The 144,179-nt window shown below is 42.5% G+C and overlaps 1 protein-coding gene across 1 annotated transcript; it reads left to right on the top strand.

Annotated features, from left to right (window-relative positions):
• Window positions 1-36,898: 36,898 nt before the first annotated feature.
• Window positions 36,899-136,015, top strand: SNCA (synuclein alpha). The gene is made up of 6 exons (XM_007052739.4): window positions 36,899-37,334; window positions 40,287-40,432; window positions 47,475-47,516; window positions 55,766-55,911; window positions 129,701-129,790; window positions 134,266-136,015. Exons 2-6 carry the CDS (start codon window positions 40,312-40,314, stop codon window positions 134,296-134,298), a joined length of 432 nt encoding a protein of 143 aa, XP_007052801.2. The 5' UTR covers window positions 36,899-37,334; window positions 40,287-40,311; the 3' UTR covers window positions 134,299-136,015.
• The last annotated feature ends 8,164 nt before the right edge of the window (window positions 136,016-144,179 follow it).

Below are 144,179 nucleotides of genomic sequence, written 5' to 3'. Positions count from 1 at the left end.
ACTCTATAGTTTGCATAAAGACTTCTACAAGTCTCTATACCTTGGCCTACAGGTAAAATCTTCACTCCAGGCACACAAAGAACACACAGTGTTCCCCTGCATGTTAACAGTCTGGTAGCTCAGATTTTTTTGTATCGTGAATACATTGCCCGTTGCTCTGTAGCATACCTTTAAGGGTTATATACATAGAAACTGAAATAAAAGTCACCTCAGAGTTCCAAGAGTCTTAAAGTTTTTGAACACAAACATTGTGCACTGATGAAATAATATTTCCCATGAAAACAAATGAGATTAATAAACACTTTCAGAATGAACAATGTCTAAAAAAAATGCAACTGGATTAAGGGCTCAGATGATTACCTACTTACTGGCATGTTTATATAAATAAAGAAGCTTCAACTATAGACTAGCGTGATACATAAGAGCAAAATTGCTGAGCTGTTGCCAGCCTTGGACTGTACAAAGAGGATATATTGTAGTAAGAAGGTAACAGCAAACTCTTTAGATTAATGGTTTAAGTCTGAGCAATGTAACCAGCTGAGGTGTGATTTTTGAGCTGCGGTTTACTGACAACCCAGCTAAGATAGCGAATTCCACCTTGACCTTCATCTGTTGGCAAAACTAAGCAAACAAAATATAGCATTGTTATGGCAGAAGTCAACGGGTGACGCTGTAACACACAACCTTACAAGTTCATTTTTGTGTGTGTGAAAGCAAGTGTTTAGCCTTAGAGGATGTGCTTTGGCATTATTGGTTTTCTGCTGTAATGTCTTTGGGGGAGCTGTGGCAATGAGCAAGGGAGATTGCTCTCTGCCTTACGCTCTCTAACCCAAGCTGATTCTTGGGGCAAAATTGCTGTCTGGGAACTGCCCATTAGTGTTGGGCTGAGATCCCTGGAAGAGGGGATTGTTGGTGTGTTGTTCTAGCCTCTCTCTTCCAGGAGTGGTTTATATGCATAAATAAAACACGCTGGCACTAAGAATTTAGCTACCTAGATGTTGCATTACTTATTTCTCCTCAGAGTCAAGTTTAAATTTACTAAATGGATCTCAGAGCAAAATGTAGATCTTCTGATGAGCTCCCCTGGAGTTCCAGAGGATTCATAGAATCATAGAATATCAGGGTTGGAAGGGACCTCAGGAGGTCATCTAGTCCAACCCCCTGCTCAAAGCAGGACCAATCCCCAATTTTTGCCCCAGATCCCAAATGGCCCCCTCAACGATTGAACTCACAACCCTGAGTTTAGCAGGCCAATGCTCAAACCACTGAGCTATCCCTCCCCCCCAAAGTTTTTGGTATTGTGACTCAAACTCCTCTGTACTTTATGCTGTAGCAACACTGAGTTTTGAATTTCCAAGTGTTACACAGTAACTGTGGGATCTCCAGCCAATTCCTTAGCCTCAATTATCTGCACCTCTCTGAAAAGCAACAGCTGAGGATTCTCCCAGCATGGGGGAACTCACTAGCTGGTGTAAAGCTGACAACTCTGGCCCTATCCCTTCTTCTCTGGCTTTCCAGGTGTAAGGGAGTATGGTAGGGGTAGAAAGAACTGTAGCTTCTTCATTCCAGTGATCCCTGGCTAGCATTATGGCCCTTTAGGGGCTGTAAAAGGCCAGGGTAACTTAAAGCAGCCTCAATCCTGTTCTAAATTATACTGGCAGCCAAATCATCCCCCACTATTTCAGGGATAAAAGGAAGTGCAGAGTAAAATACAAATATCTTTATTCCCCTCACGTCTGTCCTGAGCAGAGCTCAGCCAGACCAAAGGATTAGATCCTTATTCTTTCTAGGTACAAGAAAGTGCATAGAAGAAGGAAAGTGTGTCATGTCAGAAACTGTAACACATTGGCTAATGATTTCTGAAAGAGAAGTACTTCCTCTGAGCAAGTTGGGCAGCTGCTAAAGTGGCCTTCTGATTTATCTGCTGTTTGCTTAAAATTTCCATGTCTCTGCAACTGACAAAGCCTCATTAGCAGAAAGAAAAGGAGTACTTGTGGCACCTTAGAGACTAACAAATTTATTTGAGCATAAGGTTTCGTGAGCTACAGCTCACTTCATCGGATGCATTCAGTGGAAAATACCATTAGCAGAGCACTTTGGGAAACAAACAGGTGCTGCAGGAGACATAAACAACTCAGATAAGCAGAGCAGAGCTGCTGGCCTAACTCACTTACCAATGTATCAATCAATACTATTCTGGGAAACTGGAAGGGAGCCAGTTCAGTGACAATGCGCCAAAACAGTATGAGATGCTTCTATTTGTGGTATATGTTGAAAGCTGGGCTGCTAGGTTTTCCAGGCCGAAGATGGCTCCACAGATGAGTAATCATTATGCAGCCCAATGGGAGCATGCAACAGTGCCTCAGAGGGCTAATATTAGAGAACACCATTTAACTGAGCACTAGAATCAGTCAAAGCCCATGGGACTGTTATTATGGGTGCGTCAACAACTCCGATTAGACTCAGACATTGCAAAACCCCCACCAATCATCCACATCCTGAAGAGTCTGATGAAAACAGATGGCATTCAGCACATGGTTGTTCAGTGATCCCGAGGTGATCCATCAGCAAAAATAGTCATTTGTTCTGGTTGTATTTGTGTTAATATTACAAGGGAGAGTGGGGGGAACCTTTCCACCAGTACTTCTGGTCGCAAAAAAGAATGCATGAGGAAGCAAGACAGACGTGACTGGAGAAGAACAGAGCATCAGATTGAAGGAAAATAGGAGAGGGAACGAGGAGAGAGGAAGACAGCACAGAGAGGCAGAGGCAATAATGGAGAGAGAGAGAGAGAGAGAGAGATGACAAGGAAAAGGGACGGAGCAACAGTAGTGGAGATAGAACCAGGCCACAGAGTCTGGATTTGCATTTTGGGTTTTATGCTTCCTCAAAGGTTGGAGGAGCCCAGTGCTGGGTTTTGATTTGAGCCCATATCTGAGCAGAATGAAACCAGAATAGATGTTTGGCATCCACAAAGAGACGTACAAACTAGGGCCCTGACAGCTCCAGTGCTTCCTCTTCCAGAAGTCTGTAAAAGATACCGCTCTCCTTCTCACCACATCTCTGGGTCCGAATATGCAGGGATGCCCCACTGGCTGGGGAACACAAAGCTCAGAGCATGAAGTATGTTGCAGTAGATTATGGCTACTGCCCCTCACAAAAATGAGGTGAATATCTAATGGGGAAGTCCCAGAGAGCTGAACTTCACTCTCACCCTTTCCTTCCATTCCTCTGTCTCTCCCAAGGTTTCCTGCATTTGAAGAAGTAAAGAAGAGCCAGGACATTTAAAAAGTAACAGCAACGTACATCAGAAAGATTAATAGTCCCAATAAAATTGATGAGTCTATTGCGCCCGTACGAGGAGTAAGTTACTGTTGGCTATGTCTGCAAGGTGTAATACGATGATTTAAGTGATAGTTGATAGTCCCCTCATTTTATTTCTTATGCTCTTTGCTGTTTCCATGGCAAAAATGCAGGCTAGACTTTCTTCAGGCATGCTCATCTTTTATCAGTTTTCTTTTAGCTATGTATTTCATGGGGAAATAATTTTTTTTGAAGCAGCTCAGTGTAGTGTGAGATTCAGTGTACAGGGTCGAAAAGATACCGGAAGAGGTAAGGCAAGTCATTCATTCTGAATTATCAGTCAAGGCTCAGATGCAACATTAAAGCTTGTAAGAGTCTGAATTTAAATGGAGTACAATTACTCTCAAAATATGCGTTTCATATATAGGGAACATGGTGCAAGAGATACAAAGAGCAATGGTTACGGGGTGCATGTGATCAAGATAAAAATTGTCTATTAAAAATCTGTACATTTTACTGAAGATAAATGAATTTTAAAATCTAATTTACTCTTCAGTGTTTGATTTTTTGTATTTCACTCAGCTGGGACATTGGAACTAGATTAATCACTTGGACTATATAGTCAAATTCACTTTCTTGTTCTTATGGCCTGATTAGAACAGCATTGCCTGGAGCTTTCCAAAACTGAGGCCCTTACAACATTATGCTAATCAGTGCATAAGAACAAGAAAGTAACAGATCATAAAATCAAAGTGAGCAATCTAGTGTCAGTTGTCCCAGCTGAGTCAAATGCTAAAGCATCCATTTAGCTTTAGTAAAACATGTACGGATTTTTAATAGACAATTTGTCTTGATCATATGCATCCCTGTAACCATTACTCCATATTTCTTGCACTATGTCCCCCATATTTTAAAAGCATATTTCCCAAAAATATAATAGCAGAAAAACCTTCTGACCGGGCACAGGAACCTTGGGCCTGATCCTCTTTGCCTTCTACTTCACGTCCACTCTGTCTGCTTTCCACAACCCTACCATTCATACAATAGGCCAAGTTTATCCCTAGTCTAATGTCCATGTAAGTCTATAGAACAGAGCTGTTTTATATTTTTTTGTTGAAAAAGTTCCTCTTAAAAAGAAATGATATGACATTCACAAAAAACACCTCATTTATTTGAAATTCTGTTTTCTGATGAAACCCCAAAATGGAAAAAGCAGTGTTTTGGTTTTGCATCTCCCCATCCCATATATCAATGGCAAAAGGAAAAAAGGCAGGGGTGGGGTAGAGTGGAGTGCGGTGGGGAGGGGAGAAGAGGGAGAAAGGAAAAGGAAACCTAAAAGGGAGAGAAAACAAACTGAAGAGAGAAAACTTTAAGAAAAAATCAAAAATGAAAAATTACTCTTCTTTTTTAAAAGATCAGTGGAATTGAAATTTCAAACCTTCCTGTGAAACTCTTTACTTTTTGTCAGTCATCTCTACCATAGAGTTATATCAGGGATGAACTGAACCTGACATGTTGCATCTCCGTGAAGCTATAAAGGAAAGAGCTGCCTATAGAATTTTCCAGCTACAAGACCTGTGGAGAGAAAGAACCCGGTGTAACACCCAGCAGGTGATCCGATGGAATGGGGAATCCACTGAGCTACTAAACTAGCAGCTGAGAGAGGGTGTACAGGATTACAGACAAAGTTCTGTGCTCTTCCATGTTCTTGCCGTGAAGTTTTCTGGGAGTCCAAAGACCTCCCGTCAGTACACAGTTGCTGGGAAAGGACCAAGAGAGAGATTAACGAAGTATAGTACAAGCAATGTATAGTACAAGCAAAGTATAGTACAAGCATCATTCAGGCTCTGTGGATGGACACTGAAAGAACTACATACACTTTTTTGTTTGCATTTTGATTAACAGTAAGGTGCACAACAATACTGGGATAGCCCCCAAGCAAAAATTAAGAATGAGCCTCCCCTCCTTCATAACTTCAAGACCCCCCCTCCCCTTCCCACTCTCAGGCTTCCTCTGTTTCTCTCCCTGCAGAGGGTAGAGAGCCAGCATTTATGGAAAAATCCTAGAATTTACAAGAAAGCCATGGGCCAGATTAACCAGGAGGTCCTGACTGCTTTGCATGGCTCCAGCAACAGCAAGCAGTCATATATCTGGTTTAAGTGATTTGCTAAACTGCATTTATATCTTTGTATCACTGGACAGGGGCAAAAGCTGCAAAAACATGTTGGTGAATAAGGCTCCATAACCTTTCTATATGTTTAAACCAATCCTATAGAATTTAAAAGAAAATTAAATCCCTGCTAAAGAATTCTAGAGGATAGTTAGAGAATCTTATAGAGAGAATTTCATCCTCTATTAAATTCAATAAGAATTTTCCGTAGCGAAGACAGGTTGTCTTTGCCCCTGGCAAAGACTACCAGAGCTCGTCTCCTTTACAAGAGTAGTGGTAGGTACTCCATCCATCGGTCCAGTCCTCCATCCACAGGAAAGGGGGACTGGACCGGTGGTGGGTCTCACCCTGGACACAAATCCACAGAATCGGTGATGTGCCTCAGTTTTGGAACGGTCTCTAGGAGGAACCCCTTCAGTATGCCAGATCCCGTCGTGATCTGCTCGCTCTTCCTCCAGGGTAAGCCACACGGCTTCACCACCTCCTTAGATTGGACCTTGGGAACTTCAGCACTCCTGCTTCAAACCGTGGGTTCTGTTCAGCAAGTCCAGCTGAGCCAGACCCCCTGATGGAGACTTGTACACTTTTTAGGGACCAATGCACCTCTCATTTGCAGTGACGTTCACACAGCATTGTCGAAACAGTCAGGTTTATTAGTCCTCTGGAACATAGCATAGGAAGTCCTTAGGTTAGTATAGAGGACTGAAGGTTAAAGCATCGTCCATTCTGGTTAGCTCTGAGCCCAGCCAAGCTATAGTGAACCCCATTGTCCAAGTTCCATCTCTCTCCGTCCATCTGACCTCCTTCATCAGACTCTCAGGTGTGCCCCACCTGCTTCCTGCAGCCCACACTTAACCCCCACCTCAGACCCTTCAGTCCTTTGTTCCCCAGCAGGGGAAATGCTGCTCAACACCCTGCTGAGAGGCAGGGAAGTCCATCTCTCTCTCTGGATCATTGGTTGCTTGGAGTCTGTGTCTGGGCCACTGGATTTGCTATTGTCTTCTCAGATGTTCCAGTGATATGGGGAGTAAGGTTCACGTAGACCCAGACAGCTAGGTGCCATTCACACCTGTGCCTTAGCCTGTCCTGAGAGCAAACAGACTTTTTCCACCCACTAGGTAACAATGCAGCATATAGGGGAAACTGAAGCACATAGGCTTCACCCAAGGATTACAATAAATTCCCAATTCTTCGCAACTCGCCCCCTCTGAGAAGAATGCTTAGAGGAGGGTGGCTGCTGGCAGGGTTTGTTGCTCTGTGCTCCATTGCTGTGCCTAGCATTGACCAGCAACCTGTACTGTGAATAGCACAGACAGAAGCAAAGGAGAATAAAACAAGTGTTCCGTCTTTGCACCAGCCCTGCCGCTTGGCTGAGCAGCAGTGAGGGCCCCGAGCCTGAAGGGGTGGAATTCATGTGCTTGATTAATAGGAAAGTGCCCAGTGGAATCTTATTCTTCATAAAAGGACTTGCTGTTAATGAAATGCTGTTCATGATGAAAGGCCAAATGCAAGATGTAAACAAAACAGAGCATACTCCCTTGTGCTTGGCTTCCAAGAAAGCTATTGAGTTCTGTAAAGTGGGCTGAGAGGTCTAGAAGGAAATATATACTCCACAAGTTCAGGGCTGTGCTAAAATATAATATAGACTATGACTTATTACAGGCTCTTCATTCTACCTGACATTGAGTGGTGCATTTTAAAACCTCTTGCAGTATTCTGGAAAGCAGGGGCCTAAGATATTTGCTTACAATTATAGGTGAACTGTGCTGATTCTTTGCAGCAACAAAACTCTTTCTCTTCCCTTTGGGTCCACTTCCTACACGTTGTTGCACTGGAGTGTGTATACATCCTTTCCTTGATCGCCCGCTATTTTTGTTCAGTTTCAATTAATCCAAAGTATGATACAGTTCTGGCACACAAGGGTGCTAGAAAAAGACAATGGAATTTCCCTCACCCAGGCTCTGGGTTTGTGCTCTGGAAGCAGCACAGGCCGAGGGACGTACTGGCCGCCGCTACTCAATATATTGGTTTGACGTACTGGTTACTGCTACTCAATATACTGGATATACCTAAAGCAGCACGCAATGCCCCACAACTGTTTAAACCAGTGGCTCCCAAACTCGTTCCGATGCTTGTGCAGGGAAAGCCCCTCCCGGGCTGGGCCGGCTTGTTTACCTGCCGCGTCCGCAGGTTCGGCCGATTGTGGCTCCCAGTGGCCGCGGTTCGCTGCTCCAGGCCAATGGGAGCTGCTGGAAGCAGCACAGGCCGAGGGACGTACTGGCCGCCGCTTCCAGCAGCCCCCAATGGCCTGGAGCAGCGAGCCGCAGCCAGTGGGAGCCGTGATCGGGGAACCACTGGTTTAAACAAGCATACAGCCCTACACACTGTGGCTGTTGCCTTGCAGCTATGCCTGCCTGTGAAAGAGTAACTCGTTAGTCTTTTTGTCTTTGAGTGACTGATTTTTTTTCACGTAATAAAACGTAAATTTTGCATTCATGAAAGGTCAATGGGACATGTCTTTATCCAAAGTGAAGTTGTATCATGAGTGTGATGGGGCAGCTGCCCCTCACTGGCAGGCAAAGGGTTAATAGCAGCCCTTGGAGTGGCTGCACAGAACCCAGCCAACCGTAGGAAGGTTTAGAAGCAGCCAATCAGGGCCACACTGGGTCCTATAAGAAGGGCTGCAGGGCAGAGAGGATCAGTCTCTCCCTTGAGCGAGAAGAACTGGCTATGGGGCAGGGGCAGGGGCAGGGGCAGGGGCAGGGGCAGGGGCAGGGGCAGGGGCAGGGGCAGGGGCAGGGGCAGGGGCAGACTGTGGCCTTGATACAGGAGCTGGGTAGGTGCTGGGGCTATGGGGAAGTGGCCCAGGGAAAGCAGGTAGCTGCAGAGGGGAAGGTGAGGCAGTGAGCCACTGCCAGCTAAAGTGTCCCTGGGCTGCCCCCACCCCCCTTTGCCCCACTGGCTGCCAAGGGACTGCAGTTTGCCCCTGAGCGAGGGGCTGGACTAGGGGCTGCAGTTCACCACTGCGGTGAGAAGCTGTGTGAAGGACTGCGGAAGCGGGGAGACAATGGAGTTGGGGCACAGCTGCAGGGCCATGCCCTGAAGAGGACACCACGGTCTGGGAGCAACATGGGTCCCTGGAGATGGTGGAGAAGCAGTGATGGAGAGTGAGACACCACAAGAGGCAGGTGCCCTGCTGATGGACGGAGCTAATTCCTGGAGCAAGCAGCAACAGGTGCTACGGTGGTGAGCACAACCCGTTACAATGAGTATCATGAGTGCAAACTACCCGCTGCCCCTTTTCAAGGGTATTCATCAAGGTTTCTCAAACTCTGTCCCATCATTCCCCTCCAAGGAAAGGGAAAAAATATTCAGGACTGGAAATTTGAGGATTTTGGCAGTTTTTGGCAGAGAATGGAGCAATGAAGGGGAAGGATGTTAAGGCAATGGATATTGAAGATATATTTCTAAAAGATACATTACAATGGCTGATGTTAGGCATCTGCTACCACCATTCATGCATACTCACATTTGCTTCAGCTAGCACTACCCTTTTTAACTTGTCCAAACTGCTGTATGCATAATGGAAAGGGCATGGGGATCAGACTAGAAGTAGTAGTACCAGCTAATTAAGGTGCCCATATCGTCTAATTTTTCTGGCTCTGTTTGTACATCTGGAGTAAACAAATGCTCACTCTGTCTGTATGCAAACTATTACCTTCCTTTGCCGCTCTACAAATAGTTAAAAGCAACGCTGTCCCTTTTACAGAGCTGCTTCTTTCTTCTTTTTCCTGAAAGAAGTGGTAAATTCAGGACTTGAGTAAAGTATCTTTAGGACCTTATTCGTCCTCCTTTTATGTCAACAGCAGAATTCCAGTTGACTTCAATGTGCTGAGCCTAGCTCCAATGAAGTCATCATGGAATTACAGATTTATTTATTTCTGAACAGGAGATAGAGTCCAATTCCCTGGCTTATATTGCAAAGCATTTCCTATTGTCATGTAAGTCATCAGTTACGGTTATGTCCTTTTTTTTCCTACATTCACCATGAGAAGAGGTGCCATTGAGGTGAAGCTCCAGGGAATAAGCGTCCCTGGAGAAAGGAAAATAAAATAGATGTTGCACATCTACTCTACATAGTAAAAATGGTCACTGGGACAGGTCATCTATACAGACAGTGCTAGCAATGCTATAGGATAAATCCTCCCATTTTCATTAGGTGCATTAGCATGTACACGGCCCCATAATATTAGTCATTGCACGAACTCATTTGTTCCTTTAAGCAGTACATCCCCAGAAGATCTTAAAGAGCTGTATTCCAGATAAGCAGCAGTACAAAACTGGAGTTAATATAGAATTCTGCCTCTGGCTCAGTGCGCATAGTCAGAAACCTATACCGTAAAAAGGTAAATTACATAAGCACACACAAAGGGAATCATGTTATGGCACAGTGCACCGCACCCTCAGCAAATGGGGTTGAGTGCATTATAGCTTATGCACTTATCTCAGACGTCCTTTCTATTATCTGGTTACAGATTGCCCATAACAGACACTATTGTAAAGACATCAGTTCAGAGAGATGAAGCTGACTGAGCCAAGACTGCATGAAATAACTGCACATTAACTATTCACCTGGGAGTGGGGAGTACAGGGTGCATGACTCTCAACCTGGCTGTTGGCTTGAGGGAATGTTCCTTACCTAGGCTGCTGTTTTACCTTTTCTGCCTGGTTTCTTTTAACAACCCCTTTTGATATCTCACAGATCCCCTTTGGGGGCATACGGAATTTATAAAAATAAAGACCAGCATTTACCACTTTACCCCATTGAGTGCTTCTGTCCTGGTGCCACATTAACTGATTGGAGGGTATGCTAGACACCCACAAAGAATGATTTTAAACTGTCTCCATCCTCTGCCTGTTCGTATGGTTTTGCTGCGTGCACTGCTCCCTGCAGGGTAAAGTCTCCTTTGCTGTTTTGTGTGACATTGGCAGTCAGGGAGACTTGAATCCACGTGGCTGGGTCAGGGTCACACTGTGGTTGCTTTGCTATCAGCACTCTCTTCTGGCTCTGCCTGAGTCATCTCTGCTTCCTGTTTGTAACTAACTCAGGTCTTTCTTCAGAATGGGTGTGGGCACAAACTAAACTTCAGCTGCGGGGAACATACTGTGCCTGTCTCCCCACTTAGCCCAGTGTGTTTGCTGTCCAGGGCTCATCTTTTTCAATGTGGTTGGTTGCCGTGCTATGCCTCCATCTCCTCCATTGCCTGCTACTATTTTTATCAATGGGATTTTTTTTAGTTGAGAAGTGAATGCAAGTCACTACAGAACAGTGGGACAGAGGGAACACAACTGTGGCTTTTTGCCAGGCTGCCACCTGCTGTGGTGGAAGTTGATGAATTATATGAGTGAGCCAAGTTACTATTGGTTCAACACATATCAGGATTTGGCCCTGTGGTAGATTCCTCCTAATTGCTTCCATTTCACAAACTTTTGCCCAGATCATGAAGTCCTTAGCCAGGCAAAACTCATTGATTTTTTTTTTTTCACAAAGAATTTTTTTTAGGTAAGGATTTCAGCCTCTACTGCTGCCACCCAAGACCCACTGAAGTCGATGGGAGCCTTTCCACTGTGTTCAATGGGCTTTGGATCAGGCCACAAGTGCATGTGTTCCAGAAACAGTGTTTCAGTAGAGACCAGTAAACACTCAGAATGAATTACTGCTCCTTGATTCACCTTTTATACAAATGCATTACAGTATTTGTAATGGGGCATCGACCCTTTATGGCTAGAGGACACCGTCTGGAAGGTCTGTTACACTGTTCCAGGTGTTCAAAGAAAGTGTATGAAGTCCATTTAAAAAACACAAAACCCTGAAGCCGTCACTGGGAGAAAGGAAGAAGGCCCCGAGGAGCAGTTAGTGTTGGGGAGAGAGAAGGTATAGGGCCATCCCAGACCATTGTGCCTTTAAAGGGCCAGGGACCAGCAACATTGTAGAGTGGTGGGCCAAGGCTCTCCTCTCTCCCAGCAGGCCCACACAGGTGTCTGAGATAATTAGACACACTGTGGAAGTGTCAGGGGAGTGGTCTGACAGACGTCGGTGACTCGACAAGTAGGCTCCAAGCCCAGTTAGAAAGAGCTTGCTGAGGGGAGGATGACTGTTCTAGTACCTACTCCCAGAAGAAGTGTTGTAGAAGCTCTGAACAAAAGGGATGAGTTTGCTGGCCGGAAAAGCCAGGATCTGAACCACACAGCCCTATAAAGGAGGGCTATGGGGCCTTGAACCTAGGGGTGGGTAAAAAGAGGGCTCTTTTGGAAGTTGGACTATGTTGACTAAATTAGAACCCAAGAGAAGGGGAATATTCTTTTAAAGAATTTTGAGTGTGATTGGATCATTTCCAGGAACCTGCCCGGGACTGCAGTAGCATGCCATGCTGCATGGAGAGATGCTTGAAGACTGCACCCTTTCTATAGTAATGGTGCCACATATGACATCTTGTAAAAAGGCACTGCAGAACTTTGGCTTATTAGACACTAGTCATATTTTTTTAGAAGTGAAGGATTTCTCTTAGTTATGTTTATTTTTAACCTGCCACGTAGAGCTGAGTAAACTTTTTTGTGTGTGAAACTCTTTGCTGTAAAAAATGCAGATATGTTGAACGCACCCAATTGTCTTGGCTGGCTTTTTTCCCCCCCAAAAAACCCCAAACATTTTGTTTTGATGCTTTCTGAACAAAATATTTCATTTTTTTTATTTGAAATGCCATTTAAAAATTTACTTCAATTTTATTAACTTCAATTTGGTTTGACCTGAACCAATTTCTTCCTCTCTTTAAATTTTATTTTACAGCCAGCAAACTGAAAAATCTGTTAACACAGTTCTACCTCCAAAGTCAAAGTGCAGTCACAGCTACAGGAAAACCATCAACCTAAAATTCCAGAGCTAACCAAAATCCAGATTATTGTGTAAAAGCATAGTTCATAATATATTGTAGTCTCTCTAATGTAGTGAGCTGGTAGTTCATGGGTCCTGATTCAACTAAACACTTTAGCAGGTAAAAATTTAAATTTAAGCACATGCTGAAATCCTACTAACCTAATCAAAGCTAAATGTGATAAAGTGCTTTCCTGGAGCCTTCAGGTCAGAGTTGGTAGGGAAGGGGTTATTGACCATGTACTTCTGTGGACTCTTAATAAGAACTATATTAACATAAAACCCACCATAGTTTGTGCCCCAGATGTGATCTTCTCATGTCACCACTGTTTTTTTCTTCAATATTATAAAAAAAAATCCTTTTCTGACAAACAAATAATCCATAAATAAATACTTTAAACAAAATGATTACAGCTTTCTGTGAAGGCCCCAATTCAACAACGTACTTAATCCTGCAGTGCGGCAAATCTTTAAATTATGCTTCAAGTACTCCATCAGATTATAGAATGATGGGTGTATAATGTATTCTAAATCTCTCATCAAGGATTAGATAGAAAGAAAAATACTCTGTTCCATTGCTTCAAAAAGAGTTAATTCCTTTTTGTTTTTAGCAGCAAAATGAATTATTCTTCTTGGAAATGTGCAAACTCAATTTTATTTGGCAGACGCTTAAATGTTATGGTGTCGTAGGAAATCCTCATCTAAAGTTATAACAGACATCACATACTGTGAGTATGCTAGATAAAAACTGATTGTACCATCAGCTCTAGGCAGCTTATGATGATTAAGTGACCTTAACACAGTTGTACCTGTATATCCTGCTCCAGTACAATGTCACACCATGCATGCACCAATTCCCGCCCCTGAGTGCTTTCAATTGTAGAAGACAAGCAACGCACAAAGGGTGGGATGTAGGAGATCTAGTAAACATATGCAATGCTAGGTGTTTATTTTATATACACTTGATATATACATTCTTGTAATAAATGTTATGAATTTTAAAGGAAGTTCAGAAACTTCTCCCCCAGGTAAGTAAATGTCAGTTACGTGGACAAGCAATTTCCTGCACACAGATACACAAGAAGAACTGAGGGTTATGCTAACTAATACCCAGCATCCCTCCTGGAGTACTAGAGGAGTATGTGCTACAGCAGTTATTCCATCACCCTTGGAAAGGTGCAACATATGTTTCCCCTGTGTACTGCCAGTTTCTCGAGCTGTGGTTCCTCATACCCCTATGGGAGGCGAGCACAGCTGGCAGGACTGGCCAGGAGTAGGGCCTTTGTTGCCAGCAAGGAATGGCCCCAGCAAGGCTTTTTGCAATTCTCTACACATCTGCAAAGAACCAGCCATTTTTGCCCTACACTGGCAGAGGGATTGTGTCTTTACTTGTTTTACCAGCACACTTAATGAATGAGCTCAAAACAAGAAATGATCAGAATGTTAAGCCACCATTCATTGCTTTTACAAGAGGAAGATAGATTGACTCAGGGCGAAGGAGTTATTTCTCTTTTAAAAGACAATTATTTTATGTGAGAAACAACAAAAATTACATCATAATTAAAATGGTCCACTTAAATTGAGCGATGACTTTTAGTTTTATTTGTAATTTAATATTAAATGTGCTAATTCAGATCTGCCTTTGAACAGGAAAGCAGAACCAATCACAATAAACTCCTTGCTCAAATACAGATTTGCTCTTGATTTGAATGAACTCCAGCTTGTGGTTAAAATTTTTACTTGTATTGAGTATATAGGAATTACATTAAAAACTATGCTAAAAACGTTATAAAGATTGTGAAGTCAAGCACTCAGAAATTAGGGCCAGATTTAAGGTTGCTTGTGTAACCTTAATTCAACATTCTTGTGTATCATGGTACAGTCTTTAATTACTGTACTTTAATTAAGTACTGTTTTTCACACATGAGCCTCACCTCAGTGAATGAATAGTGATTTAACATTTATCTTCATTTATTTAATGCACACCATTTAAACCCTTTAGTGAATATGAAATTACATATTTTCTCATGGGTGTTTATTGTGCTCAGCCCACTGTATCTGTGCATCACAAAAATGAACTTAACTACACAACATCCCTGTGAGATTAGGTGGTATTATCTCCATTTTACAGGTGAGGAAACTGAGGCAAGGAAAGGGTAGGCCACAATTGACAGAAGGGTCCACTAACTTTGGGTGCCTAAGGTGAAATACTTAGGGCTTGACTTTTTTTTCCAGACCACTTAGCACTTTGTACATTCAAAGCAATGCTCCAGTTGATTTCAGTAGCAAATGAGAGAGTTCAGCACTTCTACAAATGTTGGCCTTCACGTATCTCAGGTTGGACACCCAGGAAATAAGGAAGGCACAATTAGCGGCTGCTGGTGAAAAGGCTGGTTTAAGTGAGTTGCTCAGCATCACACAAATGCATGGCAGAGGCAGGAATAGAATCCAATTCTCCACAGTGGCATTAAACCACCCTCTTTTCTCTTCCTGCAGTGCCCTACCCCATTCACTACACACCTTTCAACCAGTGCAACAAATCAGGCAGGGACAACAGTCTTTCATTAACAAACCTTGATTCCATCCTGGAGGATGGTCCTTCCTGTGCATTGAATGACAGAGGGGTCCAAGGAGAAAAGTAGTATGTGATCATGTAATAAGACTGCATTGTATTATATACAAATAAGGGGGATGAGATATGGTTGTACAGGCAACCTTAATGGTGGCATTTCCTAATTTTTGAGTACCTGATTTAGCAACCTTGTGTTCTTTTAACATAGTTCTGCATATTGCTTTGGACCTTAACCATATAGAAACAGCTTTTAGTTTACCATTATATTCACATTGATTTCAACTGAGGTTTTGAGTGGATGGTTCCTCCAATCCAGCATGGACTTTTGAAAGCAAAAGAGACACCATGTTGATCTGAAAGTGGCCATTTCAGCACAGTTCCTACTTGTGAAAACCCTCAGAACGTTTTCCTTTTTGTTTCAATGCAGAACGAAGACAAATTTTGGAACCTTGAAAACTGCCATGAACTATCAACTTCCAGTGACTTGTAACATACTTCCCTTTTTCTACTGAGTTTTTAAATGAACAACATACATCATAGAAAAGTCAGAGCTGCCTTCTTAGTGGCTGATATCTGGGCTCAGGTTTTTGTGAAAGACACAGGGCAGCCTCCTAAACAGCCCTTCAGTGCTGAGGGTAAACCTCTAAACCATCCTGCAGTTCAGCATTCCAGTCTCAGGCCCTAAATTCCAGGTTGTAGTGAGAGTTTGGCTCCCAAACTCTCCTGTCTTTCTCAGATTATCTCCATTCCTTTAGTAAACAAAAGTTTTAATAAATAATTACTAGATGTTATAAGCATGTTATAGATCGTTATGATCACCTCAATGGGAAGTGTTATGAGTGGTTGTAAGCAACCTGTTGACCTCTTGGATGCTAACAATTTATTAAAACGTCTGTTAATAATTAACCCTTTATGAACTCATTGTAAATGAAACCTTTTAACATAGTTCAGTCACTCTTTATATTATCAGCGTTTCACATATGATGACTGAGACCAAGGGTGCATGGAAAGTCTACTGCTCTTAATGAGAGCAGCACTGTGCCCGACTCGAGAGAGATGAAGAGGATATTAAATTGGTTGATGAATGCTGGATAAAGGGAAGGATAAAGTTCAATACATTATGACATAGGCATTTTTTTTTTGCAATGGCATAACCAGGAACCATTTAATTATCTGCCAAAATGCTATCAATCTCTTTAAGACAGGTTTCAGAGTAGCAGCCGTGTTAGTCTGTATTCGCAAAAATAAAAGGAGTACTTGTGGCACCTTAGAGACTAACCAATTTATTTGAGCATAAGCTTTCGTGAGCTACAGCTCACTTCATCTATACCAGTGTAAGTATTACAGGAGCTGCCTACAATGGTGCACCCAGGGTGGAGGTAAAAAATCTGAATCCCATCTGCTCCAGTGCTTACACAGTTGCTCACCAGGAGTGCATTTGCATGTTTATGTGGAGTTCCCCTCATGCATGGAGAGGAGCAGTATGGGAGCAGCACTGCATTGTCCTCCTTCAGATCATGCTTCAAAACATTTGTTTGTGATGTCCACAAAAATTTGACTGTGGTCAGGCAGCTGGAGTTCTGAGGCCACTGTCTCTCATGCTGATTAGTACTGTTGTATTGTTTCCTTATGCTTTCCCACCTGGTGTCTCTTGTCTTGTCTTTTTTCGATTGTAAGCTCTCGGGGGCAGGGTGTGACTTCTGTGTTGTAAAGATGAAGCATAATGGGATCCTAGTCCATGAGTGGGGATGCTACACACTAGCTCACCAATAACGTTTCTTTCAAACTTAAATTAGTCAGATAATCTGTTATAAATTAAGACCTATTTGGTGGTCATCACAATAATAAATTCTTCTTACACTTTATTTTATGCCATACCCAAGCTTGAGAATGGACAATGGGATGTAATTCAATTCAAGTTTAATGGATCCATTTATTTTGTTTAGGAAGGTGAAGTAAAATTCATCCCTCTTCTGTTGCCCCTCTCAAATGCCTTTGTGAATATAGGTTTGTCCTTCTGAAGTGCTCACTGTGGCCACAATTGAGCAATCTGTCCCTCTCCTGTAAAGCATTTAAGCACATTCTTAATTTTTGTGCCTTTAAGTCCTTAAAGTTACGCATGTGCTTAAGAGATTCCCTGGATAGGGACAGCCTTAAGCTTACACTTAAATGCTTTGCTGACCTGGAGCCCTAGGTAGGAGGTGCTGAATGGTGAGCTGTGTAGAGTGCAAAGATTGGAGGACAGGAAGTCTGCCTTTGGGATCAGTGGGTAGTGAAAAAGGGAACTGGGGACATCAAGGCAGCTACTAAAATGTCCTTATAGAGATTTTTACTCTAATTTGCTGTTATGTTACTTTCAACCCTTCCAAAGTTTTTTTTTTTGGTCTGAGAACCAAGTGGTGTAGATCCTCCTCTCAGCAATGCCAGTGTAAACCGTCTTCAGAAGAAAACTCTCTGGATTGACACCAGAGTGACTCAGAGAAGAACATTGGGGGGGTGGACTCCTGACATAAGAGATCTGCAATGCTGATTTTGTGGCCATTTGTGTTCTCTTTCCCCTCACCAAATAGGGATAGTGAAACATAAGGTTTGTATTGTCTCTGTAAATGAAATGATCGATGCCCAGAAAGGTTACGCTGCACAGATAAGGCAGGTGGAATAAAACGAGGCATCCTTTCTGCCCCATTAGGGTTACATGTAATTTTCTCTCTTGTGTTAAGATCTGGAGGATTAGCCTCCCTTTACTATACACTCAGGCAGTTCCGATTACTATCAAAATGGGAATTACGTAACCATTGAATCTGAATCTGTTATTCTGTTCCTCTACTTGGAACAGGAATAGGTGCGGGTGGGCAAAAGTGGTTAAAAGCCACCTTAGCTCTTCCCATAATCTGGGTCTGCTTGGCCCTTGGTGTAAACTAGAAGCTAAGACCAATTTAAAAGCGGAGGCTATCCATGAAGTTCCGATTCAAAGTGCCCATTGTTAGTGTGTATTCAGATCCAGGCCCATCTCTATACACATGAGTAATAAATGCCTCACTTTAGATTTCCTGTATCTCTTTCATTGTGGAATTTTATATTTACATGTCACAGTGAAAAACATGAGTAATTTCTCTTTACATCCTTGTTGATAACTAACTTTATTATGTGATATTCTTGTCACTGCCCGTATCTAATTTATGATGATGTCTTCAACACTTAATTCCAGTCCTATAATATTAGGTAAGAACTCCCCCAAAATAATACACATAGGGGCCTGATGCAACATTTTCCTGCACCTTTTAAAGTCAGTCCAGAATGGATGGGTGTAAAACTCTGCCATTTATATTTGGTAGGTATTTACAGTCACTTTGCACTGGTGTGAGTGACTGCCCAAGGTACAGGCATGGACATGATGGATCAGGCTCTTTGTAGCTCTTCTTTCTCATTTTCGTTAAGGGACTTCTCAGTCTATTTTTGTATCAATTGGTGTTTGGTCATATGATAATTATTAAACAATGTTCAGTAGATAGGAAAACTGTACTGTTCATCATTATTGGTACTGACAACCCATCGTTTCCTTTTCTTCCAGTGGTTTAGCATCTGCTAAAAGGACAAGGCCAACTGTTAGAGATTTGCTATCAACTCTTCGAGTGTGTGCTGTGTTATATAGCAGGGGAAACATCAGCCTACACACTCATAGTGCCATACAGGAAATCAGCTGAATATATAACGTGCAAGACCTTTAACTGAATAGATGTAGGAAAGGCAGTAGACTGAAGGTCCCTTCAAATGGGTGTATGACAGCAGAGAGTGGAAGAAAATCTTTTAAGATTAAACAAAAGGAAAGTGTCAAGTCATCTAAAGATATGTGGCAGGAGCCCCCAAAACATGTAAGTGCCATCAGATATGTGAAAACTTGTATGTATTAAAATAGCATATATGCTTAAAGGTACCTGAGGTGATAATGAAACCGCAATGAAACTTCTGGCACAAGTGTAGTCCATACTGACACATCAGCACTCCTGTTTCACCTGCATAGGTGCTGCATTCCAGCCTAAAAACAGGGCTCTCCTCGCAAGGGTGCAGTAAAATGCTTCATTGAGTCCTAAGTTGTTAATGCCTGCAATTCTCAGGAGCAAAAAAAAGGCAACTAGTGTTTGTAAACCTGACCCATTCTGTGGAGGAGTTGGTGTGGGAAGTGCAGGCAGGGAAAGAGGAGTGGTTAGATAAAAGTAAGTGTAGTCATCCTCTCTGGCAGTTACGATAATGCAGTGGGTGTAATCGTGACTAACCTAATTAACTAGGAAGGGAGCTGTTTTAATGTAGACAATCTCTGGTGGAGTGCTGACATCCAGGTAATGTACACTATCTGCACTGGCTCAGAAACCCAGATTTGCAGCAGGCAACCCAGATCTCTTAACACCTTTCTCTGAAGCATCTGCCACTGACCTCAGAGACAGGATGCTGGACCAGATGGCCCGTGGGTCTGATCCAGAATGGCAATTCCTGTGTTCCAAGTATTTAACTAACTGCTGCCAGTTAACACAAGCATGCAGGTGTGGTATGACCTAAAGGAAGCTCTTGCTCTGTGTGTGTCTCTCCTCACTTTTTGTTTCCTTCTATGATATTTATGTGCTATGTAGTTGGAGAGGTGATCAAAGGAAATACTGGCCTTGGCACTCAGCTTGCTAGAGGTGCTTAGGTTAGTCTAGTCTGACAGAGGAGGTGCCAGGGCAGCAGTGAGTGGAACACCCTGTCACACCATCTCACAGGGAGAGGAACATATCTCTGCTTGTGATCCACTAATGAGAACCTTCTGTCTGGAGTCAGGTGGCTTATGCACAAAAGGCACTTCTTGCAGGACTGAGTTAAGGGCATGCCTCATGCTGCACAAAATGGATGCTGTTGGAGGAGGAGGCAGTGCCCCCACCAGTGCCTACCCTATAACTGTTAGTCCAGTGGGCAGAACACTTGCCTGGGATGTGGGTAATGCGCCTCTGTGAGAGGCGGTAGCTATCTTGATGGTAGAAGCTCTCCTGTCAACATAGCACTGTCTATACTGGGGGTTAGGTCAGTATAACTGCGGATTTTTCTCACCCTTGTGTGATGTATCTTTCAAAAGTCCTGGAAGATGGGAGAGATTCAGGATGACTGGAAAAGGGCAAATACAGTGTCCATCTATAAAAAGGGAAATAAGGACAACCTGGGGAATTACAGACCAGTCAACTTAACTTCTGTACGTGGAAAGATAATGGAGCAAATAATTAAGCAATCTATTTGCAAACATCGAGAAGATAAGGTGACAAGTAACAGTCAGCATGGATTTGTCAAGAACAGATCATGTCAAACCAACCTGATAGCTTTCTTTGACAGGGTAACCAGTCTTGTGGATGGGGGGAAGTAGTCGACGTGGTGTAGCTTGACTTCAGTAAAGCTTTTGATACTGTCTCGCATGACCTTCTCATAAACAAACTAAGGAAGTCCAACCTAGATGGAGTTACTATAAGGTGGGTGCAAAACTGGCTGCAAAACTGTTCCCAGAGAGTAGTTAGCAGTAGTTCACAGCCATGCTGGAAGGGCATAACAAGTGGGGTCCTGCAGGGATCAGTTCTAGATCTGGTTCTGTTCAATATCTTCATCAATGATTTAGATAATGGTATAGAGAGTACACTTGTAAAGGTTGCGGACAATACCAAGCTGGGAAGGGTTGCAAGTGCTTTGGAGGATAGGATTAAAATTCAAAATGATCTGGACAAACTGGAGAAATGGTCTGAAGTAAATAGGATGAAATTCAATAAGGACAAATGCAAAGTACTCCACTTAGGAAGGAACGATCAGTTGCACACATACAAAATAGGAAATGACTGCCTAGGAAGGAGTACTGTAACACTGTTGGAAAAAAAGTGAATGTCTTTCTGGGATGTATTAGCAGGAGTGTTGTAAGCAAGACACAAGAAGGAATTCTTCCGCTCTATTCCGTGCTGATTCGGCCTCAACTGGAGTATTGTGTCCAGTTCTGGGCGCCACATTTCAGGAAAGATGCGGGCAAATTGGAGAAAGTCCAGAGAAGAGCAACAAAAATGATTAAAGGTCTAGAAAACATGACATATGAGGGAAGTTTGAAAAAAAAAATGGGTTTGTTTAGTCTGGAAAAGAGAAGATTGAGAGGGGAACTAACTGTTTTCAAGTACATAAAAGGTTGTTACAAGGAGGAGGGAGAAAAATTGTTAATCTCTGAGGATAGGACAAGAAGCAATCAACTTAAATTGCAGCAAGGGAGGTTTAGGCTAGACATTAGGAAAAACTTCCTTACTGTCAGGGTAGTTAAGCACTGGAATAAATTGCCTAGGGAGGTTATGGAGTCTCAATTACTGGAGATTATTAAGAGCAGGTTAGACAAACACCTGTCAGGAATGGTCTAGATAATACTTAGTCCTGTCATGAGTGCAGGGAACTGTACTAAATGACCTCTCGGGGTCCCTTCCAGTCCTATGAGTCCATGTAGTTATATTGATGTAAGTTGATAGTGTAGACTTGGCTTAAGGCTTTGATACTGCCAAGGCAGCTTTTGGCGACAAAACAGCATGGGTGTGCACATTGCAAAGCCACTCTTTTGCTCCGAAACTTCTCAGTTGCAGTGCTGTAATAAAACCACCCCGACACGAGTCTTAAGGTTTTTTGCGCCAAGGTTTTAGAGCCGTAGTGCCAGTGTAGACACCGTGCTTGATTTTTAGCACTGTTATTGGCCTCCGGACGCTGTCCCACAATGCCCATCCTGACCACTCTGGTCAGCAGTTTCAAATCTGATGCCAGGTAAACAACTTTCTGCCCTCCCCCTTTTAAAGCCCTGGGAATTTTGAAATTCCCCTTCCTGTTTGCTCAGTGTGCAGAGCTCACATAGCATCTTCCCAGCTGAACATGGTGGCTCCACACAGCAATCTTCTGCTTGGACCACGGCAGAGCTACTGGATCTGATAAGTGTTTGGGGAGAGGAGGCCATCCAGTCCCAGCTGTGCTCCAGCTACAGAAATTTCAATACCTATGGCAAGATTGACACAGCTTGCATGAAAAGGGATTTGACTGGGATATGCTGCCGTGTAGAGCATAGGTGAAGGAGCTGAAGTACACGTACCACATGGCAATGGAGGCAAATTGTCACTCTGGTGCTGCGTCCAAGACCTGCTGTTTTTATGAAGTGTTGGACACTATCCTAGGTGGCGGCCCCGGCTCCACCACAAAGAGCACCGTAGATACTTTGGCGAGTCTGGAGCTCATGGAAAGTGGACCTCACCCAGAGGAGAAAGTCATTGATGAAGAGGTGGAGGCTGAAGATGTGGAGCACACGGCAGAGTTGCATGGTGGTGCGTCCAGACAGGAGCTGCTCTTCGCTCCAGAGGTGTCTCGCCAGTCTCTGCAGTCGCTTTCTGGCAAGCCAGAAGCAGGAGAGGAGACCCCTGGTAAGTGATTTTGCTTTGTGAAGTTCTGAAGCAGGTTGAGGGCAGGGAAATGTAGAAGGCTGGCTTTGTTTCTGTATGCTGGGCATTTCCCCACACAGCTAGGCAGTACGGTGGAACAGGGAGTTGATGCGCTCGGAGATTTCATGGGAATCCTCCAGAGAGATTGCTAGCAAACTTTCCTGGAGGTACTCAGTAATCCTCTGCCAGAGGTTCCTTAGCAGAACTGCTTTGTTCCTTCCCCCATTGAAAGACGCTTTCCCATGCCATTCTGCAATTACTTGGGCAGAGACCAAAGCCGCACATAGGCGAGCAACATAGGGACCGGGGCAGAAGCAGCAAGTGTGTAGCAGATGCACCCTTGCTTCCCTGCTTACCTTCAGGAGAGAGATCTCCCATAGTGACCACTGCCTGTTAAAAACAGTGGGAAAGTTTAGAGTGTTGCCCCCTGCATAAGTGCCCTGTGACCTTTCCAGATTGCTTTTCTGCAATACACAAGGCCCCTACCCTGGAGTTCACTCACCATTCTTGGGGTCTTCTGTCTCATGTGTGCTTGCCTAGGGTCACCGAGACAGTGATAGCTATGTTACCAGCAGTGTATTAATCTGTTTCAATGCTGTGTGGGTAGTTGACAATAGCACTTCTGTTTGTTGTGAATTATGCCTCTCCACACTTCACCTTGAGAACCAACCCTCCAACAGCAGCTGAGCATCTGTGCAAGATAAGAAAATGTCTGAGATGGACCAGGGTGGTGTGTATTCAGGGTGGTATTGCAGCAGTCAGAGGAAGAAAACACTGAACGCAAGAAGTGGAGGGAAAGTGACAAGCAGGAAAGACAAGAGAAGGATTCTTACAACAGGGATGCCACAGAGAAGTGGATTAAAGTTCTGAAGCATCAAACCAACATGCTCCAGACTCTCGTAACACTGCAGACTGAGCAGATGCGTGCCTGCCCTCCCCTTCACAACATTGTGAACTCTTTCCCATGCACTCCCCAAACTCCCCCTGCGCATTCCTTTCCACCCTCAGGCACTTTGCACTTTCCTCTACACTCCACCCTCACAGACAGCTTTTCAAATGAAAGCTGGACCTATACTCAGCAACAAAAATCAGCCTGCCCCCTGCCCTCTGTACCTTCTCCCCCCACCAGCACTGTATGTGTCCATGTGGTGGAGTGGTTTATTTGTCAGTGAAAGCAAAGTTGTTTTAAAACTATAAGCACCTTTTGTTTGTTTCCATACAAGGTATGATAGATACCTCATGGCACTTGAAAATCAACAGGCACTTTCATTAGTTCCTTACATTGTTAAGGCCTAGGATTCAATCACAACTACTTCCTAGCCTATCAAATGTAATTAACCTTTGCAGTCCCAATCATAGCAACAAACATTACTGGTTTTCAGCTTGAAAGCATTGCCTCAAGGCATCCCTAATTCTTATTGCCCCACACTGCTCCTAGCCTGGGTATCTGGCTCCTTAAAATCAGCAACCAGGCATTGTGCCTCAGCAGTCCACTCCTGAGTAAACCATTCGCCCTTCCCTTCACTAATAGTATGCAACGTAGAACACATGGGTATAACCATGGGTATATTTTCCTCATTCATGTGTAACCTGCAATTTAGGCATCGCCAGCATACCTTTAATCACCCAAACACACATTCAGCGGTCATTCTGCTTGGTCACAAGGTGGTCCAGTGCCAGAATTGGAATATGCATGCCATCTGTCACCCCTCCGCAATTAGGGAAACCCGTGTCTGCAAAGCCATCCACAATTTCACGCACGTTGCCAAGAGTCTCAGTCTTTCACAGCAGAATGCAACTAATGGTTGTGCACTCTTGCATTAATGCAGCCCCAGCGGTCGACTTCCCCACTCCAAACTGGTTCGTGACCAACCAGTAGCAGTCTGAAGTCACCAGCTTCCACATTGCAATCACCACACACTTCTCCACCAAGAGGGTAGATCTCATGCGGGTATCCCTACGCTGCAGGGCTGGGGTGAGCTCAACACACGTTATAGGAAAGTAGTTTCCCACATCTGAAAGTTCTGCAGCCACTGCTTGTCATTCCAGACTTGTATAATGATGCAATCCCGCCACTCTGGGCTGGTTTCCCAAGCCCAAAAGTGATGTTCCATTCTGCTCTGCTCAGCTCCTCCATGAATGCCGAAAGCAATCTAATGTTACTGCTTTCCACGTCAGATCACGTCAGGCAACTGTGACTGCTGTTACCTTTGTAACTTCAAAAATAACTCCACTGCCACTCGCGACGTACTACTGAGAGCTTGGAGAGCACTGTGAGATCCATTCCTGCCGATAGATGTAGTGGGGAAAGCAGAAAACCAGGGACGCTGAAAAATGCCACAAACTGAAAACGGAAGTACATGGAATGCTGGGACAGAAAGCAGTGCATCACAGGGCATTGAGCTGGGACCCGTTATGCACCGCAATCCCTCCGCCTTTCCGCAAGACCTAATTGCAGAAGGGGGAGAGCTGCATTGTGGGATAGCTACCCAAACTGCACTGCTCTTATTGGTGATGCAAGTGTGAACATGGTATGCCACCAGCTGAAGACAATGTGGACACACAACAGCCATTTTCTTTAAGCGCTTTTTTATCAGTAACAAAGCTCTTGGAGAAACTCTGCCAGTGTAGACATACCCTTACAGAGTATGAAGTTACGAATGTGCACACATCATTAGGGTTGGCACATTAGTCCCCAAGCAAGCAAGCCATTTGTGAACTGCTTAACTGTAAGCACATGAATAGTTTCATTAACTTCACCAGACCCTGCTTAAAGTTAAGAATCTGTCTCTATCCCTGATCCCTCTAATTGTCTGCCTGAACAGACACTTATGTCTGCATGGAGTCCCAGTGAAGACAACAGAGCTCCACATGCATGCAAGGGTGAGAATGGAATAGAAGCATATCTTGTCCAACTAAAACTATGCAAACTTTGAATTGTGAACACGAGTGTTTAAAACAATCATCACAGTGACCATCGGGTGGGTCATAAGGAATCCAAAGGCTGAATTATGTTGCATAAAACCCTTGCCAAATTTCACACAATTAACAAGGTCATGAAAATCATGATCTGATTGTAGATAATTTGTAAATAGTGAGAAAGCCTCCAGTAGATTACTAATTGGTAATAGCTTGCCCATTTCTAGTCATTTTTTTTTTTCATCATCACTGCAGCCTAAGATGGCTTCCTTTCATGAAGCAGCTTTTCAGGATTGCGAAGGTACTGTATCTCTGTGTAATGCATCACAGCAGCCGTACGATAAAATTGAAAGCTTAAGGCACTCCTTGAATCTACAGTGGAAAGCTTTATCTTTAGAAATGGTGTCAAAGTAAATGTGTTTTCAGTGTCTCTGTATGTACCGGAGATGTTTTTTTTTTTTTTAAAAAAAACTTCAGGAAACACAATGAATTCAATTCACTGTTTTATCTTGCAACACTTTTCCCTGGTAATTGTTCTTTTCCAGAGTGATTAAGGCAGATTTAGTTGATCACTAGCAACTCAACCCATAAATTATCCTACAGCACAAGACTGATTGAGGAGTTTTCATTATGGTTTAACTGATTCTTACAATAGATGCTCATGCAAAGTAAACAGCACCATTAAATAAAGATTTGTTTAAAATGTGATCAGAGGGCAATCTGTTTGCTGTTATCCTTTCTCGAGTCAAGAGGAGCTGCAGGCGAGAACCTATTTATTGTCACATTAATAGTACTATGGGGACAACCTAAAACCAGCTGTTGTAGAAAATGTTGCTTAACATGAGAAATCATTAGAGATGTAGGGCCAATTCCATCACTAGTGTAATTCCATACATTTCACTGAAGCTCCATCCACTTACATGTCTGAATTTAGGTTGCTATATGTAATAGCTTTTTCCTACTACATCTATGTTCCTCTGTTCTGTCATTGTTTAAAAATGGCCTTTTCCCATCGATCCTGGACTTCTTAATTTTTATTTTCACTGTGTTAGTTGCTATCTCTCATCCCTGCCCTTCTAACGCTAGATGCCTGCTTTTATTATCCTACTATATTGTACTGTTTAATGCCAGGATACCATGCACTCTCTTGGTAAACACAGGAAGGAAAAGAGACCCAGCTTTTCTGAGTTGTAGCTGTAAACCTCTGCCCCTTCCTAACAGAATTTAAGGAACAAGTACATCTGAGTACATGACAGCAAGGGTGGGATCCATGAAAGGATTTAGGCATTGCAGCACTGAGTGTCTCAGCACCTAGAAAATCCAGGAATATCACTGGTCCATGAAGTGGTTAGGCTCCCTGTTTGATGACTAGGGAGAGATAAGCACCTACAAAAGCTAGCATGCTAGGTGCAGTGCTCCCTATGCTAGCCACTGGGAGATGCAAACCGGGGGGGGGGGGGAGTGCTGAGCCCTGCCCCCACGAATTTTAACCTTAAAAAGTAGACTCTGAGTGAGTTTAGGCACTTCAGCGTTCAGATGGAGTTTTGTGGATTGCAGTGGAGTTAAAACTGGGATTTTAGCACCTAAGTACTTTTGTGGATCCCACCCCATGTCCTTACTTACTGCCAAATTCTGCTCGCAAGCACACCACTGTAACTCTGTAATAAATCCATTCACTTGCATGGAATTAATCCACGTTTACTCCAATATAATCAAGAGCAAAATTTGGCTCTAAATCAGTCTTTAGTCAAATGACCCCCTGAAGCCAATACAAATTATGCCTGAATGGGGAATTCAGTAACTGCTCAGTATGGATAAATTATACCTTCAGGGCTACATTTGCTGGGCCTGACTTCACATAAAACTGGAGGAGGGTAAAATGGGGTTAAACGAGTTTTGTTCTTTACAAATCCTTGGGCCAGCTGGGGACCAGGCTGGTTTTGAGTATAAATCAGAATACCCTCAGGACTGTTTGAACTTATGCCAGCTGCCCACAGATCCAGGAGCCTGTTGTGGCAGCAAGGGATCAGTTGAATGCAGCAGAATCATAGCTAGGGTTTTTTTGCAGATAGTAACTTAGAAATTAGCTGATAAGGCACTGTATCTAATTCCTATGTAAAAAAAGAGGATTTAATAAATATTAGACCCACTCAGCTCTATACTGACATGTTCTCACATCTTGTGTCAAGTCACTTAAGGGACACTGGTTAGGTTTAAAATTTTAATGTATATTCTTTGTTACTAATTCTTGATTACAACAATTGAAACAATTGTAGAAAAATCTAGATTACTTTCTATCACTTTTTTGCAGTTCATCGAGCTTGGAATAGATCATTTAACTTTGGAAACATCCTACTAGGGCAAAGCCCCTGAGTTTATACTGCACCTGCCTGGGGCTCTAGGCGTGTTACCTCACTACAAATAATAGACTAGAAACTAACCTTAAACAGGTTTCAGAGCACCAGCCATGTTAGTCTGTGTTCGCAAAAAGAAAAGGAGTACTAAGAGAGACTAAGGTGCCACAAGTACTCCTTTTCTTTTAACCTTAAACAGGAGTGAAACTGACACTTTCAAGTTTCAGAGTAACAGCCGTGTTAGTCTGTATTCGCAAAAAGGAAAGGAGTACTTGTGGCACCTTAGAGACTAACCAATTTATTTGAGCATTTGCTTTCGTGAGCTACGGCTCACTTCATTGGATGCATACTCTGAAGTGAGCTGTAGCTCACGAAAGCTTATGCTCAAATAAACTGGTTAGTCTCTAACGTGACACTTTCAAATCACTTTCACAGTATTGCCAATCCCAAATGCTCAAAAATCATGAATCAGGCTCACCAAAAATCAGGAGATTGGCTTTAAAATAATGAGATTATGTAAAAATAACAGATTTGGGGTTCTTTTTATTTGCTGTCTGCTTTTTGAGCCTTTAGGGTGGACTGGGGTCACATTTTAAAGCTTTCTCTACAGCCATGAGGACAAGAAATTTCATTTTTCTTTAAGAATGAAGGCTGAAATGGTCACATATCCACCTGACTCCAGGAGCTGGGGCTTTAAGGAAAACAATTATCATGAGACTCATGACAAAATCATGAGAGTTGGCAATACTGCTTTTACTTCTGTTTAAAGGCTAGTTACTTTCCAGAAGGCTCTTAAACATAACACTACAGTGACTGAGTTGCAGTTCTCACAGGAGAATATTTAAAACTAAACACCAAGAAAATTCTATATTTTAAAGCTGAGAAAAAAATGTAGACTTCTGAGGTATATCAGGGCCACTGAAGGCAGGAAAGGGAAAAAAAACAAGCACAGGATCTCTCGGCAGCTCTTCCTCTAGAAAGTAAGTTGGAGGGTCAAATCTTGTAGTCCTTAATCAAGTAAAACTTCTATTGCCATCAGTGCTTCCACTCATAGATTAAACATCACAGTGAACATGTGATAACGTGTGGTCAATAACTATACACTTCATACTTACATATCTGAGCCATCTTGTCCAGAGTTACATGTCTTATATGCATTGGCTCAGGGCCTGGATTTTCTGGCATATTCTGAACAGTGCTGAGCACACAGATGGTGCCCAGTGAATAATGCAAATCGTGACAATAATCGTCGACTTTGTATGGACTCTGTGGATGCAGTTTCCTTTCTTTGTTCTGGAATTGGCCTGGATATAGCTGAGACCCTAAGAATCTGAGGCATAAACACATCTGATACTCATACAACACTTTCTCATTCCTACCTTTTCTCAAACTCAGAACAAAAAATGACTGAACAAAATGGTTTTCCCTTCAAATGTAAAATTGCACAGCAGGTTTTCAGTTAAAATGTAAAATTGCACAGCAGCCATTGCTGTACAACCAAGCATGGGGCAGAACCTGCCACCTCTTGGGAGTTAAGTGATCGCCTCTCCTCTGACTCTCATTTTCTAGCCTTCCTAACCTCTGTGCTGCTTTTCATGCTGTCAACCATGACATCCATCCTGGGACCATTTGCTGGAGTCTCAGAGATCTGGCCGCCTTGGTTTTGCTCCCATCTATCAGAGTCCTCTTTTTTTGCAGCGTGCAGGCTGGTCTGCTGGATAAGGCGCTAGCCCAGAAAGACCTGGGTTCTACTCCCCCACCACGCAATGGACTTCCTGTCTGACCCCAGGCCAGTGCTTTAAGGCCAGAATTTCAAAGGTTTTTAGGCATCCAAAGATGCAGCTAGATATCTAGTGCGGTTTACAGAGCACCAAACCTTCTAAGTGCATTTGAAAATCTCACTAGGTGCCTAAATACCTTTGAAAATCTGGCCTTTAGTCTGTGTGTGCCTCAGTGCCCCACCTGTACAACGGGGATAACAGCACGGCTCTACCTCACTGAGGGACTAGGAGGAGAAATAGGTTAGACATTGCAAGGTGCAGCCTCAGATACCATGGTGATGGGGCCACATAAGTACCACAGGTAGAGTGGGACCTTCTCTGTACACTGCTAGCCCTTCCTTGGGTTTGACCCCTTCTTTTCACCTATGCCCCCAATCTCCCCCTTTCCTGAATGTAACCTTGGCTCAGTGCTTTGCTGTGTTTTTTCTGAGTCCCCTGTGTTCTCTCTAAAACAACCCCTCCTCCCTCTCCCACCTCCACAGAGGGAGTCCTCTTTTACAGGCTAAGCTTCCATATCCTTAATTTAATTACCAGACCTTTCTTATCTTAATCACCCTGCCTCTGTTTGTAAACAAAATACTGATTTCCTCTGCAGAGCTCACATTTCACACTAATGCTGGAGACAGGAAGCAGGGGGGGTTGGATAGGGGGTGGGGTTCCGGGGGGGCAGTTACAGACGGGGGTCCTGGGAGGGGGCTGTCAGGGGACAAGGAGTGGGGCGGGGGGCTGGATGGGTTGGGGGGCCTGTCACGGGGCGGGGGTGTGGATAGGGTCTGGGCAATCAGGGGACAGGGAGCAGGGGGGGTTGGATAGGGAGTGAGGTCCCAAGGGGGGCGCTTAGGGGCAGGGGGTCATGGGAGGGGGCAGTCAGGGGACAAGAAGCAGGGGAGGGGGGGGTTGGATGGGTCAGGGGTTCTGAGGGGAGCAGTCAGGGGGCAGGAAGTGGGAGGGGGCAGATAGGGGGTGGGGGCCAGGCTGTTTGCAGAGGCACAGCCTTCCGTACCAAGCCCTCCATACCGTTTTGCAACCCCGATGTGGCCCTCAGGCCAAAAAGTTTGCCCGCCCCTGATTTAACCCATTCTAGCTCTCATCTATATCACTGGTGGTGATTCTGGGAAACTGGAGTGTCTAAGGGAATTGCTTGTGTGACTTGTGGTTAGCCAGTGGGGTAAAACCAAAGTCCTCTCTGTCTGGCTGGTTTGGTTTGCCTTAGAGGTGGAAAAACCCCAGCCTTGGGCTGTAACTGCCCTGCTTTAAGCAATGTGTCCTAAATTGGCACTCTCAGTTGGGTCCCACCAGAACCAGCATCGTTACAGCTGTGTTGTAGTTAAGAGCTCCACCTAGGAGCTTGCACACCTCCTGTATGAAACTTAGGGGAGAGGGGCTCCTGCCCCTCCCTGCCCCCCCGCAATAGCCCCACCCCCCCGAAAAAAAGGCATTTCTTTGGTGTTCCTTCTGAAGTTACTACGACAGCTCTATAGCATATGGGCACCCCCTGTTCTTTCCAGCTGTTTCATGTCATCAGAGTCACAAAGCATCTGGTGCAGCATATGAGGAGCTAGCCGTTGATCCTAACCAAATACCTCACAAGGTCTTCCTCTCTGATATGCCTAGACTCTAATACAACTCCGGAGTCTTCAGACAACCAAAGGCTCAGTGCTAAAGTGTTTGAGAACGATTAACCCTAATGACTATGGCCCAAATTCTCTGCTGGAGTAGATTAGGGTAGCTCTACTCACTACAATAATTTGGCCTTATATGTACAGTTTTGGAAGAAGGTGGTTACACAGAAGACCGCCCAGGGTTTATACAAATTATGATAAAATGAGGCAGATTGAGCTGCTTTGGGGAAGGGGATAATGGATGGCCTATTGTCTTGGTTATTAAGGGATGGGAGTTCAGAAAAGACAATGAAAATGTTTTAAAGTACTGACCAACAGTGGGAAAGGGTAGACTTGCTTATTGGGATACAGACTGATCTGGCAGCAAGAGACATCTTTTTAGGCTTAGCCATGTGTCACGTTCTGGGGTACAATCCAGACCAGCGATGAGTTGTCACTACCTGCCCTGTAACCGTGGGGCCTTAAATGCTCTGCTATTGTGGCTTACAGCCTGGACGCCAACAGCCAGCAGAAACAGACACACTGAATCCCTGTACGTTAAGTAGCTCTAATGCAGCAAATTTGATTCCAGCCGTCTGCTTGTTACACCCCAGACACACTCTGGTATCCAGCAGCTTGGGTTACACCTAGAAAGATGACACAAACAAACCCCCATCCTGAATTTTCCTAAAACTGTGTGTTTTGCAATATCCAGCCCTTAACACTGATTAGTCAGAGAAATAATACAGTTCCTTTGTTCCTCTGAAGAGACAGAATGCATAGCTTATCACTTTAACTGCAATTAACCACTTCAACTCAAACACAGCAGAGGGCTGGTTTAGATTAAAAGTAAAACAAGTTTGTTAACAAAAGGGTTTGCTATGAAGTAGAAGAAATAAAGTTAGAAAGGATTACAAACAAGCAGTAGGTAAAATATGCTTTTGAATGCTAAAACTTTAACAAGCTGTTATCTCTATATCAGATAAGATTCTTACTACACTTTCTTCTAGCACTATGGCTGACTGCCTCTCTGATCAGGAGCTCTATCTACCCAAAGACAAAATGCTCAGTTTCTGTGTCTTCTCGGGCGAAAGATAACTCAGGTTCTTTTCTCTTCTCTTTCATAGCCCAGTGAACCTTTGAAATAGATTCTTCTGCAGGCTACTGTCCAAAATGAAGTTCATTCAAGCTGTGAGAAAAAAAGACATGAAGTCTGGTAGGGAAGGAAGTTCTATGGCAGTTTCTTCCACCACTGCCATTTGCTAAAATGCAAATTGATGGCCACTTGACATGTTATTTTTAATCAGCTCTGATGATACCTGGAGGCATTGACTAGTCCTTTGTGTTGGAGAAACCTGTTTACCCACTCTCCAGACTTGTCTGGTAAATACATTTTAATTCCACGTTTCCGTCATAGCCGCATGGTCCCTTGAGCATTTACCATACATACACCATGGAAGAATATGAATGATGAGTATGTTATTAGTTTTCCAGTGATACTTTACATGACACTTATCAGATACAGTTTATGACATTAATGAATTGGAATACAATGAACTGGTCAAGCCAGCTGAAACTGGCTACCAGATACCAGCAAGCCTCTTGCATTGCTGTGCTGTTCGGGTCACAGCTTGCTGTAGGTAATATTTCCATACTCCATAAAGCAAGTCTTGTGCATCCTATTGGTCTTATTGGAAATCTTGGGAGGTGAGAGGGCACAAGCCCACCCACATCTAAAGGCCCCTCCCCCAGCCTTGCGGGAGGGACCACTGGACATGGGAACCAACTGAATTCGGGGGACAACTAATGAGTAACAGTGTCAAGAGTGAAGGTATGCATCCTATTGGTGCTTGTAGTGTCCTGCTGGATGTGATTATATCCAATTATGTCTTATTTTGTTCTGTTTTTCAAAAGTTTATCAATAAAACTTGCTTGTATTTAGGATCTCCTGCACTGAGAAAGGGAGATTGCAGGGGTGAAGAATTGCTGTTAAGGTCATCTTTTGAGGGTCAAAAACTGAAGAGTGGTATCTGGGGAGTGGGGACCCCTTGCAGAGGCGGTAACAGCATCCAGACAGTGGCACCAGACGTTCCAACCTGTTCATCAGCTGTTCTTTCTCAGAAAATATAGGCAAGTGTCTGCTAGCTACTGTTCAGTGTCTGTTTGATTATTATACTGAAAGATATGGTCCCTGAAGAAAAAACATACCTTAAGTTACATGATTAGAATTGTTCTTGAAAATTAATACACTTGTCAGAGTGGCTGACTTAAGGGAAGTTGGAGCCAGTCTACCTGTGACAGGGTTTGTTAAGGAGGACAAGCCCACCTGTAAGTAACTAACTGCCCAGGTGGCTGGTAGGCAGCTAATGACTAACAAGCACCTGAACCTGATAAAGGCTACCAGAACTCAGCTGAAAAACAGTGCTTCCAGGGAAAGGAATTGAGTGGGATCTTTCAGGTACTTGTAAGAGTCTGAGGTTATGAGGAGTTGTGTGTTGCTGGGAGAAGAGTTGAAGTTGGCAGGAATCCCCTGGCTCTGTTGAAGGAAATTAAGATCAAGAATACCTTCTATGTAAAGGGTCTGGATATGGGATTGATAGACTTAAATGGAGTCCGCTTCCCTACTGAGAAGCCTAGGTGAAAGCCTTTCTTGGGTTTCTTTTGAACTTTCTGTTAATAAATCAGCCCCTTGGAAGGGAGATACTGTTTGGTAAATTTACTGGTGAGCCAACTGAGAAAATTGTCATGATGCACCTACTGTGCCATACCTCTCCACAAGAGAGCGCATGGGATGGCAAATACTTTTTACAACAAACGTGCATCTCTTTTTAGAATGTTAGAAATAATTCATTTGGTCAAATCCTCCATTGAGGCCTGCCCCAATAATGTGCTGTGTATGGACAGGCCCCTCTGTGAGCCTAAAGTCTCTGGGTTTCGGCATGGGAACAAGTCTAGACTTACATAGAGTTAATTGTGTGATGCTGGTAAAAAAGAATTTCTGTGGAACAAGTACAAAAAACAGCTCTTAAATCTCTAGTGTCTGAATACTTGAAATTCAAGCGAGAGTTAAAACAGGCATCAAAATCAGCTGCTAATCCCACCATATCTTGTTTAATAGGAATAACACAAGCAGACTCTTATTTGTCTTTCAATTCTCTATAATTGTCTGTTTATTTCCCAGGACAGTTAACCTGGCTTTCTGTGCAGTCTCTGTAACCTGTCCATTCTCCATTGATCTGGAACCTAGCAGGTTCTTGCTAGATTTTGATTAATTCTGTTTCACAGTACGAGAAGCTGCTCTCACAGCTACAGAGGTGAAGGCCTAATAACATCTAAAATATAACAAAACCCTTCATAGTGCTGATTTCTTCTATGTAAAAAGTAATCTTTTGTGTGGTTTATATGTATAAAAGTACGTTGTGGTGTGTGTGGACATAAAGGTTTATATAATGCTGACAGCAGCATGTCATTGCTGTAGTACAACAGAGGCATGTGACACAATTGAACAACATGTTAATATTTCCTGAAACCACTTTAATCTGGGTCTTAGATAAAGGATTTCACTGGGCAAATAAATCCTGGGTGCTGGGACATTCATCTTTTACAATGCTTATGCCCATTGGTGGAATCTTTTCAAAGGGGATTTAGGAACCTAAATACCATTCACTTTCATTTAGGCATATAAATATGCCAATAGGTGCCTAAATCCTATTGATTTCAAAGGTTTATTGAGGGTGGGTTTTTTTTTTTTTTTTTAAATTCAGTGTGTCACTGCTGACACATTGTTCAGAAAGAACTGGGACACATAAGCAACACAACCCCATAAGATTATGTTTTCATTCCACTGGATATACTTTCTCTTGTATTCAGCAATGAAAAGGAAATAAAACTGTTTATCTTAATTCTTTAGGCTTTTCTCTAGGCTTAAATTACATAAAAGAAGCTAGAATCTGATCACCCGGCATCCTGCTATCCCACTCTTGCAATAAAACAACACAAATCCTTACGTGTTGACACATCCTCTCCAACATGTGACAAATAAATTACAGCTATGATCCTCTCTCCCCAGCAGCAGGAGGGAAGGCCTAGTATCCCCCACAAGACACCCTCCCTTTCAAGTATAATTGTACAGCACTGGCAAGTGAGATGAAACACCTTTATGTAATGCAATTATTGTTAGGAGGAAGAAGGGAGGAAAAACCTTGTCTTGAGGGCAGGGTTACCTAAGGGAAGAGATTTGTATGCTCAGTCAGCCTCCTCTTAGAGGGAGCAGTAAACCGGGTTTCTGAACAACTGGCAAATTTGAAGTCAGTAGGAGGATGAACCAAATGAAAGTTTATCAGACTGTAGAGAGGCATTAGAAGTTCACTCATGATCTAGGAAGTGCCGCCTTCTGCTAGCATAATTGTGTGGGGAAGAAACCCTGTTGTTGTTTCAGGGACAGAAGACATCTCTGTGCTGAGCATTTGGATCCTGTGCTGGATGGAAGGGGAAGTGTGATACTCCCTGAAGTCTAGCTCTCTGCCTCTTCTCCTCCTTCACCCAATTGTCCCCCTCCCCCTTGCTCCAGGCTAGGTGATGCAATAAAAATAGAGAAAAGCTGGTGCTTGGGGGATCCTGCTGACTTTTGGCCTCCTGTGAGATCAAATTGCATTTTCAAATTAGAGAACAAGTCTGATTATTCCAACTTCACTGCAAAAATGTCTAGTGCATCAGGCCCTGGATTATTTTAGTGAGGAAGGAGAGTTGTCTTATTTTCTATTCATGCCGTATAATTAGGGGGGATGGCGGGGGATACCATGATGGCCAAAAATTGAAAGACTCTGGTAGGACCAAGGTTCCAGATATAGGTTTTTGCAACATTCATGTTTTGGGGTGTAGATTTTTTTGCCGGGGGGTGGGGGAGAGTGAGTTCAGTAGGAACAAGTAAACTTCAACTTAAAAAAAGTTTACATAAGAACGGCCATACTGGGTCAGACCAAAGGTCCATCTAATCCAGTATCCTATCCTCCATGAATTGAAATAGTTTGTTTTTTGAACGCTGTTACAGTCTAGGCCTTCACAACATCCTCTGGCAAAGAGTTCCACAGGTTGACTGTGTATTGTGTGAAGAAATACTTCCTTTTGTTTGTTTTAAACCTGCCTATTTTCAAAAGTGAATTAGGCACTTGGAAGTTTAACTCCCATAGAAAGTCAATGGGACTTAGGCTCCTAAGTGACTTAGGGACCATTTTCCAAAGGCATTTAGGTGCTTAAAAATGCAGATAGGTGACTAGTGGGATTTTGAAAACTGCCTAACTCCCAACTCTAGGAACCTTTGTAAACCCTGCCAGTGGCCTAGCTGCAACTGTAAATGCTAAAATGCCTTTGAAAGTTTGGTCCTTAGGGGCACTTTGGAAAATTTTACTGCTGTTCTCTTTTCATAGTCAATTTGGGGGCTTAAAGATGAAGATCAGTAGGATCCACCTTTCCCTTTTATCCCTTGGGTATCTTGCAGGGTCTTAATGTGTGTGAATTTAAATAAACATGCATCTGCCACCATGGATTTGTTATGTACCCAGCTTTAATGTTGTTAATGAATCAAAGGGGGGTGGAGAAGCTAATGATTGCCTGCACCATGCCAGGCCCCTGCTGTCGGCAGCAGTGAGGGCATGATGAAATATTATTCCCCCCCCCCCCCCCCAGGTCTCTGGGGGTATGTCTACATGGCAGCAAGGAGCCAGCCGCTCCCGGGAGTAGGCAAACTGGGGCTAAAAATAGCTGTGTGGACGAAACTCTCCACTGCCAATCCCATTAGCAGTCACAAGGCGTGCGGGTGCTGAAGCCATAGCGCTGTCCCTCTCCTCTCGCCCCACTTCAGGCTAAGGAGGGGTTGGTGGGCGGGAGTGGATCTGGAGAAGATTTCCTGCCCCCAAGGATGGGAGTGTGGGGCCGGCTCTCTCCTCCCCCTGGCAAATCAGCCCGAGAGGGTGGGGAAGGAGGGAGAGGGGCTTGCTTCGCACGCTGAAAGTGGATGAACATCCCTCCCCCGCTCTCCTCCTCCCCTTCTTTTCCTCGCTCTCCGCCTGTGGAGCTGGGACCTGGGTGCGTTGGATGCCGGACTCCCTCTCCGCCTCTCCTGCGCCTGCTTTGTCGGGGATGTACTGAACAGGGGGGCCTCTGCCCCGGGGACTCTCCGCTGTGCACCCCTCGCCTCCCTGTGGGGCCGGTTTTAACGCGTTTGCAGATTGAGGACCGCGGCCGGCGGTGAGTGACCTGGCCCGGGCTGCGCTGCTTCCCCTCCCGGGGGATGGAGCGCGCGGGGCGGGAGCGCTCGGGTGCTCCAGGGTTTGTCTCCCGGGGTGAACGGGCTGGGGGAGCCTTCCCGACTCGGGGCTTTTTTTTTTTGGGGGGGGGGGGGATGTAGTTTGGGCGAAGTGGAAAAAGCTTCTCACTGAAGCCTGGATGCGGGGCTGCTTGTGTGTTGGGTGGATCTGTACGTGCTTATCCCTGCAGAGTGTGATTTTCTCAGGTGGGGGGGGGGGACCCATATAGACCCAGTCTGCTAGAGAGACAGGATGGCGGGGGCTACATGTGCCGGTGTGATCCTGGTCCCCAGCCCTGTCTCTGTGTGACCCGGGCTACATGTGCTGCTGTGATCCTGCCCCCCCCCCCCAGCCCTGTCTCTGTGTAACCCGGGCTGCATGTGCCGGTGTGATCCTGCCTCCCCCCCAGCCCTGTCTCTGTGTGACTCGGGCTACATGTGCCGGTGTGATCCTGGCCCCCTGCCCCCCGCCCTGTCTCTGTGTGACCCGGGCTGCATGTGCCGGTGTGATCCTGGTCCCCAGCCCTGTCTCTGTGTGACCCGGGCTACATGTGCCGGTGTGATCCTGCCCCCCCCGCCCCAGCCCTGTCTCTGTGTGACTCGGGCTACATGTGCCCGTGTGATCCTGGTCCCCAGCCCTGTCTCTGTGTGACCCGGGCTGCATGTGCCGGTGTGATCCTGCCCCCCCCCCCCCCCAGCCCTATCTCTGTGTGACCCGGGCTACATGTGCCGGGGTGATCCTGGTCCCCAGCCCTATCTCTGTGTGACCTGGGCTACATGTGCCGGTGTGATCGTGCCCCCCCCCCCAGCCCTATCTCTGTGTGACCCGGGCTACATGTGCCGGGGTGATCCTGCCCCCCCCCCCCGCAGCCCTATCTCTGTGTGACCCGGGCTACATGTGCCGGTGTGATCCTCCCCCCCCCCCCCCAGCCCTATCTCTGTGTGACCCGGGCTGCATGTGCCGGTGTGATCCTAGCTCCCTGCCCTGTCTCTCTGGGCGGCTGGGTCCGTATGTGCCTGTCCCCAGGAAGGGTACGTGTGTTGCAGGGTGGAGAGGCCGCTCCCTCGGCCTGGGGGGCAGTGCTGGGCGGGAGTCGGGTGCCCTCCTCCCCATTTGCTTGTGGGTTCGCTCGGGGGTGGCGCTGCCCCAAGGCGGGGCTTTGCAGTGGATTCCAGCAGGAGCCTCCCTCCTTTCCCACACCCAGCATGTGCTGCAGAAACTTAGTTTTATCCTTCCGCTTAGTCCCTCCTCCGCCTCAAGCATCTTCACCAGGGAGGCAATTATGGTCCAATAGTGCAACTCTCGGGGGACGGGGGGGATAAGGGACTGAAGACATTGTCGTCTGAACGGTCATTGCACACGTGCACAGAGATGCCTCATCCCTCCTCTCTCTGCTCGGGGTAATTTCCGTTAGGACAGTGTCCAGGTAGCTGCATCCTTCTGGGGGAGGGCGGGTCTTGTAAAACGGAATTGGAGATTTCCCCTGCGGATGAGGGTAGGTGTCAAGTCTGGTTAGATCTTGCCTCACCCTAGTAGCTCCCAGAGAGATTGTCTGACAGGCAGAGAGAGAGAGAGGTCTCATGCATTTAAACTGACATTCCTATTTTCAGCAATGTGAAAGCTGTTCTCTTTCTGTGGGAAGGATTTTGCAGTGTGTGTTAATGAGACACATATCTCGCTCCTATTTTTTATTTTCACATTTAAATGATCACAGGTTGGTAGTGTTGGCTACAGATGTTTCTTTAGACACCCCGTCCTCCTACTCAGCAACGCAAGAAAAAGGGAGGTACAGGCATCAATAGACTCTTCTGTGTGTGGGTGGAGAAATAAAGGATCCAGAGTTAATTTGTTAAAGGGACATTGCTAGGGTTTTTGTTTGTTTGTTTGTTTTTAAGGACTTAAATGAAGGTCCTGGTTCCACACCTGGCGCTGAAACCACCTGCCAATGTTTGTGGCTTTACAATCACATTTTCCTTTAACAGATTATTATAAATGGCTTTTTCACCCCCTCTGCCACCCTAAAGACCCACACAAATAACAGGGGGAAGGGGCTATGGCAGGGGGGAAAGAGAAACTGACTATGGCAAAATGCTATCAGATGCACTAAGCAAGCACACAGGGAAAATAGATTTTTTTTTCCTAATCTCTTTCAGTTCATAGATTCTAAGGCTAGAAGGGACCACTGTGAATATAGGGATATAATATACTTATAATAGGGGTTACTTGTACTAATAGTAGATAAAAAATTTTCAGAGAGAGGTGTGACTTTTGTTTTGTTTGTTTAGTTTTTAAGTTGATGGTGTGTTTTTAACCACACTGGTGGCTCTGAGTGAGGAGATGTGGAGGAATATCATCTAACCAAAGAGCTAAATCCTGCATTCCTTCGAACAAAACTCCCATTCACTTCAGTGGGAATTGTGTCTCAGTCAAGAATCAAGGGATCTAGAAAAAACCGGTCAAGTCAACCAGTGCACCTCCCTGTCAGAAATGGATTATTGTCTACAGTGAATTGAAACCTCTTCATTTATATGGCTTTTTTTTTTAAAAGGCTACGCTTGTCCTACTTGGTTTGTGAGAGTACTGCATAAACCTGATGTGTGTCTGTAACACTGTTAAACTTGTTTGTGTTGTTGAAAGTGAGAAGACATGAAGGCTGTTTGTAGAATTGCACTTATTGTTGTATGCACTTGTTGAACCACTTTTATTCTGCATGAAATATTGAATGCTTCTATGGCCAGATACAGATATATATGTCTGAAGATATATAATATGTGGATATAGATGATTGACAGACAGAATCTTTTTATAAATAAGGTTCCAGTCAGAGTTTGATCAGTCTTCCTGTCTGAAAAATATTTTCTTATTCAAAATGTTTCTGATTTTTTTCCCCTAGTGCTGTGTAAAGAAAATCTTTAGCCATGGATGTATTCATGAAAGGGCTTTCCAAGGCTAAAGAGGGAGTTGTGGCAGCAGCAGAAAAAACCAAACAGGGTGTGGCAGAAGCAGCAGGAAAGACGAAAGAGGGCGTTCTCTATGTAGGTAGGTGGGCAATAGAAAACCAATTGCTATTAACCTGTTTGCTTCTGTTTGCTGAACTGAATGATCAGTGAAAAGATGAGGATCCAGAGTTACCTTGCTATAAGTATAGAGTAACTCAATAATAAAGCTACAGCAATGGAAATGTGATCAGAGTTGAGTCCTGAGTTGGAAATAAAACCTTTATAAAGATGGACAATGACCTAAAGTCCATTGGTGTGTCATTGCATTGTTGATAGCCACCCATTATTTTAGCATGGTGCTAAAACCATAGATACCATACCGTAGGAGATCTGTGCCTTACATTACACTGTACTGTAGGAGACGTGCCAAAAATAACTGTCCAAGAGCCCTAAAAGTTTAAGGGCACACAGGCTGGTACAGTAATTAACAATATACAAAGACAGAGTGACAGATGGCTTTATAACCAGAATGTTACTGAATATATGGATTTTAAGGAGTTTTATTTTAAAGAAAAAGTCAGTTAATTTGGCAATTTATCCAACCCTATCCTTCCTCACTGTATAAAGCAAAGACGATTCAGTAGTTGAAAGGGAATATAATCAGTTATTTTTCAAGATTTTAAATAAAGATTCCTGATATTCAGTATTCTGTGTACAAGCACCTCATTCCCTTACCTCCCTTGACTGAGTTTTCTCTAATGGTTACTTGTTACATTATAGGCCCATAGCACCTTCCTTCCATGGATCATGAAAGAATGAGCACTGAAACCCTTTGACATAGAGGAATTATTATACCCATCTTATAAATGGGAAAACTGAGACAAGGAGAGGTTAAGTGACTTGCCCATGTCACACAGGGAGCCTGTGCAGAGCTAGGAATAGAATTCACATTTCAAATTCCTGTCCAACGCTTTAACCACAGGATCATCCTCGTTGCTTAGCAGGTTCCAAGCTCTGGAGAACTGTGTCTTCCAAAGGCTGTGATGAAAAATTCATAGGAAAGAACCTGTAAAACACATGATGATTAAATGGTTGGTTAGTTAAAAGAAACAAAGGAAAAAACGGAGGCATAAGTTAAATTAGGTCATGGAAAAATGTGAACAAAATAATATATTCCTTTCAGTATATCCTTTCTGTTTTTTCATGGTTTTATAGGTAAATACTGGTATGCTATGTGTACTTAGGGAGATGTACACGGATTTCAGAGGATGGTTGAAAACTGGAATAATTTCCTTGCTATGAAGTATTGGGTTTGCCACACACTCCTTTTTTTGTTTTCCTGAATCCCAATACCCTTCCAGGTTAGCATTAGTTTTTAACAAATTATATCTGCTCCAGATACATTAGACTACACATTTTAGCCCATCTTGAACATTCTTTCCAGTTAAGCCATAGCAAATTCCATTTAACACAGGAAGCAGTGATTTTGCAAACTAAATTTGAAAAGAATATATCTTTCAATGTATGTAGGCATTTTTGCACAATTATCAGAATATCTTTCAGTATTTCATTGTCTATTATTAGTTTTCAGTGGTGTATGTTTTATTTCCTTGTAGATCAGGATAGCTCTTCTGTGATTTCTTTTTATTAGGTATGCTCATAAAGTGTATGCTGAGTTAATCTCCATGCCTTTTCCATTTGCTGTGATACTAGGAATGCTAAAACCCAGTCCTGCTTCCAGTGAAATCAATAGCAAAATTCCCATGGTCTTCAATATGCTTAGATTGTGAATTGTTTACGGGTAGGGTCTGTATACTAATAATTAATAATAGTGTAGGAATGATCCCACACTGAACTGATTTCTTTCATAAAGGAAACATAAACATATATGTAGTTTCACTATAACAGGAAAGGAGCTACTGGCAAAAGATCCACTCTCCTTCACCCCAGGAGTGATGACAGCTAGTGTGTCTTGCCTCTGGAAGTTCTTCTTCCCTAGCTGGAATTGTAGTTAAAAATGTCAACTGATCTAGGTTGGCCTGATTCTCCTTCATGCCCTGATGTAAAAAAGGAAGCCAGGTATTCCTCTTTTTACCTCCCCAGCACAGGGTAGTGGTAACTTCTCTTTTCTCCTGCTCAGACAGATCAGAGGAGGAGGAGGAGAATGGCTAAAGTACAGTGGAACTCATTTATAATGAAGTGAAATGCACAGAAGCAGTTGAGGATTTTTACTCCACATGGCTGTATGTAGAGTTGCAGCTATAACTGGGTGCATTACAAGTGGGTTCTGTCATGCTACGGGTTGACACCTTCCCCAAAAGAGCCTATTGAGACCAGAATTGAGAGCGTCTTGATAGTAATTTTTAAATTTCAGTCGTCAACTAGTCAATGACTCTTTGTCATAAGTTCTTGGGGAGGGATTAATGAGAAGCTGAAGTCTTCCTGTCCAAATTACTGCTACCTATTATTCAGAGCATAGTAAAAAAGATATCTAGTGCAAAAAAAGGTGGTAAGAGAATCCCATGGAAAAATATCCACTGTCTAGGAAGCAATGGAATCATTGTAATGGTTTAATCTTCTAGGGCACAAAGGAACATTTCTATCTGTGGGTAAGGGGGCTGTGGAAGACTTGAGAAAGTTTGGATTTTATTCTACTTATCTTCATCCTGAATGCTGTTCTCCTCTCCCATTGTTTCTTTCCTCCTGTCTTAGCACCTGATCCAATGTCCGTTGCAGTCACTGGAAAGCCCTCCTGGATGGACTTTGGATTAGGCCCTGAGTTAGCTTCTTTCTTACACTCTGTGTTCAGAGTCTTAGCTTGTGTGTGCCAGCATAGGTCCAGTGAAATCAATGGAGCTACATTGATTCACATCCGCTGAGCATCAGATCCTTCATAGTGAAGGTATAACTTACAAAGGAACCATGCTGATTAGTTGTTACTAAGAGAAGGGGACTGGGGATTCAGCAACTAAGTCTGGGTTCTGGTTTCTGTTCTGCCACTGACTTGCTGGGTGGCCTGTGCAAGTCACTGAGGCCAGATTGTTTAGACTTGAGTCCCACTGCCTTCATTAGAAATTATGGGTGCTTTGCACGTATGAGTTTATGAAGCTAAATATGGATTACTTAACCATGTTTATCTTTATGCCAATTTCATTTAAGTGAGTAAGGACTAGATTCTGATTTCAGTGAGACTGTGTGAGGAGTGTGGTACTACTCAATGCAAGAAAAAGTATTTTAATCTGACTCCGAGTATAGCTTTGATGCTCTGAATCAGGGACTGCAGTCTTCTAATCTTGGCCTCAAACTCTCACTATCTCAGGGAAAAGGGATGGGGCTTGTCAGGAGATGGCGTGTGGCAGAGTGAAGCTTTGTTACTCCAGTTTCTCTGCTGCTGTGTGATCTTGGTGTAGGACAAAGTGCCCCCCTCTGCAGCTTTAACTTACACTGGATAGCTCAGTATCAGGTAGCTGGGATACTCTCCCAGTCAGCTCCCCCTCTCCACTGCACTCAAGCTCTGGTGTTCATATTTGTGTAGATTTGATTTGACCCACAGCAGGTGCACGGCTACAAAACTGTACCTTCCCCATATTGTTTAGATCATAGAAATGCCTCTGCTGCAGCCTTCTCTCAAGGCATATGTTGTTTTTCTTTGGCAGTAGAAAGGCTAGTGAGATAGCAAAGATATTCCAATTCTGTCTGCTGGAAGAATGAGCAGCCTAATCCCTGCTAAAGTCCTTGTGGAAACAGTTCCCTATAGGAACACTCAGAAGCAGAAGCAATAATCTCTCCTCCTCTCAAGTGGGGTCATGCTTCCCTGTCCCCAACCAGCTGTTGCTTAAAGTAGTGCATACACCACTGCAGAAAGGGCCTTAACCAGCCCTATGTCTGAATGAGGTCCCAATTCAGTGAAGTGCTGAAAATACTCGGCACCTCTAAAGAAGTGCTCAGAAATGAGCCTCTTGCAGGATTGGGTCTCGTAGCCAACACACAAAATAGCTACTTAAGTTTAATAGTGCTGACAAATACTGTTGAAATGAGAAGGAAGAGTGGTATCTATTATTTCTTGATTTTTCACCCAATGGTCCAAATTCTGGTTACTGCCTGAAAACAGGAGTAATGTCCACCCCCCTCCTCCTGCGTGGTCACATGAACCATGTATACAGGAAAAGTAGTGTGCATGTGTGCCACTATTCTGCCTGAATTGTGCAATCTGTGCAGAGAGGCCATTGCTGAATCAGAGTGTACATGCAGCCCATGTTTCTTGCCTACGAGTTCATGCTCTTTACCCTTCCACAGCTCCTGTCATGCAGGGCATGAGGAGCACCCTTTCTATGATGTTTTGGAGTGGCCAGAATAAAGACAGCCACTTCCCATCATATGTTCCCACTACTGGCTGCAACTTTACTTCGGTGAGCCCCTGGGCCTCTCCAGCCAGAATTTGTCCCAAAGAATTCAGCCACTGTCCTTACAGGACCGTATTCTGACACTGAGCAAAGCCTAAGTAAAAGGGAAGCTGTGCTACAACACAGCACAAGTAAGGTATCGCCATGAAGTGTGAAGCCAGGAAAACTGCATAGCTAGCTGGCTACTACCTTCTGCCAAGTATGAATTTGCTTATGAAAATCTGTGCTTTGGATGGATCCACTGGCCAAACTCTCATGTGGGCAACAGGCCCACTCTCCACAGACCTGATTCTTTATCTCAGTTATAGTAATGTAAATCAGGACTAACTACACTGAATTCAGTGGAATTATACCTGTGTAATGCTAGTGTAAGTGAGGTAAGAATCAAGATATATATTCCTTTCTGGAGATATCTGCTGTGGAAAATTCCTCTGTGAGGATTTTTTGCTGCTTTACCCCATTTCTCCCTACCCCAGCTGTACAGTTAAACATCATAACCATGCTCTTATGTCACTTGAAGGATTTAGCCCATAATAGCGAGGGAGTCAATCCAGCAAGGGGCTGAGTGCTCTGGCTCCAATCCAGCAAAGCACTTAAGCACGTGCTCAATTGTAAGCACATGAATTGTCCTACTGAAGCCAATGAAGTGCTTTGTAGGCCGTTTCTACAAGTCAATGGAATTGCTCGTGTGTTTAAAGTGAAACATGCTTTGCTGGATTGAGGCCAGAGCACGTATGACATGTGGGATTGAGCCCTGGTGATTTAAGAGGAATCCTTACACATTGAAAGGACTTCTTCTGCTTTGTTTTTAATCAGATAGATAGCTCAGAAACCTTGCAATGATACCATCTGGAATGGAGAAGAACATCTTGTGTTCTTCCTTGCACAAATTGAACAATGAATATAAAGAGGAAAGGACAGCATTTCTTCACCCTTTGTTCTGATCATTGGCTATTTACCTAATTTTCAGACAGAGACAATCTTCTCCAAAGTACCCAGGGCAAGTCTGGCATCTTCATTTTCCAGGCTAGAGCATGAAGTCATTTCACATGACACAAAGAAATCATTCATTCTCTCTCTCTCCTTATTCTTATTCTGCTCTTACTCTTTAGTAACAAGACATTTTCAATTATGTAAAAGTTCATAAATCTGATAGTACAGATGATAAACCCCAGAGTTTTAGTTTAACAAACTGGCACCAGTAAAGTATGAAACATAATGCTGATGGAGATTATGTGCTGTTCTACAATATTTACATTTATATTAGTGTGGTACCCTAATGTGACAACTCTAAAGAATCACTGACTGTCTCTTTCTTCTAACGCTAAACAAGAAACTTTATTAGAATAAGGAAAACAATGTTAAACCTAATGCTACTTTCTCTCTGCTTCACCCTAGAGCTTCTGCCTAGAATTTTCCCTAGAGCCTCTTGTTTGGCTTCCTACTACAGATTTAAAGAAACAGTGCACATGCACACTGTTGAAAAGCCCTGTACGCAAAACAATGTGTGTATACTGAATATGATACATAAAAATTATCCAAATTAATAAAATAATATAGCTAGAAGTCTCTAAATACTAACTCCTTGGAAAAATGTTTTCTTATATAATAGTGTGCATAATAAAGAAACTAAATGCTTTTTAAAATTTAGATCTCAATACTGTCCCTTGAAGACCTAGCCCAATGGTACTATAAAGCTATTACTTTGCCTTCCATGGTATGTATCACATACCCATTCTCTGCACTGTAAATTGCTAAGCATGGTAGGCCAGAGATGAGCTCATCCCCTTCACATGTAGCTAAGTTATAGAATCAGAGAACTAGAAGTCCAGGATGGAAAAAGACATTAAGGGTGAGATTTTCAAAAGCACTCCCTGTAGGTTTATTTCTGCTCCCACTGATGTGAATGGGAGTTTTACCACTGACTCCAGTGGAAAGAGCCCATTTCCTTTCCAATGCAGGATTTTTCCCTAAAGAGCCAGGATGCATTTGCATATGCATTCCAAAATTTGTTTGGTATCTGTGGCTGCCACATCACACTGTACACTCATGTCCAGTATTATATCTATTACCTCTATGTCTCTCAGCATAGCTGCTTTCCAGATTCCACTCTCATTAAACCATTTGTTTCAGATTACTTCCCACAGAAATATTAGCTTGCAGTTTTCCAAAATGAATTTCATGACCATGTTTCTATTACCGCTGTGCCCTTTTATATCATTTTCCTGCCCTCACTCTTTGCAGTTCCCCCCAGATTACGACCAGAGTAAAGACTGCAGGATTGAGTTGTAAATCACATATACTAACCTGGGTCCTGAGGCTACACAGCCTTACACACATGAGTAATTTTATGCATGTGCAACATTAGTTGAACTGCTCACGTGAGTGAGGTTATTCATGTGCAAAAGTCTTTGCAGGATTGGATGCTTACTTCACAAGCTGTTTACTAGAACACCTAACATGGATGCTTTCCCCACTCCACAACTCAAAACGTGGCCACTTATCTTCACCCTTTATTGGTGGTTCTCCAGGTGATCTTCAGTCCTTAAGCCATTGCTTATATCAAGCCTGATTTGAATTAATTTTAAACATCTTATGAGACACTATCACGATTTATTAAAATCAGCTGTGCTATATTTACTGCTTTCCCATCACCCACTCGCTTGTACCAGTATTTGCTAACTGGTATTTCCAATGCTCATAACAATTTCATTGTAAAATGATTTTTGCTTTGTTTAGGTTCCAGGACCAGGGATGGAGTTGTTCATGGTGTCACAACAGGTAAGCACACAAGTACATTATTTCAACTGTCTTTTTATCTAAATCTATGACAAATCAGCCATCTATCTGTTAAATGGGTTCTTCGTCTTTGCACAGCCTCCACCATAGAGATTGACAGCCCTGTTTGGGCAAATCTCTTTCTCCTTGCGTGGGCAAGAAGGGCACCAGGTGTTGAATGTGGGAGAGGGTGAAAGGGAATGTATTTGAGGGATATGGGGTGGAGTAGGATGCTTGTGTATCTGTCAGGAGGACTGAGACCCATGCTGCCAGATGATTTGGGGGATGAGGGTGTTGTAAAGTGGGTGACAGTTGGCCTGGGGGCTGGGGTGAAGAGTGCTGATGCTACCTGGGGATTAGGAACTGGGACCAACACAACCAGTGGCAGGGAGCAGAGTATGCAGAAGCTAGTGGTCAGGAGGTCACTCGTACCACGGATTGTGCAAAGCACATGGGAAGGAAAGGCTGTAGGAAAGTAGGGAGCATTTGAAGCACACAGTAGAGACCAGTGTCAGTAGTCAATAAGTGGTGGAGCGTTTTAGGCAATGCTGGAGCTGCTGTGATGTAAGCTTTCACCTTGTGCAGATATTCCAAGCCCCCCCCTCCCTCCCCGAAGAGAATACATCTGGGGGCTGTATCACAGGTGGCACCTCTGCTTTTTGATCTGAGCCATGCCCTCTTCTTCTCATACTGTTCTCAAACCTGAATGAGTCACAGGCTTTGAAACTCTTCCATGGCACTAGAGAGTATGGAACTGGCGGATGGTTCTCTTTGCACCATTTCAATATATGAAGGGACACAGTAGAATTGAACTCATAGGGCCTGATCCAAAGCCTATGAAAATCAATGGAAAGAGTCCCACAGACTTCATGGGGCTTTGGATTGGGTCCATAATGAAGAGTGGAAGTGATATTTTCCCAATTTTCTTCATCTATCTGTAGAGCTATACCTGTCTGAATTTGTACACAGCAGGTGATCTTGTGTTTGTCTAATCCATTTAATCTATCTGAAACTGGAGCTCTAGCGAGCAGTGTCTAAGCATTTACATTCTATTGCTCTGTTTTCAACTGCTCAGAACTTTCCAAAACTGTCACTTTTTGGCCTGAAATTTACCAAAATTGGCCTCTTCCTGAGGACAATTTTTTCCCCCTAGAAAGTTTGAGCAAAAACAATTCAGCCATTTTTCAGAATAAGGAGAGGGCAAAATAACATTTCTCCCATTGTTAAAATGATTGTGATTTTATTTAAGGTCTGGCACTGAAGTGGGCAGGAATAGGAAGCTAAAAGCTGGCAGGGAAATTGCCCTTTTGGGAGAAGCGCCTTTCAAAATCGTCAAGAAATTTGGTTTGAATTTGTCACAGTTATGAAGATTTTAAAATTATCCTTGCACAGTACAGTCTATTTCAACAACATTAGCACTTTACAATTTGAAAAATAGGCTTCATGGGGCATGCACATGGCCTTATTAGCTGTACAGTTTAAAAGTCAGTGAATCTGTGCATTAAATGGATTTGGACAATAACAGGTGTGGTCAGGCAAAAATCAGTAAGCAATATGGTGCAATAATCAGTAAGATGCAAAGTCAGTGAAACTCTTTGATATCCACACAGAGCAGTTAGGACTTAAGCTTTTAAGCTGTTTGAAAAATCTGCATAGTACACTGAATGCCACGCAATTTATCTTCTTTGGAATGATCGACACAGGGCATATTTACACTTCATCTGGGTACATGCCTCCTAACCCTGGCAGATAGACACACACTAGCTCTAAAAATAGCAGTGAGGATGATGTGGCATGGATGGTGTCATGAGCTATCCACCTGACAATGGACCCAGGGGTACAGAGGGCTAGCCTGTGCCACGAAATCAACTCTACTCTTCTTAGCATGCTATCTCGAGCAGATCTAGCGCATGTCTGTCTATGCATGCTCGTAGGCATGCTTCCGGCTGCCGCATAAACATTCACTTAAAGGCTTGGGAAAATACCTGAGCAAGAAGTTCAGCGATTCTGAAGACCACTGTGAAAGTTAATAGCTCAGATAAGGAATTAGAAAAGAAAGAAGTTTGGGGTAAGACAAAGACTTTTTCTATTGTCTACTGCCCCACCGAGAAGCCCGGAGGAGATAAATAGCAGTTGATTGATCCTCAACTATACAAACACTACATTTTTTGAAGAAAAACTTTTTGGGAGGCTTATTTAGCCCTGTTTCACATCATATGCCAAATGAATGGTTGAGGAATAAGGAGGATGTTTTAGCAGCTAAGCAACCAGCTGTGACCGTGCTGCAAAATTTAGCCTTAGGACACACGCTGAGGCATTCTAAGTTGGTACAAATCCCGGATATAAGGTTTGCAGCCTGACATCAATCTAAGCTAGCCAGAGCTCAGTTAAGGGGTAGCAGGAGGAAGAAAAGGAGACTCCACTTGAACTAGCAGAGGATCTGTGGTGATTGGTGTGTCTGACGTGTGGTGTATCTAGACAACCAGCATGGACATCCAGATAATTAAGTGGTGGTGATACCGACCAACTGGACTTGAACTTGAAAAGTCCAAGGACACTTTGTGAACCTGTTGAATTTGCAGAAACATTCGAATATTTTTGTGCAGCAGCCTAGCAGGGATGAAAGCTGCCTATCATGAAGAAGGTAGAAATGATTTATTGTGAATCCTGTGAATACCAGTCTATGTCTGATATATGTCTGATGAGAAAGGGGATTCCAGCTGGATGCATTACGCATTTGAGAGGTTGGGAGGGGGAGGGAAGATGTAAAATTTTGTTTGTAAGACAAAGAACATGGACAATGATGCAAAACATAAGGGCATCAGTTCCACTAAATGCTGCTTCAGTGAAAAAAATTGACCACAAAAGGATCATTATGAATTTTAGGCGAACCAGAATAGAACAACATAACTGACTGATGATAGGTCTCATCCAGCTCAGGAAAAGGCTGACACCAAGCTGAATAGACAAGGCTTAGGTTTACTGATAGTAATTCCATAATATTTTTGTTTAATTCTGTGCAGTTGAGCTCTAGTAATGGACTTGGATTGTTGAAGGTAAATTAAAAATATGAAATGGGTCATAACTTTGTACAATTACAGTGAATAGAGCAAACTTGCTTCAAAAGCTGCAGAATGCAGGTTCTAAAGTGAAGCAGTATGGTTTCATATGGAGTAAGTGACTAGAGAACTTGCTCCCTCCAGTACAAACCGGGGAAATTGGGTTTAAGAAATGAACCTTTGGATCTGAACAATTGGTCTGGAAAGGAAAGATAGTGGGTGGATTCAGATTTGTATTTCATTATAGCTAATGATTGTGTCATATATGCTAATAAAGTGTCTTGTAGACCAGTCCATGGAAATTAATCCTGATAAATCACGCTATTTTCGTCTAAATGTGTGATTGAAATATGAAATGTAATGAGTTGTGTCATCTTGAATGGCATTGGAATGTTTCATATAACCCTGTGTTGGAACCAGAGGGGAAGAAATTGACGATTATTTAGCCAGTAATTCAGGCAGGCTGCCTTAAGTGGCTTCAGAGCTGTACTCTCAACATTAGCTTCACCACGCAGTAATTCTGACTTTCCGGTTCCAGCCAAATAACTGATACAGCGAATATCTTGATTAGCACCAGAAGGCTTGAGGCATTTCATATACATTGTCAGCAGCAACTAGTGGGCATAATCAAGTATCAGAGGGGTAGCCGTGTTAGTCTGGATCTGTAAAAGCGGCAAAGAGTCCTGTGGCACCTTATAGACTAACAGACTTATTGGAGCAGAAGCTTTCGTGCATCCGACGAAAAACTTATGCTCCAATACGTCTGTTAGTCTATAAGGTGCCACAGGACCCTTTGCCGCTTTTACTGGGCATAAGACGGTTTGATTTTATCAGGAATAGGGATGTATTATTGAGAAATGGCCTGGAGAGGACTGACGTCATAATCAGTCACTGCTGGTTGGCACTTGTTAGTCAGATTGCCTGCCTTGGAGATAGTCCCCCCACTCTTCGAGCCCTGAAGATCACCTTGAGGGGACTTTTCTCAGCCATGGACTGGCAGCAGCCATGTGATTGCCCATGGTTAATCTGACTGCACCCAGATCAGCAATAACCCTGTGGGGCTTTTAGACACGTAGAATAAAGCTATACAATGTGGCCATGGATATTTGGCACTACGGACCCTTGCTGCCTAAGCATGCTGTTGCTGTATTACTGTGGGGGCTGATAAACTGCTGCATTCCCAAATTACTACATAGAGTTTTATATGGGATATGGTTTGATCAACCTGATTAGATTAATTTGATGATCTGACATTAATCCACTTCATTTTAATTTGATTATGTTTATAAACAAATCAAATAAACGTATATGTATGTGTGCTTTTGTTTTGTTATTTGGTATAGACAGTAAAATTATATCAAATGGAAGCTTTTGTGGTTTGGATGGCTCTTCCTTAGAGTTAGGGTTCCTGAGGAGTTCCAGGGTAAATAAGAGACAACTCTTTGATGCACCTAGTGGTGGTGCATAGAACTGCCTTGTAATCCTCTTATAACTGGTGCCTGAGCAGGAATCTTGGTTTTTGCGGGAAAATTGACTTCTGTATTGCCCATTTCTTTCAATAAGCAACATGGGCTCCAGAAACTGTGAGGGCTTGAGATAGGCAATATGAGCTGATCAACTTAGAGGCTGACCAGTTCCCTGTATTCGTATCAATACTCCTTACAAGCAGATAAGAGGAAACACTCTCTCAGTCTCTCTCTGCTTTTAGCAGAGGAGGTGGTGTGCACTTTGACATCTTCTCCACAACTGCAGTTTGCTGCACTTATATGAAGGGATCTGAGAGATCATTGCCTCAGCACCTCTAGCCCTAATCTTACACCAAAGTATGGGCCTCTGTGACTCAGTGGGAGACACCTAACCTGCTTAGGTGCTTTTGAAAATCCTACTTGGTACCTAGCAGCATCTTCAGGCACATCTGTAAATCCACACTAAGTGACTTTTAAAAATTGAACTTAAAGCTCACGTTCGTGCTTTTGAAATTTTTATACGAGAATATTAGCTAAAATCTATTCTTGGCAAACCCAGTATAATACTAACATTGTATTTCTGGGAGAGAACACGCTTTGGGTGGCATGCTTTACTCACGTTCTGCAGAAATCATCTCTGCTTATTGTTTCGAGATGGAAGCACTTCAAATGAATATTTTGTCTCTGGAGAAAGCAGCTTTTCCCAGGAAAGCTATTCAGCAGCCTCTCATGATTGTTGAGTGCTGTATCCCAGCCCAGACTAATGATTTGGCAATGGTGTCTGAGGTAGTAAGAGAGAAACTGGCAGATGGGGTATTCTCAAGCCTTCACTTGTGTGCACAGAGGCAGGCGCACATCGGGTTCAATGCTCAGCGTTGTTATTTTCTTTTGCAATGTGTTTTATTCTTTTCCCTCTAAGCCAGCAGGATGCAGTTACACTTTGCATTTCTGTTGGTTTTTCTTCCTGTTTCTTTACATACACTGGGTGCTATTAAATATGGACCTAATGCAACAATTTCTCCTGTAGACTGTAACAACAAGCTGTTTATATTGTTCCACAGTAAACAGTAAATCTCTTTAATGGTACCTATTGTGTCTCTTCTGTCAGGTTAACCTACAGTACTGGGAGGTGAACTCTATAGCTACTCTCCTGGTTCCCGTCTTTTGAATTGTTATTACGATTATATTACTAAAACCAGTGACAGCAGTCAGATTCCTTGTCCCTTTTCCTTGTTTGCATGCATGTACTAAAACTTTCCTGAGGAGAAATACATCCCTTTTCAGGAAAAGAAAACATATGCCAGGGAGAAGGCTTTCTCTATACACTGTAGTGTATTAGCAACTGTAGTCAATAGATAATCACCCTTGCTATATGTCAACTGTTGTCACCTTAATGTAATCTAAGAAATGTGGCTTTAATAATGGCATTGTGTACGAGCCATTGTATATCACAACTGCATTAATTCATCTGTGGGGCCCCAAACTTCAGTATATTTTTCCTTGTTTTGTCAGTGATACAGAGTTAATAGGGCAGATCTTTAAATAGTATAAATCTGCATGATTTGATTGAAGTCAATACAGCTATGCTAATAGTTCTGTTGAAAACAATGGAGCTATGTTAGTCAACAGCAGCTGAGAATTTCGCCTCTTGTCTTCATCAGTGCTCCTGTTTTTGACTAGAGGTGGTTGAAGTTTTTAATTTTTTTTCTCAAAAAGTGCTTGTTTTTATAAAACTGTTAGTGAAAAACATTAGACTTCTGGATAAAAATCAACACAACAATCTGTTTATTGAGGTTTTGTTTAGTTGTTTTTGGGTTGTGGTCCTCACCCACTTTTTTCACCTTTCCTGCCTCTCCCCGTCCCGCATTTTGCCACTGGAAGGAGGAAAAAGCTGGAGGAGGAGGGGGACAAATAACAAAAGCCTTTACAATTTGTTCAGTTTTTAATTTCTTTATTCAAAAATGGAAAACGTCAACATTTTTATGATTCTTTTAAAATGCAACATTTTTCAGACATATTTTCCAAACATACTCACCATTTTTAACAAGCTCTGCTTTTGACAATTCTTTAACCCACTCAAATAAACTGGAGAGAAAACAGCTAATCATTTCAGGGCAGAGAAAGTTCACTCAGAACTGTCGAAAGTTCTCTGGGCATCCACAGGTCCCTGCTTTGGTTGGAGTCTCTGGCAGGCTCCTCTCTGCAGTTTTTTTCCCCTAGGCAACACATACAACATTGTGGTCTTGATTCATGGCTGCGGCTTCTAGCTGCTACTGCAGTACAAATAATAACCATAAGAAAACAGTTACAGTCTGAAGTTCAACTTCCCACTTCTATTTTACTTCCATTGGCAGTGGGTATGACAAAGAGTTAAGTCATTTGCATAGACTTCCTGCAAGCTGTCCTTTATTACCTAACTTGTTAATAAAATTTTCTAATGGGGACATTTGTTTGTTTGTTTTCCCCCCAGCTATTTTCTGTTGATGTTGTATAATCGCTTATAGTAATCTGTAGAATGAGCCATTTGATATAGGAAGCTGAAATTATTTCCATAAGAAATGGAAGGAATCTAATTGCTGGAAAGAAATGAAAATTGCCAGAAGAAGAGCAATGCGTTTGTGCACCACTTACAGGGTACAGCTAGATCTGATTTCTGTTATTGTACTAGTAAAATTGTGGGTGTGGATACATCTTGTGGGCCAGAGTTTCAGAAGAGTTTATCGACCATTTGGACACCGAAATAAATGATCAGATAGATTTTTTTCAAGAGAAGCCACCACATTAGATGCTGATCACTTTTGAAAGTCTGACCCTTGGTGTTGGTGACTAATTGGGAGTTGAGCTCTTTTGAAAATCTGGACCTGTATCTTTAAAGCTTGGAGTGATATGGTCCTAATCCTGCTTTCTAGATTGATTTCACTACCGTGCAAGCTGCTGGTGGGGGAGAGCCTTTGGGAGTGAATGACCAGAAAGATCACTGTAAGATTCCACAAGGCAAAATGGAGAACTATTGATGTGTATGGAGGGTAAATGTATTGTAGTCTCCCTAGAGCCATAGATCTGGCCACTAGCTCAGTTTGCTCTGATAGCTTTGATTTGGCTTGTATTTATTTTTTGTGTGACATGGGCTTAAAACCCCACACTGGAGTAAACCTTTTTCTGAGAACGAGGTCTTCAGAATGTTACTCACTGGCTGAGAAACAATGGCTCCTGTTTGTTAGGAAAATGTTTTTTAAAAATCCTGAGAAATTAATAACTGGAATTTGACTAGTTCACTGAATTGTTTCTGATTAGCAGTAGCATGCAGTCAGTGTGTTCTGTGAACTAATCAAAATGTGGTTTTTGCGTTGCATTGTATGTAAATGTTATGAAATGTAGATGGGCATAATAAAGGGCCTTCTGCTAAAAAACTCTGTCCCACACAGTACAACCTGATAACTAAATGAATGAATGGATTTGGTCCGTAAAGCCTTACCAAGCAACAACAGTTGAGCCACAAATAGATCCTTAATTTTAGTTGTGCTACCACTATTTGTATGATCAAATGATGATGTTTCATTGCTTATGATTCACTTGGGACGTACAGAAATTGTAATGGTCTCACTGTCTGTCCATTGATGCTGCACTGTTGGCTTCTGTATTAATAAGCCACTTTATCCTCTCATTCCATGACTAACCTTCATCTCCCAGTACTGTAATGTATTGTTAATATCTTGCTTTTCTACAGTGGCTGAGAAAACCAAAGAACAAGTGTCTAACGTTGGGGGAGCTGTGGTGACGGGAGTGACGGCAGTAGCGCAGAAGACAGTGGAAGGAGCAGGCACGATTGCTGCAGCCACTGGCTTAGTCAAGAAGGATCAGCTGGCCAAACAGGTTTGTTTTAGTTACCAGATTTTTTTTTTTTTGAAGGTGAGGAAGTGACCAAATCAATGGGGCCTCTGTGAGTCCACCAATGTAAAGGACCTGGGTGGCGTTGGTAGCTGGCTACAAGCGTATATGTCTGTCACTTGATCTAGTGGAGGGTATTTTTGTGGTGAGGTTTACGTTGCTACATGAGTGAGAAATGAAAAAGCAAAGGGCTTGAGGAAGTTGGGAGCTTCAATGGGAGTTAAGCTTGTAGCTCCTTTCTGGTTCCTTTGAAAATCTCAGCCTACAAAACAGGAACGTGTACATTAAGGATGGTCCTGAATGCCTTCTAATGAGTCAAACTAGAATGCTGGAACTGTATGGGATGGCTACCATTTTGGGGATTGAACAAGTGACCTCCAGAGCTAAAAGCATAAGCTGCTACAACTTGAGTTCAAGGGCCAACTCATATCCTCTGTGGATTGGGCACAGAAGGAGCGGTGTAACATACCCTCACCAGTTAATTACATTGGCATGCTCAAACATTAAGAAAGTTTTGATCCAAATCTAAACTTTGCAGCAGATTGCTACCTCCGTACCTATAATAAGATGAACTCAAAGCTTCCTCTGAACTTCTCTGACCTCTGCAGGTCAGATTCCTTTCTAGCGTGTTGTATAAAAATAATTGCCGTTATTTTTGTTTCAGCCCAGAGGCTGCCATTATCAGTTGTTCTATACCATCAGTTCCCACATTTTGGTATTTGATACATTGTCATGATATTTCTATACTTACGTCAGAGAAAAAGTATGGTCTTAGATATAAAAGTGTGGTAACTGTTGGTAAATGATGACGACTTAATGACAATCATGGTGTATATTGATCTCTTGGGACAAAAACAAGCAAAAGACAGAAGTAAAACAACTCATGTTATGTATTATGCACAAATATTTTTAAAGTGATAGGAAAATAGGAGAATGAAAAGAAAAAAACATTTGCAAAAGAATGGATTCTAAATGTAGGGTGTTAGGCTGCACTTAGACTGAATAAATTGCTCTGTGTAATTTTTTCCCATTTAATAGCAAAGATAAGCTGTTAAAATTGAATTCTTTCCAGTAACTCTTCTATATCCTTACTAGACAGAAATGCACTTTAAAGAGTCTCTTTATTGTTTTAGAAAAAGAAGAATTACCCTGTTAGTGGGCATTTGTTGCATAGGAGGAGTAGGTTAGTCTCAAAACATCACATTAGTGGTTTTGTTATTTTTTTCAAGCAATTTTCATGTTTTAATCCTTTTAAATTCAAATGTAAAGAAAATGCTGCCTTAATGTGTCCCAGGTGCTTTCTACAAGCTGTTTTGTAGCATTTAGAAAATTAAATATGTAATGAACTGTCAGGAGATGAGATGAGTGAAAAGTTATAGAGCCCACACCCTTATTTTCTGCTAAGTTTTGTTGTATCTCTTCAGTGGCTTTACAGAGAGAATTGCATTCTTTGCTGTTGGGTAGCTCTTGGAACTTGAAAGCATTCTATGCAGTGTCATAGGCATCAATTTTACTGCTGTATATGATTACCATTTCACTCTTAGCAACTCCTAATGTTTGTGATTCCTGACTTCTAAAATTATAACCTTAACATTACATTAATCTACATTTATATTTCCTTGTATTTTTTTAAGAAAAACACTACTCTGTACTGATTTTACTGTTTAATCCCACTTTGTATAGTGAAAAACGTATATAGCTATGAAACGCATTAGCAATAACAGAATAAAATCCTATCCATAGAACCAAAGAACATCTGTAGTGTATATTTATATTATTCCACAATCCTATAAATAGCATAATACAGTCTAAGCGTAGTTGAGATTTTGTACTTTTGGATGTGAGAACCAATTTTTCTATTTCTTACACTGTCATTAGTTATTCATTCCTATTTATTTAGGCTGAGGTTGTCAAAGCCCCCTGGGGCTCTTTGGCCAACCACCCCATTAGCATTCAAATCTCTTAGCCCTGGTCTACACTAGGACTTTAGGTCGAATTTAGCAGCGTTAAATTGATGTAAACCTGCACCCGTCCAGACAATGAAGCCCTTTATTTCGACTTAAAGGGCTCTTAAAATCAATTTCCGTACTCCACCCCTGACAAATGGATTAGCGCTTAAATCAGCCTTGCCGGGTCGAATTTGGGGTACTGTGGACACAATTCGACGGTATTGGCCTCCGGGAGCTATCCCAGAGTGCTCCATTATGACTGCTCTGGACAGCACTCTCAACTCAGATGCACTGGCCAGGTAGACAGGAAAAGAACTGCGAACTTTTGAATCTCATTTCCTGTTTGGCCAGCGTGGCAAGCTGCAGGTGACCATGCAGAGCTCATCAGCAGAGGTGACCATGATGGAGTCCCAGAATCGCAAAAGAGCTCCAGCATGGACTGAACGGGAGGTACGGGTATGGGGAGAGGAATCCGTGCTATCAGAACTCCGTTCCAGTTTTCGAAATGCCAAAACCTTTGTCAAAATCTCCCAGGGCATGAAGGACAGAGGCATAACAGGAATCCGAAGCAGTGCCGCGTGAAACTTAAGGAGCTGAGGCAAGCCTACCAGAAAACCAGAGGGGCGAATGGCCGCTCCGGGTCAGAGCCCCAAACATGCCGCTTCAATGATGAGCTGCGTGCCATTTTAGGGGTTCAGCCACCACTACCCCAGCTGTGTTGTTTGACTCCTTCAATGGAGATGGAGGCAACACGGAAGCAGGTTTTGGGGACGAAGAAGATGATGATGATGCTGAGGTTGTAGATAGCTCACAGCAAGCAAGCGGAGAAACCGGTTTTCCCGACAGCCAGGAACTGTTTCTCACCCTGGACCTGGAGCCAGTACCCCCCGAACCCACCCAAGGCTGCCTCCTGGACCCGGCAGGTGGAGAAGGGACCTCCGGTGAGTGTACCTTTTAAAATACTATACATGGTTTAAAAGCAAGCATGTGAAAGGATTAATTTGCCCTGGCATTCGCGGCTCTCCTGGATGTACTCCCAAAGCCTTTGCAAAAGGTTTCTGGGGAGGGCAGCCTTATTGCGTCCTTCATGGTAGGACACTTTACCACTCCAGGCCAGTAACACGTACTCGGGAATCATTGTACAACAAAGCATTGCAGTGTATGTTTGCTGGTGTTCAAACAACATCCGTTCTTTATCTCTCTGTGTTATCCTCAGGAGAGTGAGATATCATTCATGGTCACCTGGTTGAAATAGGGTGCTTTTCTTCAGGGGACACTCAGAGGAGCCCGTTCCTGCTGGGCTGTTTGCCTGCGGCTGAACAGAAATGTTCCCCGCTGTTAGCCACGGGGAGGGGGAGGGTTGAGGGGGTAGCCACGCGGTGGGGGGGAGGCAAAATGTGACCTTGTAACGAAAGCACATGTGCTATGTATGTAATGTTAACAGCAAGGTTTACCCTGAAAGACTGTAGCCACTGTTTTATAAAATGTGTCTTTTTAAATACCGCTGTCCCTTTTTTTTTCTCCACCAGCTGCATGTGTTTCAATGATCACAGGATCTTCTCCTTCCCAGAGGCTAGTGAAGATTAGAAAGAAAAAAAAACGCACTCGTGATGAAATGTTCTCTGAGCTCATGCTGTCCTCCCACACTGACAGAGAACAGACGAATGCATGGAGGCAAATAATGTCAGAGTGCAGGAAAGCACAAAATGACCGGGAGGAGAGGTGGCGGGCTGAAGAGAGTAAGTGGAGGGCTGAAGACAGGGCTGAAGCTCAAATGTGGCGGCAGCATGATGAGAGGAGGCAGGATTCAATGCTGAGGCTGCTGGAGGATCAAACCAGTATGCCCCAGTGTATGGTTGAGCTGCAGCAAAGGCAGCTGGAACACAGACTGCCTCTACAGCCCCTGTGTAACCAACCGCCCTCCTCCCCAAGTTCCATAGCCTCCACACCCAGATGCCCAAGAATGCGGTGGGGTGGCCACCGGCCAACTAGCCACTCCGCCACAGAGGATTGCCCCAAAAAAAGAAGGCTGGCATTCAATAAATTTTAAAGTTGTAAACTTTTAAAGTGCTGTGTGGCATTTTCCTTCCCTCCTCCACCACCCCTCCTGGGCTACCTTGGTAGTCATCCCCCTATTTGTGTGATGAATGAATAAAGAATGCATGAATGTGAAGCAACAATGACTTTATTGCCTCTGCAAGCGGTGGTCGAAGGGAGGAGGGGAGGGTGGTTAGCTTACAGGGAAGTAGAGTGAACCAAGAGGCGGGGGGTTTCATCAAGGAGAAACAAAGAGAACTTTCACACCGTAGCCTGGCCAGTCATGAAACTGGTTTTCAAAGCTTCTCTGATGCGTACCGCGCCCTCCTGTGCTCTTCTAACCGCCCTGGTGTTTGGCTGCGCTTAACCAGCAGCCAGGCGATTTGCCTCAACCTCCCACCCCACCATAAACGTCTCCCCCTTACTCTCACAGATATTGTGGAGCACACAGCAAGCAGTAATAATAGTGGGAATATTGGTTTCGCTGAGGTCTAAGCGAGTCAGTAAACTGCGCCAGCGCGCCTTTAAACGTCCAAATGCACATTCTACCACCATTCTGCACTTGCTCAGCCTGTAGTTGAACAGCTCCTGACTACTGTCCAGGCTGCCTGTGTACGGCTTCATGAGCCATGGCATTAAGGGGTAGGCTGGGTCCCCAAGGATAACTATAGGCATTTCAACATCCCCAACAGTTATTTTCTGGTCTGGGAATAAAGTCCCTTCCTGCAGCTTTTGAAACAGACCAGAGTTCCTGAAGATGCGAGCATCATGTACCTTTCCCGGCCATCCCACGCTGATGTTGGTGAAACGTCCCTTGTGATCCACCAGAGCTTGCAGCACTATTGAAAAGTACCCCTTGTGGTTTATGTACTTGCCGGCTTGGTGCTCCGGTGCCAAGATAGGGATATGGGTTCCGTCTATGGCCCCACCACCGTTAGGGAATCCCATTGCAGCAAAGCCATCCACTATGACCTGCACATTTCCCAGAGTCACTACCCTTGATATCAGCAGATCTTTGATTGCGTGGGCTACTTGCATCACAGCAGCCCCAACAGTAGATTTGCCCACTCCAAATTGATTCCCAGCTGACGGGTAGCTGTCTGGCGTTGCAAGGTTCCACAGGGCTATCGCCACTCACTTCTCAACTGTGCGGGCTGCTCTCATCTTGGTATTCATGCGCTTCAGGGCAGGGGAAAGCAAGTCACAAAGTTCCATGAAAGTGCCCCTACGCATGCGAAAGTTTTGCAGCCACTGGGAATCGTCTCAGACCTGCAACACTATGCGGTCCCACCAGTCTGTGCTTGTTTCCCGAGCCCAGAATCGGCATTCCACAGCATGAACCTGCCCCATTAGCACCATGATGCCTACATTGGCAGGGCCCATACTTTCAGAGAAATCTGTGTCCATGTCCTGATCACTCACGTGACCGCGCTGACGTCGCCTACTCGCCCGGTATCGCTCTGCCAGGTTCTGGTGCTGCATATACTGCTGGATAAAGCGTGTGGTGTTTAGTGTGCTCCTAATTGCCAAAGTGAGCTGAGCGGCCTCCATGTTTGCCTTGGTATGGCGTCCGCACAGAAAAAAGGCATGGAACGATTGTCTGCCATTGCTGTGATGGAGGGAGGGGCGACTGACGACACGGCTTACAGGGTTAGCTTCAGGGAGCTAAAATCAACAAAGGGGGTGGTTTTACATCAAGGAGTATTTCAGGCAGGACTTCACGGAGGGTTCCAATAAGAAATGGTGCACCTAAGTTATTGTTCTTATTGGAACAAGGAGGTTAGTCTGGCCTCTGATTGATACGTGGCTAGATTTACCTCGCTGCACCTTCCCTGTGAGTGACTGCAGTGTGACCTAGAGGAATGAGTCCCCTAGACGGGGGAGGAGGGGAAGCAAATGAGTACAAAACAAATCTGGTCTATTTCTTGTTTTGATACACTCCATCTATCTTTTACATCTTTGGCTGGCAGCAGACGGTGCAGAAGGACTGCATGCCATCCACGTCTCAGGGCTGCTCGGCAGAAGATGGTACAAGACGACTGCTAGCCATCCTCATCTCTTGCCTGCCTGGCAGAAGATGGTACAGTACGACTGCTAGCAATCCGTATCGCCTGCCTGCTCACCATAAGATGGTTCAATAGGACTGACTGCAGGACTAAAGAGAATGACTTGATCAAGTCACTCCAAATTTAGTCCCTGCGCCCATGTCTGTCCAGGCGCTCCCGGCCGACGTGGCCAGGAGCACCTCGGACATGACGATGACGGCTACCAGTCCTATTGCACCGTCTGCTGCCACAAGGCAGTGGGTTGCTGCTACTGTGTAGCAATGCAGTACCGCGTCTGCCAGCACCCAGGAGACATACGGTGACAGTGAGCTGAGCGGGCTCCATGCTTGCGGTGGTATGGCGTCTGCACAGGTAACTCAGGAAAAAAGGCGTGAAATGATTGTCTGCCCTTGCTTTCATGGAGGGAGGGAGGGAACGAACGGGGGCCTGACGATATGTACCCAGAACCACCCGCGGCAATGTTTTAGCCCCATCAGGCATTGGGATCTCAACCCAGAATTCCAATGGGCAGCAGAGACTGCGGGAACTGTGGGATAGCTACCCACAGTGCAACACTCCGGAAGTCGACTCTAGCCTCGGTACTGTGGAAGCACTCCGCCGAGTTAATTCACTTAATGCACTTAGAGCATTTTCTGTGGGGACACACACACTCGAATATATAAAACTGATTTCTAAAAAACTGACTTCTATAAATTCGACCTAATTTCGTAGTGTAGACATACCCTTAGGTAGCTTTGAGAATTTCTGCCATATTGTTACAGAGTTACAGCCGTTTAAAATCTTTTTATAGCAATATGGGGTGGGGGCTTCTCCTGTGTATAATACAAAAATGAGCGAATGGATTTTGCTCAAATTTGCCAGTTAAGTTCACATTTGGGCTGAGGCCAAGAATGGAACATTTCGGCTAAAACTGAGTATTTTTCAAATAGCACGTGTCTGAGCATATGAAATTGGAGTGTACAATGGACATTTGGATGTAACTTTAAGTAGCGTGTGTGTGTGTGTGTATATATATAAAATGTCCTGTGTCAGTTAAATAGTTCATAACCCGTGTTTGGTGCCTGGTCCATAGCGAGTAAGAACCTTCTACTCTTACTAGTAAACTAACTCCTTTAGCTCAATTGTTAGAAGTCTGTGCCTTTGTGTCCCAAGCTTCCCTCCTCATGGATGACTAATACTCGGGGATGTTACAAAACAAATGGTCTAATATCCCTGTGTGCAAGGTCCGAGCTTGCATACTGCTCTCACGACATTACTCATTTTGTAAAGCTAGAAATTAAACCATATTAATTGGAATTGGACAGAAAGAGGGTAATGAGCTGAGGTTTCCTTTGCACACAAATCCAGGATGTTTGCTAGTGTGGTGTCACCTTCTGAGTTTGCTTCCAACTTTATGATAAATTGTGTCTCCCAGTTCATGTTGCCTAAGCGATTAGGCCCGGATTCTGCAGATGACCGCATGTGAGCAAACTGATATAGGTTTGGAGGGACCCCATGTGGGCATGGCACTCTGCCCACGCACTTTCAATTGCAGGATCAGGGCATCTGAGATGGTTGCAATCAGCTCTCTATAAATACTTGGCTGCAGGACTGTCAAAACCGCTAGACACTAATATCCGTTTCATGTGACTGCTTTTTGAGGTTAGGAAGGGGTTTTCATTTGATGATCTTGAAGTATAAAGCAGGATAGAAATGAAATATCTCTGCATTACCAGGTCCCTCTTACTTGAACTGTTTGGACTTGATTCCCTCAAGATTTACACTAGCACTTGTGAAGGATTATATCACTGATTAACCATTTCACTAGCTAAGTTATCGCTGGCATTATTCTCAAGAGCAAATAGCAGCTTAGTTGTGCCTTTCAAATTCCTTGTTAGGGAGAGGAATCAGAGGTGTAACAGAATGTATGCGTGTTCATATGCAGCTGCAAGACTACTTGTGGTATAAAACTCTGATCAGCTGCTTGGAGAAATGCTTTCTGTGTGGGCTACATCCATCTGAAGGTGCCTAATATTAATCTTTAATACTTCCTCTAAGAAGTTAAACACTGGCTGTGTATCATTCTACATGGCCTGGAAACATGAGAAATACTGTTAGTGATCTAACTGGAGACTGGACTGGAAGGCTTCTGTTACCATGAACTGTCAGCCCAAATTCTAACAACACTATAATACGCAGGCAGACCTTGACGGAGAAGTGGTTTAGTGGCAAATTAAACTGGTTCACAGGGCTGATTTGTTCATTGGCAGTTTCAGTGCTGCCTATGGGTTTTATGATTTGGGAGGAATTTACTTGTGAATAGCAAAGCAAGAAGTGTCACACTTTATATTAAGTTCATAAATAATTTTAAAGGGTTAGAAAATTTTTGGAAAATGTTTTAATAAATGGTTAATCAATTCCTATAGACAGTTATACAGCCAAAAAGGTCAGTAGTTGCTTATAATCATTGCCTATTACCATCCACGTGTATATCATCTATAACACATATTACTCGTGTAAAGTGAGAATGAGAAATCGAGATGCTGAGTTACTGGGTTCTATGTTTGGCTTCAACTTTTATTTGGTTCCCCCATCTGTGTACTGTATGAGTCATGTTTGGTAATAACTCTTAATCTCGTAATGATCAAGGAGAAAAATGGAGAAAATAAGATAATTATATTTACAGTAAGAGAATATGCTTTCCCCGTGTATAGAAAGCCAGCCACTAAATCCCTTGGGTGTCTGTTTGCTTCACCACATGTAGCATCCATTAGCATCAAGGAGAGTTAAAGAAGGAGTATCATGGAAAGAACACACTAAAGTTGTGGTTTTTAACTCAGCTGGATTTAGCTTTTGTTACAGCTCATAAACAAATCTCGGGGTGCACTTTAATTCTAGTAAACATAGTGATGATTCTTTATGTTGTGATTGCATCCAAAGGCCCTATTCAAGATCAAGACTTGTGCTAGGCGCAGTGTAAACATATGTTTAGACCTGGTCCCTGCCTTGAAGAGCTTATTGTGTCATGAAATAGACTTGCACGCCTTCTCCTTAAGGTCTTTAGTTTTTTATATCTGATCTCTTGTAAATCCTACAGTGGAACAAAAAAGGCTTTCCAGTTTCCACAGGGACTCTAAAGTGGCAGGCTGAATTGTGCTTGTGAGTATATAAATACAGTATGTGAGGCTGGGTGATATAGTTCATCAGTGTAATTACCGTGCTTTCACTGGGGAAAAAACCTGTTATGTGAGGATTTTGTTGACTATGATGTTAAATAATTCTTTTCTACAAGAAACCTCATTCAATTAAAAACCCTTATTAGTGTATTTTGCACATGAAAATGAATACAAAAGCATAAAAACAGTAGGAATTTTGCGAGTTCCCTTTCCTTTTTCCCTCTTGATATAATATGGCCGTCATTCTCAGGGCTGGCTCTTGGTTTTTTGCCACCCCAAGCTCAGGTGGGGCTGGGGCTCGCAGGCGGCGCGGGAAGTGGAGGGAGTGATGTCACATTCTCCTGGCGCCTGCAGGGGCTTTATCCTCCTCCCCCGCCTGGTCACACAGAGAAGCCCCGATATAAGGGGTGGCACAAGGCAGCGCAGCAGCCAGTGCGCAGAGGAGGCGGTGCAGCCCTGGCTTCCCGGCAGGACTCGCCCTCTCCTCCCCAGGTAGCAGCTGGGCCCTGGCAGCTCAGCATCCCGGGGCTGGGGCTTCCCCTTCCCCTTCCCCTTCCCCTCGCCCCGTCTAAGTGGCGCAGCTCCGAGAGCGCAACTGCCCCGAAAAAAAAGGATGGCCGGAAGGCCGCCCCTGGAAATGTGCAGCCTCAAGCACGTGCTTGCTTCGCTGGTGCCTGGAGCCGGTCCTGGTCATTTGCTAGATTCTTCAGAAGAGTTTAATCATTGTCCCACAATGGCTGTTCAGTGAAAGGGGGCCAGTTAGGTCAGCTGAAGAACACAACATAAAAGCGACTGTAATTCAGCTGCCTCTTTTTGCTACTTCTCACGGTCAACCAGCTTTTCCCATACACCTGCTGACTTTAACCAGTCCCTACCTCTCTTCTTGGGGTCACCTTGATCAAATGACTCTCCACACGGATCTTTGATCCCCCGGTGTGTAGAGGAGCTCTGGGAGGCATTGTGCCCAATAAGAGGTTGTGGCTCAAGTACCACAAGAGACTCTTATGTGTGGAATGTTCCTTTTAAGGTTGGTGAGACCGGAACAACTCTAATTCTAATTCAGCCAACCCGCGCCAGAGTGAGGTCCATGCACTTACTATTTGTACACTTGGGCTGAATTCCAATTCGAATGGACATTAGGCATCAGCATCGCTTAAATGGCTCAGGCTTAATTTTTCATTGATTAAATGTTTGTTTTTCTTTTTCTTTCTCCTTTCTGTTAAACACACACTTTAAAAAACTGGGTGATGCATCATCTTTAAAGATTTCATCACCCCGTAATGTGGACTAGGACTTTGGGGTATTCCTTCAAATGCACTAACTAGCACTCCTATAGCTGGAAGAAACAATAACTAAGGGTACACAGGATGATTTTAATCTCATTTAAAATGTATAGAAAATGCCAAAACCCAATCAGCAAAATCTTCCACACATTCACTTCTGCTGACAATGCCAAATAGTTTAGGCTCAAAATTTGACCTACAGTAAAGTTATTATCTTGGGGAAACTGCCTCAAAATTTGAAATGTCTAATTTTTAAAAAACAAAACAAAATCCCTGTGTATATATTAGCACTACAGTAGAACCCCAGAGTTACAAACACAGGGTTACGAACTCACCAGTCAACCACACACCTCATTTGGAACCAGAAGTACACAATCAGGCAGTGGCAGAGACACCCCCCACCCCAAAAGCAAGTACAGTCAGTGTTAAATGTAAACTAGTAAAAACAAAGGGAAAGCAGCATTTTTCTTCTGCATAGTAAACTTTCAAAGCTGTATTAAGTTAATGTTCAGTTGTAAACTTTTGAAAGAACCACAATAACATTTTGTTCAGTGTAACAAACATTTCCGAGTTACAAACAACCTCCATTCCCGAGGTTTTCATAACTCTGAGGTTCTACTGTAGTTCTCCTCAACACTACATGGAATAGAAATTACTCATTTTTGCCCTGTTCAGAAGCCCATTGAGGTCAATGGAGTGATGCCCATTGATTTCAGTGGTAATTCGATGTCTCCTAAATACAAGTAGAAAATATGAGGTGGGAATTTCTCCAGTGCTCAGAATTGGCCTAACTCTGCTTGAATGAAGCAAGTGATGAAACACCCACTGAGTAAAATGGGAGCAGTTAGGTCTGGTCTACACTACATAGTTAAGTCCATGCAAGGCTGCTTACATCGACCTAACTATGATCATAGAATATCAGGGTTGGAAGGGACCTCAGGAGGTCACCTAGTCCAACCCACTGCTCAAAGCAGGACCAATCTCCAATTTTTGCCCCAGATCCCTAAATGGCCCCCTCAAGGATTGAACTCACAATCCTGGGTTTAGCAGGCCAATGCTCAAACCACTGAGCTATCCCTGCCTCCCTCCCTGGAAGTGTCTACACTTAAATTTCACTCCAGCTGATGTAACTGCCCCGCTGTGCCAACTTAATAACTCCACCTCCACGAGTGGTGTAGAGTCAAGGTCGATGTAGTTAGGTCGACACAATGTCAGGGTAGACTCTGCATTGCTTATATCGACTGTTACTGGCTTTCGGGGGCTGCCCAACCATGCCCCCACTAACAGTGTGGTCAATAAAAGTGCTCCTGGTGAGGACACGCACAACTGATACAAGGAGCCAGGTGTAGAAGAGTTAAGCCGAAGTATCATCACTTGGCTTAGGAGTTCTTGTCATGGACCAGGAACGAACCCATTGTGGTAAGCACTGACCAAACACAGAACAAAAGACATTATTTGCCTGTTGTTACTTACAATCTAAGTAACAACAGATGGATACAGACAGATGAGGGAGTGCAAGGGAACAATATTGGTCAGCTTGGTAGGATTTTCAAGATTTTTGTAGGAGTCATGGCAAAGAGAGTTTGAAGGAGAACAGTGAAGTGGCTTTACGGAGTAGCATGGGAGAAAGCAGAATGGCACTTGTTTAACAAGTGAGCAATGAAGGCTAGCATTGTGGGCCAGTCAAAGGCAGGAATCAACCTTTCAGTACTGAATGAGGGATAATAGGCATGGGGGGAATAGACTGTCAAGGGCCTTTAAAAGCAAAACCAATCAGCTTATGTTGGATGCAATAGAGAAGGGGGAGCCAGTCGAGAGATGACAAGAGAGGTGTGATGTGGTCAGAAAACCAGGTGCTGAGGTGATCTTTGCAGTTATACTCTGAACGGATATGGGTGGGGCAAGATGGTATTTGTCAAGGCTAGAGAGAAGGATGTAGCGGTAATCGAGATGTGAGATGATGGGAGTCTGGACACAAGTTTTCGCTGTTCGGATGAATAAGAAAGGACCATATCCTAGAAAAGTTATGCAGAAAAAATCAGCAAGATTCAGTTATAGCTGAGATGTGGGGGCCTAGAGAGAGGTCCAAGTTGAAGATGACGCCCAGGTTACTGGCCTGAGTGACAGGTAGGATGGTGGTGTGGTCCATAGTCTTCAAGAAAGGAGGAAGCCAGGAGCATGTCAGAATTCTGTTCAATTACCAAACCCCACACCTGGTATCTTGTTGGTAGTTAGAATTGTTTTAAAAGACAAAATGTAATTTACTGTCTCCTGGTAGAAGAGATAGCAGGAGAAACCTCCCGACTGCGAATCCCATGAGAAGGAAAACACGAGAAATACCATTCAAGTTTCTTTTGAGAAGTGACTTGATAGATTGGTTAAAATGCAAATGAAGTTCTTTGCTTTTAGATGGCTGTCCCCACCCTACATACTATATTGCTGGCAACGATGTTTTACCGAGGTACCTGTAAAAGCGTCTCCACCCAGGGAGGCAGGACAGCATCTGGATAGGGCAAATGCTAGGTCTTCTCTGCTTGGGTTTCAGCCGGTGTTGCTCAGGAAGTGGTAGGAGGGTTTTGTGGCACAATCTGTCCATAGCCTTCCTGGATGATGGACAGTGGGAAAGGATTGGTCCCTTCATGGAGGAGATTGTCAGTGCTTTCCTTAAGGAGGGCAGGATACCAATAGTTTTAAAGCTCATGATTAGCCTCTGTCCAGAAAGCCATGATTTGATGTGGACATTCTATTCGATTATTGACCCCAATGTAATCTTCCATAGCAGTTTATAATTATTATTAAGGTTTGGCAAGATAACTCTCGCAGTAACCATATGCCTTGGAATTCACTTGGACTTTGTTAATTTTGGAATGGACCTGAGTCTGGCACGGCGATAACACAGATTACACTGGTTCATCTCCTGCTGATTGAAGATACTGGATAACATGCTGATGTTTTTAGATCTATTTACGGCTTTGGATACCATCGGCCATCAACTATAAAAGTCGGTGGAGTGGCTTTTGAGTTGCTTCATTCTATTTTCTCTATTCTAGGAGTCCCAGCTGCATTGTTTTAGGCGCTGCACAAACATGTAACAAAAAGTCAGCCCTTCCTTAAAGAGCTTACAATTTAAGTAAAGAACAGAAAGGAAGGTTGGTCCAAGGAGGTAGCCTGGGACTTGAGAGTCCTGGGTTGAAGTCCTGGCTCAGCCACATTATTTCAGTGTGGCCTTGGGCAAGTCACTTAGTCTCTCTGTGCTTTGGTTCCCCATCTGTAAAATGGGGATATAAGCACTGCCCTATCTCAAAGGGATGTTGTAAGGATAAACACATTGAAGATTGTGAGGTGCTCAGATGCCCTGGTAACAGGAGGCCATATAAACACCTTAGATTGAATAGGTGGCTGTCGCTATTTTTCTTCTGGTCTAATTCTCTCACTTTCTAGCTTCTTACGTCAGCCCCTTCCCCAGGTACTCTCCTGCCTCTCTGGAGTTTGACTATCGTTTGATCCATTGATTTATTTTAATTTTTTAGTTTCCATACTCTTTATTTAGCATCCTGTGCTTTTTCTCACTCACCCATTCTTTCCTCTGGCTTCCTCTCCTCACTCCTGTACATTTAATCTTTAATACCCTTTCCAGTTAACTTAATTTTCCCCCAGCACATTAGAGGCTGATACATTTGTCTCCTCTAATTCAAGTCATACTTAGGGTGTGTTATATAAATCTTTTCAGTTAATGTGGCACCAGTTCTTTTTCAGTGTCCCACTCTTTCCTGTGTATCTGTCTGTGACCGTGTGTGGGCATGTATTTTTCTTGATCTAAATACAGTCGCAAAACCTATATTAAATATGCAGGGGGATGCTGCTTGCTAAGAGGGTGAATGTGTTCAAGTTCATTCAGGGATGATTCATATTCATGCCAGCTATTCCTATCCCTTCCCACTGTTACACAAATGGATTCTTGAACAACTGCCTCCCGTGGGAAATAATTGTTTATAACCTACAGGGGTTGTGCAAACTTACTTGTATTATTGTCTGTCCTGACTGCTGGGGGTAGGTTTACAAGCCTGCAAACCTTATCAGTTACAATAGCACCGTCCTTAGTTTCTCCCGCCTCTTACATATTGTGTCAGAGCCCCTTTGCCCATCTTGCTGACCTCATATGACCAAAAATGTGTATTAAAGTAAGTGCCCTTAAGATTTGACATTTAACCCTGATTCACACGCCATTTGCTAGGACAGCAGTTTACATGGGACGCAGGTTGGTAATGACTGAAAGTTGTTACCCTCTGAAGATATGTGAAGTTAGTTGTTGCTTATTGTCCAGATTCTAGTAGATAGGTCTCCACATAATAAAAATGAGTATCATAGCTGGTACTTTTTGTTGACAAGTGATGAAAATTTTGCTGGGCACTGAGGTACCATTTCAGAGAAGCGGTGAAACGTGCTTGAGTCCATCCCTCCCCATTCAGCAAAGCACTTCAGTGGGATGTGGTCTGCTGAATAGATATGCAATGGAGAACCGGGGTCCTAGATACCATGGTGGTAGGTGTTGGAACTAGGAGTGCAGGGGGTGCTGTAGCACCCCCTGGCTTGAAGTGATTCCCATCATCTACAGGGTTTGCAGTTTGGTTCAATGGCTCTCAGCACCCCCACAATACAAATTGTTCCAGCTCCCCTGTGATGATGGCAATATAACGTTAGAGACCGTCTAAGCAGAGACCTTGGATTGAGTGGACAAAGAGAGAGTATTGAGAATACATTATTTTTTAACTCATACAGATGGCTTCTCTAGTTCATGATTGAACCAAGAGGAAGTAGTTGTTGTGTGGATGAATAGAATTATTCATGCTTTCAGATATATCAGTCAAACATCATTCCTGAGAATTAAATTCACTACAAATTTAAACAGGGGAAAATAAGAATTTTAACAGTTGATTCATTAGGATAGATTTGACAATGAAGTTTATTTAGGGATTTGTATAACCACTCTTCAAACAAACATAGTTAATGTTATAAAACATGCCTGTTTCAATCAGAGATCTCATGAGAGCTCGAAATAAATCTTTGTATTCATAAATAAAAAGCACACGTTTCTCATGATTACAACTAAGTGTTATAAAAAGCCAGCGGCATCCAGGTGAAGAGCAAAGCAATTCTGGTGCCCTGTCATCTGTATAAAAGGCTACCATTGAACTATCTGTGCAAACTGCCTGCAGTGCTTGCAGCTGTATTCTGTCCGGGCCTTTAATTGACACCTAAACAAAAGAGAGTAAACTGGTTTGTGACAGGGTACCTGGTAGGTTGGGGTTTCCCTCCCTCCAATATTTCTTACAAAATGTGGATGTCAACAGCTCCCAGAATGTGTCCAGGGAATCACAATTCATTATTGAGGAAAACTAAGTGGACTACATCACAAACACATCAAATTTTACCATCTGAGAACAGACATCTGAAACCTTTTTATGTTTTTGGTTCTCTAATCTAAAATGTTACCTTTTGAGCAGTTGGATGCGATTATCAAAATGGGTCATTAGTTCACTGAAAATGGATATCTGTAAGAAACTCCAAATGAAACCCAGCCAGCAATGCTGTTTTCTTTAGGCCTTGATCGTGAAAGTGACGGAGCACTCCGACTCTGATCCAAATGCGTAAGGATGTGCTTAACTTAAAGAGAACTGCTCAAGTGCTTGGCTGGATCAGGGCTGGAATAGTCAGAACTAAGCCCAAAATGAGCTGATATAGCAGACACAGCTAATGCAGAACCCCTTCTACAGCATTAGATATTTTAATAGCAGTGTGCTAAAATGGTGGATTAACCCCAGCCCTAAGAAGCAGCCCAAAGTTGGGCTGCCACCAGAAGCAGATCAGGGATTGACTCAGTGTGAATTTGGTGTCTAATCCTCCCCTTCCTTTGCTTCAGGAGGGAAATAATCTTCATTAGCTCAAGGGTTCCTCTACAGCAGCACAGCTGTGTTGGCCACTGTGCTGATAGGGTAGGGTAGGGTAGGGCAGGGCAGAGACTAAGGCTCCACCCATTCCTTGCTCACTCCCTCCACACCTGTCCATGATGGGGACAAGAGGACCTGCAGAATATGCTTTCTTCTCTGAGCTGTGATCTGTAATAGAGGTAGCCCATGCCGGTGAATAAGGGGACACTATATGCCCACTAATTCCCCAGGTGTATGAGATGGGTGACAATCTTGCCCAGTGTGATTATATAGTTATAAAATGAGGTAGAAATCATTCCCCATGGCAAAGTAAGTATAATTTGTGAAAAAATAAATCCTTCCTTATGAGTAGATTAGATGAGTATTTTAGCAGTGCAAGGATTGTCCGCTCTTGGAGGGAAGGGGGAAATAGTCAAAGGGAGAATCATCAACAATCCAAGTGGTAATTTGCCGTTGCTAAAGGAATCTGTGCTTTTACAACTGAAAGTGGAAAATACACCCAGGGAAAAAATGATAGAGCTAGGTTAAGACATGGCCATTAGGGAGAAGTCTAAAAAATTAGAGGTTTTCTTAATTTCATGTGTACCTTGGGGCAGAGGGCTGGAACCCATGTAAAGTATAAGTGGGTGTAGCAAGAGTGGATGCTGCTAGCATTCTGATCACTCCTATAATGAAGTATTTATCATGAAACTGCTGAAACACTATAAATTGTTAACAATTCAGGCTGCAGTTCAGCTAGGCACTTAAGCATTTCCCTTAACTTGTAGCACATTCACTGACTGCATTCCAAACTTCTTAGGTACAGAAATAACATAGCATGGTTTTACAGATAGCAAATTAATTTGCTGTCGCTGTAGTTCATCTATACAGTGTAGATACTAGAGTGTGTGTGTATGTAAGGTTTATGCATAAATACCAATTTAGTGTCCTAATTCAACATACATTAAGATAATTTAAAATGATACTGCTTATACAGTAGGATTTAATCCTGTAATTCATTACAGGATTTAATGCATGTGTAAATCATTTAAGCATTACATTCTTTTATTATATACTTGTTTAACCCAAGTCTGACTGAATTTGTGATTTCTGGAATTGATGCAGAATAAATCTGTCTCTTTTTAAAACAGCGTTACCCTCCTAGTAGTGTCAGGTTTAGTGGGGTTTGGTCACTTCTGATTTCCCTGTTGACAGTATTTCATTTTACAAGATCCTCGAGACTTAATTAGAAGAGCTCAGATGGGCATACAATGTATACAAGTGTATTGTACAGAAGGGTCAGAGATTAACAAGCATGGAGACTGAATTAATTTCCATCCCTTGAGAGAGTTACTCTGACAGGTCAAGGGGGAAGTCACTAGAGAGGGGATGTAAATATGAGTGGCTTCCACTCTGCTCCTTATACTGAGGAAAGAGGATTTTTTTCCCACATGTTAAAAAGTGTATCTTAAGTGAGTTTAGTGCATGTAAAAGGGGCTGGATTGACAACTCTGGAGACCAGAGTGCTCTATATTTAGCTACAGCATGGCCAGTGTCTGTCTAGTAACCCCACATCACCCTATCAGTAAGCCTCTCAAACCTGATTGGGAAGACCAATTTACAGTGTGAGAAGGTAGTTTAGATTCTGTGCACATAATGCTTTTTGGTCTTTCTGTTAAATCTGACAACCAACTGCCAATTGTTATGCTGGTGTCTGTGACAGGGACATCAGACCAACGGGAACTGGGGGAAGACTGCTAAAAGGAGTTTAGTTTCTAGTCCTGGCCATTTGTTTCATCTTGCTAGCCAGTCACATCAAAGCTGATCTCTTCAAATGGTGATTACACAGCATTTATGCAACTTCACTATATTGCAAATAAGTCACATGGGTTCATTTGTGAATATAAATGTAACAATTGATCGTTCAAGGTGCCTTCTGAAGTTAGTACATTAACTGGTTTATTACAAGCACATAAAGGGGCTTTTTTGATGGCAGGGGGAATGAGAGGAAATGTATTGAAACAGATCAAGTAATGACTCTGTATCTAAACTGGTACAGTGCGGTATTGCTCTTCCTATTGATTTACGTAGCATTTACTCACTAGTCTATTTTTTTAGACTGGTATGGGCTGAGCATTGGCAAGAAAGGATACATTTTTAGCAATGTTTCTTTCCCCCTCCTACACAGCATACATCTATGAGACGAGGTTTTTAAATTTCTGGAGTTCCCTTGGCAGATTTTTCTCAGGGCTTCATTTCAGATGCATGCTTTATATTAAGGTCAGGTGGAACTTATAAATTTCTGCTGCCACATAGGCTCAGAAATATGAGGCAAAAATGTTTCTAGAGCAGTAATGGGAATAAAATGGAAAGAGAGTGAAAATGAAAATAGATCTGTTTTTGTTGGTTAGGCATCCATCTTGAATGGTAAACTCCTTGATGATACCTCAGATTAGAAAACATAAATAGGTTTGCAGATATACCATTTGCTGTGTTCTTTGAACCTAGGTTAACTATGGTTCCCAAGACTGATGAGTGATCCATGCACAGGCAAGGTAACTGGAGGAAACAAAGACTTCAGTGGGCTTTTCAAGGAGGGTCAGGTTTGTGTCCAGTGTTTGGTGATTTGCAGGTTAGCATCTAGAATGTGATCGAGGGCAGTAGGGGATCTACATGTGGAGGGTGAGCAAGAATAACTGCAGGTAAAGTTGTTTGTGCTACGTTAATGCTGAATTCCTTGGCTAGTTTTTCTCTTAACAGTTTTTTGGGGGAGGGGCTTTAGTTTTTGTTTTTCATAATGTTGATGAATTATATTAAACTTGCATGGTCTGTCCAGCTGTGCTCAGGATTGCTGTCGAGACCTGGCTTGGCGGGGAATGGCTTATCACCTCTGCCACCCATATTTTTTGTAGTCTGGTCAGTGGGATGAAGTGCTGCCAAAATCTCCATTCACAATTGGGGCAGGGAAAGGGAATTTTTGGAAAATACAAATGTGTGATGCTGCTGTAGAAAGCTTTGATTACAGGGCTCCTATACTTTTTCTCTGTTCTTAGTCCTGGCATCTCCCCTGGTCCCCATTTCCATATCCATTCCATGGAATGGTGGAGGGAGGGCTGTGGGTAGATACTGGAAGGCTAGCAGCTCCCCCAATACGTGTGTTTCATCCTGATGTCTCTGGTCCTATCAAGGAACAGCCATTAATGCCATGGGGAGGAAGAGCTTAATTTCACATGGGATTTTTACTTCAGTGGGAGTAGAATTTGATTACTTTTGAAAACCCCACTCCTAACGGTTTAGAAATGGACATCAGCATTTTATACGCACTATTTTTAGGAGGTTGTATCCAGCACAGAAAGGCTTTGAGTGGCTGTTTTAGGGACTCAGATTCAAATGAGACTTGGCTTTGTCTGAAGGGGCTTGTCTTGGACAGACCTGGAGCTGTGTGTAAACAATTATGTCAGCACAAGGAGTTGTGAGTTTACACAAGACTGGCATGTCCCTACCTATCCTGATTTGTACTTGCCAACTCATAGGAAAGTGTCTTATTTGGTATCTACTGATTTGGAAAAAATAGTTGGGAATGGTTATATCCCTGGACAGCTAGGGTGCGTGAGTAAACATCATTTGAATGGAGTAACATGGGTGTTGAAGGGACAAACCATTTTAGGTGTCGAGGAAGGTTGGGAACTACTTGTTGCAAATATGTTTATTTAAATATTCAACATTTAGGTTATTTTCAAACTATAATATTTTCTCTAACTAGCGCTTGATCCTGAGTTAACAGTCTGCCCTGATCATGCATGAGAGCCACAGTCTTCTTCCCAGGGTCTGGGGAGGGAGTAAACGCCACCGAGTCTCTGCTCGGTGCAGCACACATTGTTCACATAATAGTACAGATATGCCACCCCGTTGGGCCTGTGCTCCCTGCAGAGGCTGCTCCCCACACTGTGCAGCTACTCATGACTGGGCTAGCCAGCACGAGGTAATAAAGGGACCTAAACACCCACAAGGCCCTAAGGCATTTTGCTTGGCCAGGCAAGCAGAACATAATCTGCCTCTTAATATGAGAAGAGTAAGTGTTGGCCACCAGTCACAGGGGATCATGCTGGATTCCAAACGAAGTACTGCCAGTAAGCTAAAGTACAGTGTGAAGGAGACCTCTCTGGCCCAAACGCCATCCCCAAGGAAACCCCAATTTGATACAAAACCAAATGACACTCTGAAGTATCTTTTCGGTTTGCATCTCTTTATTTTGTTCCTCTCCTTTTTTTACAAACATAATTTTGAAAGAATTTGACATTTTCCGAGAAAGACACTTTTTAAGTGCAGTTCTTCTCTGTTTCATTCACAAAGAGTGATGCTGCATGCAGCTTAAGTTGAACAAGCAGAATTTTATTAAACCCTGTGCACTTCTCTGTCCCTTTGGCCGAGTTGCTTCTAGCCTAACTCTCCAGCATCCCCTGTTTCCATTGGTGTCCCATCAATAACTGTCGTAGAGTTTGAGGCCAGAAGCGTTCACCAGATCATCTGGTCTGACCTCCTGTATATCACAGCCCACCGTCACCACTCAGCACCCGCACACTAAACCTGACAACCAAAATTAGATCCAAGTAGGACAGCCCACAGGAGACTAAATTATTATGTGCCACAGGCAGTGAATAGGAGGGACTGAGGTGCACTAGTGGCTGGGGCCCCGCAGTGGCAGGGAAATGATTAAGTGAGATATACCAGATAATCCTGCAAGTGACCCCCACATACGTGTTGTGGAGGAAGGCACACAGAAACAAATCCAAGGTCGCTGCCAATCTGAGCTGGGGGGAAAATCATAGGTGCTGACTCTGTGGGTGCTTGGGGGCTGGAGCACCCATGGGGAAAAAATGGTGGATGCTGAGCACCCATCAGCAACCCCCCTATCAGAACCTTCCCCTCCCCCCAACACTTCCTGCCAGCCGGCAGGCCTCGCCGATCAGTGCCTCCCCATCCTTCCCCGTGCCGCCAAGCCACAATCAGCTGTTTCGCAGTGTGCAGGAGGCTCTTGGGGGGAGGAGCGAGGACAGGGTGCGCTTGGGGGAAGAGGTGGAGTCAGGGTGGGGCCTGGGGCATAGCCAGGGGTCTAGGACCCTCCCCCTGGCACATTGGAAAGTCAGTGTCTGTGGGAGAAGTTCCTTCCTAATCCCACATATAGCAACCATTTAGACCCTGAGCACGTGAACAAGAGCCAGCCAGCCAAGCACCTGGGAGAGACAACACACAGTGCCACCTCAGAGCCTGGGCTCTCCCCATCCGGTGCCCCATCTCCAGCCGTAGCCACTCCTGATGCTTCACAGGAAAGAGATAAAAAAACCAAGCTGGTCCAGAATACATTAGTACGTGGTGGGGAGCAGGGAGGAATCACTTCCTGACCCCAGCCAATGGCCAGCTGAACTCTGAAGCATGAGCTTTTAGGAACATAAGACAAACCATAAATGAGACCTAGGTCCCTTGAGCCCCCTACTATCACCCTGTCCTACAGTCGCTGTCATACAGCAACCCTGTCATACAATCACACTCATAAACTTGACCAGCTCTCTCTCAACTAATTAAGTTGCTTTCCCCTCACAACTCCTGTTGAGAGGCTGTTCCAGAACCTCACCCCTCTTATGGTTAGAAACCTTCTAATTTCCAGACTGAATTTGTTCATGGCCAGTTTATAACCATTTGTTGTTGTGCCAACATTGTCCTTTAGCTTAAATAGCTCTTCAGTCTTCCTGATATTTACCCCGCTATTTACAGAGTGCAATCATATCCCCTCTCCGCCTTCTTTTTGTGAGACTAAACTAGCCAGGCTCTTCCAGTTTCTCCTCCTAAGACAGGATCTTCATTTCCCTGATCATCCGAGCGGCTCTTCTCAGCACCTGTTTCAGTTGAAATTAATCTTTCTTGCACAAGTGACCAGAATTGTGCACAGCTATGCATCCAAGTTGGTATTGCCCATTACTGCTTTCCTGAACCTGATATGCTCTTGGACTCAAGGAGAGAGTCATGATGTCCCCACAGATGTCATTTGTGCCATCCCCCTCTTATACAAGTCGACTGAATCTTTCTGAGATCGTCCTCTGCTCTTGCACAAACTGCTAAAGTGGTTCAACTTGCCACATTCCTTGCAATGCTGTCTTAGTGCAAGGCGCTTCTCCTTTGCCTGCTCATGCTGCCTCCCATGGTAAATGCATCTCAGTAAATGGGCACTATTGAAAAACCTGTGCCACTCCACTTTCATTCTACTTTGGGGAGCACTAGTCTGCAGGGCTCCTAGGACTGAGGTGAGGTTTGAGGCAGTGGTGAGCTTCAGAGTGCTGCAGACCTCTGTGCCTTGTTCCCCAAGAAGGTAATGTGACTGTCATCCTCCTGCATGGCCAGGTCAGTGTACAGCTCAGACTCCTCCTTCCAGGGGTCCATTGCTGGGATTGGCTTATGTCTGCAAAATCCAGGAGATTTCAGACTATGCTCCATAGCTCACAATGCCAGCTGGTGCACTTCAGAGAACTCCTGGCTCTGATGTTAATTCACAAAAAGTGATGGTGAATTTAGGCTAAGTTGAACAAGCAGAACTGTATTAAACCCTGCAGACATCTCTGACAGGAGCTGCATTGCTTCCAGCCTAACTCCCTGTTGTTCCCTGTTTCCACTGGTGTCCTGTCAACAATAGTTCATTTAGAGGGCACATTGCGGGGTTCTATGTTCATTGTCTCACAGATTCCGTATGAGATTTGACCAGTTTACAAATAAAATGATTGATTGTTAATAACTGCCAGTGCTGCAAACTGAATCTGAGCTGGATTCTTCCCTTCTCATGAATCAGAACTATTAACTGCAAGCCAAATTGGACCCTTGATTACATTGAAACTTCAGATGATACTTTCAGTTTCATATGTGCAAATCCATTGAAGACTAATGGGCTTTGCAAAGGTGTGAGTGCATTGTCTGAAGATGATGTAGCTGCATAGGAGTAATTTAAGGCATAGTTTGGCCTGTAGCGTCTTTTATTAATAGTGATCTGTGGGAAGGAAAGATCCCAGGTTGGCTCTCAGAGCCCAGGTTGAGTTTTCAGGGCTGGCAGTTATTAAAACCCATTGTTTTACCTGTAAACTGAGCATATTTGATCCGACAGCCATTGAGAGACAATAAACACAGAGCATCACAACAGCATTTTTACAGTCTCCCTTTCAACAGAACTAAGTTTTCCATAATTTACAACTTGTGTTCACAAATGCTGTTGTGAACTGTTTCCTGCCTAGAGGAGTCATTTTTGACACTGATTCGAAATTCACCCATGATTTTAGCGTTTCTCTATATAACACATCAGCAGTTGCTGAATTACAGTTTTCTCATCTGCTATCTCTTCCTTCTTGCTGTGAAGCCGTCAAATATAATTCAAAGCAGGATGGTTGAGATTGATTTAATTACATAGCTTAGGGAGTGTTTTTGGCGGGGAAGGGAGAAATTGGTGATGTTTTGGACTTTGGACACTTTGAAATGCAGCATAAAACCTTCTATGAGCTCTATTTGTTGTTTGTGTGTGATCACTGGATGTTGTGCTTCCTTTTGTTAAAAGCAAGAGGGGAACCCTGCCAGAATGTCATTCTTTGTGTGCCACAGCTTTTGAAGACAGACTTAAGAAACTGAGACAATCAGCCCCAGAAAGACATTTTATATCTGCATGGGAGTTCTTTCTGTCACAGTCAGACACTGCATGGGAGCTTTTCAGATGGTCTTTTCTCTCACTTTCGGGATCAATAACTAACAGTTGAAATTTGGAACTTATGTTAGCAGGAACCAAAGCTAAATGAGTCTAGAAACCAGAATGCTTGGGAACACAGTGTTTAGTAAAAACATGCCTACCCAATTATATGCAACTAGCAATCAGCTTTATCCAGTAGCATCAGACATGGTTAACTGCTTATTATGTTCATAATATTAGGTGCCAGAATCTCCCACTATTTGTATTTAATAGTACATTACTCCATAAGCAGTCTCACTGAGTTCAAAGGGATTACCCATGGAGTAAGGTGCTACTCAAAGTAATGAAGGATTTGGCCCTAAATATCTTTTGGAGGGCAGACTGGTAGAGGCAGAAGAATATGGTGGTATATGTATAGACTGATGCAGTGAAAGCATCATATTTGGTAATCACAAACCAGAATGTAATTCTAATAGTCAGCCCCAGCTGTATTTCTTCTGTCAAAATCTTTAAATAGATTGTTTAGACCAGCTGGCTACCGTGACTGAATTGTCTTGGGATTAGATATCTTTCCCTGAAGAACCCACAACTAGGAGGTCGTTTTTGAAAATCAGCCCTAAATCTTTTAAATACCGACAGATATACAATGAGAATAGACTCAATAATATCTGGTTAATGTGTTATGAAAAGTGATAATTAGTGACTCATGTGAATTATCTTCATATCCATCATACTGAAGATAGGGGTGAGCTGAACTGCTGCTAGAACTGTTGTGGTAGAGCTGCGTGACTTTAAGAGTTGCTGTATTTTACCCCAGAGAGAGCTGCGATTCACTAGTTCCCAAAATGATTTCTATACAGACAATCAACTAATAAAGTTGTGCAACAAGAAAGAAAAAAAAAAACACCGCAATTAAGAATTAAGAATTTGAGAATAAATAGGATAAAGGTAAGTTTTACCACTGATCACTGTTGAATAATGGTTAGAAATAAGTATCTTGAAACTAGAAACAACTGGCAAATGTGTTTTGTCCCTCATTACGGCGTGATAGTGTGGCATAAATATGTACAAACGTTTTGTACATATGCTGTTGTGTCCTGGGATCCTGATTGCCTTTTTGTCGCTTTTCATATATTGTGGGACACGATATAAGGTATTCATCATATGGGCAGCGTACCACTCTTTGCTGCTATCTAGCACCACAGACTAACTACTCTTGTCAACCATGCCAATGCTAACGGCAAGCTTTTAAAAAAAATATAGGTACATTCAGCCTGGTCAACACTGGAAAATTAAGTCAGTTTAACTATGTCGCTCCAGGGTGTGAAAAATCTACCCCCCGAGTGGCGTACTTAGGTTGACCTAACTCCCAGTGTAGATAACGTTAGGTCAACAGAAGCTACCCCCTCTCAGGGAGGTGGCTTACCTACACCGGTGGGAGAACCCCTCCAACGGGCATAGGTAGTGTCTACGCTGATGCACTACAGCAGCACAGCTGCAGCCGCTCTTGCATTTGTGCCGCTCTAGCATTTCAAGTATAGACAAGCCTTAAGTATGCAAATTGGAGGCTAGTGAGACTTCTGAAATGTGCCGTGGCAAGTTAGGTTCCTGTCTCTCATTAATTTGAAGGGTACTTGGGAAAATTCCACGAAGCGCCTATCTGTGACTCCAGGTGCCTAAATACCTTTGAAAATTTGGCCCTAAGAGCTTGTCTACATTAGGGATTTTTGTTACACTGGTTCAAACTCCCGTTTTCAGACTGGAATAAGTCGCACCAGCGTAGCACATATAACAATGCATGCCTTTCAGCGTATAGCTGTATCAGTGTAGCTTTATGGATGAAAAAATCCCATCAGAGATTCTGAGAGAGCACCCTGTGAGAATATGGCCCACCTTAATGCATGTCAGAGCCTCCCCAGATGCTTCTCACTGTTGATATGTGGCAATTGTGTTGAATACATCAAGGAACCTATCAAATGACTTGTCCTGTGATGGGTAGGTGCAGTGGCATATTGTTCTAGTGTCATAGTGTAGCTCATGGTGGCCTTTGTTTCTGGAGAGATTGAATGAGCTCTAACAGGCATATGAAAGCAGCTTTCCAATTAACATGTCAATGACTTACAGTATCTGGGTTAGATTTTTTTTTGGTAGGGTCATGAGCTTCAGCCTGAAAATCCAAATACCCCAAATGATTGAAAGCTATAACAAGATGATGTACATATATCCCAATACAAAAAACTGGAATAATCCAGTGTAAAAAAACAAGTTATATCAGCTGATTTATACTACCATAGATTATCTCAGTTGAGTGGGAGGGGAAAAGTTAACACTTAATTTTCCATTACTCCTTACATCTTAGTCTTGTAAACAGCAAATGCTTTATTATAGTCAAGAATTGTACTTGCCAGACAGATGTTAAAATTAATGATCTTATTTTAGGTGAAACTCAACAGCTGCTTCCTGTGGTGTTGGGATGCATTGCGTGGCTGCGCAAGGGCTAACTATTCTGAGCATGCATGAATACTGCTCTTCCTGCCAGGCACTCTTGTTTCTTTGCTCTATCCTGCATCTCTTGGTGATGGTGAAGCTCCTGAGGAAGCGATGGCATGTTTGTGTCAGGGAGCATAGCACAAGTCAGTGAAGGTTATAGGGTGCTATTAGTTGGCTGTCACTGGCATTTCAGTTCAGTAACCTGTGACAGATGTGAGACCTTGGAAGTGTAGAAACTTCAAAAGACTACTACACTGAGATTTTCCAGACACTATGGGCCCAAGGAATATTCATAAACTTTCATATATATACGTATTATATCTGCCTTTGGGAGGTAGGAATTGATTTGAGCTCCATGGTAGGGAAAGATGTCTGAGCTTTTCCAGGAGCTAAAATCAGATGAGTGGGTAATTACTGCAGATACTGGCTTCAAGAGGCTCAGGAGATAAAGAACCTTTTGGTATAAAGAGTCAGCCTGAACTGACTCAGGAACCTTATTGGATCTGCAAACTAATAGGAAACTAACTCAGAGGGCAAAACATGGCTAGAAGTGTTTGAAGGACTGAAAATCTGCAAGGGTCTCCATGGGGAAGATGGGAGGCACCTGGTATGTATGGCATGCATGTAGACTCTTTGTTGTTTTATTCTATGTTCTCTCTCTAATGCTTTTGGTCCTAAAATACACATACTGTGCTTTGCAAAAGCAGGTTGGTCACTGGTAAACACAGTCATTGTTCCTGAGAGAGCGTGAACCACAGGTGTTGGATTATGGTCAGTCCTGTGGGGATAGTCACAGTGGATTTACAGACCTAAATGCCCAATCTGGATGGACAGGGATGAGGGTCCTCATCCATACAGAGGTAACATCTGGAGGCCTGAGACCTAAGAGATGCCCTTAAGCAGACCCAGGAGGTGGCAGGGGGGCAGTTAACTCTGGAACTGGGACATAACCCATTTTAGGTGACAGGTGCTGTGAATTTAATGTTCTCAGCTTTCTCTAAAGTAGATGTTTTTCTTCTAATTTGCCAATTGCAGCAGCACATGCCAAAATATTTTAATGAGAGCTCAGGAATGGAAAGCGTGTTGTAGATCAGGGCTGGAAATGCTGAGCAGAGAATACCATTTACCTGTCTTTGATGAAGGCTGTTTCTACTCAGGGCTATCACTCTTCCCTTTAAGAATACTTAAATATAAAACAGATTAAGATAATTTTGTTTTTCAAGATTGGGAGGAAAATAAGCATCTGAGATCATTTGGTGCCTGGCCAGAAACCTAATTTGGCATTCCATTCCACTTCCCGATTGGCAGTGCTGGTGTAATTGTGACACTAGGGGCTGAGAAATATGAAGTAGAGAATAGGATGTTCTTATCAGTGAAGAACTGTTAGTTTCTTTGGCTCTGAATACATGAAACAACATTCAGGTTAGTACTGCACAGCAGTGCTTCACAGTTTCCGCAGCCTAAGTTCCTGTAGTCTGATTCCTCAGATATTCTGTAGTCTTGACATGTGCATCCTTGAAACATTGTTTTTTGTGTAATATCCACTTACATTGTACGTCATATGGTCTGTAAAGGTCTTGCACATCATTAATATGACTGAACTGTATCTTCCTTGCTGGAAGACCAGCTTGTTTCCTACCTGAAGGCTTTTGATCTTCTTACTAAATAATAATAAAAATGGTAACTTACTGCATCTGTGTTGCTTTTGGTTTTCCTCCTTCTCTTTCTTTTTCTCCACTGCATCACTTCATGTATCTTTCAGCATCTGAGTCCCTTGTCTTTTATAATGTGGTAGATCCTCATTGCACTTAAAGAACACGCACTACACAGGGTGGGGGAGGAGGGAAGGAGCCAGGAGATGATCAAAGGGTGAGTGAGATTTGGGCCCCATGCCAATTTTTTAAAAATACATTCTCCCTCCCCCACCCCTTTTAAAACTCACCTTTCTCTCCTTAGGCAATGCTCTCCCCTTCTTTCCTCATTCCCTTTCAGTCTGTCCTTTCTCTTCATCATGTCTCTTTCTGTAACGGGTGTGTTTTCTCCCAGGCCAGTGCCTCCTCCTGTTGGAACCTGCAGTGAGGTAGGACTTGTGTGCTTATGATATAAGTCCATTATTTTGGAAATAATTCTGAAGTCAGAGTCCTATATTACAACATCAGCATCAGAGCACAAAGCAGAGATGATGGGGTTTGAGGAAGGGAGCCCTGGCTTAAAGATAAATAGGGTCTGACTTTCACAATTGCTGGGCATCCAAATCTCCAGATGAAGTCAATGGGGGCTATAGGTGCTCAGCATTTTTGAAAATCAGACGAGACTATCATTGGTAATTATCAAGTATGGGGCCAAATTCTAAAGAGGGATTGCTGTCAAAGGAGGGGAGCTGCAGGATTTCATCCCTGGCAACTTCATCTGTATTTCCCTTCAGTGGTCCAGCAAGGACAGACACGCTCAGGTTTCCAGATCCCCTGCTGTTGCTTCTCTTGGGTGGAATCTGCCTCCTACCCCCCCGCCCCATTCTGACTGGGATAATTTTCCAGGTTGGACAATTCCAGGCCTTCACTGTGCAATTCCCAGCACAGACAGGTTGCCCTAAAACACTGACTTTTTCTTCAGAGACAGATAATAGTGTAATTACTACAGATATAACTCAGCACCCAGCTCTTTCTAAGCAAGCACATTTTATTTTTAAGGTAAAAGCATTACAGAGAAAACAATAAAAGAACCTACACACATGCTAATAAGCTTATCAGAGTGCATCCCAACTCTCTCATGGGCTCTGGCACGTGCAGTGTTTTAAAACCCCACTCTAACGGCCTCTTTGTGGTTGCAAGTTCATCAGAGCTTCACCTCAGAACAAGCACCCAGTCTTATGAAGCCCCAGTAGGACAATTCCTTCCAATTCTCCCTTAAAGATGGGGGCCATCTGTGGACCAGAGGTCCTGTCCATTTGCTGGAGCAGGAAGAAAGCCCTAAGGCAGGTTAAATCCCAAGTTTTTATCCAGTTTGAAATTGTGTATGTGTGTGTTTGTGTATTTCTCTCTGGGGGGGACGGGGACGGGGGGACTTCATAGGGTTGATAATGGAGGAAGTACATTAGCATTGCCCTTTCCTATTAAAGAATGTATGTACAATGCCACAGCAACACATACACAGTTGTATTTTAATACAATGTACCCCAAATGTCAACCCTAATTCAGTAAAATTTACCTTAATTTAATAACACTTCACTTAATTCCGTAAGGTTTGTTCGGTATATTACAGGATATTGTCAGTCTGTCACATGCTCCATCTGCCTTTCAGTCACTTTTAAGTTTTCAGTGAGAAATATATAAAGGTTTTCTTCAGTGTCATAAACCTTCGAAATTTCACAAGGAGAATATCTTCTGCCATGCCTTCCACTGCATACTAATTCTGTTTGAGGCCTCAGGATTTGAGTAATGGCTTAATACCTGGACTCTACTTGATTAAAACATTTCACACATGAGCTTATTTCCAGCAAGATGAAATATATTAGCAGCATTGTTCTGCGTGTACTGTCTCTTGATAATATGTCCTCCCTGCCTCATTTGTTATAGTCCTAGGATGCAGGTAGGCGTTTTAAAGATAGCCAACACATTACAAAAAAAAAAGTTCATCCAACCTGACTTTGGCTCCGCTGAGCTCTGCAGAGCATGTTCAGATTTGGCCAGTCTGATACCCTATGGATAGACCTTTGATATGAACATGACTCTCGCTTTTTTTAAAGCTAGGGCTCGACCCTAGAAGGGCTGAACATCCTCTGTGAGGGGCTGAGCACCTTCAAACTCCATTTCAAGACAATGCTCTCAGTCTTGCTCCCAACTGGAGTTTTACAAGTGACGTCAGTGGGAGCATGGCCAGGCCCCATGGGAGATGAAGTGCTCGGCATCTTGCGTGACTGGCTAAAGAGAGTGACTAACCCCCTACCTGCCAGATTATGGTGACATTGACAGGGCACTGTAGGGGAGCTTGTAGCTGCCAGTGCTGTTCCTTTTTGGTGGACAAAAAGAAGACACTGGCTCTTGAGTGCTGTCAAACTTTTCATGAGCAGAAAGGGCCCCTCCCCAAATATTTTGAAATAAAAAAGAAAATGGTAAAAGATGCCTGGACCTGCTACATTACAAATGGTTGGTCTCACTCCGGATCTCCCATTGTTCAGTGATGTCAGGGTGGGGTAGCTTACACATGTCCCCATGATCAGGGCTGTGTCTGAAGACACACTCTAGCCCACAGAGAGTAGTCTCGGGAAGACAGAAAAAATACAAAGTTATTCAGACATTGAGAATAAAATCAAAGGATATACCAACAAATTGCAGAAATCTAGCCTGAGTGTAGCTCATTTAGGTGTAAGACTAAAACAATTACCGGTAAATTGACTTTCATCGTCACAGCTCTACTGCCGACTCTGAAAAACACGCACACTACTTCAGAGGGTAAGAGCCAAATGTCACCTTTCACCAGGTATTTCCAGTCCATCTGCACTGCATGGCAGAAAGCTTGGGTTTCAAGTCACCATTGGACAGCCTGGAATACAATCTACAGATTTTGTAGACGATGCTGATTTCAAATGTGGGAGCCTCTCATATTTGGATGTCTGGATACACGTGAGGTGTACAAATTGGTCACTTACACACCTCAGTGTTGATCTGAGCATCCAAAGATAGGGTTTGGATGGTTTCAGACACCCAGGTTTCCAAATTGGAGTTCCCAATTATTCTAAGAACCTTCAGATTTTAATTTTAATGAGGCGGCCAAAGAATTTTCAGTCTGGTGCACTAGGGTGCTGGAGAGCCCAGGAACTGCACTGCAGAATGCATGGGGCTTTGATCTCGTGCAGCAAAAAGAAACAGTCAGTAGGTAGACGTTGCTATTTCTGGGAAGTGAGAGCGGGCAACTAGTGGCAGGTCCATGTGGAGGGAAAAACTAGCAACCACCCAGGCCATTCAGAACTGTACAAGACAACATTATTAATAATGTGCTTCAGAATACTGGGGATTCCATTATGCCATCTGACTATTCACATAGGGTCAAATTCTCTTACCTTTACTTATGCTGAATAGTACTCACGATGATTCTGTCACTTTCACTCTCTGCGAGTGGCCCTGTTAATTTAGCATTATTTTAGATATTGAGATGTAAAAAGGAACCTCCAAGATACTGACCTCAGTGCATAATTTCTGATTTTCACCAGTGTATAGATCAGGAAAAGGCTCTCTGTCCCTTTCTATAATAAAGCTGTGGAGAACTTGCAGGATTTTAATTCAAAAGTTCCGTCTGTGTTAAGCCAAAAATGACTGATCTTCTTCAGTTTTAACTCAGGTGAATAATATTTAGGCTGTCATTATCTATCCCATGCATTTCAAAGATAAAGCTCATTAGATACCAGAAGAAGGGAAATCTTTTGTACCTTTCTTTTTGAAAGGAATACTATTTAAGTTGTTTTTCATTTCTTTATAAGGTCATGTACTACTTTACCCTTTCAAAAATATATGTGCAATTGATTTACATAGTCTGGAAAAGGAATCTAATTAGTGCGGCTTCTTTAAAATGTAAAGTTAGCCTCGAGTTACAACATTAGCTGAAAATTACTCATCATGACTTTCAATTATTTTAGGACTGCTAAACTATTGCTCTCATAAACTGATAGACTTTAAGGTCAGAAGAGACCATCAGAACCATCTAGTCAGACCTGCACATAACAGACCACAGAACCTCACCCATCCACTCCTGTAATAGACCCCTGATCTCTGGCTGAGTTACTGAAGTCCTTAAATCAGGATTTAAAGACTTCAAGATACAGAGAATCCACTATGTTAATAGTTCCACATTTTTTTGAGAACCTTTCTTCTACATTTTGGGCCGTGTCTGTCTCCTGTTGAAGTCTTTCCTCTGACTTCAACATCAGCTTTGCTGGACTTTAGAGAACTAGATTTTCAGTTGGTATAAACTGGCATTGCTTCATTAATTTCCCATTACTATCCCAAAACATCTATAAAGGCATACATAAATAGACCATCAGTAGTCTCAGTTTGGCCAAATAGATCTCAGTATACCTATTGTTGGTGTTTTTTGGCCAGGGTGGTGTGGAGCATACTTGTGATCATATTTGGGGTTGGGGTGGGATGACAGGCCAGAGAAAACCTTGCTTCCATTTCCACCTCTTCCTGGAAGGACTGGGGCACAGACTAGGCATGAAGAGCAGGGAATCCTTGCTTCTCTCACTCAAAGGATCCAGGGAGGTGAATGCCAGTGCAAACACAGAGGGAGGAGAAAGAAATTGCAATGGAAACACACAAATATTTCAGGCCACAGACTGAATTAACCACTGCTAGGAAATAACTGCCTTTGACCTGCAACAAGGGAATGCCCCTTTTACAGGAACTCAGTGTTATTCAATGGAATTTGCCTTGCAGGGCAGACAACCCGCAGCTGAACTTGTGGCTCTTTAAAATCCCAGCCCAGGCAGCTGCTTATTCTCTCAGTTGTTGCTGCCTTGGGTGAGCACAGCCCATGCTGTGGGCTGATATAGGCCACAGCCCTACCTCTTCCTTATCAGGAAAAAAGTTACATACAATATTAGTTGAAAAAATAGTATGATTGAAATAATGTAACATATTATTAATATTAGATTATTTGTCCAGTTCTAAAGTGTATCCTCTGACTACACACAAACATATCTATACTCACACTGGAGATCTAGGCATCAATTCATTTGACAGAGGAAATGCATCCAATGTTTGCTTTTTTCTCTATCCCATAACTGTAGGCTGTTTATAGCAACTTGCTTTGTATGAAGAAGAACTTTCAACTCTTCTACTCGCGCCCTTTTTCCTGGGGTCTGCGAGCTTAGATCCGATCTTTTCATTCCTTTACTGTGTACCGTTGATGTTCAGCAACAGCGGTAGTTGCTATGACAACCAAAAACTCCACCCAGTTCAGAAAACGATATTTTCAGGGGGCGTTTCTCTGCTTACAAATGTACCTCTGACACAAGAGACGAGGCAAGCGTGATCAAAATAACCCAAATCTAAGTCTCTTTCAATCACTTTTATTCTTTGCATTTTCCAAAGCTTTATATGGTTCACTGCTTTGCATTGTTCAAAGGGGATCTTTCGCAACAGAGCAAACCTGGAAGAAACCTTTGTATATAATAATAAATTAACATGGACAATAATTATTTTTATTCCCATTGCCATTATTGGACCAGACCCTGAATAGGAATCTCAGAAGTTGGAAAAGGGGGAAAGGATCATTCTGTCCTCCTCCATTTTAGGCAATGTCTGCCCTGCAGCTGGGGATATAATTTCCAGCTCGGGTCGACATACCCGTGCTAGCTGCAAGAGAGCTAGCATGCTACAAAGAGTTGCGAAGCCGTGGCTACATGGGTGGGTGACACAAACTCAGTATTTTGAGTACAATTCCACTTGACCCCTTGGGAATGTACCTGGGTGGCTAGCCTGTTCCACTGCTCATGTAGGTGCAGCCACCCTCCTATTTTAGCATACTAGCTTGATCAGAGCTAGCGTGGGTACGTCTACCCACACTGGACATAACGCCTCCTAGCTGCGGTGCAGCCACACCCGCAGCGAGGACTTTCCCCGACGGAACATTTTCTAGTGTATTGCTCCGCCTCATTTTTAAAGACTCGGGCAAAAGGGAGAGAAATTTAGCTGCCTTTTGGTGGCTGCGCAATCCCTCTGAACAGCTTGGTTTTCTAAGAATTTGATTACTGTTGAAAATTATTTGGGGAATGATTTATACCATGGCAGCTTGTTCACCCTGACAATTGCTTGGAGTTCTCATTATCTGTAATTTGCTATTTGTGCTGTGTGATTGGTCACTTAAGTCACATAGGAATAGTCCAGCTCCTTGATGGGAGAACATCCAAACCCATGTGTGAAACGGCTGTGCAAATACTCTGGCAAATAAATTATTGCATGGTTATTTGCATCACACTTTCATATGAATGGTAATAGAAAGTAAATAAAAGGAGTTCTGCATGCAATTGCAGGGAATACATAATTTTATTTTCATCAATGTTCTTGAATATTTTCTGCAGTATTTTTTCAGCCCTTACCATAGGTGTTTTTCAGCATCCCTGCTCTACAGGTATCTCTCCTTTACTCCAAGACTGTGAGATTGGAATTAGCATGAGCTGTCATTTTCCCAAGATAAACCTCCTTTAATTATTTTATGTCCATGTTTTTAATCCCTACAAATAAAAGGCCCCACATAATCTAAGGCAAAATGGAAGTAAATTCTGTTGTCATTTCCTGGATTCTGTGGCAATCTGATGCAACAGACTGGAAATTCTGCAAAAGCTTCATTTAAAATTCAGGTTTCATATAATTAAATATTGAAATGTGCAATACACTTAGGAGTATAGCTGCTGTGTTATGTGTTTAATAGTTAATTTTATGCTATCCCATATTATCAGTGAACTGAAGAAGTTTGTATAAATGACAAGTTACTGTATTGTGGAAAGAAAAGGAGTACTTGTGGCACCTTAGAGACTAACCAATTTATTTGAGCATAAGCTTTCGTGAGCTACAGCTCACTTCATCGGATGCATACTATTGTGGAAGTTGAACCTGGAGATTTTTGGCAGCTGGGATGGAAGAAGCTGGGGCTTTTGGCACCTGCAGAGGAGTGGGAGGAAGTTTGGGATTTTGGGATAAGCGCATTAGAGATTCCTCGTGAAACAGATAACTATGCTGACATTTAAATGGTCATTTTTGCATTTCAGACTTAACCCAGAGAAGAGAATGGGAGAGTTTACATCTCTCAGAGCTGTCATTTCAGGCAATCGTCAAACTTAGGCTGAGATTACTACATCAGCTGCACCTGGTTCACATTTTCAAAGGTTCCCCCTCTCCCCCCACCGTAATGATGTTACCAAAAAAATTAGATTCTGGAGCACACTGCTTGCAGCAAAGGGTGGATTTGGGAACAAATTCTGCAACTGTGGAATTGCAGAAGGGCTCTGGCTATAGGTCTCTGTTTCTGTATTCTCACTGGTGTTCACAGTTTCTCCCAATTTATTACCACCAGTGAATTTTATTAGCATGCTGCTTACTCCTCTTACAGATCATTAATGAAGACTTTAAATAAACCCAGTCCCTGCAGTGAGCCACTAGGCACCTCCCCTTAGCTTGAAACACTGTCATTTATTATTACCCTTTCTTTGCAGTCTTTTAGCAAATTTTTAATCCACATGACCTTGTTTTTATGTAAGCCAATTTGAATTATCTTTTCAGTTAAAATTTTGTGAGGCACAGCACTGATGCTTCATTAACATCCAAATACATTAACTCCTGCCCTTAATCCACTAATTCTGTCCAAAAAAAGGAGTCTGATCAAAAAAGATTTGTTCTTATAAACCCATGTGGCTTATTGCTGAGTTTTCTCAGTCTTCTTACCTTTACCCCCAGCTTTAAGCCTTTTGAGGGGGCATGTGGACTTCCAGTGTGAGCTATTCCCTTCTTGTAGCTCAGTGAAGGGAAGGTTTCCAGTCTTCATGGGGCTTTTTTCTTTCTCACAAGGCCCTGTTTGAGGAAGGGGAATAAGATTTCAATTCAACATTGTAAAAGCACCAACTAGCATGTGATTAAATGAATATCAGTGGGTGTTAGTTATAAAGGACAACTGTAATGTATGGAACATTGGAACAGATCCCTGGTTGTTTAGCACTAAAGGAAAGCATTTTTAAAGCTAAAAGGGCATTAGTTCTGAACCTTTTCAGAAAGGGGTTACTTAGATTACTGCTTATCCTATTGTGTTTCAGTTTGTACTGAGTGAACACATGGTAACCCTTTGATATTGGCTATAACTTTATATGTGCAGCAACAACTTAAATAAAAGATTTTTGGGAAAACATAGTTAAAGTATTGAATGTAAAGCAGTAATTAAAGGCAATGGCCGTGATTTTCAAAAGTGACCTGTGATTTGGGGGCACAATATGAAATACATTAAAAGGGCTTAATTTTCACTAAGAGCTGAGCACTCATCCAACAGCACTCTGCAAATCAGGCCCCTTTAAAGTGTCTCAAATGGACACCCACAAATTGATGAATCCAGAATCACTAGCTACTCATGAAAATCTTGTTCAACATGTCTGAGAAGAATTCCTAGAGCTAGCGTAAAAACTCCCAACTTCCACAGAATCACATGCCATAGAGAAACAACGTTATTCACTCCCACCTCTATACAAGTAGATAGGGAATAAAAAGCTCGAAATAAAGCTCTCATAAATGGCTCCTTTGTTAGCACAGAGTGTGTAGGAGCCTCTCTAATGCAGGGGATTCTCTACTGCTTGAATAGTATTGTACAGTACAATGAAAGATTCATGCAAAACATAATGTCTGAATCTCTGTAAATACTACAGTATGCAGTTTGTTGTTGGAAACTGTGCCCCTTGGTATTTCATTTGTAGGACATATTGTTCCATGAACCACGTTAGCCTTTAAATTGTTGCTCTTCCTAGGGGAGGAAATTAAATAATAGCGCAGCTTTCATTCCCGTGAGCATTTGCTAGAAATAAACAAGTGGCTGCCAGTCTCAGAACAGAACCATGCTCAAGTATTTTCGACAGAGACCAGGAAAGAGGAGACTTCAAAACAGGGTTTTCTAAAATGCCTACCTGTACAAAAACAGAAGGGGGAACTTTGACTTGGGAAGCACTCCAGCACATACTGCACTCTATGTTGGTGTATTAATTTTTGTCACTTTGTTAAGAAGTTACTGAATTTTACATCTTCTAATTAACTCCTGTTCCACTACAAACATCTTGATGGCTATATATACATCTGTTGAAGTGACAAAGTATCTAGCTTTATCACACTGGTTGCTTAGTCATATCCTGTAACTGTTTGGTATCTATAAGGGGTGCTGACTTTGGAGTAACGTGCACAAGAATCCAGAGGCAAATTCAGAAATGGAACTCTCTCTCTTTAGGAGAGATTAATTCACCTACAGTATGCAGCTGAGATGGAGTTATCTGTAAGCATCCTAAAGAAATATACCCCCAGCAGAATATTGATTGGCAATACGTTAAACTAGTAAAATATGGGAGAGAGACATTTCATCAACAGAATACTATCGTTATCTGAACAAACCTTGGAGTCAACAGTTACCTACTGAAGTATTGTCTCAGAGCTGAGCACTTTGATGGTAGTACCCTAACATGGGGTGAGGGATGTCACACTCATATATATTGGGGGTGGGGGTAGTAGAACAGAGAGAAAACCATCCAGGTTAAAAATCCAAATGGCACAGAATCCAAGAAATACTCCTGCGATTCTCTTTAAAAACAACAAACAGGAAGGGGTAAGATAACAGCAGCCTTTCACAGGGATTGCAAAAATAACTACAGCTACTGTATTTAAAAAAGCAGTGAGTGACTAAAGATAAGTAATTGTTGGGCTGTGTGCTTTAAGGACCACGTTCCTGTGTTTGAAAGGTCTGTGTGGGTGCTGAGCGAACAGCAGAGATGGTTACCCACTCTTGATAATTAGATGGGGTGGCGGGGGGAGATAGCCATAAAGACCTGTGACTAAGGAAACGATGCAAGGAGCAAACAGGCAGAGAAAAAGCAAACTGGGGAGTTCAGAAGGAGATGTGAGATGCAGAAGTGCCTGGATGTATACGAGTTCCATCAGAGGAGACGAGATTCTTAGAGGTAAAAACGTCAGTGGGATACAGAATGGTCACCAAAGGATCCAATGAAGTTCTATGTGTGTAGAGGTGATAGGAAAATTGGTTTTCTCCCTGCCAAAAATGTAGACTTTTGTCAAAAAAAATCAAAACCAGAAAATTTTCAGCCCAAAACTTTGAGTCAGAAATGCTGCTATGGTGCTTTATCAGAGGTGTAGTTTGGAGCCCAAATTCACCTCTATGTGCCAGGATCCTGTTGCGGACCCATTGTGGTGCATCTTGTGAGATACAGTTCAGCTGGGGAGCCTGGCCCATAGAAGAGAATGGGACCAGAGGTGACCAAACTACAGCTCCCATGAGTTACTGCAGTTGCTGTTCTGAGCAGAAACTTTTTGATGTTCAGGTGTGTGTGGCTTTGCAATGAAAAGTCAAAAGTTTATATGGAAAGCAGATGCTTTTCATGTGAAAAAAATCAGTCAAAAACCTAATTTTCTGATGAAAAATGGATTAGGTGGGAAATATGTGTCCTAGAGCTGTTCTGTTTCTCTTCCTGAACAAAGAGCATGGTTCCTATGTGTGTGTGTGTGAAGCACAATCTGGCTTCCTTCAAGGAAGAGAAGATGGAGGAGTTGAAAGAATGATTGAAGTCACATTGAGAAACTATGGAAGCCAAACGTCCTCTTGAACCAAAGAGCCATCAGAGACACTGCAAGCTGAGTCCATGCAAGGGATAGTTATGGAGGTGACAGAATGAAGTTAGAAAAATTTACCAACTAGGGAGCGTAACAAAAAGAGAAGAGGGGAGACAGCAATGAAGCATTGCAACCTTGTCACCAACAACGGATATTCTTCCTTTTAGGAATAAGTAAACTGAGAACTTGACAAAAATGAACAGTAGCCTGATTAATGACCAAGAATCAAGTAATAAAAAGGAGCCTCCACAAAGAAATAGCCAGCAGCATTCCTGATTGGTGACTCCATAGTGAAGAACCAGGACAAACAGGACTCAGTAGGGGAGGGATAGCTCAGTGGTTTGAGCATTGGCCTGCTAAACCCAGGGTTGTGAATTCAATCCTTGAAGGGGCCATTTAGGGATCTGGGGCAAAAATTGGGGATTGGCCCTGGTTTGAGCAGGGGGTTGGACTAGATGACCTCCTGAGGTCCCTTCCAACCCTGATATTCTATGATTGTACGCTTCCACCCTGGGTGCCAAAAGTGATGATGTGACAAGAAGGGTGTAGAGTAGCAGCTGTGTTAGTCTGTATCCACAAAAAGAAAAGGAGTACTTGTAGCACCTTAGAGACTAACAAATTTATTTGAGCCTAAGCTTTCGTGAGCTGTAGCTGTAGCTCACGAAAGCTTAGGCTCAAATAAATTTGTTAGTCTCTAAGGTGCCACAAGTACTCCTTTTCTTTTTGAAAAAGGGTGTAGTATATCTTAAATGAGTGCTGAGAAATTTCCACTAATTGTTACCATTGTGAGACTGAGAACAGGGCGATTCAGTTAAATCAAAGATGAGTTCAGGAAGCTGGGAAGGCTGGCTCGATGTATATGAATTTTCCTAGATCCTTCCAATACCAAGAATGCGTGAAAATAGGGGATGACCAATACTAGTGACAAGCTGATGTTATAGAGAAGAGGGTCTTGTATTCATGGATCACAGGAATGCCTTCTATAATGAGATGAGACTCTCACAACAGATTCCTCTTAAGCAGAAGTATAGGACATGTTTTAAACTAGTCTGGAAATTGGATGAGGGGTTGTGTTCACCTACTCCAAATAACATGACATATAGTAATGTTACAGGTTGAGATTTCCTGAAACAGAAAGTAAAGAATATGGAAGGAGTCTGTGAAAGAGAGAAGAAGAATTTGAAGTGATATTCGGCACAGGAAAACATAATGAACTGGGGTTTTAATGAGAGTTGGTGAGATTCTCACAAATGAAATGGCAATTAAACAAGTACACTCTATTCAGAGAGACAAACAGCAAAGAAGAGGTGGGAGGGTGGTGCGATCTGTCAAAGGTTTCTAATATGTTCTACCAGCAATATAAAATTTTGGTTGCGGAAGAAGTGTGGAAGTGAAATTCCTGGATAAGAGTATAATGAATGAAGGGAGTGGAGGAAATACATTTCAGGGAGCATCTAACACAGATTGCTCGGACTAGAGAAGAGTGAAAATAAAGCTTTCCAGAACCACCTGTTGGGATTCCCAAAGCCACACTATACTCATGGCACTTCTTAGCTGTCTAGATATCTGAGTAACAAATATAGCCAAATGTGTCACTGGCCATTTCCTAAATTACACAGAATATAAGAACGTAAAAATGGCCATATTGGGTCAGAACAATGGTCCATCTAGCTAGTATCTTGTCTTTTGACAGTAGCCAGTGCCAGATCCTTCAAAGGGAATAACAGAACAGGGCACTTATCAACTGGTCCATCCCCTGTCATCACGTCCCAGCTTCTGGCAGTCAGAGGTTTAGGGACACCCAGAGCATGGGGTTGCATCCCTGCCCATCTTGGCTAATAGCCTCTGAAGGACCTATGTACATGAATGTATCTAATTCTTGTTTGAATCCAGTTATACTTTTGGCCTTCACAAAATCCCCTGGCAACGAGTTTCACAGGTTGACTGTGTGGTGTGTCAAGAAGTACTTCCGTATTTTTGTTTTAAACCTGCTGCCTATTAATTTCATTGGTGCTCCCTGGTTCTTGTGTTATGTGAAGAGATAAATAGCACTTTCACTTTCTCCACACCATTCCTGATTTTCTAGACGTCTATCATATCCCCACCCATTCCCCCCCGGTCAACTCTTTCCTTAACTGAACAACCCAATCTTTTTAATATCTCCTCATGTGGAAGCTGTTCCATACCCTTAATCATTTTTGTCACCCTTCTTTGTACCTTTTCCAATTCGAATATATCTCTTGAGATGGGGCAACCAGAACTGCACTCAGTATTCCAGGTGGACGTGTATCACAGTATATAGTGACATTATGATATTTTCTGTCTTCTTATCTAGCCCTTTCCTAATGGTTCCTAACATTCTGTTAAATTTTTTGACTGCTGCTGCACATTGAGTGGATATTTTCAGAGAAATATCCACAATGACTCCAAGATCTCTTTCTTGAGTGGTAACAGCTAATTTAAACCCAATCATTTTGTATATATAGCTGGGATTATGTTTTCCAATGTGCATTACTTTGCATTTATCAACACCGAATTTCATCTGCCATTTTGTTGTCTGGTCACCCAGTTTTGTGAGATTCTTCTGTAACCCTTTGCAGTCACCTTTGGATTTAATTATTCTGAGTAATTTTGCATCATCTTCAAACTTTGCCACCTCGTTGTTTACCCCTTTTCCCAGAGCATTTATGAATATGCTGAACAGCATTGGACCCAGTATGGATCCTTGGGAGACTCCACTATTAACCCCTCTCCACTGTGAAAACTGACCATTTATTCCTACCCTTTTGTTTCTATCTTTTAACCAGTTACTGATCCATGAGAGAACCTTCCCTCTTACCCCGTGACTGCTTACTTTGCTTAAGAGCCTTTGGTGAAGGACTTTGTCAAAGGCTTTCTGAAAGTCCAAGTACACTATATCAACTGGATCACCTTTGTCCACATGCTTGTTGACACCCTCAGAGAATTCTAGTAGACTGGTGAGGCATGATTTCTCTTTACGTAAGACTTGCGCACTCTTCCCCAACATATGGTCTTCATTTATGTGTCTGATAATTTTGTTCTTTACTATAGTTTCAATCAATTTGCCAGGTACTGAGGTGAGGCTTATTGGCCTGTAAATTGCCAGGATCACCTCTGAAGCCTTTTTTAAAAAACAGATGTTTCAATTAGCTACCCTCCAGTCATCTGGTACAGAGACTGATTTAAGTGGTAGGTTACGTGCCAAGGTTAGTAATAATTCTGCAATTTTACATTTGAGTTCCTTCAAAACTCTTTGGTGAATACCATCTGGTCCTGGTGACTTATTATTGTTGATCAATTTGCAGACAACATTATCATTGTTATTTGTATTACAGTAGCACTTAGGAGACCCAGTCATGGACAAGGACCCCTGTTGTGCTAGGCACTGTACAAACACAGAACAAAAAGACTGTCCCTGTCTAACACGGCAGCTGCAGCCACAGCCAGAGAGAGTCACTCCTTCAGTAGTGGAAAGTATGGCCTTAGGGTTAAGGCAGTTGACTGACTTGGCAGAACTGGGGTCAATTCCTGGCTCCACCACAAGCTTCTTGTTTGGCCCTGAGCAAGTCATTTAATCTCTATGTGGCCTGGTTCACAATTTGTAGAATGAGGAGCATCGATATACTAACTTTCTGTGTTGTACATATATAGAGGTCTTTGGTGCAGAGGCTGTCTCTCACTGTATGTATGTGCAGTGCATAATGGGATTCCATTTTCAGTTGGGGCCTCTCTGTGTAACCATAATACACAGAGCAAGTAATAAAAATGACATAAAATGCTGGAACATCAGTGGGCTTATTTCCAATACACAGGGCTTAATTCGGATCTCACTTACACCAGTGTGCACCAGGAGTGATTAAAATCTGTGGAGTTTTAACAAATGCAGGATAAGGATTAAACTGCCTGTGTCATAAATATAAAGGGAAGGGTAAACACCTTTAAAATCCCTCCTGGCCAGAGGAAAAATCCTTTCACCTGTAAAGGGTTAAGAAGCTAGGATAACCTCGCTGGCACCTGACCAAAATGACCAATGAGGAGACAAGATACTTTCAAAAGCTGGGATGAGGGAGAAAAATAAAGGGTCTGTGTCTGTCTGTGTGATGCTTTTGCCGGGGACAGAACAGGAATGGAGTCTTAGAACTTAGTAAGTAATCTAGCTAGATATGCGTTAGATTATGATTTCTTTAAATAACCTGTGCTGAATAGAATGGATATTACTGTCTGTGTGTCTTTTTGTAACTTAAGGTTTTGCCTAGAGGGATTCTCTATGTTTTGAATCTAATTACCCTGTAAGGTATTTACCATCCTGATTTTACAGAGGTGATTCTTTTAATTGTTACTTCTATTAAAATTCTTCTTTTCAAGAATGCTTTTTTTCATTGTTCTTAAGATCCAAGAGTTTGGGTCTGTGGTCATCTACGCAAATTGGTGAGGATTTTTATCAAACCTTCCCCAGGAAGTGGGGTGCAAGGGTTGGGAGGCTTTTAGGGGGAAAGACGTTTCCAAACGGGCTCTTTCCTAATAAAATAAACCCGGATAAATGTTTGATGGTGGCAATGGAAGTCCAAGGGCAAAGGGTAAAATAGTTTGTACCTTGGGGAAATTTTAACCTAAGCTGGTAAAAGTAAGCTTAGGAGGTATTCATGCAGGTCCCCACATCTGTACCCTAGAGTTCAGAGTGAGGAAGGAACCTTGACAGCCTGTGATTTGTGCATGGTGGTCTCTTTCTCTTAAGTTGATTCACTCAAGACAGTGCACCAATATGTTGCTTCACACATTATTTGTATATCTGTGAAGCACACCATGAGCATTGTTGGCACTTAACAGCAACATTAGAAAATAACTGAAAGTAGAGTGCAGGAACTACACACACGAGTGATGGCAGTATGTCTAGAATACTGGGAATGTGTTGCAAAAGTCTAACTATCTTTTAGTTTTCAGTTTCCCTTCCCTTTTGTTTGTTTATAAATAGCCAGAGTTCTCTTGTTTTCCCATTCAGTTTGCATAAATGTTTCCCAGCAGAAAGTAAAGAGGAACTGCGCAATCAAACGCAATGACACACCTGCTATTAGCAAGACTTTCCTTTCATTACAGTGTAGAAGTTGGATTAGTAACGATAGCTTTTGTCAGTTTATTCCTTTCACGTTCATTGTAAGCAGCAGGATTCTTAAAGATGTGTTCTCTTGATACCTATACATTTTCTTTTAACATCTCTTATGTTTGTTTTTAATGCCGCCATTTCCAGTATCAGATTCTTAGAGCAAAAGAGAGCACTGATGCCAGCTTAGCTTTGCCTCATGCCACAGGAATTGCTTTACATGGATAAATACAGCCACTGCTGAGTGGGATATTTAAAATATCTAGCAGCATTTTCTTTTCTGGAAAGGGCAAAATCCAGTCCACAGTACTATATTCAAAACTCCTGTGCAATGCTGCAGAAACACAAGTGCCAGGGAAAACTACCAAAAACGGTGAAGGAAAATGGGTTTTTAATATTTGGCAATTATAAGGCCTTTTGTGTGTTGATCTGATAAATTTTGTAAAGTCTTGTTATGCCTGGTATACAGATGGGGAAACGTCAGAGCAGGGGACTTAGTCATAGATAGACTCATAGATACTAAGGTCAGAAGGGACCATTATGACCATCTAGTCTGACCTCCTGCACAATGCAGGCCACAGAATCTCACCCACCCACTTCTGCAATAAACCTGTCACCTATGTCTGAGCTATTGAAGTCCTCAAATCATGGTTTAAAGACTTCAAGGTGCAGAGAATCCTCCAGCAAGTGACCCGTGCCCCATGCTACAGAGGAAGGTGAAAAACCCCCAGGGCCTCTTCCAATCTGCCCTGGAGGAAAATTCCTTCCTGACCCCAAATATGGCAATCAGCTGAACCCTGAGCATATGGGCAAGATTCACCAGCCAGATACCCAGGAAAGAATTCTCTGTAGTAACTCAGATCCCACACCATCTAACATCCCATCACAGGCCATTGGGCCTATTTATCATGAATAGTCAAAGATCAATTAATTGCCAAAATCATGTTATCCCATCATACCGTCTCCTCCATAAACTTATCGAGTTTCATCTTAAAGCCAGATAGGTCTTTTCCCCCACTGCTTCCCTTGGAAGGCTATTCCAGAACTTTACTCCTCTGATGGTTAGAAACCTTCGTCTAATTTCAAGTCTAAACTTCCCGATGACCAGTTTCAATCCATTTGTTGTTGTGTCCACATTGGTACTGAGCTTAAATAATTCCTCTCCCTCTCTGGTATTTATCCGTCTGATATATTTATAGAGAGCAATCATATCTCCCCTCAACCTTCTTTTGGTTAGGCTAAACAAGCCAAGCTCCTCGAGTCTCCTTTCATAAGACAGGTTTTCCATTCCTCTGATCATCCTAGTAGCCCTTCTCTGTACCTGTTCCAGTTTGAATTCATCCTTCTTAAACATGGGAGACCAGAACTGCACACAGTATTCCAGGTTAGGTCTCACCAGTGCCTTGTATAACGGTACTAAAACCTCCTTATCTCTACTGGAAATACCTCGCCTGATGCATCCCAAGACCGCATTAGCTTTTTTCACGGCCATATCACATTGGTGGCTCATAGTCATCCTGTGGTCAACCAATACTCCGAGGTCCTTCTCCTCCTCCATTACTTCTAATTGATGTGTCCCCAGCTTATAACTAAAATTCTTGTTATTAATCCCTAAATACATAACCTTACACTTCTCACTATTAAATTTCATCCTATTACTATTACGCCAGTTTACAAGATCATCCAGATCCTCCTGTATGATATCCCGGTCCTTTTCTAAATTGGCAATATCTCCCAGCTTCGTATCGTCCGCAAACTTTATTAGCACACTCCCACTTTTTGTGCCGAAGTCAGTAATAAAAAGATTAAATAAGATTGGTACCAAAACCGATCCCTGAGGAACTCCACTGGTAACCTCCCTCCAGCCTGACTGTTCACCATTCAGTGTGACCGGCTGTAGTCTCTCCTTTAACTAATTCCTTATTCACCTTTCAGTTTTCATACTGATCCCCATCTTTTCCAATTTAACTAATAATTTCCCATGTGGCACGGTATCAAACGCCTTACTGAAATCTAGGTAAATTAGATCCACTGCATTTCCTTTGTCTAAAAAATCTGTTACTTTCTCCAAGAAGGAGATAGGGTTGGTTTTGTATGATCTTCCTTTTTTAAAACCATGTTGTATTTTGTCCCATTTACCATTGACCTCAATGTCCTTAACTACTTTCTCCTTCAAAATTTTTTCCAAGACCTTGCATACTACAGATGTCAAACTAACAGGCCTGTAGTTACCTGGATCACTTTTTTTTTCCTTTCTTAAAAATAGGAAATATGTTAGCAATTCTCGAGTCATAAGGTACAACCCCTGAGTTTACAGATTCATTAAAAATTCTTGCTAATGGGCTTGCAATTTCATGTGCCAATTCCTTTAATATTCTTGGATGAAGATTATCTGGGCCCCCCGATTTAGTCCCATTAAGCTGTTTGAGTTTCGCTTCTACCTCATATGTGGTAATATCTACCTCCATATCCTCATTCCCATTTGTCATGCTACCATTATCCCTAAGATCCTCTTTAGCTTCATTAAAGACTGAGGCAAAGTATTTGTTTAGATATTGGACCATGCCTAGATTATCCTTGACCTCCACTCCATCCTCAGTGTTTAGCGGTCCCACTTCTTTCTTTGTTTTCTTCTTCTTTATATGGCTATAGAACCTTTTACTATTGGTTTTAATTCCCTTTGCAAGGTCCAACTCTACTTGACTTTTAGCCGTTCTCACTTTATCCTGACATGTTCTGACCTCAATAAGGTAGCTTTTCTTGCTGATTCCTCCCATCTTCCACTCCCTGTATGCTTTCTGCTTTTTTTAAATCACCTCTCTGAGATGCTTGCTCATCCAGCTTGGTCTACAACTCCTGCCTGTGAATTTTTTCCCCTTTTTTGGGATGCAGGCTTCCGATAGCTTCTGCAGCTTTGACTTGAAGTAATCCCAGGCCTCAGAGGAAGTCAATATCAGAGACAGGACTGTATCCTAGAAGTCACTCATTCTTTGTCGTTGGCCTGTTTGTTCTCTTTCCATGAACCTGGTTACTTCTACAGGTCTCTTATTCTTCGCAAATCTCTCATCAAGCTCTCTCAGCTAGTAGAGGCACTTCCTCTGTTGCTGGGCTTCTCGCTGAGCATGAAATTCACCCGAGTACAGAGGGGTAACTCAAGGCCTGTGCACCAATTAAGGAGTGAATGGTGCACCCCTTCTGTTTTCCCTGAAACTCCTGGCTCCTATAACCTCTGCTCACACTTTTGATACTGCAGAACTTTCCAATATCACAGCTACCTGCCAACACTTTTCACGTAACACTTTTCACCCGGTACTTACTGGCATGCTAGTTGTGAATTTTGGTAGTGCCAGCTTTGTGTGTGTTGCAAATAAGATGTGATGAGACTGTCCACGCCATGAAAAATGAAAAGCCCACTGAAGTCAATGGGAGTCCTTATACCAGGCCCATAGGCCCCAATCCTATATTTTGGATATCACAATTAGCCTTACATGTTTTTGCACTGATGCAGTGTGAGTCTTTACAACTCTAATCAATAGAGACTTATTTTATTCATAGTAAAAAGAACAGGCGTGCTTGTGGCACCTTAGAGGCTAACAAATGTATTGGAGCATAAGCTTTTGTGGGCTACAGCCCACTTCATCGGATGCATAGAATGGAACATATACTAAGAAGGAAGGAAGATAGATAGATACATACACACACATACAGAGAACATGAAAAGGTGGAAGTAGCCATACCAACTGTAACAGGCTAATTAATTAAGATGAGCTATTATCAGCAGGAGAAAAAAACTTTTGTAGTGATTATCAAGATGACCCATTTAGACAGTTGACAAGAAGGTGTGAGGATACTTAACATGGGGAAATAGATTCAATATGTGTAATGACCCAGCCACTCCCAGTCTCTATTCAAATCCAAGTTAATGGTATCTAGTTTGCATACTAATTCAAGCTCAGCAGTTTCTCATTGGAGTCTGTTTTTGAAGCTTTTCTGTTGCAAAATTGCCACCTTTAAGTCTGTTACTGAGTGACCAGAGAGGTTGAAGTGTTCTTCTCCTACCAGTTTTTGAATGTTATGATTCCTGATGTCAGATTTGTGTCCATTTATTCTTTTGCATAGAGACTGTCTGATTTGGCCAATGTACATGGCAAAGGGGCAATGCTGGCACGTGATGGCATATATCACATTGGTAGATGTGCAGGTGAACGAGCCCCTGATGGCATGGCTAATGTGATTAGGTCCTATGATGGTGTCACTTGAATAAATATGTGGACAGAGTTGGCATCGGGTTTTGTTGCAAGGATAGGTTCCTGGGTTAGTGTTTTTGTTGTGTGGTTGCTGGAGAGTATTTGCTTCAGGTTAGGGGGCTGGCTGTAAGAGAGGACTGGTCTGTCTCCCAAGATCTGTGAGAGTGAGGGATCATTTGTCAGGATAGGTTGTAGATCTTTGATGATGCGCTGGAGAGGTTTTCGTTGGGGGCTGAAGGTGATGGCTAGTGGCATTCTGTTATTTTCTTTGTTGGGCCTGTCCTGTAATAGGTGATTTCTGGGTACTCTTCTGGCTCTGTCAATCTGTTTCTTCACTTCAGCAGGTGCGTATTGTAGTTGTAAGAATGCTTGATAGAGATCTTGTAGGTGTTTGTCTCTGTCTGAGGGATTGGAGCTAATGCGGTTGTATCTTAGAGCTTGGCTGCAGACAATGGATCGTGTGGTGTGTCCTGGATGGAAGCGGAGGAATGTAGGTAAGGATAGCGGTCAGTAGGTTTCTGGCATAGGGTGGTGTTTATGTGATATTGCAGATTGTGGGCTCACAGTTAATTTGAAGTGCTTTCTTAACATGTTTTGGAAAGTGTTTGTGACTTACCATGCTGGATACCAGATTTGTTGCTCAGGCTGTTGGGTCTCATTTAGAGTGAGTCAGTGCAATGGACGATCACACGTCTCAGATGTCTCTTTATTTTCCAAGTAGAGTTTGTACTTTGATATCTTACCACTGCAGAGGCCTGAGATAAAGATAACAGCTCCCTCATGATCTGTCATCTTTCCTTGGGTTCTTAAAAATAGTCATTAAGCAATTGGCCTGATTTAAAAGACTGGCCAAGATTTTCAAAAGTCACTGGTGATTCTGGAGAGTTGAGTTTTTGGATGCCCAGCTTGACACTCCTTAAAGGGGGCCTGATTTTCAGAAAATGCCGAGCAGCCACCTTCCGAAAAACAGGCTCCCTTAAAGCTGTCTCAGATTAGACAGCCCAAAAAATTAGGCACCCCAAATCACAAATTTCACTTTTGAAAATCCTGGCACCTAGTATTTCTTACTCACAGATAGGTTCTAAGTTCTAGGCAATTGAATTTGAGTTTTATGTTGTAGATAAAGTATAAAGGCTTGATCAAATTCCTAGTGCTCAGGCAATGCAAATCTGCCATGCTGTAGACTTAACTCCATCACAAAACATAATTTTATGTATGTGATTGAGGTGTCAGAGAGAGGGAGAAGAATTATAGGTTAAGAATCTACAGTGCCAAGTTTGTGTGGGGTGAGGGGGCGTGTATTTTTTTCATGTATTAAATAAGAAAAAGATTTTTAGGGTCCATATTTCTTTCACCAATATAATTTAACCAACAAATTCAGAAGCTGGTGAGCTAATTTTTATTTGACATTTCAAATAAATGTTTTAATGTATTTTTAATACTGCAATTACTTCCAGTTCTCTGTTTCCTGCTGTGGATAAATGTGTTTCCCTATACCGGACACCTTGGGAAATCTCAATGCACAGAAATTGTTTATGAAAATGGCAAAATAAAATAAAATAAAAAAATTCAAGTTGCTGCATTAAAAAAAAAAAGTCAGGCTTGCAGCCACATTACAACAATGCACAGAATTCATAAAATAGGGATAATGTTCAGCTGTACTGTTTCTCAGGGAGCTCTAATACCCAATGACTTTGAGTTCCCCTAGAACACAAGGGGAGTGCGTGTGCTGCACCAACCCTTAGGCTGGTGGGGAGGCCTTAAATAAGTATATTTCCTCCAGGAAAATGCTCAGGCCATAGGAGTTTGTCTCAGTCTAGACTACAGCATGCCTTTTTATTAGATAGTGTTAAACCTATGTTATAAATGTATTATATTTTTCATGATATCTATGTTTTCATGGTATATAATACTGTTTAATGTATGATTCAGCTACAATACAAGCTGCTCAGTGCACATCTGTTACCATACTTTTCCCAGACCAGAAATAAACATTTCTTTTGGATGATTCCTGCACTGATTTCCCTCCCAGCTCCTCCATTTCTGATCATTTTATTTTTTTAAGCTCTAGAACTCTGGACAAATGAGAATTTTTCATCCTTACAGGTCCAGTTTCAGAAAAGCATCCCTGCAAAGGGAGGACACTTAAGCACACACTCGAATACTTTGCTTAAGAAGGATGGACTTAAGCACATGCCTCAGTGCTTTCTTGAATTGCAGCCCTAGGAAAGGAGTTTGCAGATCTAGTGCAGACATACTTCACCTTTCAGTCTAAGGAGTGAAGATTACATTTCAGAGTCATTTTTGAATCAGGAATATCTGACCCTTTGGTTAAAACATTGCTAACTGCAAGGTGCTACACCAATGTGGTCCTTTTCCCGGAATCACCTTGGTGTCTCTTGGAACCCTAAAAAGAAGCACCAAATTTGTACAATGTGATAGGAAAGCTAATAAAACAAAAGGCAGAGTCTTATAAGTGTTACCCTCATATAAGACTGTAGGATACTGATGTTTTTTAAATAAGTGGCTGCAAGATAGTACAGCATGATAAAAAAAATAACCTTTTCACTCAGCTTGTTGCTGCTTCTTCCGTCTTCCTCATTTTACTGTATTTATGGCTTTCATTTTATGTTGGTCGCCGTTATCTTCCTTTTGGGAGGTTACAAAAACCCGACAACTTACCAGCCATATAAATCTGATGACCTTTAACAATCACTATTTAAAGGCCAGATTCAATACAATTCAATTCTGTATTTGATGGCATGGGAGCGAATCTGGGTGGTTTTGGTTTGTGGGTGCTGGGGGTCTGCAAACTGTTTTTCTTTTCCCAGCATCTGATGGGGTGTCCCTGGGCTGGCAGGGAGCTAGACTTTTCATCCATGCTCTGAAGGAGAAGGTATGTGATGGGGTGCACACACCCCATTCCCGGGCCGACAGGGAAAGAATTAACACACTTTCCCTAGAAAGGCCCATAGCTGTTTGTATCGATTGCAAAGGCCCTCGAGGGGTGGAGACAACTGAGAGAAAGGGGTGGGCTCTGTGTTGGAGGTCAGTTGCTAGAAGCACAGAAGGATCCCTTCAGTAAGGCTCTCCAAAGAGTTGAGCCTGGGGAAAGGGCTGAGGAGCTATTTGTGCAGAATTTTTTGTTGGCTTTTCATTGCCCTATGAATAAGGGGCAACTTTTATTCGTTTAGCCAGATGGCCAAATCTCACTATGGGCAGATGGGAAACTGAACTATGTTTGTCTGGATGATGGGATGGGGTAAGCTCGATTGCCTACACAGTTCATATGGGATTTGCTTCCCTTAAGATTCAGGTTTGGGATTTGAACAAAATTCAGCTAGTTCTTTGGCTTCTGGCTGAAATCACCATATTTTATAATGTGTAGAAAAGTTCAAATTTCCCACCCTTCAAAGCACTGCACAGTACTCTCTGAGCCTGTACTTTATAGACTTTCTTTTTAAGGACAGATGGGACCATTAGATATCTTGTCTGACCTGCTGCATAATACAAGCTTTCGATTTTCATCTAATTACTACTGTACTGAGCCCAATAATTTGTGTTTTCAAAGGCATATCTTCTAAAAAGGCATCGAGTCTCTCTTTGAAGACATCAAGAGGTGGATAATCACCATTTCCCTTGGTAGATTGTTCCAATGCTTAATCACCCCTACTGTTTTTAAAAAAAAAAAAGCCTTATGGATCCGTCTCTAATTTCTGTCCATTGGTTCTTGTTAAACCTTTCTTTGCTAGATTAAAGAGCTGTTTAGTACCCAGTATTTTCTCCCCAGGAAAGTACTTATATCCTATAATCAAGTCACATCTTTATCTTGTTTTTTATAAGCTGAACAGTTTGAGTATTTCACTGTATGGCATCCTAGCCTGCCTTTGACTCACTTTTGTGTGTCTTCTCTGCACCCACTCCAATTTTTCAATTTGCTCTTTAAAATGTGGACACCAGAATTCCACTATCGGCCTCGCCAATAGCATCTACAGAGGTGAAATCACCTCCCGACTCTTACTCACTGCTCCCCTGATTATACATCCAAGGATCACATTATCCCTTTTGATAACAGCGTTGCATGGACAGCTCATGTTCTGTTGCTTCTCCACAATGATCTAAGTCCATTTTGGAGTGGCTGCTTTCCAGGATACAGTCCCCCATTCTGAATGGGCCCAGCTTACCAAGCAACTCAGATCATTCTGTATAACTGTCCTCATTGTTATTTACCATTCTGACAATCTTTGTGTCCTTTAGAGATTTTATTGGCAGTGATATTATATTTTCTTACAGATCATTTTCTTCCAAAATATTGAGCAGCAACAGGCTGAGAACTGATCTCTGTGGGGACTTACTAGAAACACTCCCATTCAATGATGATTCTCCATTGACAACTACTATTTGAGATCTGGTACTACCCCCTCCCCCTCTCAATTTTGTATGGAATGAGGCTGGTGCAAAACTCATTTTCACAAGAAGCAACTTAAGTGCCTAAGCCACCTCACTCCAGGAGAGGGTTCCCAGCTGTGGATTGCAAGCAGAGATAGGTGCCTACCAGTAGCCTGGATTTAGGTGCCAAGCTCTACGAGGGGGCCGAGTTTAGAACACACCCACCCCCTTGACATCTCTCATTGGCTAGCTTAGGCAGCTCCTTGCCTAGCATGCTGGCTTTTGTGGAACTGATTCATAAGCACCTATCTCTCCCCAATTCATTGTCATTCGGAAGCCTAGGCACCAAACTCGGGCTTTGTGGATTCCAGTGTTATTCCAGTGATTTTCTAGGCACTTAAAAGTTAGCTGTTGTAATGCTTAGCATCACAGTGGATCTGGACCCAAGTGCCTTCTCCAGATGCATAGCTTCTTAGGGTCTCAGGAGACAAGCTGCTTCCTGTAGGCCTCCTAAAATATGCGAGAAACTACGCATTCCAGTGATGACAACCCAAATAGTTCCAGAAGATTGGCACCAGCATGCATACATTCTTTGTTTTAAGCCAGAAGCCCTGGAGTGTGCAGTGCTTGCTATTAATTTTTTTTTAACACTCCCCTCCCCTTTCTTTTAACTAATTCCATTTTTAAAAGACTACAGTAAGGATCCCCAGGTAAGAGAAGCATTCAAAAGTCCAGAAGGGCCACATGGTTTCATATGCAACTTTAACTCCATCAGTGTGGCCAGCTCTTGTGATTTTTAAATTGCAAGCCTCATTAAGTTTGGTGTTTTTCTTAGAACCCCAGTTCCTATAATCATGTGATTAATGAAAACTGAAATTGTCATGTAAAGAAAAAGAAGTTCAACCCACAGAATTACAGAGAAAAGCTTGAAAATAAGGACCCTAACGGCTCATAAACCAGAAGTTAAAAAAATGTTTTTTAAGCTACCCTTGTTGTTTGGGGGATTATACTTTCATTGGCAGTACTGATACTTGTGGAGACAGATACACACCAAGGGCCAGGTTTTCCAAAAGCACTCCTCTCCTGTTTAGGCACCAACCTCAGAGGGCCAGATCTTTGAAAACAGCTCAGCATGCTGAGGGGTGAACCTCTTTTGAAAACCTGGCCCTAGTTGTGGAGGCCAAACAGTGTAAAAATGTGGTCCCAAGCCCCAATTTTTATGTTTGGTGTAGAGTGTTTGAATCGGGCCCATTGTGTTTGGCAGCCATACAGGGAAGGTGAAATGCAAAGCCCTGCAGCTCATACACATTATTTCTTGCTAGTCCAAGTATAGCCCACATCAGCATCTCTTTAACAGGAGTGAAAGTTTTGTCTGAACTGCCGAACTTGCAGCATTTGGTACTACTCAGCAGGTTCACAGTTCTTTTTTTTTTTTTTAAACAAATGAACAAATTATTAGAAGCAGAGGTTATGTCATGGTCACATGATAGCAATTACTGTCACAGCACAGTACAGGGCAGCATCCATCATGACTCACCTGGGCCTGGCAGGCACTGAGTTGCATTAAGGGTGGCACACGTCTGCACTGCCCTGATGGAAGTGCAGAAAACGTGTCTCAAATATGCAGCATGCATCCTGCATCTACTAGGAACACAGGGCAAGTTCACCCAACGCTGCTCACATTATGTGGATGTAACAAGTGCTTTCCACCCAAACCAACCAGCATGTTGTTGACCTGGGCCCTGCTTCCTCTCCACCTCGCAATTTTAGGTGTGATAGCACTGTTAGCTCGGAACAGTCCTTGCACTTGGGGGAGTCTGTGCGCTCCTTGCATCCTCCTCTAGCTGTACAACAACAAGGATTCCAGCCACAATCTGACCCTCAGCCTGGGAGCAAGTCCCTTGTCACCAAGTTATAACATCTTTATCACTCCAAAATTAAGATTTTCATATCTTTGACAAAATTTCAGAGTCAGTGGTGCCATGTGAAATCAATTGATTCCCTCTGCCATAAATTGTTGCCAGTATCTTAAGAAGTGCAAAAGCAGTCCGTATGACTAACGTCTGACTCATATGAAACCTGCATCACCAACAGTATCTATTACAGTCAGAAATCAGTACTTCCCTTCAAATTAGAAGATATTTTGGTGCCGTGTATGTGTTAGGGAGGAGGTACTCATAGGCCTACGTAGCTGGAGCAAAATATAATTCTGTAAGAAGACCAAAAATGAGGGAATCATCAGGAAAAACAGGGAAGCACTTCAATAATTGCATTGAAAAAACAACTGTCAAAGAACATCACAGCTCCCCATGCTCTGTATTAGCTGGGAGACCATGTATGTCATAGCACCCAGGTCTATTCCAGAAAGATTGCTTTATTTGTGAAGGACCTGATTCTCCACCTCTTTACGCCAGTTTTATATCATAAAAATTCATTATCTTTGTACGTGGAGGATCCTACTTTTCAAACATGTTAGGGAGTGGGCAATTTAATGCTGAATTCAGTTGCTGATCTCAGTGTTCCTCTCTCTAATACTTCCACCCCCTGACGTCACTCATGCATGATTTGTCATATTCTTTTGAAGTGATTTCTTAATCTCATGTGTTTTGTTTATCCATGGAATTATTACCTTTCCCCCAATCTTGCTTTAATTTCATCAACCCATTGCTTTGGATTTTGTGCTGCCAGTATAATCTCAGGTTTCAGAGTAGTAGCTGTGTTAGTCTGTACCCGCAAAAAGAAAAGGAGTCCTTGTGGCACCTTAGAGACTAACAAATTTATCTGAGCATAAGCTTTCATGAGCTACAGCTTATGCTCAAATAAATTTGTGCGTCTCTAAACTGCCACAAGGACTCCTTTTCTTTTTGAGTATAATCTCAGTTCTTAGATCAGAGAGAGAGAAGCACTTTCCTACAAACCAAATCAGTCACTTTTCTCTTCCACTCTTCACCACTTTCATTTTTTGTTTCTCATTTCAACTCTCCTTCCTCTTTCCAGGAAACAAAAAACACAGTAGGATGAGGCGGTGGAGGTCAGAAACCTCTGCTGAATGAAGTTTTGTGGGCACAAGAAAAACACTTCAGTGCTTTGGGCCAGATGCTGTTTTCACCAGCTGAGCATCTGGTCTGATCATGTATAAACTCTGTAGCCATTCCATAGAGAGAGGTTTTGCAATAGGGGTATATCTTGCGAAAGTACTATTTAAATGTTAATATACACATTGTTTTTAATGTTTTTATAAGCTTTGTGCCAATGAAATGCAGTTATACTGGAACAATAAAGACATTAAAAATAAGCAATGGCTAATATTCCTTACATGCCAAAAAGCTGGCATCCAAATAACTTGTGTATTAGCTATGATGCTCGGAAGGGAGAAAATAGATATTTCCCCAATTCTTCACAGAGCAAATCCTGGCCAGCGATTAACTACCACAGTCTGGCAATTAATATATTGGAGAGGTTAAAGGAGTGAGTTTAGTTCCTCTCCTAGGATCTGTCTCACCAATACAGTACTTTATTGCTTTATGCAGTTGTTCCCCTAGATAATACTAGAGTAGTACAGTGGTTAATCAGAGTCATATTTAGGAAATATTTAATAGTTGTTTTCATGGCTTCCTGTCTATACCATATTTTTCCTTTGCTTTGTTTGTTTTTGTCACTTTTCCTGAGTTTTTTATATCCTTTCCTTTATTACTTTGACTTTGTCTTTTACTAACTAGCCAATGGATGACTAAACATGTGGGCCAGATTCCGTTCTCACTTCTACATCAGCATACCTCCATTGACTTCAGTGGAGCTACTCCTATTTCCACTGATGCAAGTGAAATCCTGGAGAATCAGGGCCTAGAAGATCTGCTCTTACCTAATATGATGACATGGGGAAGTTCATATGCCTAATCAGAACAGTCTCAGCACTACGGGTATCGTGTACATAGTAAAAATGGAACTGCTTGGGAAACAAATGTGTCCAACAATTGAATGGTTGGCCAATCTTTCCCCAAAGCCACATCACTATCTTACTTTCAAGTTAGTTAATGTAACACCTGTGTGTTTAATTAGAATTCTATAACAATGTACAATTTACTTTTCAAAAGAAATTGGCTGGGTTAATAACTTAGGCGTTAGGGACATAATGGTTTCGGGAAAATTAAAACCTTAGTTAATATGCAACACTTGCTGGACCCTGATGTAGATGGAGCTAAACAGATTTACACCAGCTGAGGAACTGGCCCTGTATGCCAATAAAACAAATATCTTTAAGAAGAAAAGTGACTTATGCCAAAAAGATGTTAATCTCTGATGTTTCAATTCCATAGCTAATTCCTGCAAGCTGGCATGTGCCAGAGCTCCTATCTCTAATAGCTTATCTCAAACAATAAATTGCCAAAAACACTAAAAGGGAAAGTTAATCCATAGTCCCCGTGGTAGATATGCTTGGGTCTCAGTCATGACTGATAGTGGTTCTGAATTTTTGGCAGAAAATGACTTCACAGACCAACCGGTGTAAACTGGTGTCACTTCATAGACGTCAGTGAGGCTTTGTCAAAATATACCAGCTGAGGATCGAGCTCTCGTGTGTGTGTGTGTGTGTGTGTGTGTGTGTGTGTGTGTGTGTGTGTGAGAGAGAGAGAGAGAGAGAATGAGAGAAACCTATTATAATCTGGAGTATGAGGCCAAACCAAGTTATGGTTCTCATTAATTTAAGGAAGTAATTTCTCTGCTTGGAAACAATCAAGTGCAGAAATAAATGGGAAAGGGTTAATCAGCATGGGAATTAAACTGCAAGGCCTGAGCTCCAGCATTTAAAGACGGAACCCTGTTGTGAGGGTAGGTTATGTTAAATGAAAATGAGTCCTCTTAATAATTTCAGTAATGTGATTAATACTTTGCTTGCATGGACCATTATCAGGTTCCCAGCATCTGGCGAAGGTCTCTCTGAGCCACAGCCATGGTGGAACAGAATGGAGAGGAGCTTTTCTAAAACAGTGGAGGAGCCGGCCAAATGCGGCCCATATACTGGGAAGGCCATGCTTAGGAGAGGCTGTTACTAAACCAGTAGCATGTACCCAAAGCTGCTCTGTCAGTTGTGGCCACACTCCTGTGCCAGCCCAACACATTTCTTCAGGGAGCCAGAGTGGTGCTGTCAATGCTGGTTGGCCTCCTCCCTATTTCTGCCAGAGCATTTGCAATTAAATTATGGCAGCCTTCTGTACCCACGTGCTAGATGGAAGAGGACCCCTGTTCTTTAATTTAAACCTTGGAGTCTTATCTCAAATACAGTTGCAAGCCACTTTTTCTTTTTAAAGGAATTAGCATTATTTTAAGGGTGCTCTACATGTTCGCACAACTCCTCCTATTCATAAGAGAGAGAAGGAAATCCTTCTATTGCAGTAAATTTATTCCCAACTGTTGTAAGATGGTTGGAGGGTGGGGAGGCCAGGCAGCCAAATAGATGGACGGACAGACAGACAGAATCCACTTTGTGTGGGAGAAAAGTGGAATGGGTGACTTCAAACATCTAAACAGAACTTTCCCAGTGCCTTTCTCAAACTGGTGAGTCATATAGTGCCTTGTTTTAGAATGTGCTGAGAGATTAAGTTCACGCTTTTGCTATTTTCCTGAAGAATAAAGTCATTTTTAAAACACTGCATTCATTATTTACTCTTTTCCACAGGAAACTTCAGTGAGGCTAAAATGCAGGAAGATGTTTGTTTGTTTGTTTCATGTTATGGGGGATAACTGACTGACATACACTACAAAGATGGCTACATAAGGATTTATTCATGCATAAGTGAGTGTTTTTTAAAGTAAAATTTTGAAGTAAAATGGCCTTTTCTGAGCCTCCAAGCGCTGTCCACTATTTGGCTCAAAAAAAGATTAAGATAGAAAGACATTTCCCCATATTAGTATAAGCCTGCTATTATGAGGTTTTTCATTCCACTCTAAGCCCTGCAATGGTGGCCATTAAATCCATGTTCGTTTTTGCAAGACTGGGGCCTAAATTATTATGGTCCTGAGAGGTGTCGAGTACCTGTAGCTCTTGTTAGAGTCTACGAGAATGGCCCACGCTCGCTATGCTTTGTGATCAGGGCTCCAAACCCTTAATAATGTCACTTCTGTGAGCTGATACCAGGAAAGATTCAAATCTCTGCTAAGCACCTGAGAACTCCCTCCGCTATTTTGATAGAGAGGCTGTATGTGAATCATCTTATAAGAAAAGACCCTGTTCTCAGAATGTATAGAGGGCCTGATCTGGGGCCCCATGAAGTCAATAGGCGTCTTTCCACTGCCTTTATTGGACTTTGGATGAGACCCGTAGAGCTCAATCCTGCTACGTGCTGAGCGTTCTGGCCCCAACACAGCAAACCACTTAAGCATGTGCTTAATTTTCAGCTCAACCCAGTGACATTCAACTCAATGCACTTAGCATATAGTTAAAGTTAAGCAGTTACTCAAGTTCTTTGCTGGAGGAGGAGGGGGCAGAGTGTTCAGCATTCCCTACAGAATCGAGGCCATTCATTAAAAAGTGGATATTGTGGTGATGAATGAGAGTTGAGTAGCTCTCCAGCCATTACTTGCAAGATGTTGGGCAGGAATAATGGGGCAGGGCTTCCTTGTATTATGTTAGCACTCACGGTGATACACAAGTTTGTTGTGAGGCATAATCACTGCCTCATGAGATCTTCACAAGCTACAAGATAACCCCTAACTCTTTTGCATTTAAATTTAGTTCTATTTTTTTCCAGAAAAGGTGATGAATAATGTCAGTTCTCAACCCTAATGTCATTTTAGTTGGGGAAATCTATAAGTTATTTATGTTAATACTCAAGTTCATTCATCAGAACTAGTGTCCGGGATTTAAAAATGGTTAAGCAATCAGAAAAAGGACTTTCTTTTAAATATTTAAGCTAACTGTTTAATGATCAAAGTCTTTTATGATTTTAAAGTGGCAAGATACAATGGGTTTACAATCTCTAACATTTGCAGTATAAGATGTAATGTCACAGACTAAAGTCCTCCCACTTTTTAAATGAGCTGAGGGTCATTGTCGTGTCACAGATTAATTTATGACAAGTTAACTACCATTACTGTCTACGAAGGACTTATTCCAGATGACCAATGAAGGTATCTCCCTGACAGTACAAAGCTCGGGAATGTTACTGTTTTCCCCCCTTTTTTTCCACAGAGCTAATCATTGACATCACATAGAAAAATCACGTTAATTCCATAGGTGTCCTATTTATGGAGAAATATACAGCTAGAATGTAGAAAAAATCATTCTCTTCTCACATTTTAATTAAAAAAATCAAACCAGATTGTCTCTGATTTGCATAAGTTCTTGCATCTGCATAGGTCTTGTTATGAACTAGGGAATATACTTTGAATTTCATCTCTTTATTTATGATTTTTAATTTATTCTTGTAATTTTCAGTGTTGCTATTTCATAGAAAGGACAATAGATCAGCCCTTTTGTTGGTAATTTAACATGTATAAATGCACATAGATAATGCTGAGCCTGTGTATTTCAGTGGAAAGGGGGTTTGCTTTGTATTTCGACGGGCATATATTTAACTCATATTAAGTGAAGGTTTTGCTTTTATTTACTTTTACCAATTGGTGACTATAAAGTAATCACTGGCAATTTCCTAAAGCAGCAAGCAAGCAAGCAAACAAAACAATCGAAAGAGAACATTTCATCTATATAATGTTATAGTGCTTGACTCACCACTCTGTTACTTGAATATTATGCCTATGGAAATACATTGAATTAAATGAGACTGATTCCTTGCTTCAAGTGAAGTGTGCACTTAAGTGCTTTGATGGACCAGAGCTTAAATGAGCTAAAATGGGTTGCTTGGTAGACGTTTCTGGTCTGTGAGCAATCATGGTAAATGTAACACAAAAAAGTATTACATTATAGTGGGACCCATTGTAGTAGTCCATGAAGAAAACAGGTGTAGATGTGTTACTTCACAACTGAACTGAAAAGAAGATGAGCTGTTTTAAAGCCAGATTATTTACAGGTGATTAAGCACGTTTTAGGATTGGATTTCTCTCTGTGTGTGCACACTCTGTGTGGTGCGCACTCACCACATTTATTCTTGGCTTCAGGTTCCAGGTAACCTTGTCTTCCTGCCTTGATCTATGCCTAGGCAGACCCAAATCTTCGGACCTGCGTATGTACATAACGTAACCAGCTGAGCCTCTAACCCATCATTTTGCTTGTGCGTTTACTCCTCTTGGGCAACCAGCTGTGGCAAACGTGCAAGTAAATTGTGCGTGTTCCTTTCTGAATGCATGATTTTGAAGATTTGGATCTTGTGCTCTTATCTGAAGGATCAGCAGTTAGCACGAATGCAGAGGATGATCGTTAAAGTTGCAAGAAATGAAAGCAAGCAGAGTTTTATGTTTTATTTCAAAGTAGATGTACTCATGTCAATTGCAACAGGAAATCTTTTGGATTCTAATGATGGGTAACCTGATCCTGCTACTCTTGTCCCCCAGCCCCAGCCCTGAATATCAGTGTAAACATGTAAACTACAAAAGGGCTCTGCAGCAGCAACACTGAAAGCTTCAAAACTGAAGCTACTATATTGCTCTAGACAGCTTGTCAGTACTGATCAGGTCAACTGTAAATGTGACTTGTAGGAAAAAGACGTGTGGTTATTAGCCTCAATTTCCGAGTACTGTGTGTGTGAACTACATACTCTCTTCCACTCTACTTTTCAACTGCATATTATAAACTCTCTAGATAGAACCCTGTGATAATTTCTTGTATTGCATGGTAATGGTAATGGGGAAGGTTACTCTTGCTCAATTTCAGTTCAACTGCTGTAGATTAGCTTTAATTGAGGTTCATGCCATGAAACCGGACAAAAAAAAATCTTTTGTCTCTCAAATGTGGCAGGCAATAAGCACACCTCCTAGGCCAGTACTTTCCCTTTAATCAGAAAATATCTGGCCTTACCTATGTATCTGTCCTGTGTTTTAAATGATTGAACGGGTATGAATGCTTAGTCTAATTTATATTTTCTGAGCACATATCTCACTGCCTAACAAACAAATCATTCCCTTGCATCCCCTCACAATTTTGATCGAGGTGGGTTGGAAACACTTTGGGGCGTATTTTTCGCTGTGGCGCAACAGCTACAGTCACGGTTTCTATCCCATGTGCCCCGTTTCTTCTGTATGGGTAAGGCTCCCTGATGGGAGGCATATCCCATGATGCACCATGGGGGGCTTGCAGGCACAGTGACGACGTGCCCATTTTTGTAGACCCACCTGTTACAGCCAGGCATGAACACATGGCTCTTTAAAAACAAACAGACGAAAGAACTCTTGACGGTTATCACTGAGATCGGGACAACCTGCAAACGTTAGTTATTTTGGGATGTACAAGGGGTCCCAGTAAATGAAATACAGAAATGCTCCAACCCCACCCCAAAGAGTTGAATTATCTTTCTTAAAGGCAATAATTCAGGTACTTCCACTAGAGCAGGGGGAAAACACTACACTGTGCTAGTAGGAACCTAGCTTACCCAGCCATTCAGTGCCATACTCTGTATGGTGCAGGGTGCAAGGAGTCTTCCCTTTTGAGCTACTTGATCAAGACTAGGCACAATCACAATCTGGCACCCAGGAGACTACAAGGATTGCATCCTCCTAGTGCATATGGGGGGTGCATATCTTATACCATCCTTGTCAACATGATACCTGCAGGTAGGGTACATGCAGGGCTATGGCCCCTTCCTTTCCTCCATGTAGAGAAACACAGAGGAGAGCACACATATAGCATTATCCTAAGGAGACTGCATGCGTACAACCCTTTATGCTCCTGGGAGCTGTGGAAGGAGGGAGCACCATTCTTCTTGCACCGTTCTCCCTGCAGCATCATGACTGCACTGCCTGAAAGGCCGTTTTGTGTGCAAGGTGTAGAATCTGGCCCTCACGGTCCCATTTGGGTATACTGTTGTGGTTAATAACAGACGGGAGAAGGATTGTTCTAGCTAATCTAATTATGAGCCATCATTTGTTCCTCTTAGACTCTGTAGAGGCAGATCTAAATGCTAATCTTAAATGGGCTTAAAACAGAAGGCTCTTGCTGGTGAAGGTCAAGCTGTAACAATTCCCTTGGAAGACCTTTCAGTGGCTAAATTGATCTTCTCACTGTGTTGATTATGCTGTTATCCAAGCTTGGGTACCTCTGGGTCTTGCTCTCCTTTTACTCTGACAGTTTGATATGGAAAGTCTTTGTTGATCTCTTTGACTCTGACCGCATCAGGCACCTAAAAGTGGAGGGGCAGGAAGAACTTTTTATAATTAGCTGTCACAATTAGAATAAAGGGGAGCCTGGCGGGAGTAATTAACTATTGATGGGCTGCCTGTATTTTAACAAAGAGCTCTCACAAATATTTCCCTGACCCTTTGATAAATCTTATATTAGGTTATAGGTTATAGCTGGTTGGGAATTTTCCATTGAAAAAAATTTTTAATGGAAAATGCAGCTTCTGCAAAATCAAAATATTCTTTGAGAAAATTTCAGTTTTGTAGTAATTTTCCATTTTGGGTTGGGTTGACCCAAATTATAACACTTTAGTTCGTTGAAATGTTTTGTTTCATTCTGGGTCAATTCAATATTAATCTCTGTCTGCTTGAGTTGCTGAGGGAACCCATGATAGTTGTCGTTTGGCTGTCTTGTGCCCCCTTTTCTATGGAACAGAACCCTGATTCGAGTACATATGCCATGATGCACTATAGTCTCCCCTCTGGCTGAATTGACACAGTGCATCATAGGAGTCACATCACCACAGTACATCATGGGAGATATAGTCTGCCTGGGGAGCATGATCCGTAAAGCAGAATGGAGGCATGAGGGCACCTGGACTACACCTTCCATGAGGCACCACTGCATTTTGGCAGAACCCAGATTAACGCTGAACCAAGATAAAATTAAACATTTTGATTTAAGGAATGTTAGCACAAAATTATCCGAACTGGAATTTTTAGGAATTTTCTGTGAAAAATTTGGCTATTATAACTCTTCATCCTGATTTGGGACAAAAATGAATCTGGAAATACTGGAATTTTCCATGTGATGGCTCATTATGTACCAGGGGCCACGTGTGCTCAAAACAGCAGAGATGAGGAATCTAATCACTTATTCTGACATTTAAACCTAGATTCTTTTTCATAACCAAGGAATGAGGGAGCAGCACTTGCAAACAAACCTATAATACTGTAAACTTCTTGAGAATACTTTTACTTTATTTCTGAAAACTCAATTGACTAAAATGGGTTTATGATGAAAACCATTTTTCTATCCCTAAGTACTGCAGAGTAGTTGATACTTTCAATACTATTACTGCCTGACGTATCACAGTGTTTGCCTTGTTTAATTTGAAGTAGGGCATGGGCACTGGGTTATCCTCAGACGAAAGACTCATTTATATTTTCAAAATACCTGCCATTTGGCCTATTCCAAACTGGAGAGGGGAACAACAGAAGAGGTGTAAAAAGCCTCTCATACAAAGACCACACTGGCATAAATCCAGAATCAGTTCATTGAGCTCAGCAGAATTATGCATCATTTTCTGCTATTGTAACTGAGATCAGAATCTAGCCTGGAAAAGACTATTCAATTATCAAAGCTACACCCTTCCAGTGCAGGGTGGAGGACATAGGAGATACTAATCAGATACTCTATTCAATCTGAACCAAAAGAACAAACAAACAAAACATGTAAATAACAATAACATCTGTTTGTTGTGATTTATCTGTTGTCCCTTGTTTTATATTTAGATTGTAAACTCTTTAGGGGCAGGGGCAGTCTTTTTTTTTCTTATGTATAAGTACAGTGCCTAGTACAATTGGACCCCCTCTCTGACAGGGGACTACAGGCACTTTTACAATAAAATAATCTTCCAAAAAAATGTCAGCATAAATGTCTCAGATATTTTTCATGAATGGCTCATAAGCATTAAATATGTCAGGTATAAAAATGACTTTGACATTGCCCTTTGCTCCCTCACTAATAAATACACCCTGGCTAATAAAGACTTCAGCATCAGAATACAACTATTACCTTGTAAATAGAAGCCAGTACTGTAATCACACATATTCAGATTGTGAATATGTGTTATTACAGTACTTTTTCATCATTCTTAATGGGAAGGAACATGCGTCAGGATTGGAAGAGTTAATAAATTGTAACTTTGGGGGAGCTGCTGTAGTTACTGATATTACAAATTTAACTCATTTATTTTGTAAGCTGCTTTTGTTAATGAGTAGAGATGAGGTAACTTATTTCTGACTGAAATAACTTGCATTCAGTGCAGTTGCATTCCACTGAGACGTCTGAATGTGTTTATTAAGCTGACCCAGCTACCCACGTGGTGCTGTAATAAACGTGACAGGACAAGCAGATTGCTCCTTCTATTTTCCATTGGTAGCCGAGGATAAATAAAATCACTTTTTCACCAAGAAAACACGAGAACGATGATGATTGATGATGATAATAATTATAACAACATAATATTAAAAGCTACGGTAAAAGCAAAATTTTCTTTCTAGTAAAGACTGTAAAATCTTTCAATAGAAAGTAAACATTAAGCACTTTCATTTGCTTCTTCATGGTGATAGGAGGTGAGTGAGAACTTCATTCCTATAGTTATTAGATTTTTAACAAAGCCTTTAGATTAACTTTACCAGGTTGACCAATACTTTGTGAAAATGGTGGTCACTGGGAACTTCCAGTTTGCCAGATTTCTCCCCCCACAATATTATGTAGGGGGTACCAGACATTTTGCCCATCCCAAGAAAACAAGGTGGACTTCGTAGTGATAATGCTATTGGGGACTTTGGGAAACCTTTACCTGGATTTTCTCAGCTGTAGTCAAATACAATTGTAACTATTACTGGATGTAGAATGTAGTTGGAATCAGTGATATGTAAATACACTGTATTACACTGTTACAGGGTGAAATTATGTCTCCCTGCCCACTCACCTGCATGATTGTCCAAGTGATAAAATTAAATGGAACAGCCACCATTCTGCTGTGTGAGGGGGCCAGAAAGCAGAGAACCCCAAAAAGGAATATTATGCAGCTTCCTTTGCACTGCAGAACCATGCACAGTAGCAACCCCTACACAGATGTGTGTAACTGGGCATGTAGGCAGGCTGGTTGGAGCAAGACCTGTGAGTCTTTGAACTGAGCAGATCCACTAGCCACAGATTTCCCCAAGGCAGGAGGAAGGGGTGGCAATATCCCATCATGGCCACTGTTGTCAGATGCCACCGGTGTGGTGCTCTGCTCTTGTTCGATGATGATAACAATCGGCTGCGTGCGTGTTCCCTCTGTGTGCTGCCCCAGCTCTGCGCAGATTGCTAACATAGCAGACCCCAAGAGAACCCCCAATGACCACAGACTCTAGTAAGGTACGAAGGCATGTCAGCCAGGTTTATTGTCGAAGAGAAATACCATCTCTCATATAACTTATATACGGTTTATTGCTAGTCCCTATGTGCTCCCTAACAATGGACTCAGCTCAGTCAGTGGTGGGACTTTCCACTGGCCCCTAGGCCAGACAAAGACACCACCCCAGGGATGCATTCTTATACACAGGAACAAACAAGTTACATAACACTCCTGACGTATTGAGGTGCAACCCCTCTATATAACAATGCACCATCCTTCTATACAGCTAGGTGCCACCTCTCACCTTGTACATGTTGGTTCGAACAAAACAACTCTACCCATCATACTAGCCTTTTGCCCCTGTCCTTGTTATCTATGTGGACGGTAAAAGAATGTTCTTGTACCATTTGTGTATGGCTCTGGTATCTAATACACTTCAGATATACGTTTGTGCAACAGCATATCTTTATGCAACATCAGCCCTTTCCTTGCCAGCTTCTGTGAGCAGGGCCTGCCTCTGGCTCACAGCTTAACTTTGCTTTATGTCAACAAAGTCTTGACCATTACTTTAGCTCAGGCCTTAGGTCTCATACCAGGCCTCTGTCAGGGCCTCATCTTACTACAGCCACTACTACAACCTGGAAGCTTTAGCAGTAGCCATGGACAGTCTGTGTGGGTACTTTACATTCTGCCTCATGCCTAGGTTAGGACTCTGTGCCTCCCCCTCATGTTTTAGACCACAGAGACTTGAAGGAGGCAATGCCCGTTTCACCCAATGTTGTTAACATTGTAGCCTTGTAGAAATGCCAAGGTTAGCTCACATTTCTGGTTACTTATAGCTGGTGCTACAGGGCAAGACTGAGTCCTCGTGCTCTGCCTTTAACAGCATGCTTATCACAGCTTTACTTTTCTGTAAAATACCCTAATTTTAAAAAATTGTTTCTGTGCAAAAGAGCAAGCTTTTGTATTAAAAATAGATTGTCCTCAAGAATCCACGTATGTGAGCTTTTTAAGGCTTGTGATGCAAAGGTTTCCCTAAGGATTCAACTTTCTGTGTGTTTTCAAAACAGAAGAATGTTGATTTTTATTGGAAAATGTTCTGTGAGGAAGTTGCTGATAAGAGAACTGAAATACCAGAAGCGATTCCCTTTGATAAATGAATGGGGATATTAAAGTATTAGCTTCATCATGCAGATAGTAGGGAAATGATTTTACGCTCCAAGTAAAGCTGGTGCATTTATTTATATTATTACACTAAAATAAATAATGATCCTGGACATGCCTCTAATTATTGTAATGTTTTCAGGGCCATTGTTTTCTCTTCTAAAATCTTAATTGCAGAGGGAAGAGATGGCTTGAGCAGCGAGGCTGTCATTAAAAGATAGGTGTGGTAACCCGTAGAGCAGTGTTTCAGTGTAACCAATTAGAAATGTGACCTTGGGGAGCACCATTAGCGTTTTAACTAAATGCCAGTTCTGTTCAACTTGACCTCTAAATGGATACGTGTGGCATTTTGAGATGATGGTTACAAACGGACAACACTGATAACCCTTTCCCAGGCAGCCAGCTCTTTCATTTGTGTGGTATCATGGGTATGTTTTTGCTTCTGTAAAAGAAAATTAAAGAGAGTGTGAGGTTTAAAGTAGAGTAACTTGGAGTCTTTAAATCATGATTTGAGGACTTCAGTAACCCAGCCAGAGGTTGTGTGTCAATTAGAGAATTGGGTGGGAGAGGTTCTGTGGCCTGCGATGTGCGGATTAGATGGTCTCGTCTGGCCTTCAAGTCTGAGTCTATGAGGCATTAATGTTGTTCTGAATGCCGCTTTGTGCTCGGTTTCACCAGCTCTGTTGGTTTTCTGGGCTGGGAGCTATAAAGGAATTTTCCTTCCTCTGAAAGAATTTCCCACTGGGCTAGCGGGAAATTTGGTCTCTTTTTAAACAATCTGTCCATCATAATCCAGATGGGCATTTCAGGTCTGTGAAAAAGATACTTAGCAGACAAGCAGCTCATGAGCTGTGAAACCCTCCTTAAAACTCTGTTGACAAACCATTCACTTCATCTTTATTAATGGTGTTGGCAATTTAAGTTGCCTTCTGTTGTCCTGTTACAGATAACTTTAGCCTGCACGCCGCCTTTCTTGTGCAGCCTCAAGAACAATTACAGCCACAATTTTACTTGGAAGATGGATTACGAGCTTTACTACCCTTTAATGATAGGGAAGGCAGAAATGAATTTTCTGACTCTGAATAAAAGAGTGCGGTAGTTGGGAAATATAGGCCCGAAATACTAAAGTGCTGGATGAGGCGTTAAATAACACCTTTTAAATTATTCATTGCAAGAACACCCTTTGAGCTGCTTCAATCAAATTCAACGTAGGCCACTTGCTGGGGAGCAGTCAGTGGCAGCTCTGCCTTCAGGGTAGCTGTGGGCTGGCGCATTGCCCTGCTCAGAAAAGCAACAATAATTAAAAGACCTTGAAAAAGGTTTAAAAGTTAGAGTCTAAATTTTCAAAGTGATGCATGATTTTGGGGGCCTCCGTCTTTGGGTGCCCTGCCTGACACCTGAAAGGGGCCCAATTTTTCAGAACAATGCTTTGAAAATCAGGTGTCAGTTGGGAACCCAAAATCATTAGTCACTTTCGAAAATGCCAGGCTAAATAAAGATACCAATAATACGGTTCGTAAATGTCCAGTAACAGTTTCTAGGATTGTGGTGCAGTGGCTTTAATACACCAGGTTGTACACATCAGTTGGAGTCCCTATACAGTGCTGTTGTGGAGAGCAACACAGACGAAGCACTAGAAACTCTCTCTTCAGTTTAGGCAGGCACAGCTAGAGACCTGCGTGGAACATTGAGAAGTGCCCAGGATTGTCCTATATCTGTTGTGCTGCAAACAGCTGGTAGGAGCAGGGGGGCTGATCACAAAAGTCTTGAAGGGGGCATACACCTTCAGACCGAATATTTTATATCTGGGATGGGCAATTTGTCCCTGGCACAATTTTTCTAACTGGTGTATTTGATGGAGATGGCTGCTTAGTAACTGGAAGGAGAGGACAGCGAACTGTGCAGGGAGACCCTGCCCCGCCACACTCACGGTCTGGGGAAGCTGGGATGAGGGTGGTGCCTTCTGTCAGCTGTGCCATTTGGCCTTGGGGGAGAAACTAGACAGAAACTCCAGCTGGTAGGATCAGAAGCAACCAACGCAGGGAACTTCGGACGTTCAGAGAACTGTCTACAGTTTTGACTGGTCTTTTTCTGTCCTGTGCTGCCTTCATAGTCTCTTCACCTCAGCTTCCCATAATATCTGCTCCTCTTACCTTCTTCTCCCCTGTCCTGCCCACCCCCTTCCCCTTCAGTGTTCTTTCTCCCTTCACTTTTATTTCCGTATAGCTTATCCCCTCTTAGCTAAACCCCTTATCAAATATATATATCATGGAACTGATGTGCATTTGCTGCCATGACAGAGTTCACTCTCTGTTTTTTCTCTCTTTCTCCATCCTGTGTCTGTCTTGTCTATTTAGGCTTTGTCTACACAGGAACTTCATCAGCAAAACCTTTGTCATTCAGGGCTATGAACCCCCCCCCCCCCCACACACACACACACCCCGAATGACAAAAGTTTTACCAACGAAAAGTGCTCTCCTACCAACAAAGCTGCTGCTGCTCGTGATGGGGTGGAAGATTTTTGTCGGCAGGAGAGCTTAGACAAAGCCTTCGAGCGTAAGGCCTTTGAAACAGGGACTGTCTGCTAATCTGTTTGCACATTGCCCCATTCTTGGTTGGTCCTTAGGCACTAGGGTAGTAAACAGGATTAATAATAATGAAAATAACAACTTACACACAGAGGGTATGAAAGTGGGGGCCTTGGTCATGCTGTTCTTGCAACACAGGGCTCCATGCTGAGCACAGGAGATCTGTTCCCTTGAGCTTGTAGCCAGTGATGTGAGAATATGGTGCAAAGAGGAAGAGAAATTAAAGTTGAGAGAACAAAGAAGACCCACAGAGTTTCATTTTAAGGATACATGCTGCTAAAGTTTGTATGACAATGAAATGCGTTAAGAATTCTATTGTAAAATGTGTGTCATTTGGAAGTGTTGTGTAGAGTTTTAGATACGTGACTCCCTTAAATCACAAAAGCGTGTGCTGCTAAACCCCATGCAGCACCGCAGCACTTTGATACTGTGTTCCTTTATTTCAAATAATTATAGGAAGAAAATTAATTATGAATTGAATAATAGATTATTTGAAATTAGTGTGTTGGATTCTTAAGTGCACCAGAATGTTGCATTTTTCATGTTACACTTTAAAGAATTCCCAGGTAACATGCCCCCATTGGGTTCACTCCTGATGTTTGGGTTACTGTGCCCCAGTTAGACTCATCTTTGCTGACAATGAAGTTTAAAGTCCTATGCCTAGTTTCAGTTCCCTTTATGCATCTGTTCCAAGCAGCTGTGACAAACACGGGTATGGGGAGAAGGGGAAATCTCAGAATCCAGAGTATTCGTGCCACCCTCCTGGTACCCAATGCTAATTTAGAGTTAAGATCTCTATCAAAAGACATTGAGAGAGAGAGATGAATCATGACGATAGGATACCGGGATATAGTGCCACCCATTTAATACATTAGTTCCAGAGGCAGCATTTCAGGGTCCGTTAGTCTCTAATCTGTATGAGCCTGGGAAGATGTGTGTTTTGGTTTTAAATATAATTGGTTTTCCACATTTTATCTGCAGCATGTATTGGCTTTAGCATGGCTGTCATATAAATCCTAGGCTATTAGTAATTGTCCCTTTAGATTGGTCCATGGGGTTTTATTTTTACATTTAACTCCATGCTGCAAGTCTAGAAATTATTGACTGAAAATACTTTTAAGTCAATTTCCTCTAAAGTCTATGTGAACTGATTTGATATCTATTTCAGGTTTATCAACAAGTGTAAATCAGCATAGCTGCATTGATTTAACAAGAACTATGTCATTTTTACACCAGCTAAGATCTGGCTCTTCATATCAACCTCATTGTTATGTATCTTTCAAATTAGGACCAATTTCTACAGTCCTTGCTCAGGCAAAGCTCTTATCGGTCTTCATTTGGAGTTTTGCCTGAACAAGAACTATGGGATTTGGCCCATATGGAATATGCATTCCTGAGAATATTCACTCTCTTTTAATTTGTTGTAGATACTAAATAATAATATTTTCAATTATAGGGTTAAAATCCAACGCCTTTGAGATTGAGTTGCATCCATAAGAGGAGAGATTAATAAGACTGGGACTTTTCAGCTTGGAGAAGAGATGATTAAAGGGGGATGTGACAGAGGTCTAGAAAATCATGACTGGTGTGGAGAAAATAAATAAGGAAATGTTATTTACCCCTTCTCATAATTCAAGAACTAGGGGTCACTAAATGAAATTAATAGGCAGTAGATTTAAAACGAGCAAAAGGAAGTATTTCTTCAGACAACACAAAGTCAACCTGTGGAACTCTCTGCCAGAGGATGTTGTGAAGGCCAAGACTAACAGGGTTCAAAAATGAACTAGATACATTCATGGAGGATAGGTCCATCAATGGGTATTAGCCAGGATGGGCACGGATGGTGTCCCTAACCTCTGTTTGCCAGAAGTTGGGAATGGACCATAGGGGATGGATCACTTGATGATTACCTGTTCTGTTCATTCCCTCTGAAGCACCTGGCATTGGTCGCTGTCAAAAGACAGGATACTGGGCTAGATAGACCTTTGGTCTGACCCAGTATGGCCATTCTTATGTTCTACTAATTCTAATGGAACTACTCATGGAGTAAGATTCTATTTAATATGCGTAAGAGTATTAGAATCTGGTCCATAGTATCCTTCATTTTGTTCCATGTTCTAAAATTGAAAAAAACCCACAATGCTGTGTATTTTGATATATGTCTTCCTTCTGACCAGATTGTTTCTATGTTTGCACGTACTGTGAACATGTTAGAACTGTTGTTAAGTGATGCTCATGTAAATAGGACTGGTTCATCAGTCTATACTATAACAGACTCATAGACATTAAGGTCAGAAGGGACCATTATGATCATCTAGTCTGACCTCCTGCACAATGCAGACCACAGAATCTAACCCACCCACTCCTGCAATAAACCTCTCACCTATGTCTGAGCTATTGATGTCCTCAAATCATGGTTTAAAGACTTCAAGGTGCAGAGAATCCTCCAGCAAGTGACCCATGCCCCACACTGCAGAGGAAGGCGAAAAACCCCCAGGGCCTCTTCCAATCTGCCCTGGAGGAAAATTCCTTCCTGACCCCAAATATGGCGATAATCTTATTGGAATAGCCATTTGCCTTATTTTTATCCTAAAGCCTCCCCTACTTTCGTGGCCCAATCCTGCAAATGTTGAAGCACATGAATAGTTTTACTCCCACAAATAGTTACACGGAAGTCAATGGGACTACTCGATTGACTAAAGTTATTCATAGGCAAAAGTGTTTCCAGGATTGGGCCCTTACAGTGTAATCCTCAAAACAGCCTAATTTACTTGCTAATTTTGAGCTAAGTAAGTCCCCATGGTACTGGAAAGTTTCTCAGGGTAACTCCAGAAGCTGACACTGATGTCATTCCCATGAGGTGAGGGGTTTCTGGACACATTCCTGCGGGTGGAGGAATATTGGGGAAGGCAGGGGTGAAGTTGCAGCCCTCCAGCAATACAGGGGAATTCAGAAGTTCTTGTGGTATCTGCCATCACAGGTGCTGACTTTTGTCTTTGCTGATGGGTGCTTCTCTCCACCCGCTCCCACTGATGCTAGTGGGAGGCGGGGCTTTGGGGGGAAGATGCCAAGTGGGGCTAGGGCATGGGCGGGGCCTCAGGGAAGAAGCAGAGCGTGGGCAGAGCCTCGTGGAGAAGAGGTTGAGCGGGGTTGGGGCCTTGGGGCAGAGTGCAGGTGGACTGGGGGCACGGCCCGGGCTCCAGGGCCCACAAACAAGTAATCCAGAGCTGCAGGTGCTGAGTACCCCCTATATTTTTTTCGATGGGTGCTTGAGCCCCGAAGCACCCACAGAGTCAGTGCCTATGCGTCCGTGGTCATATGTTTGGAGAGTCAATGCTGCCTTTAACTTGGCATCATGACTCTTTAATAAGATGTGCTGCCATTGGGTCCTGGACTGCTCTGTACTTAACGACCAAGCCTGGATAGAGGGCACAGAATTTGTAGACATGAATTACAAGGACAACATTAATTCCCATGGGGATTTTCTAAGGTCACTCCATGGGGCTGCCTGGAAATGATGCCACCTAGAGCTCCACCAGCAACTGTCCAGGTCCCCTAGCCAAAATATCCCCACAAGCTGAACAGTATTCATAAAGGGACAGCTGGATGCTAACATGGAAGGGTGATGCTGCACTGGCTCCTCTTCCCCAGTCTCTGACAGTCTGGGATCCACTGTTTTGGGATTTCCACAGTTTTCATTCTCCTGTTGTCAAGCAGCAGAGGGGATGATATGGCCCTTTGCCTTCACTAACCAACTACTCTCTCCTTAATGGAAAAAATAATACTGATATAGACATATTTTTCAAGGTGAATCGTAAAGAAACCCATGACCGCCTGTTGCTTTTCTCTCCTGTTTTAAACATTAGAATGAAGAAGGAATCTCGCAGGAAGGAATGATGGATAATACAGATATGCCAGTGGACCCAGATAATGAGGCTTATGAAATGCCTCCTGAGGTAACTCTTCCTTTGCTGGGCTCTCTGAATGTATGTGGCTAATGGACATCTGAGCATTTAGCACAGGGACTTTATGCCGAAGTGATCCAGGTGCAGAAATGTGATGATCATGATGATGATGACACTTACATGAATGCACAGAGGGTTGCTTCCCCTCTATGGGTGCCCAGTGGCTGAGAGGTTGCAAAGAGGAGGCAGATCCATGACTCTAACCCCCTTCACCCCAGGCTGTGGAGCTGGCCAGCCATGCAGGGGTATATGAAGCTGCAGTATAGTAGCAGACATGCAGCCTCTGTGACTAGGATCTCAAGGACTCTGAATGCATCCCTAAGGCAGCACACCCACCTGGGGCTCCACACCACCCATTGATTTGAGCCAAAATGGCACAATCAAGCCCCAGGAGAGGAGATTTGCATCAGATTCACACTTGGCTGTAGGTCTCTGTGCATAAGTGTTCTGTTATGTAATTAATAAGTAATAGTGAATCAGTACTCTTTCTCAAAAAGAAAAGGAGTACTTGTGGCACCTTAGAGACTAACCAATTTATTTGAGCATAAGCTTTCGTGAGCTACAGCTCACTTCATCACGAAAGCTTATGCTCAAATAAATTGGTTAGTCTCTAAGGTGCCACAAGTACTCCTTTTCTTTTTGAGAATACAGACTAACGCGACTGTTACTCTGAAACCTCTCAAAACACAGTGTTACATTATTAAATATTTTCCTTGCAGTAATGATATTTGAGAGAACAATTATACTTACACATGCATGTGCATGCACGTACACACACACACACACACACACACACACATTCTAGAATAATCCACAATAAATTCCCATTTTCTTGTATTTGATAAGAGATGGGAGGAAATTATACCTTTGTCAATGTATGAGTTCAAGAAAAAAAACCACATGTATGTTCAGTGTCTTCTTTCAACAGTTTCCTAGTTTTGTGAATAACATTTTATAATACGCAGCAAATCACTGTTGCTCACTTTTGCTCAAGAAAGTGCAATCCAGAAAGTAAAATCTTTGTTCTCATAGTTTCCTTCCACTAATGCTGAATTACTTTGGTCCTACTATATACAATATTACTGCCATGCATGGGGTACCACCATGAGTAATCAGACTGGTTGTTTCACAGAATTTCCATGCATGGGCTTGATCATGAAAGGCCTGGAGCATCTAGGGTCTGATCCAGCAAAGTACTTAGACATATAATTAACTTTAAGCACTTGAGTAATTGGAATCAATGGGGCTACTCGTATGCTTATAATTAAGCATATGCTTAAGTGATTTGTTGAGTCACTGTGAGTATCTGCAACTCTCACTGCATTGCAGAATGCAACAGGAATTTCAGGTACCCAGGACCTCAAAAGGTCATAGAATATCAGGGTTGGAAGGGACCTCAGGAAGTCATCTAGTCCAACCCCCTGCTCAAAGCAGGACCAATCCCCAACTAAATCATCCCAGCCAGGGCTTTGTCAAGCCTGACCTTAAAAACTTCTAAGGAAGGAGATTCCACCACCTCCCTAGGTAACGAATTCCAGTGTTTCACCACCCTCCTAGTGAAAAAGTTTTTCCTAATATCCAACCTAAACCTCCCCCACTGCAACTTGAGACCATTACTGCTCGTTCTGTCATCTGCTACCACTGAGAACAGTCTAGATCCATCCTCTTTGGAACCCCCTTTCAGGTAGTTGAAAGCAGCTATCAAATCCCCCCTCATTCTTCTCTTCCGCAGACTAAACAATCCCAGTTCCCTCAGCCTCTCCTCATAAGTCATGTGTTCCAGTCCCGTCATCATTTTTGTTGCCCTCCACTGGACTCTTTCCAATTTTTCCACGTCCTTCTTGTAGTGTCGGGCCCAAAACTGGACACAGTACTCCAGATGAGGACTCACCAATGTCGAATAGAGGGGAACGATCACGTCCCTCGATCTGCTGGCAATGCCCCTACTTATGCATCCCAAAATGCCATTGGCCTTCTTGGCAACAAGGGCACACTGTTGACTCATATCCAGCTTCTCGTCCACTGTAACCCCTAGGTCTTTTTCTGCAGAACTGCTGCCGAGCCATTCGGTCCCTAGTCTGTAGCGGTGCATGGGATTCTTCCGTCCTAAGTGCAGGACTCTGCACTTGTCCTTGTTGAACCTCATCAGATTTCTTTTGGCCCAATCCTCTAATTTGTCGAGGGCCCACTGTATCCTATCCCTACCCTCCAGCATATCTACCTCTCCTCCCAGTTTAGTGTCATCTGCAAACTTGCTGAGGGTGCAATCCACGCCATTCTCCAGATCATTTATGAAGATATTGAACAAAACCGGCCCGATGACTGACCCTTGGGGCACTCCACTTGATACCGGCTGCCAACTAGACATGGAGCCATTGATCACTACCCATTGAGCCTGACAATCTAGCCAACTTTCTATCCACCTTATAGTCCATTCATCCAGCCCATACTTCTTTAACTTGCTGGCAAGAATACTGTGGGAGACTGTGTCAAAAGCTTTGCTAAAGTCAAGGAACAACACGTCCACTGCTTTCCCCTCATCCACAGAGCCAGTTATCTCATCATAGAAGACAATTAGATTAGTCAGGCATGACTTGCCCTTGGTGAATCCATGCTGACTGTTCCTGATCACTTTCCTCTCCTATAAGTGCTTCAGAATTGATTCTGACAGGCCTGTAGTTCCCAGGATCCTCCTCCTTCCTTTTTTTAAAGATGGGCACTACATTAGCCTTTTTCCAGTCGTCCGGAACTTCCCCCGATCGCCATGAGTTTTCAAAGATAATGGCCAATGGCTCTGCAATCACATCCTCCAACTCCTTTAGCACTCTCGGATGCAGCGCATCCGGCCCCATAGACTTGTGCTCGTCCAGCTTTTCTAAATAGTCCCGAACCACTTCTTTCTCCACAGAGGGCTGGTCACCTCCTCCCCATGCTGTGCTGCCCAGTGCAGTAGTCTGGGAGTTGACCTTGTTCGTGAAGCCAGAGGCAAAAAAAGCATTGAGTACATTAGCTTTTTCCACACCCTCTGTCACTAGGTTGCCTCCCTCATTCAGTAAGAGGCTCACACTTTCCTTGACTTTCTTCTTGTTGCTAACACTTCTTGTTACTCTTACATCTCTTGCTAGCTGCCACTCCAGATGTGATTTGGCCTTCCTGATTTCACTCCTGCATGCCCGAGCAATATTTTTATACTCATCCCTGGTCATTTCTCCAATCTTCCACTTCTTGTAAGCTTCTTTTTTGTGTTTAAGATCAGCAAGGATTTCACTGTTAAGCCAAGCTGGTCGCCTGCCATATTTACTATTCTTTCTACACATCGGGATGGTTTGTCCCTGTAACCTCAATAAGGATTCTTTAAAATACAGCCAACTCTCTTGGACTCCTTTTTTCCTCATAGTAACAGCCGTGTTAGTCTGTATTCGCAAAAAGAAAAGGAGTACTTCTGTGCCACAAGTACTCCTTTTCTTTTCCCCCCTCATGTTATTCTCCCAGGGGATCCTGCCCATCAGTTCCCTGAGGGAGTCAAAGTCTGATTTTCTGAAGTCCAGGGTCTGTATTCTGCTGCTCTCCTTTCTTCCCTGTGTCAGGATCCTGAACATCATGTGTCATGCCCAATTACTGTAACTGGATATATCATGGTAAAGGAATAATAATTTTAAGTCCACAAATGTAGTAATTGCCACTAAGAGCCTGATCCAATTCCCACTGAAGTCAGTGGAAAGTCTCCCATTTAGCTCAGTACAAATTGGATCAGGTCCCAAATGAATACGAAAGATATGGCTGAAAATAGTTAATTCACTATTGATTGTGAAAATATTTTAAGCGTACAGTCTGTTTAGCTGCCATGACATTTCAGGCTTATAGATTTTCACAGTAAACTTTTTTAAAGCAGTTTTCTGTCCTAGGTACTGATCCTTCCAATACAAACTCATGTACGTAGTTTTTAAGCATATGAATTATCCCATTGATTTCAGTGAGACTACTCCATTAATTTAAAGTAAAGTGCATGCCTAAATGCTTTCCTAGATCAAGGATTAAGATTGATGATATGTTGCCACTGAAATGAGCGTCAGTGAAGCTTTTCCTTCAATAAATTACAAGAATACATAAGGATGGCTTATGCGCATGTTATATACAGAAATGTGATTTTTCTCTTTGCCCATTAGTTCTCTTGGGAATTCTCTAGATATCAAAAGCTGTAAGGAATCTTAGCCATTGATATGGAAGGTGAATGGCAAATTAATCTCACGGGAAGTCTAATTAATCTGTAAATACCTTTCTCTTGTAAATTAAGTATTTGGAAAACAAGTTAAAGTAATGCCAGCCAAATAAAGATAAATAGCCAGATTGCGTTCTAAATAAAATCAGTGACCTTTTTTCCATAGACTCCAATGGGAATAGAATTGGGCCTAAAATGAGACTTTTCCCTAAATGTTTCCAATTTTGATTTTTGCTCTCCTCAATAGGAAGAGTATCAAGATTATGAACCTGAAGCATGAAAATCTCTTCCCTCTTTCTATCTTCTGAAATCTACTAACAAAGACGTCCTGTCCTGTACAAGTGCTGAGTTCCAATGTGCCCAGTTGTACATTTTTTTTTTATTATTTGTATTACAGTTTTTAACAGTGTATTTTGAAGTCTTCTATCAGCAATGATTCAAGTGTCTGGGTCTGCACCCAGCTTTCATTTCAGTGATTCCCTCCCACTGAAATGAAACAACGGGGTGGCAGGGCCATTGTCGTGCTGTGGATATTGTGGCTTCAAGTTTTAAAAGTATAAAAAAAACATTAAAAAACCACCTAAGTGTCTATTACTTATTTCTAAAGCTATACATGTTTTCTTGCTAGGTTGTCAGTAACTTGGTATTGTTTCTGATACAAGGATTTTTTTTGTTTCATATTATTGCTCTGTCTCGGGGTTAACTTATTGTGAGAATTGTTTATACATATTATATATATATAAAGTAATTGAGCATGAACTATGCACCTATAAATATTAACAACATTTTTATTGTTTTGTGATGTGTTTTATTAATGTATGTCTGTAAATAACGGTGTTCAACTGCAGCAAATAAAATGTAATTCACTAAAAAATGAACTTTCATATTGGTGGTGATTTACAGCACACTCTTTCCTTTCTAAGAGTATATGTTAAATAATTCAGGATAAGTATCTCATTGTGAAGGAGTTGCAGCGAAAAAAAAATTACACTCGGAGCAGTATAAAAGATGGGAGGATGAATTATACACCAGCTGAAGATATGGCCCTCTATGTTTGTGGGTGTGGTTTATTCAATAAAAGTTTACAAAATAGATGTTTTGACAGTGACAATAAATTTTCAGTCATAAAGAATCAAGAAACAAAAGAGGTCGTCAACAATGAAATGCAGCAGTTTATCAGGAAATTGTAAGAACCTATGAAGAATCATCATCTCGAGGTAGTTAAAATACCAAGATATGGAGAAACCAGCTGAGTGATGGATTGGTTGCACTGTATTTGTGTCAGGTAAAATTTGACTATAATTTGTTTTCCCAAAAATAGACCCATTGTGTGGTTACTGTTTTACAGCACTGAATTTTAGTTCTTTATTAAAGCTGAGTATCTCTCTATTCACTGTGCTGACTGGATACACTTCTCTGGAGTGGGATATGTAGATATAAAGAGACAATTCAATTCTTTCCCTTGTTATTCAGGCTACTCTTTTATCCTTGGATTCAAGTTTTACCTCTAACCTGCATGACAGTACATTTTAATCTAAATTTTTATGATGCATATTGTCACAAGTAGGATTTGTACCTTTCCTCAGACCCTCTCTTTTCAATAAAACCTTGCTCGTATATAATGCTTTTCATGTGTAGATCTTAATGCAGGTAAATATCATTATCCCCATTTTGCAGATGAGGAGACAGGCATAGAGAGGTGATGTGACTTGACCAAGGTCACAGAGTAGGTCAGTAGCAGAGTTAAAAATAGAACCCAAGTCTCCTGAGTCCTGATCCAGTGTCCTATCTGCCAGGCAACACTGATCATTTCTCTGGCATTGGCATGCCCAGAATTGAACGTAAAATTCCTGGCATGGTCTCACTAGAATTGTGTGCAGGGAGACTTGATGTGAGGTCTCTGCAGTCAAAAAAAAAAAAAAAAAACCCCAACAAAAAAAAAAACAACACGGGCATTTTGGTTTCATTTTGCATTGCAACCTCACATTTAATTTCCTCTCTGCTATCAATCCTAGATCTCTTTTACCAGTGCTGCATTGCTAAATAAATGTTTGAAATGAGAGAGAGCTGGAATAGAGGACTTTTTTTAAAGTGGCATTAAAAATTTTTCTCAATCATTTTTCATCTACAGTAATATTCTTTACTGAAACCTCAGAATTTAAAAGTCAGAAAAAGTAATAATTTAGCTCCTGGTCTGCAGCTCACGAATGTCAATTTGTGGGATGGGGTTTACTCAACTGTCTTCACTGGGCTTTGGCTCAGGACCTAAATCATACTCAAAATGTTTAATAAAATCTCTTATTTATCCACTGGATCAGGGATTCCCAGACATATTCATAGTATGAACTGCAACACAATAGAGTATCTTAGACTAGACATCTACATTCCCATTGAAAGAAAAGGAGTACTTGTGGCACCTTAGAGACTAACCAATTTATTTGAGCATAAGCTTTCGTGAGCTACAGCTCACTTCATCGGATGCATACTGTGGAAACTGCAGAAGACATTATATGCACAGAGACCATGAAACAATACCTCCTCCCACCCCACTCTCCTGCTGGTAATAGCTTATCTAAAGTGATCACTCTCCTTACAGTGACAGGTTTCAGAGTAACAGCCGTGTTAGTCTGTATTCGCAAAAAGAAAAGGAGTACTTGTGGCACCCCAGAGACCAACCAATCCATCTGAGCACAAGCTTTCGTGAGCTACACGAAAGCCCACGCTCAAACAAATTGGCTAGTCTCTAAGGTGCCACAAGTACTCCTTTTCTTTCTCCTTACAATGTGTATGTGTGCTGGAAATGGCCCAACTTGATTATCATACACATTGTAAGGAGAAAGAAAAGGAGTACTTGTGGCACCTTAGAGACTAGCCAATTTTTTTGAGCGTGGGCTTTCGTGAGCTACAGCTCACTTCATCGTGAGCTGTAGCTCATGAAAGCTTGTGCTCGGATGGATTGGTTGGTCTCTGGGGTGCCACAAGTCCTCCTTTTCTTTTTGCGAATACAGACTAACACGGCTGTTACTCTGAAACCTACATTCCCATTGAAAGTCCTCTTTCCTTTCCATTAGCCATTGCATAACATCGGTAGGGCAACTACAGCAATTGCGTCAATGGAAAATGGATATCAGAAGAATGTTTAATGTAAATTTTATAATTATGAATGTCGATTTAAGCTCCTTTAATTGTGGTTTAGCAGATGGAAGCGAATGAGAAGATCCAGCACCGTGGAGCCATGCCGACAAGCACACACTCCATGGCCCACCAATGGGCAACAGTTTGAGAATGGTTGCACTTGGGCTGAGATTGACAAAGCTACCTTGGGGAACCAGATGCCTAATTCCATAGAAAGCTTTGAAAATGTCATACATTTCTGAGTGTCTTCTCTTCCCTGCACCTCAGATATGGGGTAGTCTTAGTTTTTCTGAGTCAGGAAATCAAAGTGAATTATTGAGGGAAGATATGCCCAGCTGTTGGGAGCCACGGGACAGGATCGTGAAAAATACGAACTATATAAATTCATCCCTGAGATGGGCCAGACCTCGGTGCCTCTAAGAGTTAATTCTTTTCTTTCTAGGGTAACGTCAGCAAATCATTCATGGTATAACAACATTTTTAATGTACTACAGGGGATATCTTTGGTTCATGTACCTCTTGAAAACATGCTCTCAGATGGCCTGAAAGGCCCATAAGTTCTCACTGTTGCGATGGCAACACAGTGTGATCCAGTCATATAGCACTGTGCTGCATTTTAATTAGCTTCCTCTCGGGCTGCCTTACCGTCTTTTTCAGGTACGCTAAATGCCAATTTGTCTTATTTCCTGCAGTGCAATGAAAACAAATGTGTGGGCTGCAAATGTCAGAACTGAGTTAGACCCTGGTAAAGTGAGATCTAAACAAATATTACTGTAACATCATCTTAAAAACAGTCTGCCCCGTATATTTTAAAAAAAGGCAGTACAATTGTGATACTGTTTGCTTAAGCGATGTCTGCTGGCGAACAGTGTACAGTTTAAAGTGAGTAGAAAGTAAAAGCTCTCTTTTCCTTGACTTAGGAGTCTGGTTTCCAGGTTATCAAGGGAACTGAAAGCAATACTCTATCCTCCGACTAAATAATCAATAACTAATCTCTCCATATTCCATTTTTCCAGGGAAAACAGTGTGATGTTTTTTCCCTATTTTGACCGCCTTAATTGCTGTTTTAATGACTCCAAAATAGACTCATTAATTGCTTTTATATCTGTAAATCATGGCGTCATTAAGATTTGCTCTACATGCTTTTGATGCAATGGTTTTGAGAAAACTGTATTTGCCAAAGGGAAAAATGCAAGAAATGACCACCGCAAAATAACCAACTGAGACTTCAGCCAGAACATTCCCTCTAGACATTAATATGAGGTTAGAGTAAATTGTACTCTATCTGGAAAAATAACTAGCATAGGATTAACACTCCTCAGGATGTACTTGTTTTACTCACTGGGACATGCATGTGCTTTCCTGGGGTTCTTTGCTCCTTGACTCACCTCCACATTGCATTTTCCTATCTTTCACTCTTTCGCTCTGGCAAACCTGATAGCAAACCCAGAAGTTTCCTGACAAGCAGGGAAACACTTTGGGTTATGTTCATCCCTGGCTTAACCACAGCGATGAATGGAGCCCAATGACTTGGATATCAAAGTGTAATTCTCAAATACAGAGCATCAATAATGGAGGCTACTGCCGCCAAAGGCTTTGCTAAGTGCTACTTGCTGAGTTGCTGGAGCCCATCTTGAAGTGCAGTTGTGGACAGTATCTTGGTCTTGCCGACAGGTATCCATAAAATATTTATGCATCACACAATGTTATTTGGGTACTCTGGGACCTGATCCAAAGCCCAGTTACAGTCAAAACTCCCGTGGACTTCAACGGCCTTTGAAATGGGCCTCATCTGAGTGACTTCTATAGCACCCATAACATGATACCTAAGCTCTTCTCAGGCAAAGCAAATCAACATGGTGAGGTCCCAGTGGATTTCAAAGAGTTTTCCTGGTCTTCTCTCCATTCTGGTAAGGCAGGAACTGCTGCGGGGGATTTTTTTGTTTTGTTTTTTAGATACCATTTGTCTAGGTCGTATCTTCATCAATCGTGGAATGTTTTGGCAGGGCTGAGACTGAAGCCTATGACTTTAGGGAATTTTAAGTCAAAATGTGTGGGATGAGTCATCGTTCCAGCCTCTTTTATATTGACCAGTTGCCCCACTGCTGAGGGAATATGCCAGGGACCTGATTCAAAGCTCACAGAAGTCAATGGGAGGTTTTCCATTGAATTCAGTGGGCTTTGGATCAGACCCAAATTCTTCCCCCTTTAGAATGCAGAGGGAAAGTGTGGATGGTAGAAGTTCAGTACATCAGGCTCCTTAAAGAGAGCCAGCCCTGATGGTGGGGCCAGCTCTTCAGCTGATGCACATTGGCACAACATCATGGACTTCAGTCGACCTGCACCCATTTACACCAGCTAAGGCTCAGTGTGAGCTACATTTAGCATGACAAAACCTCTTCCATCCGCATGGAACCTGCTGCTGCTAGAACGTGGGAGGATCAATCCTTTCATCACTGTAAATGTCATTCCCAGATGTACCATAACTCAGACGTAGAGCTGGAAAGCACAGCAAGGAACTTTTTGCCCCATACTGCTTTATGTGCCCGAAGAGAACAGCTTCATCCCCAAAGAAGGCAGCCCTAAATGGCTGCTTAAGAAAATGGATATCATTGGGTGAATTTTCAATAATCCACTCCTTTTCTTTTTCTTCCACACTAAAATATAATGTGAGATGAAGGGTCATCTTTTGGTTAAAGCACTGAACTGGGACTCAGGAGATCTGGGTTTGATTGCCGGCTCTGCCAGACTGCTGTGTGACCTTGGGCAAGTCTTCTGGCCCTCAGTTTCCATCTATAATATGGAGTTAATACTTCCTTTGTGTATCTTGTCTAATTAGAGTGTAAGTTCTCCAGGGCAAGGACAATCTCACTCTGTGTCGGTTTGTCAAATGTCTAGCTCGATAGAGCTCTGATCTCAAATGGAGCTCTATATGCTACTGTAATACAAATAAAAAATAAATATATGCCCAAGATGTGAGTCACATGTGAAAAGATTGAATGCTGCTCTCATTTATACTGCTGTGAATCAGGCCTAAGTACATTAATTTCAACAGTCACTCCTGAATTACCAGTGCAATAGAGAAGATTTAGCCTTTAATAGCTCCATGTTTGTTTCTTCGCAGAGTGTTTGTCATATTCTTAATCTGTATTTGATGGTTCACTTTTTTTAAATTTAGTTACTTCAGTATAAAGAAGGGGTGCAACCATCACACACTCATAATGAGCATTTTTAAACTGCTTAAAATCAGCCATAAGCCTTTTTGCAACAAGCCTGACATTCGTTGTATAATTCAAAAAGGCTTCTTTGATCTAAAAAAAATCTAGCAGATGGAGAAGCAGCAGGTGGAGTCACAGAAGAGATCGCCAGAAGGTAATTAACGAGATAGGTATCAGCAGACCCAGTTTCCTATCATGTTAAGGGAGGTTCTTTAGAAACGTATTCTTCAGTGGAAACACAAAGGTGGACTTTGTCCTTTCCATTAATGTTCGAACCTATCTATATGCCAGACTCTAGAAACAGCCAGTACCTGTGCAGTATATTTCTCTGGAAAGGGAGTGAGAATGATGCCTGATTTGTTTGGTCTGTCTTATCCATAGGAGATTTATTTGAAAAAGAGCATGGCATCTACTCATTTCCATTATTTGCATAAGATCTTTGCTAAAGGATATGTTGTCGATTGGCAGCACTGACCTCATTAATAATGTTGGAATATTCTGACACTTCTGCCCTCAATTTCTCTTCTTTCTCCCAGTTTCCTTCCTTCCTTCTCTTCCATTCTTTTCCCTCTCCTCACTGCCCAGTTTCCTTTTCACTGGAATGCATTGTTCCAGGTGAAGTGCTCTAAAATAGTGTGAGGAGGCTGTAGCAGGGTCTAGAGAGCCCATGAGGGAACAGGCAAGGAGACAGCTATCTCTCTGAGCAGAGCAAAGCAAAGACCACAGCTCATGCCCGCCTCCAAAACCACGGAGGATCCCATGGCTGCACAAATGCTATACGTGGGGTGGTAGGATCTGAGAACTACACAGCACAATTGCATCGCAGAAGCTGTATTTTACAGGGATTTGAGTGGGGTCAATATGGGTATTAGGAAGGCAAAGGAGGAGGTTAGAGTGTCCAAGATTGGAGATAAGAGCCTGGGCAAGATCTCTGTCAGGGCAGGGAAAAAAGGATAGGTGCCCCCCTCCTTACACTGCACTAACTCCCTGGGTCCATTACCTGGGGGAGGCACATGGCTCTGTACCACTTAGCAATTCCCCTAGACACATGTAATCCCCAAGCAGCCACTTAAACTCAATGTAGGGATGTTTGCTCAACCAGAGCACTGCAAAGTAGCCTTTCTATACCAGAGTATTTGCTCTATTATTTTCCATTTCTTTCTCTATTTTCCCTCTCCCCACCAGCTCTCTGCACAACATGAACAGACCGCAAAAGTATATTTGAGAGAATATGACAGGTTACATATACACACTATATATCAGTAGCACTGAAGAGGACTGTATAATGCAAATATGAATACAATGCTGTATTGTCCAACTTGTTTTTATTCATACACAATGAAATGATAAACCACCTAAAATATTTAAAAACCAAAATGGATGGTCAGCAAATGTTAGCATTTGGTAAGATTTAATCTACCATCCAGTGAAGCCACGCTTAAGTCATCCTGATGATCAGTGTTAGACAAATACTTGCAAGTAGCAACCCTAACTCAAAAGACAAAACCTTTATGTTGAACTGCTGGGGATAAATTTTGTTGGTTTATGGTGCAAGTGTAAAGAACAGTCATTTATAAATACTATGTAATGAGGTCAAAATAAAATCTTATCTCACTTCCCTAACTAAGTGGCAATTTTAACTGGCAGGGGAGATGTGGCAATTTCTTCAAGGCACTTGTGCATCTTGAAGACCCGCTACTCAGATTGCACTGGGGCTATGTAACAAAAACGAAATAAATAAAAGCTCAACTTTTCATTTATCACCTAAAAACACCCTGATCAAGTATTGCACAAAAAGCATCACATTTCATCTGAATAACTGGATGTTCTTAGGTGTGAATGAAATGAAGATAAATTCAACAACCTTTAATTTTCTTTTTCATTCTCAGTCTTATGAAAACCCAGCAAAATCTCAGGCTGTTATGTCTGTGAGATAGGTGATGATCTTGCAGTGCAGAAAATGGAAAGAGTTCCTTTTCCAATATATTAATGCATTTCTTGGACAGATGGGTTTCTTCACTGCAGACACCTGGTTTCCTCCCTCACCCCACTCCCATTATATTTGAGTTCTTTAGTGTCTACATGTTCTACAATTTTGGTTTATTGTTGGGTGCACCAGCTGGAGAGTTGCAGGAACTTTTTGAAAACATGGTTGTGCAGAGTTCATGAAGTCTGGAAGTATTACTTCTCTGATTTTCAGAAATGTTCTATATGTTAGTGTGTATGTGTCCAGTAACAGACACAGTTTTAAATATCTTCTTGAGGACAAACCCTCTGGAAAAGTTGTCTGTCTCGCTAATTGTCCTTCTCTTATCTTTTCCCATGAGATTGTTGCATGCTTTTCAGAGCACTCTATTTTTACAGGTAGGTCAGGTCCTAAACATTTCTGTAGTGACATACTTGTGTGTGTGTTTACAGATACGTTCAACCCAGTGGACATCAACTACCATTATGTATGATGTTTGCAGTAATGATAGTAATTGTGGTATTTCTTAGAATGTGGAATTGTCACAAATATTTAATGCAATAAATGCATTTTAAGGGCATTCAATGTACATGTAGCATGACATATTCAAAAGGGACTTAGGAGCCTCAGTCCTAGTCTCAAAAACCATTTAGGCTAGGTTTATACTGGGAGTGTTTTGCCAATATAACTGCACCGACAGTCGGTGCATGGCTATGATGGTCAGGGATCACCTCTCTTCCCATCCCTGACTGACAGCGATGACAGCAAAAGTTTGCAGTGTAGATCTGGCTTTGTGCACAGAGTAGCCTTTGACTTTCATGAGGCTTTGACTTTTTGAGCATGACTTTCAATGGGACTTAAGGTACCAAATCTCTAGGTGTATGTTTACCCTTCAGGTTGAGGTGTGATTGCAGCACAGCTAAAATAGTAACATAGACACAGCAGCACGGCCTGTATAAGCACAGCAAGGATCCCAGGTATGGTCATGCATGGCTAGTTCACGCTGAAGCCCATGCCATGGCATCTGCACTGCTATCTTTCGTGTGGGAATGTTGGGCTAGCACAGTTAGCGTTTAGGGTATGTCTACACTGCAATCAGGTGATTGCAGTACATGTAGACACACTCAACCTAGATTTAGTATAGCTAACTTGGGTATGGATCGCAGTGTACCCGTGGCAGCATGGGCTTGGGCCTGGGCTGTAGAAGTCTGCCTAGAATCCTGGGTAATTACCAGGGCAGCTAGCCCATGCTGAATTATGTGCTGCTGTGACTTCACTGCTATATTAGTATCTGGGCTAGCTAGAATAAGCTAGCTTAGCTATGTCTCCACGTGCTGCAATTACAGCCCCTGATTGCAATGCAACTATAGCCTGAGTCCCTTTTGCAAAATATTCGCACACTTTTTCATAGTATAGCTGCTCCTGAAGTTCCTATTTGTGACAGCCATGAAAGGATTAACTTGCGAAAGACAGCTCTTTGAAGTCGTTTGATACAGCATTGTACCCTAATCAACCAGCCAGTGCAAGTTAGTGCTGATGAAGCCAGAGTGAGGCTGATTGCTCCCCTATGGGAGATGGGTAAAACTGAAGAAGGAACTTGGGGTTGGCTGAACAGAGAGGAGGAAGGGTGAAGGGGTTGTGATGTGTGGAAAGCAGGGAGAAAGTGTACCTCACTTTTGGCAACTTGCTTTGTTTATGGTCTGTCGTTAGCTGGTTGTCTTATCTTTTAAATTGTAAGTGCTAGGCAGGAACTATCTTCAATTCTGTGACTATGTAATACCTAGCACATGGGGCGTTTAGGCACGGCTGGAATATAAATTATAAATAATGAGAATGATGCAT

The sequence above is a fragment of the Chelonia mydas genome, chromosome 4, assembly GCF_015237465.2.
Source record: "Chelonia mydas isolate rCheMyd1 chromosome 4, rCheMyd1.pri.v2, whole genome shotgun sequence".
Taxonomy (NCBI): Eukaryota; Metazoa; Chordata; order Testudines; family Cheloniidae; genus Chelonia; species Chelonia mydas.
This window is presented reverse-complemented; position numbering and strand designations above follow the sequence as displayed.

What these genes read in the sequence shown, in the direction of transcription:
- SNCA (XM_007052739.4), top strand. Translation starts at nt 40,312, where the DNA reads ATGGATGTATTCATGAAAGGGCTTTCCAAGGCTAAAGAGGGAGTTGTG. An exon ending in AGAGGGCGTTCTCTATGTAG is followed by an intron (nt 40,433 to 47,474) that starts GTAGGTGGGCAA and finishes TGCTTTGTTTAG; the next exon opens with GTTCCAGGACCAGGGATGGA. An exon ending in TGTTCATGGTGTCACAACAG is followed by an intron (nt 47,517 to 55,765) that starts GTAAGCACACAA and finishes GCTTTTCTACAG; the next exon opens with TGGCTGAGAAAACCAAAGAA.